This window comes from Microchirus variegatus (assembly GCF_963457635.1).
Source record: "Microchirus variegatus genome assembly, chromosome: 18".
Taxonomy (NCBI): domain Eukaryota; kingdom Metazoa; phylum Chordata; class Actinopteri; order Pleuronectiformes; family Soleidae; genus Microchirus; species Microchirus variegatus.
The window spans coordinates 19072892-19217070 of record NC_139819.1 but is presented as its reverse complement, the minus strand read 5'-3'; the positions used below and the strand labels follow the sequence as shown (position 1 = coordinate 19217070).

The 144179-nt window shown below is 42.2% G+C and overlaps 3 protein-coding genes across 3 annotated transcripts; all 3 read right to left on the bottom strand.

Moving 5' to 3' along the window:
• Positions 1-25657: 25657 nt before the first annotated feature.
• On the bottom strand, positions 25658-49073 carry ckap2l (cytoskeleton associated protein 2-like; the record flags this gene model as incomplete). The annotated part of the gene is made up of 10 exons (XM_083904652.1): positions 25658-25943; positions 34604-34745; positions 35826-35886; positions 38065-38223; positions 44407-44602; positions 45039-45190; positions 45749-46228; positions 47388-47469; positions 47514-47580; positions 49034-49073. 10 exons carry the CDS (start codon positions 49071-49073, stop codon positions 25658-25660), a joined length of 1665 nt encoding a protein of 554 aa, XP_083760778.1.
• An 8960-nt stretch (positions 49074-58033) lies between these two features.
• Positions 58034-59331, bottom strand: LOC310939706 (interleukin-1 beta-like; the record flags this gene model as incomplete). The annotated part of the gene is made up of 4 exons (XM_083904521.1): positions 58034-58255; positions 58409-58542; positions 58660-58824; positions 59178-59331. The coding sequence occupies 4 exons, from the start codon at positions 59329-59331 to the stop codon at positions 58034-58036; spliced, it is 675 nt and encodes a 224-aa protein (XP_083760647.1).
• A 16190-nt stretch (positions 59332-75521) lies between these two features.
• On the bottom strand, positions 75522-140384 carry LOC310939708 (metal transporter CNNM4; the record flags this gene model as incomplete). Its single annotated transcript, XM_083904523.1, has 9 exons — positions 75522-77141; positions 77290-77468; positions 79135-79191; positions 84567-84629; positions 87067-87163; positions 109897-110066; positions 110813-110947; positions 111363-111506; positions 138971-140384. 9 exons carry the CDS (start codon positions 140382-140384, stop codon positions 76881-76883), a joined length of 2520 nt encoding a protein of 839 aa, XP_083760649.1. The 3' UTR covers positions 75522-76880.
• Between the last annotated feature and the right edge of the window lie 3795 nt (positions 140385-144179).

Sequence of the window (144179 nt, the reverse complement as noted above, 5' to 3'; positions counted from 1 at the left end):
CAAAATCTTCTTTTGTAAAAAGTTCAAGAGACTTAAGCTACCTGAAAAGACAGCTGTATTGAGAAAGCTGGGAGCATGCAGAAAATGTCTTGGATGCCATGATGAGGATGGATACTGCAGAGACACTTTCTTATGCAGAAATAAAGACTGTAAAAGGGTAGGTGGTGCCCCAGACCACCATTTTTTCCTCTGCCCAAGAGGAGAAGTCAAAAGAGGGGATGAGAGAAAGAGTGGAAGAGACTGGAAAGGTGAAAGCAAACTAACGGAGGAACAAGAGAAGATCTTATCTGAACTTTCCCCAGAATTGGCAGAAAGGCTTTCACCAACACCAACAGAAACACAGTGACACTCGATGCTTCAGGCCAGTCTGAGCTACTGCAGAGAAATGGGCTCTCTGAACTTCCTGTAATCATGATGTTAATGCAAGTCACTGCGAACACAGAGCAGAAGATTGGGACTTTAATTGATCTTGCTTCAGATACAAACTACATTACCCATAAGGCTGCTGAAAGACAGAGAAATGAGGTTGAGAAATGAGAAGATAACTTTAGTTGTCCATGGAGTTGGTGTAATGACCATGAAGGTGGACACAAGAAGGTATCTCCTCAAAGTCAGAGTCAAGACTCCTAAAGGGACAGAGAGAGCTCATGAAATGGTCTGCTACGGCTTGGATGAAATGGCCAGAGTGCATCAAGTAATTGAACCTGAGAAGTTGAAAGAATTCTTTCCAGAAGTCAAACTTAAAGAATTGGAACTTTTCATAAGCCACCGAGAGGGAAGACTGGCTCCCCAGAGGGTAAAAATCATCGGAGACCTCGTCTTGTGGGAAAGTCCATTAGGGAAGACAGTGGGTGGAGCACATCCCGACTTGTTTGAAGAAGTGGAGGTTGCAGCATATGAGTCCAAAACACACTTTGCTCGCTCCATGAGGACAGCAGCTGTCAGATATCAAGAAATCACAAGTCCAACAACTGCCAAAGCCCAGCATCAGACCAAATTTACAGCTGCCAGCAACTGTGAGTGCCTTGAGTGGTGGCACTGGGACAGCATCGGAGCTGCATGTGAGCCAAGATGTGGAGGATGCCGATGTGGAAACTGTCCACCAGGAGGAAAAGAAATGACCCTGGCGGAGGAGAGGGAGCTTGAGATCATCAAAGGAGGCCACACCTACAAAAAGAGGGATGCTCACGCATCAACTCCACATTGGGATGCAAAGTATCCTTGGACGGTAGATTCTGCCTCTCTCCCAAACAACAAAGGTGCAGTACTGGCTTGTTTCTTAAGAATGGAAAAGCAATTAAGCAGAGAGCCAGACTGGAAAGTCGCATATGCTACCCAGATCCATGAAATGGTTGAACGAGGCGCAGCCATAAAACTCACCAACAAAATCATGGAGGATTGTAATGGACCAGTGTTGTATATAAGCCACCTGGTGGCGCCAAACCCTCATTCAGTGACAACACCAGTTCGTATTGTATGGAATAGTAGCCAGAACTACAAAGGCGTGAGTATGAATGATCTTCTTCTGAAGGGACCAGATGTTCTCAACCCGATCAGAGCTGTCCTGCTGAGGTTCAGAGAAGGGATGCATGCATCTCTAGGAGACATCAACAAGATGTACAACTCTGTATGGCTGGAGGAGTGGGAGATGCATCTTCACAGGTTCCTCTAGAGGGACAGCCCAGATGAAGAGATAAGTGAATATGCAATTACCATAGTCAACATTGGGGATAGACCTGCTGGGTGCATTGCTCAGTGGGCTATGAGGGAAACGGCTCGCCTGCCCAACTTTATTCACTTGGAGGAGGAGCGCAGAGTCATTGAAGAGGACAGTTATGTGGACGATCTCCTAACCTCCCAAAATGACCTAAATAGACTTGACGAAATCACAGCAAATGTTGAAGAGATCTTGAAAGCAGGAGGTTTCTTCCTCAAACCATGGGTACGGTCAGGGCAAAGTGGGAGGAAAGGAATGAAGACAGAAGTTCTAACAGAGCAACAAGGTATAACCTTAATTCTTCCAAATCAAATGAGGGATGAAGAGAACAAAGCCTTGGGCATCGGCTACCAAGTGGATGAAGACAGGCTCTACATGCTAACCTCAGTTAACTTTTCCAAAAGAAAGAAGAAGATGAGAGTTGGGAAAGATCTTCTCAAGAAGAAGGTGAGAACTGAGACACCTAATTCACTGACAAGGAGGAATCTCTTAAGCCAAGTAGCTAGACTGTACGACCCAATTGGCTAAGTTACACCTGCCAAACAGAAGGGGGAATTTCTTGTAAGAAAAGCATTCCAAGAGGGAGAGGGTGGGATACTAACCCAAGACACCTGGGACCAGCCACTCCCAGAAAGCCTCAGAGACCAAGCCATACAGCGTTTTGAAGAATATGTGCAGCTTGGACAAGTAAAATTCCACAGGAGCCTCACACCAGCTGGCAGGGGAGGGAAACCTTGGGGCATTACATTCTCGGATGGAAGTGACAAGACCTATGGAGCTGTGATGTACTCAAGATGGAAAACAAGTCAAGGTATTGAAGTTCGATTCGTTGAAAGCCAAGCTGCCACCTCTGGATCAGAAAGGAGAAGCTGTGAAAGCTGAGCTCCGTGGTGCCGTCTTCGCAGCCAGGATCAGGAGATATGTGGAAAAGCATGCTCGAATGAAGATTGAGAGATGGTTCCATCTACTTGACAGTCAAACGGTCTTGGGAGCCATACAAAGAGTCAGTTATGGGTACAAAACCTTCATTGCAAACATAGTGGGTGAAATCCAGGAGGCTGGACTAGTGCAAGACTGGTGGTGGATCCGTGGAGATCTGAACATAGCTGACATCCTGACAAGAGGGGGTGCTCCCTGAAGATTGTTTATTTAAAAGGATCCCCATTAGCTGTCACCAAAGTTAGACAAGCTAGTCTTCCTGGGGTCCACAAATAAGTTCTTACAAAATCTAAAAGCAGTGAAACATTGCAGACATAATTATAAGCATCATCAGTACATTTTCAGAATAAATTCTTACAAAATCTAATTTAAAAGCAGTGAAACATTGTAGACATCATTATAAACATATCAATAAATGTACAGAATAAGTTCTTAGAGCATTACATTCATTGTTACATTCTGTCTGTCCATCCCCAACTCACAAACTTAAATAGTGTATTCTCAAATGGTACTTGAAAGATACTTTACTATTCAGTTTGCGTATATTCAGTGGACAATTATTCCAATAATTGATGCCACGATAAATAACCATTCTCTTAAAAGCATTTGATTTTGGGCGAGGTAACATCAACTGGTCATTAGCGGCGGCCCTAGTCAAATGTGAATGAACCCGATTAAACCTGCAAATTTGGTTATATAGCAAAACGGGTTGAGAAGAAAAGACTGTGTTTCTGAAAAATGTTGTTGTGTTGAAAACCAATCTGTTATCCACTGTTAACCATGAGAGTCGACGATGCATACCGACAGTGTTTGTTCTTATGGAACAGTGTAATACTAATCTTGCAGCTCTATTCTGGGCAGTTTGTAATTTCTTTAATTGAGCTTTAGATGCAGATGACCATACAGGTGCACAATAATCCAGGTGACATAAAATTAAAGATTTAGCCACCTGTCCCACAATGTGTGCAGGGACATAAGAAAGACATTTCCTCACCATGGAGATACCACAACCCATTTTCTTCACTATGGCATCAATATGTTCTGCCCATGAGAGCTGATTGTCTATTATTGTGCCCAGCAATTTTACTTTATCTACCTGTTCTATAGGTTCCCCAACCAAGTTCAAACTCATTCTTGGTGTAGATGACAGTTTATGACTCGATCCGAAGATAATTGATTTGGTTTTCGAGATGTTCAATACTAACTTATTTTGTTTTATCCAATCATAGACCCTATTCAACTCAGCTGATAAAACATTTTCCAGTTCACTAACAGTCTCTGCAGCATAATACAATGTGGAATCGTCGGCATACATTTGTACAGTTGCTTTACACAAAGCTGATGGTAAATCGTTTGTGAAGATGGCGTATAAGAGTGGTCCCAGACAGCTCCCTTGTGGAACCCCGCAGTTCAAGACCTTAGAGTGAGACCAACTGCCGGTGTAATAAACCCTTTGCGTCCTACATGTGAGATAACTCCTCATAAATTGTATGGCGGTTGGACAAAATCCATAACATTCTAATTTACCAATAAGTAAATTGTGATCAATGACATCAAATGCCGCACTAAAATCAAGTAATACTGCACCAGTCATCTTTGAATTATCCATTCCCTTGAGCCAGTCATCTGTCATTACTGTAAGGGCGGAACAAGTTGAATGGTTATGTCTGTAAGCATGTTGGAAATCAGTGTTCAAACTATTACTGTCAAAGTATTCCTGTATTTGTGAATGAACTATTCTCTCCATCAGTTTACTAAGAACTGGGAGAATAGTGATAGGTCGACTGTTCTTTCCAGTGAGTGCTAGTCTGCCCTTTAGGTAAGGGAATCATTTTACCTTCTTTCCAGATAGTGAGAAAACTACCTTTCTTTAAGCATGCATTTAATATATGACATATTGGACCATAAACATAGTCAGCTGCCAGGCCAAGTACCATCCAGCATGTCAGTACCCACTGAGCTGTGTTCAGGCAAGGACTTCAACAACTTCCTTATTTCCCACTACTCTACACTATTAAACTGGAAAGTGCAACTCTTATCTAACATCACCTTATTTTTTATTGGCTTAAGATAATTTGAATCAGTATTATCCATATTTTGTCTTAATGCATATACCTTATTTATGAAGAAATCATTAAAATAATTTGCGATAGCAGATGGTTTGGTCAGAAACACACTTTCTGATTCCACAAAGGAAGCCCCACCAGTTAGCCGTCTCCCCATTATTTCATCAAGTGTTTTCCATAGCTCTTTACTATCTTGCTTTACAGAATTTATTCTTTTCATATAAAATTCTCTTTTCGTCAATCTATTCAGCTTTGTAACCTGATTTCTCAGTTGGCAATACTGCAATCTGTCCTCCACTAATCCAGACTTTAGTAATGTAGATTTGGCCTCATCTCTTTCCTTCATGAGGCTCTTTAGAGTCTCATTCAGCCATGGAGCTGGTCTCGCTTTTACAATACACTTTCTCATAGGGGCATGCTTATCAACAATCTTCATAAAGCTTTCCATAAAGATATTCAAGGAGGCCTCGGGCTCCTCAGCAGCATACACATCAGTCCAGTCAACATCACCAACATCTGCCAAAAAACTTTCTGGAATAAACTTCTTGAACATCCTTTTATGTACTATAATGACCTTACATTTAGGAATTTTAGTTTTCCTAGTAATTGCTATAATATTATGGTCGCTAAAACCTACAGATTGAGAAACTGGTTTAGTGCAGCATTCAGGAACATTTGTGTAAATATGATCTATGCAAGTGGCAGAAGTATTGCCAGCTCTGTTAGTAAAGACTCTAGTTGGTTGAGAGATCATCTGAGACAGATTACAAGCATTGATTAATGATACTATCTTTTGTTTCATTGGACATTGATTTGCAAACCAGTCTACATTCATATCCCCAAGTACAAATATATCACCATTTACATCTGTAACTCTGTCAATTAACATACATAAATCATTCAGGTATTGCACATCAGTCCCAGGAGGTCTATAGCAACAACCAATCAACACTGGTTTAAGGTGTGAAGATGCACTTTGACCCATAGAGATTCTACACCATCTGAGATAAACTCAGAGCACAGTGTTGCTGGAAAGTTATTTCTGATATATAATGCTATGCCACCTCCATGTTTATTCCTGTCCCTTCTAAAAATATTATAGCCATCAATGGAGATCTCTGTGTCAAGAACAGTAGCATCCAAATGGGTCTCCGATACAGCAAAAACATGAATGGTGTTTTTTGTGATCAGATAGTTAAGTTCATGTATCTTATTTTTGATGCTGCAGACATTCAAATGGGCTATAACAAGACCCTTTGAAGCAGGAAGGAGATGTTCATCACCAATTGGTCTATTATCCATACAAAAATAAATAAAAAAATAAAATAAAACTGTAGTTCAGTTCAGTCTATGTGAGCTCATGTTAAGGAGACCAGAGCACTAGTCCCTAGCTCCAGCTCCTGGCTCCAGCTCCAGCTCCGGCTCTGGTTACAGCACCAGCTCCAACTCCTGCCCCAGCTCCAGCTCCAGCTCCAGCTCCAGCTCCAGCTCCAGCTCCAGCTCCAGCTCCAGCTCCGGCTCTGGTTACAGCACCAGCACCAACTCCTGCCCCAGCTCCAGCTCCAGCCCCTGTCTCCAGCTCCAGCTCCTGGACGTTGGTGCCTTTCTGGTCCTTATGCTTTTGTGTAGGGGGATGGACAATAAGCTTGTCATGTCGGATATAGGCTATGTCGCCTCGTTCTCTGGCAGCTTTCATGGCCGGAATGAGTTCCTTACGCTTTTGCCTGACAGCTTCAGTGTAGTCCATTCACATAGATGTTGGTGCCTTTCAGATTTCTAGCTTTTCCCAGTACAGTCATTTTATCTATGTATCTGAGGAATTTTATTATGATAGGCCTAGGTCTCTTTCCAGAGTATCCAGATGGATTGCCAGTCCTATGCGCACGTTCAATCACCATATTACTACTGTCCAGGTGAAGTTTCTCCTCGATCACACACCTGACTTTATCCTCAGTGTCCCTCCAGCTTTCATTCTGGGCCTCAGGAATTCCATCCAAAAGAAGGTTATTCCTTCTTGTTTGACTCTCTAAGTAGTCTGCTTTCTCAGTCATCTCTGCCAATTTCCCCTGCATTGTTTGGGTTTCAGCACAAACAACTGTTCTCTCAGACTCAAGTTTCTTATATTTATTTATCAGATCATCAATGTCCTTCTGGGAGAATTGCAAGCTGCTTCTCAGCTCCTACGTCTCCCTGGTCAATTTGTCAATCCGAGTGTTCACATTGTTCACAAGTAATTCCACAACAGTCTTAAAGTTGCTTTCTTGCTGCTGCAGTAGCTGTATGAACAGATCTTTTTGTTGACTCATTAGATCTCGTACCTGTGAGAGCGACACCAACTCCTCACCATTACTTTGGTTGCTGCTTTGATCCTTCTTGGATGGCATGGTGTGCTGAGATTCTCTGTCAGGAAATCCTCAGGCTTCAGCAGACAACGCAGGCCAAGAGAGTATCCACAAAAAATCTCAAAGTATGAAGATCATCCTCTACTTTTCACTGGATTTATTGTAAAATATAGAGTCTTAGAATATATATTTTAAGAAATTGAAGTTCTTAAGTTGAGAAAAAACAATTTAAAGCTCTTAAACTCTGTCTCTCCTCTCCCTGCCCAGTAGACAATGGATAGTTCATTTTTCTTCGAGCTTCATGTGTGCAGTTGTTCCTAAATCTGTTTTTTCTATGATGAAAATGAGACTGAAAGATTTGAAGGAGAATTCCACATGGCAAAATGGACCAGACTTCCTGAAGTGGCCAGTGGAGGAGTGGCCTATAAAATCAGCTGGAGAGGTTGCAGCTTATGCCAGGGAGAGTGTAAACAAGCTCCAGAGGAAGACATTCTCAGGTGCATTAACAAGAGCTCAAGCAAGGAGGAGTCAGCAGAAAGGTGACCCACAAACCACCCAGAAAAGTCTAAAGAATGAGACTCGAGAGGAAAAACCTGTGGTGAACCCAACTCTTCTTCTAAGAAGGAAGCCCACTGGCTGGGTTAAAGATCTTGTAGAGGTGAGAAGATTCAGTAGCCTATCCAAACTGGTGAGAGTCATTGCCTGGGTTTGTCTAGCTGCCAAGCAGTGGCTGAAGAGAAAGTGCCGGGCCCCTAAACAGTCCCCTAAAAGTGGGAGGTAACATCACCCAAGCAAGCTGTGCTGACTGTCAAAGAACATGAAGATGCACTTGAAGACCTCTTTCTTGCAGCTCAAGCAGATGCATCTTTTTCAGACACAACTCTAAGCAGACTGGCAGTATACAAAGATGTGAACTAGTTTGTGGAGCAAACCAAGAGGGAGTGGCAGGAACCCTTCTCCGGATGAGGAAGAAAGCCTGGATAATAAAAGGCCGTAGACAAGAAAAATGGTTGACAGCTGTGTGGTCTGCAGAAAAAAACAAGGCAAAACAGTGTCAACAAATCATGGCTGACCTGCCTTTAGAGTGAACAGGCCCAGCTGCACCTTTTGAATTCACGGTAGAGATGAAGTCAAGAAGAGAGCTAGACTCAGAGTATGGGGGACAGTCTTCTGCTGCATGGCTTCTCGAGCCATACACACTGAAGTGGTGAGTGACATGTCATCTAAAGGATTCCTGCTAGCCTATTAAAGATTCACTTCACTTAGAGGACACCCCAGGAAACTCTGCTCAGACCCTGACCCCTTGTGGGAGCCAGACCTGCTCAAGAGAAGCTTCACAAATTCCTTGACCGACTAAACAAGTCTGAACTTGAAGACACAGCTGCCAAGCAGTGGCTGAAGAGAAAGTGCCAGGCCCCTAAACAGTCAAAGTGGGTACACAATGGTCGTGGAAGATCCATCCTGCAGACTCGCCCCATAGGAATGATGCAGCAGAGGCAGCTGTCAAAATAGTGAAGCGGGCGTTGAGCAACCTTGGTGGAGATGGTGTTTTCACAGGGGGAGAATTCCAAACTTTTCTCTTCATGGCAGCCAACCTTGCAAATGAGAGACCTATCGATGCAAGAACTCAAAGCAGAAAAGACTGTAGAGTATATTACCCCGAATTCTCTCATTTTAGGACGTGCAAATCCAAAGGGAGACCCTAGAGATTTTCAGTTTGACAGCTACCCTTACAAAATACTTAAACATATTCAAGCAGAGGTAAACAATTTCTGGCAGAAGTGGAGCCAATTGGCTGGACCAAATCTGTTCATAAGAAGCAAATGGCACACCAAAAAGAGAAATGTTGCTGTGGGAGATGTGGTCTGGTTGGCTGACCAAAACGCCCTGAGAGGACAGTACAAGCTGGCTAGAGTGGTCCATGTTAATGCTGACAGCAAGGGCATTGTAAGAGATGTGCTTGTGAAGACTTTTCCCAGCTATCCTGTTCACATCAAAGAGGCAAAAGGCAAAGAAGGGCCCACAAGAGGAAATGGTGAAAAAACCAAGAGACTTCAAATCAAAATCCCAGCCACAATTCTTCACAGAGATGTCAGACGCCTTGTCATAATACTTCCCACTGAAGAACAACGCTAAACAAGTAAAGGTGCTTGTGTGACCTCTCTGGGTTTGAAAAAACCAGGAGCTCAAGTGGGAGGTGTTGAGCTGAATCAGAATGGTCTGTAAGAACTACAGTTCCCAGAGTTCACCAGCAGCAGCAAAATGGCACACATGGCGACGCTCCTCCCACTTCCGGTTTACTAAAGGTGGCTGCTACGTCACGTAAAATGGCGTCACTCGATGTTACCCCGAGGCAACGCGAGATGACGCTCGTGCAGATTTCGTCACTCAACTCTTTCGTCTTTCACCAGCGGGGGCGCTGAGTAAAAGAGGAGAGTTGAAGGAGGAAATGGAGTCGGCAGTGACACGGAGAATTTAAGGGAAGTGAAGTAGAAAGTGTCTGATCAGAAAACTCCTGTAAATCACTCCTGTTTGTTGCACAGAGAACAGTAAACAATTAAACAGCTGTGGAGACGGCGCCGCGGTTTAACATCAGTGATTCAGCTATACAGTACGCTAGTTTTAGCTCACAAATACTATTCTAAGCAAGTTACAGCCGTGTGTGAGAAAGAAAGAAAAGCACATAAACAATAAAAACACAATAAAACTACCAAGCGTGTCGCTTACTGTGAGTCGTCTTCTGGCGAGTAAGGAGGGGGGGCTGCCGCTTCAGGCGGTTCGATCCGTCCTTCGGTCAATGCCGGTATCGGAAAAGAGAGTGGGCACCTCGTTGCGCGGCTCTGAAGCTGTTTAATACGTAGTCCAACGACTCACGACAGGGACAGCTGGTCGACAGTGGTTTAAGAGCGTGTGTAAATCACGGTCTCCTCTTCTGCAGGAATAACGAGGAATAACTCGCAGGGAGTTATTCACAGGGTCTCTGATGGGCAAAAATGGGGTAAGAGCAGACAGAGGAAGAATCTTCAAAACTCGGGCAGCAAGGTTGCAGTTCTTCAGGGTGTTGATTCTCTCCTAAAAACACAGACGTCTGCTCATGCTGACAGTAAGGTCGAAGAGAATGGGGAGGAGTCTGTTTGTGCTTTTAAAGGCTTTTCCTGGGGGGTATGACCCCCAAGAATTTCCACCAATGGGTGAACGGTTGTCTGTCGTTGGCATCATATGCAGCAATGGCTTGTGGGGAATGAGTCCATCACAAACTGGACCCCTGGTGGGATGGATTCTTCTTTTGTTCTTCACCATGTGGTCTCTGAGGCCTTTTATGACCCCAAACTTTTCACCAGGCTTTATGACTTCCCAATAGGCCTCAACAGATTACAATGGCTAGGCCCAGCAATGGTTACTGTTGACTTCAGTGCTTCTGTTTCCAGTAGAAATGAATGGCGCTGCTTTTTTTTTAATGACAGATATCCATTTTGAACACACAGCTAACTATGTGCTAACAGCGTATCATCTCATCGGTAACCCACCCCCACCACCTGTAATTGGCCAGCATGTTGTCTTTCATTGTTTGGATTGGTTGAATTGTATGATCGACAAACCAAGATAGAAAAAATAGAGAACTGGCCACTCCGATGTAAAAAACAAAACCCAAATAAAATAAACTGCTTTGCCTGGGCGAAGAAATAAAGTCAATGAATCAGTTGAACTCTGTTGATTTCTTTCCATGGAGCGGACATTAAAACTACTCTCGTTTAGTAAATGTCTGTCAGTCTGCTGGTGAAGGCAGGTTATCCAGCTGCTGTCTTGACAAGATCGCCTCTCCCCCAGCACAGCGAGGCAGACGGGAGCAGGCGACACACACAGACTGAACTGATATAGATACGGTTCATATGTATAAAGCACATAAACAGTGGGAGAAATCGTGGGTGTGAGTCTATATATTTAATAAACATTAAACACAATTCAATGTCCATTTCAGCTCATTATTTTGGAAATGGAGAGATTGGAGAGAACAGCTGTGGCAATAAGCACAGACCATGAAGGCGTGTAAGCAGTTGTTCATATGATTTTTTATTATTTGGAACAGCACCACCCCCCCCCCCCCCCCCCAACACTGTGGACAGCAATTGTTGTAAAGAGTGTGGGACCTGCTGACACCAGGCACAGTGGAGGACAATGGTGTCTTGGGAAGACAAGCTAAGGCACAAATATATATGGAGACACTTCATTAGTTTATACTGAGATTTGCTGACACATAAGAGTGCTGATGTGCCTGCTTACCTGATAAGAGGAGCTCAACATAGACCTGAAGTGATGAAGCCTCATGGAGGATACATGGACCCGGATGACTGGAAACCTTCACAGACATCAACAGTCAAATCTTTTTCTCCTAAGCTTACCCACTGCAGCTTAAAAGGCTCTATGTGAATAACCTGTGACATTCAACAGTGAGCTTCCCTTTCCTAAGCTCATCTGGAAACTATAGTGGTCTTGGCATACAGGGGAAGGATGTCATTCTACTGTTCTGTGTCTTGAGTTTTCACATCAAAACACTGAAAATAAACACTCTGTGTGTGTTCAGGCTGCTCAAGAACGGGTGAGTGGAGCAAGATGACATCCTCCATAACAGCACATACAAATGTTTATTGTATTGACTTACCTTGATGCAAAAACACAAAAACTCATCTTCAAATGAAAATGAAGGAGAGCAGACTCCTGCTGATGTAGAGAGAGAAGATTCTGCCACATTTATGTTTATGTCTGTGTATGTCAGTATATATATATATATATATATATATATATATATATATATATATACAGCACATAAAGGGATATGGAGAAAAAAAAAGAACTTCCGGTTTTCAAAATAAAACGTGGGTATTGAATGTATGAAAAGAAAAAAAGTGTTTTGGTTTTTTTCAAATAAAAAGGTTACATATTTACATAAAAAACATGAGTAGAACTAAAATGGATTAAAAAGAGGTGTGTCTTGACTAGGCAGTCTCGTACTATGTTTCTGCACTGATTGGGAGTATTCAGGTCACATAACCTGGAAGGTATTGCGCTTTAATGCTCATGTTTACTGTATTTTGTGTAATAAAAATTCCTAAAAAAAAAAGAAAAGTGTTAAAATGTGATGTAAGTATTAGCATTTTAGCTCAATAGCTTCATCTGCTGGTCCAACATCAGTGCATGATCACACTTGCTTAATGAGACACCTCTTTATTTCTTTCTTTGCTATATGTATATATATATATATACATATATATATATGTATATATATCCAGAAGTTTCTACATGCTGCAGTAAGCAATCCAACGCGCTGACTTTCCCAGTTGTCTCAAAGTAATTCCCATAGTGTTGGCAGAAAAGGTGCACTCGAAATGTTGGAGCGGCTGGCGTTTGTAACTGTTCATGAATGAAATTAACAACACGATCCAAAGTGATGTATCCCTTGCGCCAAAACAGACTCCAAAGACTTCAAAATACGTTTTGAATGTATTTCAGACACAACCTGACTGTGACGTAGAATGCAAGTAGAGTCCCAGGCTAAAATAGAGCCAAACTAACTCCTGTAGCTACTGTCATTTTCACACAGAAACACAAACTGAAATGACTGCAGTGGATGATCTCACGGACATCATGCCCGCATGCAGTTAATTCCTGATGAGCACGAGAAAGTATTGTTAACAACGCCAATCCGGCAGTTCCCTGAACCGTAGTAAAGGGACCACTAACTCCTTAGCTCGGGTTAGCTCGTTCGGCAACATATGATTGGTTGTTTGAAAGAAATGTCAGTTAAATATATCATACAGGAGTCAAACACAGTGATACTTGAGAAGTGAAATGAAGAAGAAAAATTTTGTGCATCCTCCTTTTGCGGAAATAACAGTCTCTAAACGCTTCCTATAGCTCCTAATTAGAGTCTGGATTCTGGCCGAAGGTATTTTGGACCATTCTTCTTTACAAAACATCTCCCGTTCAGTCAGGTTTGATGGTTTCCCGAGCATGGACAGTCCGATTTAAATCACACCACAAATTTTCAATAATATTCAGGTCTGGGGACTGAGATGGCCATTCCAGAACGTTGTATTTGTTCCTCTGCATGAATGCCCTAGTAGATTTTGAGCAGTGTTTAGGGTCGTTGTCTTGTTGAAAGATCCAGCCCCCACACAACCTCAACTTTGTCACTGATTCCTGGACATTGTTCTCCAGAATCGGCTGATATTGAGTGGAATCCATACGAGTCCCTGTGCAGTCCCTGCACTGGCCACACAGCCCCACAGCATGATGGAACCACCATCAAAGTGTTTTTCTTCGCCATGCATTACGCCCCTTGTTTGGCCCAAATACCAAAATTTTAGTCTAGTCTACTTCAGTCCACAGCACCTTATTCCAAAATAAAGATGGCTTGTCCAAATGTGCTTTAGCATACCTCAAGTGACTTTGTTTGTGACGGGTGCAGAGAAAAGGCTTTTTCTGAATTACTCTTCCATACAGCATCTCCTTGTGTAAAGTGCGCTGAATAGTTGAACGATGCACAGTGACACCATCTGCAGCAAGATGATGTTGTTGGTCTTAAGAGCTGGTCTGTGGGTTGACTGTGACTGTTCTCACCATCCTTTGCCTCAGCTTATTCTTATCGGAAAGGCCTCCGATACTGATACTTAAAGTGCTTACCAGCCCATCACTCTGAGGATGCAGTGGTGTGGTCCGGGTTTTCCGAATACCCAGTCGTTGACCGACCTCACGGAACACCTGCGCCTCAAAGTTGCGCCCTTGGTCACTGTGCAGCTCCTCGGGGGCACAAAAACGGCAGAACATCTGGTTCACCAGGCACTCAGCAGTGGTGGCCGCACTCTGATCAGGAACCGCATAAGCTTCAGGCCACTTGGTAAAATAGTCCATGGCAACCACAATGTAACGGTTACCTTGCTCAGTGACAGGGAATGGACCAAGGACTTCGACAGCCACCCGCTCCATGGGAGCCCCCACCTGGTATTGCTGTCGGCAGTGCCGAAGACTGTCGGCACTGCCGACAGTCTTCTTGTGCATGCGTGCACTGGGTTGGTAGAGAGTAGGGTCTTGGCTCTGGTCATGCTGGCTTGGTCAGGGTCCAGGTCCATGGGGCCTGATGCAGTGGGAACACTTCCAGTGCGACAAGCTGCCGAGGGACTTCACAGAGCGGCCACCCGAGGAGTAACTGCACCCCGCTCCTCTGCCCGCTGGCACTGCCGACAGTCTTCTTCCACACATGGGCGTTGAGATAATGCATCAGCATTCGTGTGCATTTGCCCGGCCCGATGGTGGATCTGAAAGTCATCTTGCAAGTTGTCATTAAGGCTCTTTGAAATTGAGGAGCCAGGTGAGTGATGCATGATCGGTGCGCAAGAGAAACTTTTGCCCATAGAGATATGGTCGGAAGTGGCGGAGGCCCAGGACCAGAGCCAGCAGCTCTCGACGGGTGACACAGTAATTCCTCTCTGGTCAGCTGAGAGAGCGACTGAAGTAAGCGACCACCTGCTCACCATGTTCCCCTTCCAGAGATAACACGGCACCAACTCCCACATTACTGGCATCCGTGTCCACTATAAAAGGTCTTTGGAGAACCGGATAGGCCAACACAGGTGCCTTGGTGAGTGCTAACCGGAGTTGTGCAAAAGCATGGGCACAATCCTCCTTCCAGCAAAACACTTGTCCTTTCTGTTTCAACCGGTGCAAGGGGCTGGTAATAGTGGCAAAGTCCTTCACAAAACGTCGGTAATATGAAGCAAGACCCAGGAAACTCCGTAGCTCCCCTGTATAGAGGCCAATTGCGCACTGCTGCAACCTTGGCCGGATCAGTGGACACTCCTGCAGCACTGACCACATGTCCCAGGAAGAATGTCTCCCGCTGGAACAGGTGACACTTCTTGGGATGAAGGCGTAATCGGGCTTGACGGATGGCGCCAAAAACTGCCTCCAGGTTAGCAAGCTCAGCCTCAAAGTTGGTTGCATGGATGAGGAGTTCATTCAGGTAAACCACACATTGCTGCCGGGGAATGTCTGCCAAGACCCTCTCCATAAGGTGCTCAAAGGTCGCCGGAGCATTGCAAAGGCCAAAGGGCATCACCTTGAACTGCCATAGCCATTGGCCAATAGAGAAGGTGGTCTTAGGGCGTGCATCTGGCACCAACTGCACTTGCCAATAGCCACTCCGAAGGTCAAGGGTGCTGAACCAACTCGACCCTGAAAACCAGTCAAGGGCATCATCCACCCGGGGAAGTGGGTAGGAGTTTACAAGTGACTTCGTTGAGGCGGCGGTAATCTACGCAGAACCGCCAGGTGCCGTCTTTCTTTTTAACCAAAACCAGCTCTTTCCTTACTGGCTGCATGGAGTGGTACAGCCTTGGGTCCCAGGTGGAGAACCACCACTGATACGTCTACCACTGCTTTCCACCTTCCCAGCAAATCAAGTCCAATAATGCAGGGCTCATACATTTTAGCCAGCCAAAACTTGTGGTCTGTGACGTGGCCAGCAACTGATACTTGGACTGGCTTCATTCCAAGCATTCTTGTCCGCTCACCGGTGACTGTTGTGACGCGAAGCTTGGTGGGCTCCCAACCCTGTAACCCTGGGCCACTGGTTCCAGGCAGGATACCAGGTTTGAATCAAAGAGATGGTGGACCCTGTGTCAATTAGGGCTCTACACCAGGTGCCATCGATGTTACACTTCACAAACAGCCCATGAGCGTGGCCCAGGCGACCAAGTCGTGGTTTTGACATGGTAGGGGGCGAAGGTGCAGTGGTGGCTGACAGTTCCCCAATTGTGCCACCCCACTCTAGTTTAACGGTGGTTGGGGCCCTGAGTCTCTCGGTGACGGTGCGGGGCAGTTTCGTGCTATGTGCCCTGGTTCTCCACACCTGTAACACCCCTCCAAGCTTTGCCGGTTGGTCCTCCTGCCTCTACGTCGTGGCTGTGGTTGAGATACACCAGTGACAGCTTCATTGAAAATTGAACAAGCAAGGCTTATATAACTTTATAGTGACATGCAAAATCGAGTTTCAAATAATAATAATAATAATTAAAAAATATCTGCAATAGCTGCCTGTGGCCTTCATAAGGAATGCAGGGGGCTGGATATTCCTCATTATCAGTGTGTGAGTGTGGAGTACCTTCAACGGCCTGCAGGGGCGAGTTCTACCTCCATCCTTCGCTTCCTTCTCGTAATGAAGCCTTGGGGGTGTAGCACCTTCAACAGCCTGCAGGGAGGGAGCTCTGCCTCTATCCTCCGCTTCCTTCCGGTGTTGAAGCCTCTGTCGCCGCTCCATGAATGCTGGTCTTAGGTCTCTGGCTCCCTCCGGTAATCCCTGCATCCGTCCGCCAGAGGGCACTGCTGTCGCCTTGGGGCGAGCTCCTTCCATGGCTTGCATCCGCTGAATCAGATCATCAATGTCTTCCATCATGTTACTCATATTGCCATCCCACTTCTGACACCAATGTGACATGGATTTCTTTTATGATGGCAAAGATGACACGGACATTGAAACTTGCTGTATTGCACACAGAATGGGGGTCATGAAAACAATGATGAACCTGAGTCATGGTGCCAGATAACTGTCCATGAATAACAACAAAGAACAAGCCACAGAACATGAACATGCACATGTAAAAATGCACTCACTATACACACAAATTTTACGATGATGGGACGCGGGCGCTGGCCATCCTGCCGCCTCCCTCCTATGCGGTGTGCCCGGTGGAAGGTGATGTTTCTGACGGTGTCGGCCGGGACCTTGAGTTGTTTTTGTAAAAAGTCTCTCACCGTCACTTCTGGGTCCTCTTCTGTTTTTTCCGGAATCCCAGAGAAAACCAGGTTGTCTCTCATACTCCTCGCCTGGAGATCAATGATTGTTTCTTCTATGTTTTTATTTTAATTTGAGAGATGACTGGTTCGTGAGTGACGCCACTGAGCTTTTTAAATTAACATTCTCCGCCGCAAGTTCGGCCACCTGTTGCTGGCTGAACTCCAGTGACTCCCGTAGCGCCTGGAACTCCTTGTGGAGTAACTCCATCAGTGAGAGTCGAGCATCAAAACTCGACAGCTTCCCATTATTGGAGTTAAGGATCTCCAAAAAGTCATAGTCCGACGCAGGAGTTGTTCCGGGAGAAGAAGCTGCTTCGGGTGAGTCCTTCTGGTGGCTTCTTTTATGGCGCTTTTCCACTAGCTCTAGGCTACACGGCACTGAGCGACAGGGCACTAAACGGCACGGTTTAGTTGTGTTTCCACTACAGAGAACGTACCTTCTCAACGTGGGCGTGGTTATCGCAACACGGCTACAACGCGGCTGCGCGAAACTGCTATGACGTCTTATACGCGAGACACACACGCACATAAACGATGGAGGACGTGGAGTTCTGTTGCATTTGTTCACACACAGTAGAGAAGATCGCCAGAAAAAGCTACAGGCGGCAAGAAGAAATACTGTGGAGGAGTACAGAAACGTTTGGGAAGTCATACAACATGAAACTGAAGAGGAGATGTTACGAGACGACGAGTGAGGGTAAGCTAAATATAGTTGCTATCGCTAACTAGCTCATATACAGTACTGTGCAGAAATGCTGTTGTTTTTTTTGAGTATGTAATACTCACGCATGTCTTGAATAAACCTGGCGATTTACCAGTAACATTAATTAAGGTTCCACTCCAGTATTAACAGAGCTGTGTTATTGTTCAAGTGTAAGGGTAGATCACACTAAATGCTTGACACCTGTAGAGGATGTTTTTTTTAAACAACAAAAAACTGCATACACATATTCTGAATGTGTTCCAGTAAAGTGAAATAGAAATAATGATCCTCTATTTTCATTATAGCATTGCTCAAGCAACAAATCTAATGGTGGCCTAAGACTTCTACATAGTACTGTACAAGTGTACAGTGTAGTAATGACCGAAAGCTACCTCTATTTTTGGTATTCTGGTATTAACGTAAGCATGCTGCCTGTGTGTTTCAGATGGTTCTGTCACTCCTGAAAAGGAATGACTGCGATGTCCAGCTGGTGAAATCCATGGTGGTGACCTGCTGTGCTCTGCATAACCTGTGTGAAAATCATGGTGAGCCTTATGACACTGAATGAGATGCACACACAGCAGCTACAGTGGTTGAACCTGTGGTGGCAGTGGCACAGGGTGTAGAGGAGGGCAGAGATGCATGCGAGGGCCTGATGTGTCACTTGTGAATTTGTAAAATGCTTTATTATTGTACTGTTTTTCACTGAATTATGAATAAAAGTTTGTACTTTCTGCAGAGATGTCTCCTTTTGTCTGTGTACGTTTGGTGTGTAAAGGCTGCCACAATTAAAAGAAAAAGAAAAGAAATACGCATGACGTAATAACATAAGTCACATTGTTGTTTATTCAAACAAAAAAACACAGCAAACCAAAGTTAAAGTGCAACACAGCAAATCAAATAAACTGTACATAGGTGGTGGAGTCCTAGGACAGGAGGGAGGAAATAGGTCACATGCTCCTGCCACCTATTGCCTGGACAAGCTGCCCAATCACACAAAGGAATGCGTTGTTGAACGCAGCACTCTTGTGGTGTGGCGGTCACGTTGTGTCCGGTTCCACTCCTGCTACTGAACATCATACACCTGAAGCTCTGCTAGGACAGCTGTGTGCTTCTTTTTCTCTTCCCTACATAACACTATAGAGAAGAAGAAAGGGGTTATTAATCAAACCATTAAGGAAATACACAAATGCTGTAAATCATGTTTATTATTTCTTACCAGTTGCACAGAGCTGTGGTCTGTGGATGAAGTTGGTGGCACCGACGACGAAGCAGCTGATGGCTCTGCTGGGGTGGATGAACACTCCTCACATATGGAATGGGATTCTTGAACAAAAGAAGTGTACACATACGCTGTAATTACACACATAACAATATATATATTCAGCCACAGACTGAAACACCCTAAATGAAGGAGCTTTATCCTTATTATTATCCTTTATTCCTCCCTGCAGCTGTTAGCTCTCATTAGACAACATATAACCAGGCTCCTCATCCCATGTGCAATATACTGTCTTTTTACAAAAGTGCAATATAGACATATAATATCCGATGCTCATTCTCTGTCTATAATGTAAATATCGAACCCATACTGTATATTCTGGTCTAGTCTGTTTTAACATGTAAAAACAGCACGTTACACGGTAGTAAGTCTAATTCATGACTTGTACAAATCTGGTTTCTTTTACAGGTTTACATAAAGTTTTGTTGTAGGTTGAGCACCTAATAGCGACATTGCTAACTAGCTAGCCAACTACGTTGTCTCGTGTAAACAGACGGACAGAGATTACCGACACACATGATGTTACTTTTATAATGTCTTGTTTAAAGGTGAAGTAAGTAGTTTATAGTGCCATCTAGAGGAGAGGCTGAAATTTACAAAATCTGCCCACCCCCTCCCTTCCCAGAGCGATACGGTATCCGCAGCTGGTCAAATGTCGTCCTCGTCGTCTTTCTCCGTGTCAGCAGATGAGGTTCGTGAGGCGAGGGAGAGGGCGAGCTACCGCGGCAGTAGCAGACGAAGCGGAGAGAGTGGAGGCGGGACTTCCGCTACAAGTAAAGAGACGCTTGATTTGTTCTCTCGCGTTTGTCCTTATAGGCTCCGGTAGAAACATGGCGTCTCGCTGCTAACAGTGACAATGCAACCGCGGCCCGCGACCATGTTACTTTACATGACTTTTTGAAACACTACGAAAATAAAAAAAAATGTTCTTATGCAGAGTCGCCATGTCGAAGTATTTGCACGCTACTATTTTTTGAAAAATTGTGGATTTGATTCCTGCATCCTGTGTCGCGCTCATGATGCACCCAGTGGCGACACTTCTGGCCAATCAGTGGCCGGCAGTTTTGACTAATCAGCGCATAATACTGCATAGTACCTGCGCCACTGACTTGAAACCACAACAGGGCAGGTACTAAAAATAGTACCTGGTTCCACGTTCTACGCTAGTGGAAACACTCGCTAAACCGTGTAGTGTAGCGCAGTGCCGTTGACAGTCGGGCCGGTGGAAAAGCGCCATTAGACGAGGGTGTTTTTGGTGTTTTATCCATTACCAGTCGGTGAAAACACTCGTCGATGTATTCCTCTAGGTCATGGGTGTCAAACTCTGGCCCGCGGGCCAAATTTGGCCCGTCGTGTAATTTCATTTGGCCCTTGAGGCAATATCAAATTAACATTAGAGCTGGCCCACCGGTATTATACAGGGGCACCGCCGCTGCCTCAGCTCCGCACCCAAGCTGCTCAATTGCTCTCCATGTTCGGCAGCACTTATCTATGTGAGCAACTTTTCTCCTCAATGAAGATGACGAAAACATCTCACAGGATACGTCTGACTGATGAACACCTTCGTTCGATAATGAAGGTTGCCTCAGCTCAAAGCCTGAACCCCAACATTAATGAACTAGCATCCAAGAAAAGATGCCAGGTATCTGTCTTGGGCACATCAGATTAGATCAGTGTGTCGCAAACTGAGCAGTAAAAAGGCCCGAATGGTTGATTTATTCATTGTTATTTTATTTTCAAATTTATTAGCTTGTGGAAAAAGTTAATGTTGATATTTACCTCAGAAGGCTGCAAATAGAAAAGAGGCATTCAATTTTTTATTTAATATCCCATTGATGTTTTTTGAAAGTTGATTTTGCACTATTAAGTTATATAAGCGTTGCTTGTTCCATATTCAGTGTTAAAGCAAATCAGTGTAGCAAACTGAGCAATAATTAACGTTTTATTCATGCACTTTCTCTTGCTACTTCAAGGCTTGAATGTTTGATTCATTCATTATTGTTATTTTATTTTCCAATTTATTATTAGCCTGTGGAAAAAGTTTATCTTGATATTTGCCTCAGAAGGCTGCAAATAGAAAAGAGGCATTCAATTTTTATCCATCCATTATCTACCGCTTATCCTGTATTTAGGGTGCATTCAATTTTTATTTAAATTTTATTTGATATGCCATTGATATTTTTTAATTATTATTATTATTATTTGAAACTCGATTTTGCAAGTCACTATAAAGTTATATAAGCCTTGCTTGTTCAATTTTCAATGCAAAACTTGTTTGGGTCCCTATTAAAAGGTTAATTTGTTCAACCTTGGCCCGCGGCTTTGTTCAGTTTTAAATTTTGGCCCACTCTGTATTTGAGTTTGACACCCCTGCTCTAGGTTATCCAGTCTTCTGTTTTGTCTCACTGTTTTTTATTACGACTGTTATTGCTATTTGGCCTCAGATTAGTTGGAGATGTGCAGAGGAAATGTTTGTATTAGCTGCGCGCCGCCATGTTGGAATTTTCGCACTGATCTCACGGAATCTCGCGATACTACAGCATTACCTCTCCCTTAATTGATTCTTGTTATTTGGTTTAATAAATTGTTACTATTGTTCACTTAAAGGAACGGACTGTGTCTTTTGTACATAAATGTTGTGACAAACGGTGGTTGTGAGGGTCAGTGCTCGGATTCATACCTTCATTACTGTTCAATTGGGATATCTTTGATATAGTCAATTACAGTGATTATTTAGACTGATTTTGAAAGGCATAGATTGATTGTCTTTTCCCTGATTTCAGGGTGGTGCCCGATCTAAAGTTAATTAGTTATTAAATGAATTAATTAATGTTTATTACTTTTATTTTTATCAATCAAATTATTGCCACTAAGGTTAAAACCACAACATAATGGTGCCCCATGCAACGGTTTTAAAGAAAATTAATAACTTAATTAATTATTTAAAAAATAATTAATCAATAATAATTAGTGAAATGATGTCCACCTGTGTGCAATCTAAGTGTCACATGATCTGTCAGCACATATAAACACCTTTTTTGAAAGGCCCCAGAGGCTGCAACACCTAAGCAAGAGGCATCACTAACTGAACACTGCCATGAAGATCAAGGAACTCTCCAAGCAAGTGAGGGACAATGTAGTTGAGAAGTATAACCCCTGGCAAAAATGGTGGAATTGCCTGTCTTGGAGGATGTTCATTCAGTTGTTTAATTTCCTAAAGAAAAAGCAGATTACAGACACAAAACTAAATTCATTTCAAATGGCAACTTTCTGGCTTTAAGAAACTCTAAAAGAAATCAAGAAAAGGAAAAAATATGCAATCACTCAATTCCGAGGAAAAAATTATGGAATCACCCTGTAAATTTTCTTTCCCAAAATGAACACCTGCATCAGATTAGGTCTGCAGTTAAAAATGGAGTGATGACACCTCAGTTGTTGCACCAAGTGGATTGACATGAATCATGGCTCCAACACAAGATATGTCAATTGAAAAAAGGAGAGGATATCATCACGCAATGTTGCAAAAGATGCTGGTTGTTCACAGTTAGCTGTGTCTAAAATCTGGACCAAGTACAAACAGTAGTACATGGGAAGGCAATGTTGTTTGTACTTAAGTTAAAGGCAATAAGGAAACTGTCCAAATGTGTAAACTTGTGCATTTATTGAAGATGTAATGACATCCATCTCCCCAGTGCCTTCACCTGACATGAAGGCCCATATCATCAATGACTGTTGAAATGTGCATGTTTTCTTCAGGCAGCCGTCATCATAAATCTCATTCAAATGGAACCAAACAAAAGTTCCAGCATCATCACCTTGCCCAATGCAGATTTGCGATTCATCACTGAATATGACTTTCATCCAGTCATCCACAGTCCATGATTGCTTTTCTTTAGCCCATTGTAACCTTGTTTTTTTCTGTTGAGGTGTTAATGATGGCTTTAATTTAGCTTTTCTGTATGCAAATCCCATTTCCTTTAGGCGATTTCTTCCAGTTCGGTGACAGAAGTTTTCTGTCTTGACGCATTGATGTCCTCCTTGGTCTACCAGTATGCTTGCCTTTAACAATCTTCCCATGTTGTTTGTACTTGGTCCAGATTTTAGACACAGCTAACTGTGAACAACCAACATCTTTTGCAACATTGTGTGATGATTTACCCTCTTTAAAGCCTCTGTAAACCTGGCTTGTCATATTAAAAATGCTTATATTATATCAAAGTTGAGTGTCTCATTAAGCATCCACAAAAGTCTGAGTGAAACTATTCATAACTAACTAACTATTTATAACTATTAAAAAAAAAAAACTGGTTTGAAAACAGCTCATTTTGATGTTTGGACTGGTTTAGACCACTGCTCAGGACAGTGTGGGCATGGCAGTTAACGCTCTGATTGACAGCTCCTCCTTGCTTGTGTAGCCGCTCCCCGGCTCATCTCGAGCGGTGACCTCTCTCACGCGAGCCCGAGGCTTCGACAGGATTATTTTTCTCCACTCCCAGAGAAACGAAGGCGATTCGGAATTATTTTTCTTTCCACTAACTTATCTTCACCTTCTTATATACCTGTCCACACTGACAGACCGGTGAGGACGTGTCATTTTTTTTATTTTACAACGGAGGAGGTGTGCAGCCCCGGCAGCCTCGTCACACCGCTCTGTTATTGCTCATGGCGGCTAGAAGAAAAAACAGGCCCCAGTGGCACAAAAAAGCCTCCGCGCTGGCAGTAGTGGAAAGAAAAATTATTCCAAAGCGCTGACGTTTCTGTGGGAATAGAGAAAATTAATACTGTGTAACATAGAGCAGTAGTTATCTGACGGAGGCAGAATATTGAAAAAATTACACGTCCTCACCGGAGGACATGCATCGAGGGAAAACTGACAAACTGACATAATGATGAATGAGTAGACATAGATTGAAATCGCAAAAGGCTATAGGGGGGAGTTGGCTTGGACTTAAAGAGGCAGATAGAGCAGGAGCAGAACCGTTTTGTTAACCGTCACTGAAGTGGATGATTTATGATTGGATGATTTCCCACGTCATAACCCGGAGAGATAACTCCGCCCAATTGAAACATTTCAACAGTTAAAAAGACAAATATTTCGATATTTGGATTTCTAATATTTGTACATGTTAAAAATGATGTACATAAGACCCTAAATTACATAGAAGACTTTTGTGGACTTTTGTGGGTTTACAGAGGCTTTAAGGAGTTTGATACTCTTTTCATTTGATCCAATTAACATTATCTCATGGTGGAGCCATGACTCATGTCAATCCACTTGGTGGCAGACTAACGTGCAGATTTAATCCGATGCAGGTGCTCGTTTTGGGAAAGAAAATTTACAGGGTGATTCCATATTTTTTTCCTCAGAATGAGCGATTCCACAATTTTTGATGAAATTAAATGAAACAAACCCCTTAAACATCCCCACTCCCCACACCATCATGTAACACACACAGACATACACATGCTACACCGACACATTTATTTTAGGTTTTGAGTTTGTACAGGAATATGTCGAAATTAACTGTTCATTTTGTCTGCCTCCATTTTCTCTCTGCGCTCCTGCAATTTATTTTCAGTTGTTTTATTTCAGTGTTTATCCAAGGTGGTGTAGGTTTGACTGACATTGTTTTTGTGGAAAGTGGAGCCACTGAGTCTAGGGCTGACTCCAGGAGTCTTTCCTCATCCCGTATCCAGTAAAGGTCGGAGATACGGCGTTCCAGTTCAGCAATGGACTGAGTCTTTTGGAGACAACCATTGCACCCGTGTGAAGGGGTAAGTAGAATTGCAGCTCTTAGCTTAGCTTACACGCTAAGCTGTTAAGCAAAAGTTTGGCTATCAAACCAAACCGTGCACTTTGCTGTCTTTAAATAACCCTTCACTTCACTGTTACCCAGAAAGTATAATAAGAAAACTGACACAGAAAGACAGTCAGCACCATTCACGTACTCCGTACTGTCAGTGTCAAGCTGGAGTGCAGAGATAGAGAACCAGGGATTGTCCAGGGAGAAGTCAGGGTTAGGTTATAAAAAAATATCCAAATCTTTGATGATCCCCAGGAGCACAATCAAATCTATCATAGACAAATGGAAAGAACATGGCACAACAACAAACCTGCCAAGAGACAGCCGCCCACCAAAACAACGACCTGTAAAGGAGGGCATTTATCAGAGAGGCAGCACAGAGACCTGATGTAACACTGGAGGAGCTACAGAGTTCCACAGCAGGGACTGGAGTATCTGTACATAGGACGACAATAAGCCGTACGCTCCATAGAGTTGGCAGAGTGGCAAGATGACACGTTTTGAGTTTGCTAAAAGGAATGTGGGAGACTCACAAAATGCATGGATTTTTTTTACATTTTCTGATATATTATGGACCAAACGATTAATCAAGGACATAATTGACAGATTTATCAATTAGGAAATCATTGTTAGTGCAGCTCTAGAAATCAGCTCTTACAAATGATTTAATTGGCAGATGGTCCTACCACTGGTAATGCTCATAAAGCTATTAAGAAGTTAGTATCACAGGTAAAATATTATTGCCCAATGTTGCTGATAATTAATGTGACAGTTCAGGAATATGGGTTGTAAAAACAAATGTTTATTTTTACATGAATATGTGCACAATAGTTGGAAGTATTAAAATATGACACCTAAAGATTTAAACAAATACATTTTAAAAATAACCACTTAATAAAACTTCTTTTGAGGAGTTGAATACCTCAAAACATTGACAGATCATCAGAATTTTGACTTAGTCATAGACAAGTTTGAGCAGCACCTTGTCTTTCAGTGCTTCGTTCTGCCTGTAGATATACATTTGTGTGTCATGAACAGATGGGCTTGTTTCACTTTCCTTCACATTCTCTTCCTCAAAGATCAGGTCACTGTAGGAGGCTACGCAAACATCATGGTCCTGGAGGGACACAGGATATTGCAGCAAGGCTCTCTCAATTCTCAGCGAGCGCCTAACCGGAGTGAAAAATCGAATCTCCTGGCCATTGACCAGCGCTGACTCTCTCTTTTGGCTGGGAGGGCCACTGAAAGAAAAGAAAGATAAGAATGAATTCTAAGTTCCAACCTGTGATAAATAGTTTGTATTTGGTATTCACCCAGCCTTGTCAAATGCAAAAAAAAAAAAGCTTTCGAAGTAGAACGTCAATGAAAAGAAATGTGTTAATGATCCAAACATCAAAATGAATGTATGAATGTATTGTGACAGGAACAACTCATTTGTATCAATTGAATTCCAATATGGCCGCCAGTTTACAAGTGGTCCCCCTTAGTGTAAGTACAGTAAATGCAGCTTAATTTTTTGACTCATAAATAAAATTAATAATCAATATTCGAAACTGCATATTCTGTGCCTTAATTAAAAAGAAAATGCAAACAGAGAAATGATTTTTCGTTGTCATCTTAGCCCACAAAAAGTGTCTCATAATTCAAAATGAGTTCGCAATACGGAGGGACGCAGGAAAGTGAGGTCACTGGCCACTCCCCTTGTTCTGGCTCTTCTGCACATCCACACAAACAAGTGGTGGACAATCGCGGACCAGACTTCTCTGTTAAATATTGAGATGTCGGACATTTCCCTGGTAATTGTTGGATATTAACCCACGTTTTTAGGAGTGTCAAATTAGTTTTAACTAGGGCTGTGACGATACACTCAGCTCACGAGATGAGACGAGACACGATATTGGGTTCACGAGAACGAGACGAGATTTTGAGAAAATTACAATGACAATATATATGACTGGACCAACAGATTTATTTAAAGGTCCCATATTATACCCTATTAACCCAAGTTAAACTAGGTCCTGGTGCCCTAATGAACATGTCTGTGTCATGCTTTAGTCAAAATATCATAAGGATGAAGCACAATAGCAGTTCAATAACCCTGCCAAAACAGCCTTTTTCAGAACGCTCGGTTTTGTGCCTGGTCATTTACATGTGAATGGGACCCAGGTAAACACACATCCACTGCTCCCAGGGGAGTGTCGATCTAACTTACTATCCACAGCCATACTGTCACCAGTTATCACCTATTGTCATGCACCGTCGTCACAACCCCCACTCCATGTACTCCGTAGTAATGTCCTTTGTTACTGAAAAGAAAAACGATTAATGCGCCGTGCGGCGTGTATGTAAATTCCCATGCTAGAAAAAGACCCTGAACGCACCAGTGTTACTGCGGCTCCAACTGACGTGTGTGGATCAACAACACAAGGCGAGAACGTGGAAACACGACAGAAAGGCAGCCTTTGGTTGAGAAGAAATGTAGGACAACATTTACATCTTTCTGCAGTGCTTTCAAACGCGTGCTCCTCATATCACCGATCCACACACGCCACTCGCTAACCGCAGGCACGTACCTGGTGCGTTCAAGGTGTCCCTCCAGCATAGGAATTTACACACACGATCAACAACAAAGGGCTTGTGAAGCTTGTGGGGAGCTACGGTGGAGCTGTGTAGTACTCTGCCTGGCAGGGTGCCAACATTCACGGTGAAATGTGTTGCTGTCGTCATTGCGAGAGAGGTTAAAACATTGCGTGTTTTATCGCCTATACTTACACAAAGTGGAACCACTAAAACATGACTGAGTCTTGTTTTTTCACATTTTGGGGACTGGTATGGCCCACTGAGTCCCAAATATAAGTACTAAAAGATTAAAAAGTTGATTTTGCACAATAGGGGACCTTTAAACAAGTTGCACATGCATTTTGAAATGTATAACTCTTTACATGCATGATGTAAGCAGGGTTTCCCCCAGAAAACCGGCTAAGCCCGGTGGTCTCTCTCGGGCCCACTGGCGGCAGACGGCGTTTTTTTGTAAAAAAAAAAAAAAAAAAATTAATTAAAAGTTCACTGGAAATGTTTAATTATGTGTACTATTATGTGTTATTGTAAGACATTTATTAACAACACTTTAACACCAACTATAGAGTCTTGCAAAAAGACACTCTTGAAATTAAATAAATAATATAAAAATTTTTTCACTTAGGTTAAATATTAATTAAGTAATCGGCCAGTGAATCTTAAAACAAGCCATGCAATGGTTACATTTAAAAGTAAAATAAAGCAACATAAACATAACAGTGGTAGTGCCCCCTCATCTGGTGCAGACCAACGGCCCTTTTATTTCTGCGCACCGCCCCTGCGCTGTTCCCTTCTCCCTCTCCTGCGCTGTTCCTCGCTCTGCGCTCCTGCATCTCCAAGCAGTCTCTTCCAAAGCAGCCTGGATAATTAATCTACGTGTTTTATCCCCACATAAGAATAATGATCTTTATGACGATGATGGCATACAGTCACGATGAAGTGCAGGTGATCCGTGTAGATCTGAGCAAAACGCCGGTGACAGACTCTGAAGAGCAGAGCGCACTTTTCATCGTTTTCACTCCGTGGTCTTAATCTTTGTGAAAGAAGACGCTTTAACGCTGCAATTAAGGGAATAACAGATGCATCATAACAGATGAGCTGATGTCTTTAGTTAACTGCTCAAAGAGAGAGAATGTTCTCTGCTGTGAAGTGAATGTTGCGGGGAGTTCATAATCTGTGCCGCACGCAGGCAAGTTTTGCTTTTGCGCAGAGACTTTCCAGCGTTTAACAAGTGCCATTCCACAGTGTTGTAGCTGTGTTTCAACCGCCGAATTATCGGTGCATACCTAAATATAACATCTTTATTGACGAGAATGATGTAACCGTAATAATGACGGACTTGATAGTGTGACTTGGGTTTCGATAGGCACCTGGACAAGCGTTCGCCAGGCTTATAATACACTGGGGAAAACCCTGCAATGTAAGGATGAGCTTTTAATAAACTTCTTCTTCCAGAAATTGAAACAAAAAATTATTCTTTTCCTTCTCCTTCTTTAGGTCACAAATCTCACGGGACAGTTTTTTACCGCGCCGAGAAATCTTGTCAAGTTTAATCTCACTTTGTTACCTTTTTGCTGGAGGATGTTTTGAAAATTACATCTTAAATGTCATTATCTTTATCATTTTAATTAAGTCACAGAATGAGCAGTCTTGCAGCTGAAAATTAAAATGCATTTTGAAATATTGATTATTAATTTTATTTATGAGTCTCAAAATGCAGCTACATTTTGAAAATGAACAAACATTTCAGTTAATGCATTTTATAGGTCCCCGATTGTGCAAAATCAACTTTTTAATCTTTTAGTACTTATATTTGGGACTCAGTCATGTTTTAGTGGTTCCACTTTGTGTAAGTATAGGCGATAAAACATGCAATGTTTTAACCTCTCTCGCAATGACGACATAGCAACACATTTCACTGTGAATGTTGGCACCCCGCCAGGCAGAGTACTACACAGCTCCACCGTAGCTCCCCACAAGCTTCACAAGCCCTTTGTTGTTGATTGTGTGTGTAAATTCCTATGCTGGAGGGACACCTTGAACGCACCAGTTACGTGCCTGCGGTTAGCGAGTGGCGTGTGTGGATCGGTAATATGAGGAGCACGCGTTTGAAAGCTTTGCAGAAAGATGTGGATGTTGTCCTACATTTCTTCTCAACCAAAGGCTGCCTTTCTGTCGTGTTTCCACGTTCTCGCCTCGTGTTGTTGATCCACACGTCAGTCGGAGCCGCAGTAACACTGGTGCGTTCAGGGTCTTTTTCTAGCATGAGAATTTACATACATGTCGCGCCGCGCGGTACATTAATCGTTTTTCTTCGATTTTAATGTTTTTATGATCGCAAAAAGCCAAAATCGTGGTCACTCTATGCATTACGGTGAAACTCAGTAACAACGGGTAAACGGACATTACTATGGGGTATATGGAGCGGGGGTTGTGAGGACGGTGCATGACAATAGGTGATAAGTGGCAACAGTATGGCTGTGGATAGTAATGGCGCTTTTCCACTAGCTCTACGCTACACGGCACTGAGCGACACGGCACGAAACGGCACGGTTTAGTTGTGTTTCCACTACAGAGAATGTACCTTCTCAACGTGGGCGTGGTTATCACAACACGGCTCCAACGCGGCTGCGCGAAACTACTGTGACGACTTATACGCGAGACACACACTCACATAAACAATGGAGGGCGTGGAGTCGTGCTGTTGCTCGGTCTGTGGCATTTGTTTACACAGAACAGAAGATCGCCAGAAAAAGCTATAGGCGGCAACAAGAAATACTGTGGAGGAGTACAGAAAAGTTTGGGAAGTCATACAACATAAAACTGAAGAGATGTTACGAGACGACAAGTGAGGGTAAGCTAAATATAGTTGCTATCGCTAACTAGCTCATATACAGTACTGTGCAGAAACGCTGTTGTTTTTTGAGTATGTAATACTCACGCATGTCTTGAATAAACCTGGCGATTACCAGAAATAGATGTAGTTTATTTAACTGATCAAAAGTTTTGTGCAAGTGATTTAAGATCCTGACTCTTGTCCCAAATATGACAGGCTTCGTTCAGTGATTGAAAAAAATATTAGTTTACATGCAGAGCGCGCTCACTCGCAAACAGATGTTGTGTAATCAAATATACCGGTATGGCGGTATATTAAAAATTCATATCGTGATGGGAAAAAAAAACGGTATTCGGTATGAACCGGTATACCGCCCAGCCCTAATGTCGGAGTCATCCGTGACAAGGAAGGGAGTAAGGAAGTAAGGACATGTAGCATTAGTCTCTCCTGTTTCTCGTTTAGTGGGTTAATTTATTAATTATTCAGCTTTACAAACATGAACAGTTTATTAAACTAACGAAAGCATTAGCTGGTTAATGTGTTTGTCTTTTTTTTCTTCTATTTTCAAAGCACTTACAGCTTAGACTGTAAGTACAGCTTCGGCTGTAAGTTATTAAAAACGAGTTTACATACTACTATGATGTAATAATGTAATGAGTAAGTTTCAAGTGTACATTTTCTGTAGTAAGCAGGTGAGATTCAAGTGAAGTAGAACATTATGTCGCCAGACAGGGTCAAAATCAACATATTAAATATACTTAAATTAGTGTTAAAAAATGCATGCTTACTTTAACATGTGTGAGTATAAATTAATTAATTCATATTATAAAAAATGTCTTCCGGTTTCCGGTATGCCCCAAGCAGACGTTTGATTTCCGGTACTCCGTCCGACCCAAGAAGAAAAGTGCCCTTAACAAAACTAAACTTCACAGAAGAACTCACGACAGATAGTCAAACAAAATGCCAGAATGAGCGCCAGCCAGACACAAAAGAAAAAGGACACAAGGGGTGGAAAACAGGAGGAAACCAAGGCTAACCAGAAACAGCTAACGCTAGAAACTAGGTTGGCTAGCAGAGATAACAATGGAGAATCGGAACTGCTTGCGGAGCTAAAGACGTTAAGACGTGAGAATGGTGACGCCTTCCGAGAAACCAAACAGTCCTTAAACAGACTCGAAGCATCCGTGGGAGAAATATAACAGCAATGGACATGTGGATGACGCAGGACAACAAGAGGAGAAGGAGACAGCTGCTGTCTCCCACAAAAATCAGGGGCCGTATTTATCAAGCATCTTAGAGTGCCATTTTACACTTAAGTCCTGAGAATTTGTGAAATTTAGTCCTACTCTCAAACTTAAGAATAAAAGCTATTTATCAACTTTCTTCAGTCTAAAGCCCAATTTATACTTCTGCGTAAAGTGCTCTGCGTAGGCTACGTAGAGACTCTGCGTCGACGCAGAGACTGTCGAAGAGCTTCTGCGTCGTCTCCGTCTGCACGAAATATTTTTTAAGTGTCCGTCACTCCGTCAAGGAACAACGGAGACGGCAAGAGCTGCGATTGGTCCTCAGGACAGGCTGAGCGAAGCTGCTCTGTGCCGCTCTCAGTGCGCTCCGGGCGTCCTGACAGAGGCGGAGCTGATCCCCGCCGATAACGCCGCTGCCGAACTATAAATACGTCATATCTATACACACACAGCACATGTTTAGACCCTAAATGGCCAATTTCTCGCCTCAAATTATCTCAAATTAACTGCGTTCCGTCACACAGAAAAGTGAGAAACGGCCACTGTTTCAACAACAACAGTCTTTCTCTCTCTTTCTTTCTCGGACGCCATTGCTCACTGTAGCCAGAAGCACAACAACCTTGCGCAGCGACCCCTACTGATCGGGCGGGAAATTGCAGCGAGTGTCCGATGCTCGAGGCGTCTCCGTGGTGACACAGACGGATAACGCATACGCAGTCGGAGAAGTATAATGTGGCCTTAAGAATCCCTCCTACTCTCCCAGATATTTAAGAGACCTCCAGAGGTGTCTTAAGTGGTTAGGAGTTGCCAGCAGGGGTTGGAACTGAGGTGAGAAGGATGTCCTGGCTTTGTTAGATGACGAGCAGCTGATCAAACGGCAGGGGCGCCGATTTATGTTTTTGCTGGTGGGTGCTCATCATCGTGCTTGCATGATTGTTGCTATTTTGACACGCACACATTCGTCTCATAGTAAAAGACATTAGATCAATTAACAGCAGCGGCCGCAATGAACGCACGCACGCACACAGACACGATCTCTTTCACAAACACGCACAAGGATTTTAATGTCAATTATGCAACCCTAACACAAAAGACTGAAGAAGAAAAAAGAAAAATCTACAACCCAGCACCACAGCCTGGATTGAACAGCATAGCTACCGTAACCGCCTATAAGTTTTTAGGTAATAACAGCCTACCAACTCAACAGCAACTTCACTCATTAATTAATCAAAACCTGATATTAATTATACTGTCAATGATCATAACTGTCTTTAATGAGACAAATGTAGGTTAAATCAAAAGTGTTACTAACTACACACACGGAAATAAATCATCATAACCACCAAAACTACAGCAAAAAGGCTCAAATAAAAGCAAATCGTGGACCAAATCCACACTTCAAAACCATTCCGACACACCCTATAACAAATATTTAATTTGTCGTTTTGTCACTCACCATTCTTTTTAATTCTTGGTGAGGAATGTGTTTCCTCTGGTAGTGGTGCGTCTTATAAACTGGTGCACTATTAGTTCCAGGTTGTTATTCTTTTACAATGTCTTGTGGTGGTTCAGCCTTGGTCCATTGTGGACCGCAGATAGGTTTTCATTACAATATAACCCGCTGATAGTTAGTGGTCATTAATAAATCAATGACAAGCGTAGGCTGACACATGTGAGTGTTCGACAATCTCCGTGGGTGCTCGGCAATATCCGGGAGCACCCACCGAATCGGCGATATTTCTTTATTCCCTTCCGTGATTGGTCATTTCTATGGACACGGAAGTGACATCACCTAAAATTCCGTTTACGGCACATAGTACTGTCGTAATTCAGCTCTGAGAGTGACACTTAAACGACTTAAAAGACGTTTTTTAAAATATGGTGACTGTTGGAAGACAAACTAGCACAGAGAAAATCAAGGACAGATTTAGATGAATATATTAAACATAATCACATATAATGTAAATGGAGTTAATCATCCGATAAAGAAAAAAAAACAATTCTCCCAATTAAAAAGATTGAATTGCTCCATAGCGCTGCTCCAAGAGACCCATTTGGATGATAGGGAGCACCAAAAGTTAAAGAGAGAATGGGTCGGCCAGGTTTTTAGTGCATCATATGAAAACAAAAAGAAAAGAGGAGTGGCCATCTTGTGCCACAGATCGATAGGCCTTAAACCAGATAAAGTGCTTGTAGATAAAGAGGGACACCCCATAATGGTTGTGGGTACAGTTGGTGGTGTTAATATAACTATTATGAATCTCTATGCACCAAATGAAGACAATTCAATATTTTTCAGAAAAATTGCTTCACTCTTGGCTTAACATTCTAAAGGATTATAGTGGGAGGAGATTTCAACTGCATAATAAATCAGAAGATAGACAAATACTCCTCTGAATTAAGAACTCAATCATTAAAAACCAAATCACTATGTAATATGATGGTAGAATTGGTGTTGGTCGATATATGGCGCCTGAATGGACATGATGGCGGCGCGTGAGGTCGCAGCGGCCCCTTCAGGGATCAGCGAGTATGAAAGTTTTGGAAGTTTTGTCGAGCCCAGACGTTCAGCTGGCAAAAGTTACAACCGAGAGACTTTACTAAACATCAAGGTAAAGAATGCTGCAAGAATCGAGGCGCTTGGTTGCGATTTTGACACATTACGCCCCAATATGTATGTGAAGTAAAACATAACACTCGTAAAGCCATGAAAAACATACAAATACAAGACTAGAAAAATGAGGAAGGGATGTGAGTTTCAGCTTTAGCAAAGATAACACTGCTGTTGTTGGCTGTGCAGCAACCCAGTTCAAGCAGCAGCCAAACAGTCTGTCTAAACGAGGAGAGGTGACTGGCACATAACAGCTGAAGTCACAGAGTTGTATAGAAAATATCAATAATAGTATGGATTAGCAGTATCGACCCAAGGCAAGTCAACCACTGTTCTTTTCCTGTAGCAGTACCGTTTGTCTTCTCTAATGTTGGACCAGTGACCTGCTGCCTTCAGCTCACTCTGAAGGCAGCAGGTCTTGAACCTTTGAGTGTTACAGGCTCCACTCAAAGGTTCAGCATGCTAGAGCACTGAACACCTGGAGGCCTTTGGCAGCTGTATCGTTAAATGCCTCCGATGTAGCAACAGACAACTGAAAACTGCCATAGGCGACCTTTGCTTGTTCCTTTCATTGCAGAAATATTATTGTAGATGACAGTTGTAACAATAATGGAAACAATTAGTGAAACCTACCCAGGAGTTGCTGTGATCTTATACTTGATGACAGACGAGTCTCCTTTTTCCCCAGAGATGAAGACTTTGACAGGTTTAGGGGTCGTCACGGGGTTGTTGCTAAACTCAAGAGCGCTCTCAGCTGTTGGGATTTGGTTCCCCTCTGTCTCATCTGATTCAGATGCTAAAAACATGAACATTTTTCATTTAAATAAAAAAAGTTTAAACACACAAAGCAATAATTTGTTAAAACAGTCACCTATTTACACAATCTCACACATTTTTTTTAACCATTTATTTGGACCACTGTACTAAAGATGGACAAATCACAGATCATGATTGTCTGCAGCCCATGGACAAGAGGAAAGGAGTTGGAGCTTGTAACCAGAGAGTTGCCAGTTCAACTCTGAGGATGGGTCAAGAGCTGGGGTAACTGTGAGCAGAGCACCCAATCCCTCAGTGGGTGCAGATAAATGAGCCTGCTGTGTAATAATGATGGGTTAAATGTAGTGAGGTCAAATTCTCTATCACTTATCGGTGTGTGTAATCATTGACCCATGTTGGCTGGCAGTAGTATGGTTCACTGTCCCAGCTTCCTTCATGTTAGCAGATGAGATGAGATAAAATATAAACATATATGACAAATACATTTTCTGTCATGTTCTCATCACACAGATGTACAGTCAGGTACATATACACTATCTATCTATCTATATATTTTTTTTTAACATATATTATGTAAAAAAAATCATCAAAGAAACCAGAGGTGACTCAGAGGGTCCTGTTCCAAGTGCATCCACCATTACTAAGTAACTGAAACCTGACAGCTGCAGAGATGACCGAGTTAATGTACATGTTAAAGTAAATTAATAGAGACAGTGGATTAATAGAATATTTTGTGTGAAGAGAATGTGGAAAAATACTATCCATCAACTGACTCTGGAGTCTTCCGGACAATTGAGGCTCAAAACTTATTTCACAGTCGACAAAGACCAGTTTAACCCACTTTTCTGGCCCAATAATGAAAATATAACATTTCATTCTGCAAAAAGGTGATATTTTCATCTTGATGTGCCACAGAAACACCCAGAAAAGCAAGCGCAGACACTCGTTGCGACTTGTAACTGACGCTCAATACATTTTACATTCGACTTTCAATAAACTAAGTGATATGTATGAGGTAAGTGCACACATTACACAACATATGTTCTTTGTATTATGACGATCTCAGTGTATAAATTACCTTGCATCATGTCTTTTTTCTTCAGGATCTCAAACACCACAGTCCGCAGCTCATCTATAGGCTAAAAGGAGCAAAGACATTTTCATTAAAAACAGCAGAAACAATGAAGTGGTTAGAACGTTTGCAGCACTATTACCTCTACCTCTTGTTAGAAACAACAGTAAAGATAAGTTTAGTTAACCTATAATATGCTCTGGCTTTTAAAATCTACTTGGTACTTGTCACTTCAGGACTTCATGTTATTGATTCTTGCTTCCTGACCAGGGGCCGTATTTATCAAGTGTCTTAGAGTGCCATTTTACACTGAAGTCCTGAGAATTTGTGAAATTTAGTCCTACTCTCAAACTTAAGAACAAAAGCTATTCATCAACTTTCCACTCTAAGAATCACTCCTACTCTCCCAGATATTTAAGAGACCTCCAGAGGTGTCTTAAGTGGTTAGGAGTTGCCAGCAGGGGATGGCACTGAGGTGAGAAGGATGTCCTGGCTTTGTAAGATGACGGGAAGCTGATCAAACGTCAGGGGCGCCGATTTATGTTTTTGCTGATGACACGCGCACATTCGTCTCATAGTAAAACACATTAGATCAATTAACAGCAGCGGCCACAATGAACGCACGCACGCACACGGACACGATCTCTTTCAAAAAAACAGTCTACGTGATGCATACGAGGATTGTAATGTCAATTATGCAACCCTAACGCAAAAGACTCAGATGAAGAAAAAAGAAAGAGGAAAAACAAAATCTACAACCCAACACTACAGCCTGGATTGAACAGCGTAGCTACCGTAACCGCCTATAAGTTTAAGATAATAACAGCCTACCGACTCAACAGCAACTTCACTCATTAATTAATTAATCAAAAGCTGATATTAATTATACTGTCAATGATCACAACTGGCTTTAATGACACAAATGCTGTTGAGTTGGTAGGCTGTTATTACCTAAAAACTTATAGGCGTTACGGTAGCTATGCTGTTCAATCCAGGCTGTGGTGCTGGGTTGTAGATTTTTCTTTTTTCTTCTTCAGTCTTTTGCGTTAGGGTTGCATAATTGACATTACAATCCTCGTGTGTGTTTGTGAAAGAGATCGTGTCCGTGTGTGCGTTCATTGCGGCCGCTGCCGTTAATTGATCTAATGTCTTTTACTATGAGACGAATGTGTGCGTGTCAAAATAGCAACAATCATGCAAGCACGATGATGAGCACCCACCAGCAAAAACATAAATCGGCGCCCCTGCCGTTTGATCAGCTGCTCGTCATCTAACAAAGCCGGGACATCCTTCTCACCTCAGTTCCATCCCCTACTGGCAACACCTAACCACTTAAGACACCTCTGGAGGTCTCTTAAATATCTGGGAGAGTAGGAGTGATTCTTAGACTGAAGAAAGTTGATAAATAGCTTTTATTCTTAAGTTTGAGAGTAGGACTAAATTTCACAAATTCTCAGGACTTAAGTGTAAAATGGCACTCTAAGACGCTTGATAAATACGGCCCCAGATGTCCAACTCTCTGTTAAGCCATCAGCAGAATAGACCCTGAAACCCTAAAGATACAATAAAAACTTCACCAGCACACGCTGTAAAATGCCTGTAATGTTAGTGATTAGTGTTAGTGTCAGTTGTGTGGACTTATTTTTTTTTTTACTAAAACAACAAAAACATACACATTTTGCAACACATGGTAATGTATACCTGACTACTGTTTGAATGTTGGTTCCCAGTTAATTAATCTTGTGAACACACACAGACACACATGGATGTAATTGCATTGGACAGTCCAGCATAAGAATACTGTTAAATAACCATGGACAATATTTAACTGGATTAAAAGATCATAAATGCCTTTGCAAATGTTTTATGCATCAGTGGGACCTCACGGATTGTGTGTACACTTTTGGTGTGGAGCTGAAACAATTACTCGTTTATTAATCGATGACTGAATTAATCTTCAACAATTTTGATAATCTATTAATCAGTGTGAAGATTTCTGATTGTTCCAGCTTCTTAAATGTGAATATTTTCTTTGTTTCTCTGCTCCAGATAACAAAGAAATCATTAACATTTTATGGACCAAGCGATTACTTAGTTAATGGTGAAAATAATCGATAGTTGCAGGCAGCTCTATATTGGAGCTTTTCCACTATAGAGTAAAAGCCCATAAAGTAACTAAAAATAAAACTACAACTACAAGCACCTTTTATGATTGTAGAAAACTCTTATTTAATGGATGATTTACCTCCAACACAACACGAACAGCTTCTTCAAAAATGGGCAGAACATCTAGTTTGCCCTCTCGCTCCATTAGGCGGACCAGACAGATCCAGTATTTAGCAAACTTCTGGGACATAGTCGGCAGCCGCGAAAGAACCTCCTTTACCTGGTCTGGAGAGCAACCCTGTAAATACACGGAAGGCTCACATTAATTTCAGGATTAGATTAAATTAGTATAAGTAGTATAAATTTAATAAGTTAGTCTTTATCGTCCACAAGAAAATGTGTTTTGCAAGGGTGAGCAGCATCCAACAAACAAGACAGTATTAAGAGCTAAGAATTTTAAAAAGGACAATCTTTTCTGCTATATTTCTGAATATGTGCGTGTATGTTTGTGCATGGGCCACACAGTTAATGTAGTGGTTAGCACTCTCGCCTTTGCAGCAAGAAGACCCAGTTTCAGGCCCTTGTTGGAACAAGGGTCTTTCTGTATGGAGTTTGCATGTTCTCCCTGTGTGTGCATGGGTTTACTCCAGGTTCTCCAGCATCCTCCCACAGTCCAAAAACATGCAAATTTGGGGATTAGGTGAATTGGTCACTCAAAATTGACCATAAGTGTGAGAGTGAGACTGTGTGGCCCTGTGATGGTCTGGTGAACTGTCCAGGGTGTGACTCTGCCTATTGCCCTATGTCAGCTGAGGCACAGCACCCCCCGCGACCCTACACAGGAGGATAAAGCGGGAGATAACGGATGGATATTTGTGCATGTGCATGTGCATACATGTGTGCAGAATAGGGATGCAACGGTATTCTGTATTTTACTGAACCGTTCGGTACACCCTGTTCGGTTCAATACGCAACGGCAAACAAATGTTTCAGTCCGTCAAAATGTATTCAAAAACACAATACTGCGTGATTAGATCCACTCAGAAGCAGAGACATGAGTGCAGCGCTGCTCTGCTCATGCCGCCTTCAGTGCCAATCAGCGCGAGTGAACGAGACTCTGTAAAAAGGAAGGAAGTTTGAAGTGGCACTGTCTTCGTATAAGTCATGTGTGAGAAATAATTAAGGATTCAGCGTAGACTACGATGAGAATGAGAAAATGAATGTCAACAAACAAACCATCGTGTGCTGTTATGCAGGGCAGTGAAGTTGAATATTCTACAGACACTCGCTCGACATCGCCACCCAGAGCAAGCGTCATCACCCTTGGAGCAGCATGGTGTATTTGTAGTTTCTGTGATTAGGTTAAAATGTTGTTTATTTTATTTGGATAGCACTAAACTTCATTTATTTTTAATTTGTGTGGTTTTATGTTTGCTGTCATTTGATCTGATAGTGCACTATTGTTAAAATAATGTTTGTGGTTTATATCTGTGCTTTTAATTATTTTTGCAGTTTTGCCTTTGCTAGTCTGAGCAGTTTTAAATTAAGATATCGAAACCGTACCGATACTGTGGCCCAAAAAAGCGATGCATACCGAACCGTGGGAAAACTGTTCCCTAATGCAGAATGAGGAAGGTACACCAGGAGTCTTTTTTAAGTGCATGTGCAGTAAATGAAGAGATTCTCCTGTCACACTCGTCAGAAAATAGTAGGGATGCAACGGTATTCGGAATTTAACCGAACCGTTTGGTACGCCCTGTTCGGCAACAGCATACAACGCTATTTTGGTACGTTTCGTCCCATCACAAAACGTTATCAAAACTTTGTATAGCCGTGCGATTAGATGCACTCGAGCAGAGACATGGGAGTAGGGCTGCAACGATTAGTAATCGATGACGGCGACTACAAAAATTTGTCACCGTTAAAATTTAAGCGTCGACACGTTGTGTTATTGTTATTGTAAATCACACACCGGCCGCTTCAAGCTCAACTGTAACTGCAGTGTAAACAAACACGAGCAAACACACACTCGTGCAAACACACACTCGTGCTATCCAGAACTAGCTTCAGGAAGTGCTGGGGGCAGTGTTGCTCGCTGTTTACATCCCGCAAGGAAGCAGAGAAGAAGAACGTACGAATTATGGGGGAAACAGAAGAAGAGTCTCGTAAACTCCGACCCAAAGTTTGGGAACATTTCACTGAAAATAAACCAGCGAAACACGTTAAATGCTCATTCCATGGTAGCACTACCGCGATTCACAAACACGATAAACGGCGACACCCCTGAGCCACTGTATCATCACGTACTGCAGAAAAGTGAGTTCACAAAAGTTGATATTTTTAAATCACATGCTCATTTATTAATTAACCTTTAGACTATAATGCAAGTACATAATACGTTTGTCGTATGTCTATCAGTTGGAAAATCATGGAAGAAGCTAGCTTAGCAAATGGTAAATTAATTGAATCGAATTTAATTGCAGGCAAAGCTGCTTTGACATACTTTTACAACCGCGGGGATCACCGGTGACACCGTGGCACATGTGCATTTTAAATTACTGTAACTCCTCGCTACTTCGTGCAATTTTAATCATTCGATCTGCCCCTGATTATTATGGTGCTAAAAGTGTTCATTTCAACCCCTGTCAATACTAGCATTTATAATGAATTGTAAACCTCTTTCTCTTATCAGCTGTGTGGTTTGGAGTATATTTATTTGATATTTAAGCTGTGATCATTTGTTTCAAGTATTGAACTGTGATAAATGTTGTGTTATTAAAGCACACACGTGAGTCCACTCTATGTAGGTTAAACAGAAGTCCCAAATTGATTCTAACGAAGATAGTCGTGATTAGTCCACTAATCGAAAAAATAATCGATAGATTAGTCGACATGAGAGCAGCGCTGCACTCAGTGCCATGGTCTGCTCATGTCACTTTCAGAGCCAATCAGAACGTCCCTGAGTTTCCCAGGACCCAATCAGCGATCCGCATGCAAATGTTGAGAGCTGTCTGAACAATGCAGAAACAATGGCGAGTGAACGAGACTGCCTGAAAAAAGAAGTTTGAAGAGGCACCATTTTCATTTAAGGGCGTTTAAGTGTGAGATTATTTTGGGACTGTCAAGTGAAGTTAGTTTTAAGTTGGATATTCGACAGACATTGTTTCCAGGGAAGCGTTCTCCTCGTATCACGACGCTGAAGTTGGCTCCACATTCACCTACAGCGCGACTCCATGGTGTATTTGTAGTTGTAGTTTCTGTGAGTGGGTTAAAATTTAATTTTTATTGGATAGCACTCAACTTAATTTATTTTTAATTCATGTGGTTTTATGTTTGCTGTTTAATTTGACCTGCTAGTGCACTATTGTTTAAATAAAGTGTGTGGTTTGATTACATCTGTGGCTTTAATTATGTTCACAATGCAATATTGCCTTTGCTATTCTGAGCAGTTTTATATTAAAGGTCCCCTATTGTGCAAAATCAACTTTTTAATCTTTTAGTACTTATATTTGGGACTAAGTGGGCCATACCAGTCCCCAAAATGTGAAAAAACAAGACTCAGTCATGTTTTAGTGGTTCCACTTTGTGTAATTATAGGCGATAAAACATGCGATGTTTACACGTCCCGACCAAGTGACGACAGTGCGGACATTTCACCGTGAATGTTGGCACCCAGCCAGGCAGAGTACTTCACAGAGTACTTCACAGCTCCACCGTAGCTCCCCCTTGTCCCTGTGAAATATGAGACTAGGTGAGGTAGAAAGAGCGGAGTACAGCGGAGCAAAGTGTTTTACAAAAACTTCCAGCCTCAGAAGATTTTTGTGTCCAGTGGATATATTTATGTAAAAATGTTCACAAGCTTCACAAGCCCTTTGTTGTTGATCGTGTATGTAAATTCCTATGCTGGAGGGACACCTTGAACGCACCAGTTACATGCCTGCAGTTACCGAGTGACATGTGTGGATCGGTGATATGAGGAGCACGCGTTTGAAAGCACTGCAGAAAGATGTAGATGTTGTCCTACATTTCTTCTCAACCAAAGGCTGCCTTTCTGTCGTGTTTCCACGTTCTCTCCTCGTGTTGTTGATCCACACACCAGTTGGAGCCGCAGTTACACTCCTACGGTGCGTTCAGGGTCTTTTTCTAGAATGGGAATTTACATAAACGCCGCGCGGCGCATTAATCGTTTTTCTTTGATTTCTTTATGATCGCGAGAAGCCAAAATTGTGGTCACTCTATGCATTACGGTGAAACTCAAGCCCAATTTATACTCCTGCATAAAGTGCTCTGCGTAGGCTATGCAGAGTCGAAGAGCCTCTGCGTCGTCTCCGGGTGCACAAAATATTTTTTAAGTGTCCGTCACTCCGTCAAGGGACAACGGAGAGCACAAGAGCTGCGATTGGTCCTCAGGACAGGCCGAGCGAAGCTGCTCTGTGCCGGCTCACAGTGAGCAGCGAGCGTCCACATAGGGCGGAGCTGAACACCGCCGACTTCGTCGCTGCCGAACTATAAATACGTCATATCTTAACACACACAGCACATGTTTAGACTCTAAATGGTCAAATTATCTTAAAACTGCGTTCCGGGACACAGAAAAGTGACAAACGGCCGCTGTTTCAACAACAACAGTCTTTCTCCCTCGGACGCCATTGCTCACTGTAGCCAAAAGCACAACAACCTTGCGCAGCGACCCCTACTGATCGGGCGGGAAATTTCAGCGCCTATCCGTCACCACGACGCAGAAGGCTCGAGTGGTCTACGTGGTGACGCAGACGGATAACGCATTACGCAGTCGGAGAAGTATAATGTGGCCTTCAGTAACAACAGGTAAACGGACATTACTATGAGTATATGGAGCGGGGGTTGTGACGACGCTGCATGACAATAGGTGATAAGTGGCAACACTCTCCTGGAAGCAGTGGATTTACCTGGGTCTCATTCACATGTAAATGATCAGGCACAAAACCGAGCGTTCTGAAAAAGGCAGAGTTATTGAACTGCTATTGTGCTTCATCCTTATGATATTTTGACTAAAGCATGACACAGACATGTTCATTAGGGCCTAGTTTAACTTGGGTTAATAGGGTATAATATGGGACCCTTAAGATATCGAAACCGTACCGATACCGTGGCCCAAAAACCGCAATGCATTCTGAACCGTAGGAAAAATGTACCGTTGCATCCCCCAAAATAGAAAAGAATATATAAAAACTGTATCTCTCCAGTCTTCGGTTTGAGATTTTTAAGTCCTAGATGCAAAAAATGCACAAAAGCTCTGCCATACAAAAATCCTAAAGGTGTACCATTGTCATAGTTCAGACTGTCAGGTGGACATTTAAATGACACTTCAGTGGACACCTCTGTTCACTCCATGCAGTGCCAGTCACTTCACCAACGGAAATAACCAGTTTACATTAGAGCTGAAACAATTAATCGATGAATCGGTTTGAAGCTTTTTTCATCAGTAAAACAAGATTTCTGATTGTTTCAGCTTCTTAAATGTGAATATTTTCTTGGTTTCTTTGCTCCTCATAACAAAGAAATCATTAAAACTGAATCATTTTGGTTTCTGGACAAAACAAGACTTCAGAGAACATCAGAATTTCAGCTTTGACAAACACTGATCAACGTTTTTTAACATTTTCTGACATTTTATGGACCAAACGATCAATCGATTAATCGAGAAAATAATCGACAGATTAATCGATTACGAAAATAATCGTTAGTTGCAGCTCTAGTTTACATCATACTGTACACACAGCTGTACATATAGATACTCTTGTGAAATGACACAGTTACATGTGGGCAGATAACAAATGAAAAGTTAATGAGACAAATTGTTGGTGTATTTGAGAATGCATTATTCTGTTTTGACAGCATTCAAATTTTAATTCAATAGTGTGCGAGATATACTATAAATAACTAAATACAGAAATACAAATGCACATGGAGCTGAATTAGATACTATTGTTGTTGTACTTATTGTAAAATGTCAGTTGTGGACATCAACACTTTATTAAAAAAAATCAGGCAAAACAAGCCTTTTCGTTTTCTGGGTTGGAATAAGCAATGAGGATAAACAAATATATATATATATATATGTATATATATATATATACATATATATATATAAAAATGAATAGCTCTCTGTCATTTTCATTCTGTCAGATTAATGCTCGGTGGAAAGAGTCTTTGGACACTGCAATGAATGCTGATATTATCTATTCCTATTTTATGACATAAGTCAATTTAGAATACATTTTAAATGTCACCAACCAAACAGGTCGTTGTAGATCAGTGATAGCAGTCAGATTACAGATGCATTTAACATCAATTTTAAGTAAATATTTAGTTATTAAGAGAGCAGATTTACCTCATTCTCTCTCCAAGACAATGTCTAAGCATATTCCCAACAGAAAATTGCAATGAGATTTAATGGAGATGAAAATAATAAGACCAGAAAAACATTACCATTACATACCTCTCTGAGCAATTTGATACAGTCGACCAGTGACCGGTCTACAGCACAGATCAGGGACTGGGCATCATCTTCCTCCTTCATGGCAGTCCAGAAAGGATGGGGCACAGCAACAGTGTGCCTCACTGGAGGTTTCACTGGCATTGGAGGGCGTTTGTAGGTTATCCCCTTGGCTTCCCGCCACTCTGTCAGTTTTCGCCTACGGAACAAAAAAAAATCATGTTATCTGATTGATGTAATAACATGAGATAAAATTACACAGGCACACTGAAATGAAAGGAATTATAAATTCAATGATCTTTAGTGTCATTATGCGACCTAAATTGCAAAGCAAAATTTCAAGGTCAGATGGAGGGTGGTCTTTGCGAGTGAGCGCCTCAAGGGACCAACCTGACCAAATGTGTCGAACATATTTTGAATAAGACTGTTATTAAAATTGTATTCTCAATAAACAAATTGATTTCTAGTGGAAAATATTTAAAATGATAGACCAACCAGCCACACTGTTGCAACTGGCAGTTCAGAAAGATCGGCATTATTGCCTTCTGCAGCAGGGAGATTGAAGTCTTTAAGTCAAAATGTATTGATTCAGTCGTTATACATCAGTGGTTTAACAATTGCACTGCTGTACTTACATTCTTTCCTCTTGGGCAGCAGTCAGTTTCTTGACTTCAGTCTGAGGAATCCGCTTGACTGGGACCTTAGGTATCTTTGTGTTTGTGGCTGTATGACTGATGAACCTGGCAGGCTTGGACATCACAGACGCACCTGTTTTGTTGACATGAGCCTGTGGTGGACGGACATTTGCTGAACCATGTCCCCTTTTGCTTCCAGTATCCTTACTTGTCTTGCTTTTCTCAGTCACAACAGCCTGGGTAACCCTGACTGCTCTCACACTGCACTTTTGGGTGGGAACTTTGTGTGGCTTTACATGTTTTTCCTCTCTAACCTCAAATGTCTGTTTTGCTAACCTGTCTGTGGACTTTCCAACTGTTCTGTTAGTAACAGAATTCCCTCCTCGCCTATCTGGCATAATAGGTTCTGCTCTGCACTTGGAGGGTACTGATTTGAGTACACTTGATAACTGACCCTTACAAGTAAGCTGAGGTTTACCCAGGAGCAGTTTTGAGTTCACCTTGCTTTGATCTTGAATTTTTTTCTCTTGTATTTTAGTTGAAGAAACTGTTATTCTTTTGTTGACAGGGATGTTCAGAGTAGTGGCATAAAGTGTTTTCTTCTCAGCCCCGGTGGGCCTCTGGGAAAAAGTCTCTTTATTTGATGATGAGCTGCTGGATTGCGTCTTGTTTGCAGACATATTGGTTGCTGTAGAAAAGGCATGCGTTACAGATGTTTTCACATTTCTTGGCTGAGTCACTGCAGGGATGAGTCCTGTTTTTGTTTTGACAAATGGGCCAAGACTTATCCTAACACTGCCTGTTCTCTCTGGAACTGACCAAAGAGCATGTGAACAGCTCGACAACCTGCCATTAGAACCTGCTTTTGAAGAAGTTCTGCAAGAAGACTGCATCTCTCTGTTTGATTGCTTTTTAAGGTGGCTGGTTGTATTACGGTTAGATTTGGGGGGCACAGTCATGTTCATCGCAGTGAGCACCGACTTCTGATTAAATTGTGGTTGTGTGGAACCACTGATTGCAGATGGACATTTGCCATATTGCAGTCCAGGCACAATGCTGCCTTTGACATCGACTTTGTTAGCGATAACAAATGCTTTCCTGGCAGGGTGCTTTGTGGCTTGAGTTGGAATTGTTGTGGTCTCATGCTTGAACATGTTGGACGGACCTTTGTTCTCTTTCCCCTTGAAATTCTGTTAAGAAAAGAAAAAAAAAAAAAAAAGATTATATAACAATAGTTTGTTTAGTTTTTTAAAAAGCCAATAGTTTAGAGCTATACAAATACATGATTAGTTGTATGACACATTCAATCTATTGTCAAGAGTTTACACAATGCTGATTAAGCTCATCAGCTCCAAATGACTGCCTCCATTTCTCAGTACATCTGTGCATCACACAGTATCTGTGTGATACTGCTGCAAACAGGTACTAATAGGACTGAAAACACAGAGAAAAATCAGGTTGTTCAGCAGATTGACATGATAAATGCTTCTGCCCCCACCCCTTTTGAATGGTTTGTGGAAAGTCCAATTTTTTTTTACATTATTAGAAACGATTAACATCTAATCGTTGCATAATAGTAGGTAATAATCTGATGGTGTCATGTGGTAATGTGGCTCCATCAGGTTTTAAATGAAGCATGGCTCATATCTGTGTCGCAAATTCTGGGATTGTAGTGGGATTATATATGATGGAGCATTGTGCCACACGAGATCATTCTCAATCTTCAATTGTCATTTAAAAACTAATGATTGTTGATCATTATCATTGTACACTAGGGTTGGGCGATGTCCCCTAAATTGGCAGTGGATGATGTTTACAGTAAAACATGGTGATCGATGATATCCTCGCTTATTGTTATGGACTATAACAATAAGCTTGTGAATGGAATGTTAGACAAACTGCGGGGAAAATTAATTGTAGTGTGGTACAACATTTCCTGTGGTCAGTGTGACCGTGCATGGCTAAAATAGGTAAGATTAAGAATCAGGTGAGATTCAAACAGGGCACACTTCTGTGGGTGGATTATGAATTTAAAAAGGGTGGAGAGCCCATGAAACAGGAATTTGGATGTGAAAGTGCTACAAATCAATGCGTTCAATCAATTTTTAGTAAACATCGGGTACATTGTTTAGCATTAAAGTAACATGAGAAGTTGTTAAAATAGCATGCATATATTTGTTATATTCTCAATTTAATTCACAGAGCAATCCCTTCAGGTCAACTAGAAGAGACAAGGATTAGTTTGATAGACGGGGTGATGATGACATCATCCATCAGCACAACCCTATTGCACACTTGACTGATTTCAAGGTATTACATGACTTCACATACAGGCATGTACACCCTTACCTTTTGTGAAGATGTCCCAGGCTTCGTGGTGTGTTTAACATCACAGAGGTAAGGTCTGGGGAGTGAAACTGGTTTAGTCAGTCTACACCAGATAAGAAAAAACATGAGAAAAGGTTTTTGTCTTACTTAGGGTTGGGCAGTTTCAGTCGTTTTTTTTCTGCCATATATTCCATTAACTTCTGTTTACGCAGCTCTGAGACAGAAAAAGCACATTGTGAAATCAGCACGTGACACAAATTGATCACCATTTTATTATGCTGTAAATCCATGCCTCAGCGATTGCACTGAAAAAAAAAAAACGTACTGCTACTCAAACAACTACCTGTTGCCTGATGTGTGGTGCATCTATTGCTATATAAGGTGGCAGAAGCAGCAAGCATTGCATCACCAGCAATGAATCTTCAAGCTGCTCCTCTACCTTCAACACAATAGACATGCGTATAAGTGCACGAGTGAACAATAAGTGCTTTAAAATACATTTAAAAAAAGAATAAATCAAATCTAATGAGATTGTCCTTTTTACAAACATGTACTGGCAGTATCTGAATCACCTGAAATGACACTTTACTTTAAAACAACTGACCAAGTCTGGTCTCTGGACATTACAAGACATTTTAGGGAGTCATGATTGTAAGGTCTGAGGAAAAACAATTTTCACAATTTTCTTACGTTTTTGGGACTGAATAATTCTATTCAGTGAACCGAGAAAAAAACAATTGTTAGTTACAGAAAATAAAATGATTCAGAGAGTTTAAATTTTTTTTTACTCTGGTAATAGAGATGAACTGCAGTGAATGCAGTGTATCGAATATTAAATATTGTCCTGACCAATACATATAAGCAATCAAATTCTACAGACCTAAGAAAACATCTTTGTTTCTCACAGATCTGCACAAATATTACATAGTTATTCAAATGAAACTGAGAATAATTATAGAACAAATTACCATTCCCTATGATAACGCAATTATAATAAAAAAATAGATATCAATGAGACATTTATTAGATATTGGCCTATCAGGCCTACTTGATAGTCACATTCCAGTCATGTTTGTACTTGACAAGCAAACATGAACTTAGCTATGCTACAATGAGTCACTGTAACTGGAAGTAACTGTGAATAACGACGTGTACACAAACACACGCACTTTCTCTCTCTACACTGACCACATAATCAAGCAGTTTTAACACCGAGTAACTAATCGTTATAACTCCATTATTATGTGTGATTTTATTCTGTTTTACATGTAATACGTGTTTATATGTAAATGTTGCAGAAACAACTTTAAGAGTATTGTGTGTATTTAATGTGATATTTACATAACATGTGCGTATGTACTAATATCTTATTTGTCTTTATATTTTGTTCTTGTCGATCGATATCAATGCAGCCTAAACAAACAAATTGTCAGACATGAGTGAGCTTGTGCAAATAAAAATAATTACTTTTAATATCTACCTAAACCTTTTCCGATGATACTATATAGAATACAAAACAGCTCCTAACATATTCAGTATATGAATTACGGTTTCGAAATTAAACTTTAAATGAGTGTGAAAAGCGCGCTACCTAGCGTTAGCGATAACATGCTAATCAGTGCTAAATATCTGAGCTAGCATTTGGGCTACATAACACGCTGACTAACCCTTTCGGGACAGAAGTGACGCGGTCTCTCCCTCTTCCATTGCTGCAGCACTTCACTTTCTTCGTCAGACGTTGACAAAATAACTTATTTATATATACATATATATATGGTTTTTTTATGTTAACAGCTGGCGGTACGTTTAACTGCTCACTCCAAAACAACACATCGACTCGCGTATCCTGTTTTGAAATTGCCGGGTGAACGCCTTCTCTTCACTGATTGGACGATTTGAATTTCATTTACAGTGCGCGTGTGCGAAACTACACACCGGAAGTTGTGGGCGTACACATAACCACGTCGACGCGTCATGATCAGCAGCGTCGTACGTCGACATCGCCGCCATATTGGAATTGGCATTACCTATAGACCATGGATGTATAATATGAACTGGATATAGAGCTCCGCCCCCTCTGCCTTGAAGACAATTTTTGCATGGTGGCCACTGTGGGTACTGCAACAAAAAATCCCATGGATCCCAAAAAGCAATTTTCCCATTGACCGCAATAGTAAAAGAGACGCGTGTAAAAGTGTCCACAGGACACCCCGAGACATGGACACGGGCTTTTATAAATCTTTATATTATGTATTTTTAGTTCATGGAGTTTCATGTTTGAAAAACATTCATAAAGGCCATAAAAAGCCCAGACAAATCTTATTTCTCAGAGTGACGTCACAGCTGTGTACGAGCACAGCCAAGCGCGGTCATGTGGCGTCTCGGGAACGGCGCTGCTGTCAGTGAAACGTACGATATGAAAACTTCATTAGAAATGTGAATAAATGAAGACAATGAGGGGGTTTCATTTACATTTTTTAATATTATGACAAAGCAGGTTTTAGTTGTTTATTCGGCGCTCATTAACATTTATTTTAAAACGTATTATCGATGTATTAACGAGCTGCTTTGTGGGTTCATTGAGGAGAGGTGACCGACATGCTGCACTTTATCACTGTGTTCAGTCCCGGACATCGTGACACTGATGACGGTGTGGACTGTGGAGCTGTGACCGTGTGATGCACTGAGATCTGCGGTCACTTCACCACTGATTCCCGGGGAGGATGTTTGTCTTATCGTCACTATCGGTTCATAAAGTTACTGTTTAATGCAAACGTGTTGAGTGAAATAATCGGGAGTTATAATACTACTTTAACACGTTGTTATTGTTCGTAATAATAATTATACAATTATATAAGGGAAATCAGACAAAAACAACATGATTCCTGTAACACATATAAAGTAGTCACGGTCCTAACCCAAATAAACCATTTTTATTGATCGTTTTAATCTTTAACTACGTCATTGTACTCAGCTTACTATATTCACTTCGATGTCGTTGGTTTTGCATTTATTTATAAATCCATGGTTTAAAAACAAAGTTAACGTGACGGTGGTATTCATGAAAACCACTAGCTCACGTCATTAGCATACTCCCATCATGCCTTTCGCTGTTCATGTACGCGCCGAGCAACTCGATAACGCGGACACCTCGTTCACATAGCCGAGAGGAATTATGGTAGGGACACTACTGCGCATGCTCTATGGGCCCCATAACCCGGAAATAAACACGGAAGTCAAAAACTTTTTTGGCATATGCGCTGGGTGAGCAGCTTCATAGGAATGAACGGAAGCGAAGGGGCGGTGCTTATCCAGTTCATATTATACATCCATGCCATAGACATATAACAGTAGACGCCGCATTGACCGCTACTGCCTATTGGCGCTGACGAGCCATGGGGCCGCCATTTTGGACCGGTCGCCCGCTCCACTCTGTCTATCTGTTTGACAGCTCAATGCGCACTTTATCAATCGTAACTCTGAATTCAAAACTTATTTTCACAGGGTTTTTTTTTTTGCTGCAAACGTCATACATGTAGCTATGATACAGAACACATGGTTCGGCGTATTTTAATAGTCATAGTGGGATTAACAGTAATAGAATATTCAGATATAGGATATATGTGATATGTAGGTATTTTGCAAACACTATATACACTATAAATATAAACACAGCAATAGAAATCATAGAGTAATCATATATAAATGTGTATATATATATGTGTGTGTATGTTTATATATACACACACACACATACACATATATATATATACATACATATATATATACACATACACACACGGTATATATCAGAGAAAATGTAAATATATATAATTCATATACAGAGAGAGATACCAAATACCAGGCTCTGAGAAATGAACACTTTCCCAAAATAATACAAATACACCCTGAATTTGAACACACTACAGACACAAAGAAACTCTCATATTTACTTGGGGAGATCACAACACAGTGTTTATTGTTTTTCCACTATTATCTTGATTTTACAAATGATATCTTTCCCTTTTCCTTTTAAATTTTATGGAATCTCAATATTACTTAACAGAACAGATGCCTCTGGAGGCTGAATCGTTAACTGCAGCCCACACCAGAGACACTGGATGGAACAGTAATAAACAACTGACAAAATCGGTTTTAGGTTCAATTAATCACCTGTTCTGGGCAATGTTCAATCCTACTGGTGAAAAGTAATCCCTCGAGCCCTGTTTTCAAACGTCCGTCTATTAACGCAGGAATATGCTGCACAATGTTCTAGCAACGTATTGCTTCTGCTGCCCAACTAACAGTAGAACGACCGGTCCAAGATGGCGGCCGCATTTCTCGCGCCCCAGCAGCCAATGCGGCATCTACTGTTATACGTCTATGCTGGAGACGCCCACACATCACACATGGATGTATAATATGAACTGGATAGAGCACCGCCATGGATGTATAATATGAACTGGATAGAGCTCCGCCCCCTCTGCCTTGAAGACAATTTTTGCATGGTGGCCACTGTGGGTACTGCAACAAAAAATCCCATGGAGCACAAAAAGCAATTTTCCCATCGACCACAATAGTAAAAGAGACGCGTGTAAAAGTGTCCACAGGACACCTCGAGACATGGACACAGGCTTTTATAAATCTTTATATTATAATTTTTTAATTCATGGAGTTTCATGTTTGAAAAACATTCAAGACAAATCTTCTTTCTCAAAGTGACGTCACAGCTGTGTACGAGCACAGCCAAGCGCGGTCATGTGGCGTCTCGGGAACAGCGCTACTGTCAGTGAACCGTACGATATGAAAACTTCATGAGAAATGTGAATAAATGAAGACAATGAGGGGGTTTCGTTTACATTTTAAAAATATTATGACAAAGCAGGTTTTAGTTGTTTATTCGGCGCTCATTAACATTTATTTTCAAACGTATTGTAACAATCCTGAAGGGGATTGGTTAGTGTGGTTGGGACTGTTCAACTGTTCCAAGTGTGTGTTTCTGTTACTGTCCCTTTAAGAGGTTTTGAGAGTGTGCCTGACGGAAGACGCCGCTTCATGTTTGCTGCTGCTGAGTCGGGAGGAGAGAGGCGACTACGGTGCCCTGGTGGGGGCACTTCAGAGGCGTTTTGGGAAATATGGACAGCCTGTATTGCTGCGATCTGAGTTCCATAACAGACGCAGACGTCCTGGTGAGCCCCTCCGCATCCTCGCAAGCGATATTGAGTACATGTGCAAGCGTGCTAATGAGACAATGCCACCAGTGGTGCAACAAGAGCTCGCCAGAGACCAGTTCCTGCAGGCACTCAGCCCCAAAGAGCTCCGGGTCCACACGCTGCTCGCTCGTCCTACCACTCTGAATGAAGCACTGGAGCTGGCTGTAGAGCGGGAGATGCTGAACAGAGACTTTGGTGAGGCTGAGGGGTCTGCCGTCGTGAGGGCTCTGACAGTACCCGGCGGAGCCCCGTAGGAGCAGCAGGAGGCGATCCAAGCTGCTGCCCTGCAGGCGAGAGCTCCACAGGCACGTTCAAGATGCCGAACGCAGAACTGTTGGGGGTGTGGACAGACCGGACATCTGCTCAGAGACTGCCCCAGGTTTGCCGCAGCGCAGGGAAACGGCAGGGGGCCCGTGTAAGTGGGGACGCACAGGCCTGTTCTACCCATGCTCTGTCGCCACCTCCACCAAGTCAAGTCATCGCTGTGGGTTGGACTCAAGTAGGGAACTTTTTCCATGTTCCGGTGACTGTGGGAGAAATATCGTGCACAGCCTTGGTGGACACTGGGTCTAATGCTACGCTTGTGCGACCAGATATTGTTCCTGTGGGGGTTTCTGAGGAGACTACAACCGTGCGCTTGAGGACAGTGACCGGTGATCTGGCCCCAATTAAAGGGAGGTGTGTGTTCCAGTTTACGGTGGGGGACCTGTCTATTCCTTTTGCCGCATGGGTTGCTGATGTACAGGACGCCTGTATCCTCGGCCTGGACTTCCTCCGTGCTGTGGGCGGCATCCTGGACTTGGGGACGGGCTCGTCGACTTTTCCAGGGGGGCAGTGCGTTCAGTTAACCCCCCTCCCGGTGCACTCGAGAACGGCTGCACCCACAGCCAGCACCGCAGATACCACCATGCAGCTGCCAGCTGAGTGTCCGGTTGTGGGGGAAGAAGAGGAGCAGGGCGCTGCTGTGAGGAGTATCTGGGCCAAGAACTGTGAGGGGCTGAATCAGCAACAACAGGATAAACTGTGGCAGGTGCTGCTGGAATTTAAAGACATTTTCGCCCTCAATGAAGGGGAGGTGGGGCTGACGCACATGGTGGAACACTTTATTGACACCGGGGATGCTCGACCCATTAAGGTACGCCCCAGGCGCCTCCCCATGGCCCATCAGGAAGCTGCTGACAGAGAACTGGAAGAGATGCTGCAGGCAGGGATTATTGAGCCTTCTGACAGTCCGTGGGCCTCCGCGGTGGTGATGGTCCCCAAAAAAAACAGTACGCGGATGCGGTTTTGTGTGGACTACAGACCCGTTAACAAGGTCACCAGAAAGGACTCTTACCCCCTCCCCAGAATTGATGAGTCCCTGGACTTGGTGGCGGGCTCCTCCTGGTTCTCCACTTTAGACCTCCGGAGTGGTTACTGGCAGGTACCGCTGTCCCCAGAGTCTAAGCCAAAAACAGCTTTCTGCACCAACAGGGGGTTGTGGCAATTCAGGGTCCTGAGCTTTGGTCTCTGTAATGCTCCAGCCACCTTTGTGAGACTGATGGACAGAGTGCTGGCCCACGGAAACAGTGCCTTGTCTACCTGGACGACCTCCTTGTTCATGGGAGGTCGTGTGAAGAGGCCCTGGACTCGCTACGGCAGGTGCTGGGGAGGGTGGCAGCTGCCGGCTTGAAGCTGCACCCCGACAAGTGTCATTTCCTGCAGAGAGAGGTTGAGTTCCTGGGTCATAAACTGGGCCAGGAGGGCATCAGCACACTGGAGGAGAAGATCGGTGCCATCAAAGACTGGCCCACCCCCGCAGACCAGACCCAACTGAAGAGCTTCCTGGGTCTGGCCTCTTATTATAGGAGGTTTGTGCGGGGGTTTTCGTCAATCGCAGCACCACTCTTTCGCCTGCTGCAGAAGGACTGTGTGTTCAGTTGGGGCCCATAGTGTCAGCAGGCATTTGATACCCTCCGGAGAGCCCTGACTGAGTCCCCTGTTCTTGTGCCACCTGACCCCGCCCTGCCTTTCGTCTTGGACACTGACGCCAGCAATGTTGGATTGGGGGCTGTGCTGTCGCAGGTGGGGCCAGACGGAGAGAAGGTGGTGGCGTACTTTAGCCGGATTCTCAAACGTTTCTGCGTCACACGGCGGGAGCTCCTAGCTGTTGTGACGGCTGTGAGACACTTCATGCTGCCCTGCAGTGGCTTATGTCTTTCAGGGAGCCAGAGGGGCAGGTGGCCCGTTTGCTGGAAGAACTGCAGACATTTGACTTCACCGTTGCTCATAGGGCAGGCGCTACTGCGAGAAGCGAGAGGAGAGGGAAAATGAGCTCACACAGCCCGATAACCCAGCCCAGCTCTCTTGTAGAATTCTGCACGTGGTGGAGACGCCGGAATGGAGGTCACAGCAGGAGAACGACCCCGATCTACAGCTGGTGCTACAGTGGCTCGAGGACGGGCAGAGGCCACCGTGGAGTGACATTACGGGGCTCTCCATCGCAACTAAGAGTCTGTGGGCTAAGTCGAGACACTTCGGCTGAAAGAAGGCGTGCTGCAACGGGCATGGCGGGACCCTTCCATGGGGGAGGAGAGGTGGCAAGTTGTGGTTCCAAGAGCACTGAGGTCAGCTGTGCTTGAGGCTTGCCATGGGGGCTCAGGGGCAGGACACTTCGGCGTTACTAAGACCCTCCGCCGCCTGCGCCAGAGTTACTACTGGGGCCTGCAGCGAAGAGATGTCGAGGACTTCTGCCACAGCTGCGATGCCTCTTCCTCTCACAAAGGGCCTCAGGACCAATCACGTGCCCTACTGCAGCAACAACCAGCAGGCGCACCAATGGAAAGGGTCACTGTGGACATCATGGGCCCCTTTCCGCGCTCGGATCGGGGGTAACTGCTATGTCCTAGCAGCAATGGACTACTCCACAAAGTGGCCAGAGGCGTACGCCATCCCAGACCAGGAAGCAGAGACGGTGGCGGATGCATTGGTGGAGGGGATGTTCAGCCGGTTTGGCACTGTGGGGACTATACACAGCAACCAGCGCAGATATTTCGAGTCTCGGGTGTTTGCTGCCATGTGCGAGCGCTTGGACATGCACATGGACATTTGCCTGATTTCCCTTATATAATTATATAATTATTATCAGGAACAACAACAACGTGTAAAAGTAGTTTTATAACTCCCGATTCTTTCACTCAACACGTTTATATTCAATTCTAATTCGCGTGTTCATCACATTTAACAGTAAAGGCCACATTATACTTCTCCGACTGCTTAATGCGTTATCCGACTGCATCACCACGGAGACCCCTCGAGCCTTCATACTTCTGCGTCGTGGTGACGGATACATGCTGCAATTTCCCGCCCGATCAGTAGGGGTCACTGTGCAAGGTTGTTGTGCTTCAGGCTACAGTGAGCAATGGCGGCCGAGAGAGAAAGACGGAACGCAGTTTTAAGATAATTTGAGGTGAGCAATTGGCCATTTAGAGTCTAAACATGTGCTGTGTGTGTTAAGATATGACGTATTTATAGTTTGGCAGCAACGTTGTTGGTGGTGATCAGCGTCGCCTCTGTGGACGCTCGGTGCGCACTGTGAGCCGGCACAGAGCAGCTTAGCTCGGCCTGTCCTGAGGACCAATCGCAGCTCTTGCCGTCTCCGTTGTCCCTTGACAGAGTGACGGACACTTAAAAAATATTTTGTGCAGTCGGAGACGACGCAGAGGCTCCCCGACAGGCTCTCCATTGATGCAGAGGACTTTACACAGGAGTATAAATTGGGCTTAACTTCTTGAACCGATAGAGGTCTCAGTGCATCACAGCTCCACAGTCCACACCGTCATCAGTGTCACATTGACATCATCACATGGTCACAGCTCCACAGCGCACACCGTCATCAGTGTCACGATGTCCGGGACTGAACACAGTGATAAAGTGCAACATGTCAGTCTCCTCTCCTCAATGAATCCACACAGCAGCTCGTTAATACATCGATAATAGGTTTGAAAATAAATGTTAATGAGCGACGAATAAACAACGAAAACCTGCTTTGTGATAATATTTTAAAAATGTAAATGAAACCCGATCATTGTCTTCATTTATTCACATTTCTCCTACGTACGGTTCACTGACAGTAGCGCCGTTCCCGAGACGCCTCATGACCGCGATTGGCTGTGCTCGTACACAGCTGTGACGTCACTCTGAGAAATAAGATTTGTCTGGGCTTTTTATGGCCTTTAGGAATGTTTTTCAAACATGAAACTCCATGAATTAAAAATATAGAATATAAAGATCTATAAAAGCCTATGTCCATGTCTCAAGGTGTCCTGTGGACACAATGACAATTGTTTTCATGAAGATTAACTTGAAAGTTCTTTTATGTTGAGATCATATGATTGTGATTATTGCAATAAATAATTCATTTAAACATTATTAAAAAGATCAATTGAACCAAAAGCACACTTTTATAACTTGAAATGATATAGCAGTTAACAGCTGAATATAGAGTTGATTTTCTGAATGTTGTTTGCTTTGGTCACAGTCGTATAGGGATTCATGCTATTATAAATAACATGAATTTAATACTCACTTACAACAGCATCTTCAAACACCTTTTATCAACATGGTTTATAATTGGTTTATAATATTATAATTCAATCATAATAACTAGAGTCTACTAATATAATGTCCCTATAGCAGTGTGTGAAGTATAAGTGAGGAAGAGGAGGATGATGAGAAAGCAAATGATCTTATTGGGAATAAATCTGGCTCCTGTGAAAAGTCTGTAGTTGATTTTGCTCGACCTTTGAGAAGCACTGGTCTAGACCAGGTCCCAGGGCTGTGAAGAAAAACATGGACATTAGTAAATAGAAATAGGAATTTGAGCACCTGTGTTTGTTTTTTTAAACTCAGTCTATCAGTTAGTTAGTTGACCTGAAACATATTTTTCTCTGTCAAATACAAAAGTGCACAAACACGACCAGGCCAGGAAGATATCTGTGTTGTGTCAGGTTGTTGTAGGACTTGCTGGATCTATTTAAATGTTTGGATATATATTACTGTATATATTATTACTTTCTTCACAGCGTTATTACTTTAGTTATGTCATATTATAGCAAACACATTCAACACAAATCCAAATACTGTCGGTTATAAAAGCTTTATTTAAATTTTGCATGGCATTATAATACTTTAAATGTTAGTAAGAAGATGTTCAAATACACACAAACAATGTTGAAATGTTGCATAAATAGATGGATAAATAAATAAATAGATAGATAAAAGCAGGTGGTTTTGTAAACCCAAAGGGTGATCACCAGACAGCACAACAACGCCACCTGGTGGTGAAACTTGACTATGTCAATACACAAAGTATTTCACGTTCTGTACTTAGTACATACAGTAAATACTGTTCTCATTTGTTGACTATGTAAATCAAATGAACTGATCCACATTACATAGAGGCAGAGGCAGATTCTAGCTCTGCCTCTGGATGTTGAAGGTTCTGTAGCGTTGAGCCGTCTGTGTGCACATGTCCACAGCCCTGTTGTCCTCGTCTGCTGTGCTGATGAACCAGTTAGGGAATCGAGCAGACATCAGAGTGCTCAGGCTCACACCTGTGTCCTGTTTATAGAACAGAAACCTCAACATGTCACTCTCTGCACTGACTGTCGACAGAGAGCTTTTGTCCTCCACTGCCTGAGGGGTGAAAAGGGACATGTGACATTGTTTAATATACATGATATTATTCATATTATAGTTTCATCTATAAATGTTCACTGAAAACAACACAAACAACTGCTTTGAATAGCAGGAAAAGCTAATAACAGGGAAGATAGTGAGCAGTTTTACCTCCAAATGCAGGGTTGGCTCACCATCTCCCATGTGACATGACAGGTAGAGATTAGTGTCTTTAATGCCCAGAGCTACAGGTCTGGCCTCAGTGCTGGGCGAGGGGTGCACATAGGTTGACATGTTCAGATAAACTGCAGGGGGAAATAAAAACACAGGATATGATTCAATTTTTGAGCATTTTGCTAAAGGGACATGAGGATTTGATCACCTTCATATTCAAATATCAAGTCAAACAATGATGTAACTACCTTTGCGGTTGTCACTGCCTCCCTGCAACATGACAGCGTGCAGCTCCATGCTGTTTTCCACCAAAACAAAGTTCCTCTTCTGCGTGTCCGTGATGCTGCACTGGTACACTCCTGTCCTGCTGAACTCGTCAGGTGGAGTCGCACTGAGTTCAAACACAATATGTTCTGAGGGGAAAGAAAGGGAACATTTGATCAGTTCCCCTTTTGTTATAGCTTCATCTCTCTGAAGGTCAGTCGACCTTAGGACTGACAACAGTAAAAGAGAAACCACTGAAAATTAATGGATGGTTTCAGAAAACACTAAGCATTATATCTGAAAATAGGCTAACAAGAGGACACTCATGGCTCCAGAGCTAAATTCTCATACTACACCAATGACACTTGTAAGACCTGATTGTGAAGGACTTCATGGGCAACATTCTATTCAGTGGCCTTTTGAGACTTTATCCACACTGACATACAGAGGACATTCCTTTGATGCAGCGGTGTTGAGATAACGCTTCATTGGTGGTATTTACCTTCCACGATACTCTCCAGCATGATGTTGAGCAGGTTTTCATCTCTGAAGTCGAACCTGCTGGCCTTCAGCCTCTCCATGGCAATGATGAGGTTCACCACACGCCTCATCTTCAGAGGATGCTGGGAGATCTCCAGACCCAGTCCTTCAGGCATCACAGGGCTCAACATTGCACATTCCATCCTTTTCTTAAATGGATAAAGATCTACAGGGGGACAGGAAAAGATTTCTGTGTTTACCTTTTACCTAAACACATGTGCATACAGATGTATGCAGCAGTTTATAATTGTCCCTTAGTTGAAATTGATCCTTTCTATCAGTATAAAATAGATTCAGAAGGAAAAAGAAAAGTCCATTTACCTGTTGAAGTCAGCGAAGGAGTTGTATTAGTGTGCTCTGTGAAGCTGTGTGAAGCTCTGTTTGTCAGTGTTGTTCTGTCTGCCTGTACTAACCTGCTGCTGCCTTTATATACCCATTCACTACAATCACTACGGGAATTTTCCTCCACAGACAGGAAGTGGGAAGGTCTTTTGTGTTGCGCTCACTGTGATGATGAAATTCTGGACACACTGCGGTGGTATGATAGGGATTGCAACACAACACAACACAACACAAGCATCTATTCATTGACTTATGTATTTAGCCCTTTATATTTTAATGGTGACATGTACATCAATGAAACAGATAGTCCACCTCCATCTATAGGCTAAAAACTTTTAAAGTAAATATATAACATATTATTATATATAACAAGATATCTGAGAAGGTTCTCAGTCAGACAGGTCACTGTATCAGGCTTTAGTTTTTAACAAGTCATTGAACTAAAACACATCCAGGTGTAAACCTCTAAAAAAATAACATATCCAAGTGTGTGCGTTTAAATAAAGTAGTGGATAAAAGAAACAGCAATAAGTAATGTTCTTTTTTTTGGTCATTTTTTACATGACACATGAGCCGTTAAATGTGTTCTTCTTTATCTTTGTCTGTACAATCATGGCCTTAGAAAGACAAATACAGAACAGAACATGGCATGAAAACATTATATAAAAAGACAGTGAAAAGTGTGACAGCGTCGAGACAAACTGGACAAAAAACATGAAAAATAAATGAAAAAAAACTAAAAAACATGAAAAAATAAATGGAAAAAAAACTTAAAAACATGAAAAAAAAGGAAAAAAACTTAAAAACGTGAAAAAATAAATGAAAAAAAACCTAAAAACTTGAAATATAAATGAAAAAAAACTTAAAAACATGGCACTACGCAAACACATTTAGTGACACTGCACTCAAATGGGAAAGCATTGATTAATAACTGCTGAAAGCTGCTGCATGAGAATGACCAATCTACACATAACACACTCTCTGTGGAGTTTTCTGGTTCTTTTGATGAGAGAGAGAAAAATTCCATTCAGTCAAAGTAGAGTTGATTGCATAATAATGGCTTTATCTGACATTTCTTCACATCCCTGCCGATCTGTGATAGTTAATGATCTGTGTGGTCTTCATGTTCTAGAGCAGGTGTGATTTAGGACATAACTGCAACAAAAACAAAAGATAATGCTAAATATAGTATATGTTTTCATCTTGTATAGAGTTATTGTACAAGCTTCAAACATGGTGAAGAGAGATTAGATTCATATTCAGTTTCTTTTTCATATTCACAAACACTGATTCTCAGTAAAGCAGTGTTGCCCGTGACATTCACATTTTGTACTATCTTTGTACTTTATACGGTGACCTTGAGTGTCCTGAACATAAATAAAATGTTTTCCTATTTATTATTATTTTTATTATTATTATTATTATTATTATTATGCAGAGGTGGAGATAGTACTGAAACATTCTACTCAAGTAAAAGAAGTGGTGTAAAAAAAAAGTTACTTCTACATTCTTTATTCACTTTTAATTCACTGACAAAGTTTCCAGTGTGTGGATTTTTTCATTTTAATTTAATTTAAAATTTTAGTTCAATAGAGATGTGTAAAAGTAAAATGACATTAACTAATAGTTCATGACTTTCCACCTCTGCTAATATGTCATTATTGAGGAGAAGGAGACAATAAAAATGTTTTCGTTATCGTAAATTCTCGTAGAAAAGTGTCTTCTCCAAGGACAAGTACAAGTGGGCTACATGTAGACCAATGGAATCAAACCCACAACCTTCCAGTTGAAAGACGACTCCCTCCACCACTGAGCTGGTGGAGACATGAGCACACCTCATTCTAGATTAGATTAGATTAGATCCACTTTGGGGAAATTCAAGAATGACGTAGCTGTCAACGTGTCACTGTTGAGGCTGGCCGATGTTAGTGTTTTGTTTTTCCTCATTTGTTTGGTCCATCCATCTGTTATTAACAGCCACAAAGATCAATAGCTGAAGGTCAAAGGTTAACTTATTTCTTTTCTCTATTTCTGTTTAGTTTTGCAAATTTTCTTCACTGTTGTTCTTGAATTGTTTACAGCTTCTGTTTAAATGTAATGCTTTGTCCTGTTGACCGTCGTCATCATCATATATGAACTATGAAGTTCAAGTCTGTGGAGACAATATTTCATCATGATGATGTTGACAGAATTTCACAGCAAAAGTGTTTGTTCTGATATGCTGCAATACACAGTTCACCAATAAAACAAACAAAGACACATATATTAACATATGGACAAGTGTAATAAAAAGATTAAACATGCTCCTAATCAGTGTTTTATTAGACCAAACACCCACAGACACAGCATCGGTAATTATCAACATCATTATTATGATCTTTTATGCTTAATACACCAGTATGTAGAAGCTCTTTAAATGATATATAATCACAATTATACATATATATATGTTCTTTCATGCTAAAATACAATCATTATTGCTACCCAAGAATTTTCAAATGTACTCTTTGACATTTTGTAAAGCACATTATTATTTCTTGATTATTTCTTGAGTATTTCTTGATGTCAAATGATGGCATTATATTATATGATGATTATTATTATTTATAAGCATTCCTGGACACAAACATTAGTGTTAGTGGTTGAATGTTAAGTTTGATTAATTTCTGACTTCTCACAGAAGTAAGCCAGCTCAAATGTGGCTATAAAAAGGTGAAATATAAAATAATATTGAAGTTTTTATGACAGGTGGTCTAATACATGTTACGTTTTATTTCCCTTAATGGGAAATACCAATGACTACATACGGAGGACTCGGATGCAGACAAGACCATGAGGAAGATTTAAAGGACTTTATTTCTACGTCAAGTCTTTACTGCATGCAAGGAGAGACTCTGTCACCAAGATGGTCTAAATGTTCTCTGACTTTGCTTCAGAGATCTCAAACATATATACAGTCACATCAAAGCAAGTTACAACAAGACAACACACTTTGTTTATGACCCACAAATGTCATCCTGTGCACCTCATGCCGACCCCTGCTTTACAATCCCATAATTTGTTCACAGCTTGACTGTTGGTTAATTGTTATCTTTGAACATACAGAAAACCTTACACTAAAAACTCCCTAATGGGAACAGGAAAACAATTTATTTCCCACATTCCTCTCTTTTGACACAAAGTGTCAACATAATTTATTTGGGAAATCACATGGTTTTATCAACTAACTCTTTACTGCAAACATATTGGTATAGGTTAATGTTTTTCCAAGTCTCAGAATACAGAATACAACAAAAGACAAGTTTCTCTGTGGTTGTGAATGTTTTATCCATGCCTTCTGGGATCTCCTGATCCTGCATGAGTGACAAACCCATACCACTTCTGTATCTTTGTGCTCCCTTAATGTTAACAGTCTTTCTTCATTCCTCGGTGGAGGAATAGATGTCAAAGTATCAGTTGAGCAGTCTGAAGTTTTTGTGTTTGGATAGAGTCCAAATCTATCTTATTTCGTTCAGTGTGCAGAACGTGTGTCCAGACATTCGCTATGGTCCCAGTTTCCCATCTGACACATGTAGCCATGACACGAACGAGCAGGTCATCGTATGCCTCATTGTCTGCGTCGATGCCAGAGTGAGCTGCGAAAACAGAGTCCATATGTGTACGGTAGTCAGCTGCTAACTCACCCTCCTTTTGTATTGTGTTGTGGATCTCAGTCCAACACACTCTTAAAGGGATAACAGCAAGCACAGCTTCAGCCAGGCTGGCCATCATGTTGTTGAACCGCACTGATCCAACAGCTGAGGATATCGACCAGTTGGCCGGTCAGATGTTGGGCCATCTGAGTTTAAAACATCTACAACACACAGCTTCTACCTCCTGTAGAGTTGGATTGTCATTTAGCTGTAGGTGATTGTCCTGCTGTGTGTCTCTGAGGGAGGAGGGGTGCAGACACGGAGTCTGAACAGCACATGGAGGAGGCAGATTCAATCCTAAACACACTTTGGACAACTTTCAGCACAAACACATAGTCTTCAAGACACTCTTCAAATTACTCAGAGAGACATTCTCACACAGACACTCAAAGTTATTTTTGCAGAGTTTTTTTTTCCTTATTCGTCAGTCAGGTCTGTTAGTGGAGTCAGTGATTGGATCAGGGTCGCCAGTCGCCTAGATTATGTGTTCAGATGTTTCTTCACACAGTAAACTTCACTTATTCTAGATTACCTTAATTATTATTCATTTTTATTTTGAATTAATTATTTCAACCCTATAGTGACTGGAATATATTTCAGATGTATATGTTAGTTTATAACCACTTCAGTCATTTTCACATCCATCAACAACATCCTTTAGCACACTTCTTTTCTTATAATGAGACAAAACCATTTGTTTTTACACAAAATCATGTCACACATTCATCTTAAAAATTAATATTATTATTTATCAACTGGGCCTCTCAAAGCACTCTTGAACAGCTTCAATTCTCCCATTCACCCATTCACATTCATGCTCTACATATCACACACTTATCAGGAGCTGTTAAGGACTTAGTGTCTTGATCAGGGACACTTCGTCATAAACAATCATCCTTTCATTAACCATCTCATGCATCATATAAAACACAGGAACAAATTAAGCTGAGTTAACTCAGCCCCAGCCACACATCATCATCTCCATGGTGACAAGAAATATATAGTTCTTATAACAAAATACACAGTTCCTATCATTTATTTATTTAATTAATTAATGTGTTAATTTATTGTTACTGTTGTTTTTATTTTTTAAATATATATGTATATATATTTCAAACATTTTAAACAAACCTCAATTTCAAAATCTTTCCCTTTTTACTACTTTCCTCAATCTTTCATGACCTTACTTTTCTTATTCTGAAACCCCCCTTCTTTCTGTCTCTCTGTCACTGTGTGAGTTCAGCCTGTTCAACTCTCCCCACAGAAGCAGCTCTTCTTGTTCAGCACAAGAAATCAGCTCTTAGAAACAGTTCATTCACCATTTACTCCAACACCATCAACTTCTATCATTTTATACCAGTCTCTTCAACATCCAAAAACCCCCAAAGCACTTGATTACCATCCACAATCCAACACAAAGTACCACCCCATTTTCTCATGCCATTTCATACTAACACACTCTTCTTTTCTTCTCCTTCTTATTTTTAAGACACATTCTGTTTAGCAATGCATCCACTATAACAATCAACATTTCCTCTTCACACAAGCTCTGCATACTGAGCTCAGGACAGCTCAGGTCAACACAAAACAACACAAAACAACACAAGACAACACTTAGGCCGAATTTTAAATTTTACCCAATCTCAATTTTAATTTTGTAAGTCGACTTTAATCAAAAATTTCAATTTAATATTTTTTTTAGAATATCTTGACAGCAACCACACAGGAATTACAACTGTCTACCTAGGTTTCACTCATGTGCACTAGTCTCCAAAACCACACAGGAATTACATGAGACGGTCCCGATTACCACACAGGAATTACACCGGATCTAAATATTCAAACCACAAAGGAATTATAGAATATATCGACATTCAAACCACAAAGGAATTAAAGAATATCTGGACAGCAACCACAAAGGAATTACAACCGTCTACCTATAGGTTTCACCCAATTACACAAGATTTAAAAAACACTGTACTCACTTTTAAATAGATGGAGCGTCCACTGGTCAGTACCTGTTCCTGACGTCAGGCGGAATTCCTGTCCTCCTTGGTGGAGCGGAAATTTTCCTTACCGGTTATAACCTTTAGTCAGAACTCAGAACCTGAGCAGTGGAACGTCCATCCCATCCTTGTCGCCAAAATGTGAAAGAAATTTCTCTGGAGTCATCGGTGTTGAATAAATCAAGTCTTTACTGCATGCATGAAGGAGAGACTCTGTCACCAAGATGGTCTAAATGTTCTCTGACTTTGCTTCAGAGAGCTCAAACATATATACAGTAACATCAAAGCATCTTACAAACACCATAAATCATCCAAGTTACAACAAGACAACACACTTTGTTTATGACCCACAGATATCCTGTGAACCTCATGCTGACCCCTGCTTTTACAATCCCATCATTTGTTCACAGCTTGACTGTTGGTTAATTGTTATCTTTGAACATACAGAAAACCTTACACTAAAAACTCCCTCACGGGAACAGGAAAACAATTTATTTCCCACATAAGTGAACAGCTAACAAGGTAAATATGTGTATGTGTATGTGAATGTGAGTCAGTCTGCAGCTGGAAGGCGAAGGAACAGCCGTTCCTCTGTGGCAGGTTTAAAGTTTGTAGTTGTGTTCCCAAAGGAACGGACTCACTCGCGTTGCTGTTAAGAGTCAAGAGACGAGGAGGGTAGACGAAGGACGCTTCCACAGGAAGGGACGAGGAAGCGGCCGCGCCTTGGCTGAGGCGAAGGTGAGCAGAGGAGAATCACTGAAGACAGGAAGGTCCGTGAAGAAACAGCGGTTGCTGTACGGCGAGGAGGGGACGAGGAGGAAGCAGGCGGAAGACGGAGGCGATCCCAGGAGAATAGCGATCTGCGGAACTTCCGTGCCTTTGCCGTCAGCAGGAGACGTGGTGACCTGGAGAGGAGACGAGGTGAGTACCGTACAGGAGTCAATAGTTTCTAGTAGCAAGTAGAGCGGTCCTTTACCGGCGGTAGCGAAACTACTATCTGACGCTGGTGTCACGACTGGTATCTGGGAGCCAGCTTCTTAGATTCCACCTGGAGAGGGAGGTCCTTAGTGGAGAGCCACATCTTCTGGCCCGGTTGGTAGTCGGGGGCCGGTCTCCGATGCCGGTTAGCCTGTTTCTGGGTCTGTTGGGAGGCTCTGAGGAGGGCGGCTCATACCTCCTGCCACACCGTCTGGCAGCATTGAACGTTGGATTGGACAGAAGGGACGGCCAGTTCCCTCTCTTGGCAGTTGAAAAGGGGTGGCTGGTAACCCAGGGAGGCCATGAAGGGAGAGACACCGGTAGATGCTGATGTGAGTGAATTGTGGGCGTACTCAATCCATGGCAGGAAGGAGCTCCAGGCGGAGGGATGACGTGCGGAGACACAGCGTAGGGCGACCTCCAGGCTCTGGTTCGAACGCTCAGCTTGGCCGTTAGACTGAGGGTGGTAACCTGATGACAAGCTGGCAGAAGCCCCCAGGGCAGAGCAAAACGCCTTCCATAGCAAAACGACGAGAATTGTGGACCTCTGTCGGAGACATTGTCTGCGGGGATCCCGTGGAGGCGGAAGACATGTTGCACCAGCAGGTCACCGGTCTCAGTGGCGGAGGGTAGTTTGGGGAGGGGGATGTAGTGCACTGACTTGGAGAATCGATCGACGACGGTCAGAACCGTGGTGTTATTGTCAGAGGGAGGGAGGCCTGTGACAAAGTCGACAGCGATGTGGGACCACGGGCGATGAGGGATGGAGAGAGAGTTGAGGAGTCCTGCAGGCGGGCGATTCGAAGTCTTACCACGGGCACAGGTGGGACAAGCAGAGACGAAGGCAGCCGTGTCTTGGAGTAGAGCCACAACCACACACGGACGGCCTCCAGCGGGGCAACTCGGCCCCATGGCAACAGCAACCTGCTGCGCTGTTGATTTTACAATAGGAAACGTGTGCCAAGATGATCCACCATGCCAAACAGGGCTTCACCACACTCCAGACACACCACAAACGGATGGCTTCCAGCGGGACAACGCTGCCCCACGGCAACAGCAACCTGCTGCGCTGTTTTACAAGAGGAAACATGCTCCAAGATGATCCACCACGCCAAACAGGACTTCACCACACTCGAGACACACCACAGAGGCTCCAGCGCCTGCACCGGCTCTGCCACACCAGGCCACAGCCACCACGGGGGACGAGCAGAACCGGAAAGAAAGGGCGGCCACAGGTGTGACCAGACCAGTATAAGAAAAGTATGCAGCGCCGCCCATCAATCAGCGCGCAAATCCACACCTGATGTGGATGGAGCAAGGAGGAGGGGGGAAAGGATGGGAAGGAAAAGACCATCCTGCCACATATGCCATGGGCTGCTAACGCTCGTCCTACTGCCTCGATGTCTGCCGAATCCATTCTTGGTCAGATAGTAATGTTACGGTTTTCCCTTAATGGGAAATACTGATGACTAAATACGGAGGACTCGGATGCAGACAAGACCACGAGGAAGATTTAAAGGACTTTATTTATACGTCAGGTAAGTGAAAAGCTAACAACAAGGTAAATATGTGTATGTGAATGTGAGTCAGTCTGCAGCTGGAAGGCGAAGGAACAGCCGTTCCTCTGTGGCAGGTTTAAAGTTCGTAGTTATGTTCCCCACGGAACGGACTCACTCGCGTTGCTGTTAGCTGCTCAAGAGACGAGGAGGGTAGACGAAGGACGCTTCCACAGGAAGGGACGAGGAAACGGCCGCGCCTCGGCTGAGGCGAAGGTGAGCGGAGGAGAATCACTGAAGACAGGAAGGTCCGTGAAGAAACAGCGGTTGCTGTACGGCGAGGAGGGGACGAGGAGGAAGCAGGCGGAAGACTGAGGCGATCCCAGGAGAATATCGATCGGCGGAACTTCCGTGCCTTTGCCGTCAGCAGGAGACGTGGTGACCTGGAGAGGAGACGAGGTGAGTACCGTACAGGAGTCAATAGTTTCTAGTAGCAAGTAGAGTGGTCCTTTACCGGCGGTAGCGAAACTACTATCTGACGCTGGTGTCACGACTGGTCCTCGCTTATGAGCGCTCCTGATTGGTGATCAGGAGCAGCTGGGTGGAATCGCACAGGTGCTGTGATCACCAGCGTCATCCGGAAAGTGGGTCAACCACGCCTCCTGCAGAGAGAGAGCAAAGACACGGAGCAGCAGGGAAAACACAGGAACTTGAAAGAGTGTGAATGGATGGGAGAGAGTCCCATCCATTCACACACACTCTCTCCACACACTCCACACACTCTCTCCCATCCACAGAGTATTCTGGGTGTTATTCAGTGCTTAACAAATTTGTTAAGCACTGAATAACACCCACAATACTCTGAATAACACCCACAATACTCTGAATAACACCCACAATACCGAACTCTGCACTAAATCACTTTCGGTGATACATGATATGTTTATTGCTGCTGCATTAACACCAATGTATCATTGTATTCTACCTCATTTACCTGTGCAATATTTACTGTGTGTAATAAGAAAATACATTTATCATACTGCTGCTCACTTTATTATTATACTGCTGTTCACATCTCATTAGACTTTTTTTTTTATTCACTTCACTTTCTTTATTGCCACTTATGTTTCTTCTTGTATTTTGCACTTTTTCATGTAGTAGCATTGCATGTTACTAGTACTTAGGTTTACGTCAGCGAGTCAACGGTTCTCTACATCCCAAGCATTTCATTGCATTGTTGACCTTGTGTTGAAAGTGCATATGACAAATAAACTCATCTTGAATATTGAATCTTGTGTGTGTGTGTGCGTGTTCGTGTATCTCTCTGTGTGTGTGAATGTGCACGCGAGCGTGTCTCTTTGTGTGTGTGTGTGTGTGTGTGTACATAATAATATAGTGTTGAAAGGTGTGTGTGTGTGATTCACTCTCCTTTTATTGTTGGTGACTCATGTTTTTTTCACTGCTCTGTTTCACATCCACTCTGTTGTTTTTCAGAAAAATGAGGAAGTGAAGAAAAGTTGAAACGACACAATGGAATGACTGACTTTTAAAAATACTTGATGTTATTTTTGCAAACGTGAAAATTCTCCTGAGCCGTTATTTGTGCTGATGAAATGTCAGAATGCTTTTTTATTAGACGTGATTATTTGTCAAAGCTTCACTGAGGTCAGATATAGAAAGGAAACACATTTATCTCTCAGTGTCATGTTTGCTGACAAAGCACCAGTCACGCTGTCATGTCATTAAAAATTATATAGAGCAGGGGGGAAAGGGAACTGGCCTTGTAATTAGAGGGTTGCCGGTTCTAGTCCCCACCCTGTAACTCTAAGCAAGGCACACAAACCTTATTGCTCCAACTGCCTAATAACCACCTGGAAAACACTGAATATCAGTCATTAATCAGTTATCATTAAGCACCTTGTTCTACAGAACCTTATTCTACAGAACCTTATTCTAAAGAACCATATTCTACAGAACCTTATTCTAAAGAACCTTATTCTAAAGAACCTTATTCTACAGAACCTTATTCTAAAGAACCTTATTCTACAGAATCTTATTCTAAAGAACCTTATTCTACAGAACCATATTTTAAAAAGCTTATTCTAAAGAACCGTATTCTACAGAACCTTATTCTACAGAACCGTATTCTAAAGAACCGTATTCTACAGAACCTTATTCTAAAGAACCTTATTCTACAGAACCGTATTCTGAAGAACCTTATTCTAAAGAACCATATTCTAAAGAACCTTATTCCAAAAAGCTTATTCTAAAGAACCTTATTCTACAGAACCGTATTCTAAATAACCTTATTCTAAAGAACCTTATTCTACAGAACCATATTCTAAAGAACCTTATTCTGAAAAGCTTATTCTAAAGAACCGTATTCTAAAGACCCTTATTCTACAGAAACCTTGTTCTAAAAACCTTATTCTAAATAACCTTATTCTAAAGAACCTTGTTCTGCAGAACCTTATTCTACAGAACCGTATTCTAAAGAACCATATTCTAAAGAACCTTATTCTACAGAACCTTATTCTACAGAACCTTATTCTAAAGAACCTTATTCTACAGAACCTTATTTTACAGAACCTTATTTTACAGAACCTTGTTCTAAAGAACCATATTCTACAGAACCTTATTTTACAGAACCTTGTTCTAAAGGACCATATTCTAAAGAACCTTATTCTAAAAAGCTTATTCTAAAGAATCTTATTCTACAGAACCTTATTCTAAAGAACCTTATTCTGAAAAGCTTATTCTACAGAACCTTGTTCTAAAGAACCTTATTCTACAGAACCGTATTCTAAAGAACCTTGTTCTACAGAACCTTATTCTAAAGAACTTTATTCTACAGAACCTTATTCTACAGATCCTTATTCTACAGAACCATATTCTACAGAACCATATTCTACAGAACCTTATTCTACAGAACCTTGTTCTAAAGGACCTTATTCTACAGAACCATATTTTAAAAAGCTTATTCTAAAGAACCTTATTCTACAGAACCTTGTTCTAAATGACCTTATTCTACAGAACCTTATTCTAAATAACCTTATTCTACAGAACCTTATTCTAAAAAGCTTATTCTAAAGAACTTTATTCTACAGAACCTTATTCTAAAGAACCGTATTCTACAGAACCTTATTCTACAGAACCGTATTCTCCCCCTGTTACGACATGAATGAAGACTTTTCTTAAGGTGTTAATGTTAATGTGTTTCATATTTACTAATAAAGGGCTAGTATGAGACTTATATGCACTTTAGTAAACTAATCTAAATTAATTTGAAAGTAGGGCCTTTAAGCATCATGACGTTAATTTTTTTTACCCCGTGTGCTCACACGGCACGGATCTGTGCCGCAGGTGAACCCATTATAAATGATAAACTCCTTATATGGACATCTGGTGTGTGTTTATAGGTGTCACATTGAGTCAAAGTTAGGATTCATTTAAATCACATATTTAGCAGTGATATAAAGGAGCAATGATTGAGCATAAGTCACAAAATAGACTGTTTTTAATTTTCTTTTTGTTGATAAAAAGGAGTCAAGTGAACTTTGAACTGTGACCAATTTACAAATGTCAAGTAGAGTAGTTTTTGCTCAGGTGTGTTTATACAGTTGGTGAAAATGTCGTTGGTTGTGCTGAAAAAATAAAAGGATATAAGAAAGTCTGTATTGTACATTCTCATAACCTCTGTATATGAACATCGTGAAATTCAGGAAATTCACAATAACAATAATGATGACGTTGGTTCTTCGTTGCCCTGAATTTCCTGCTAAGTCCTCATGAAGGATTTGAGGTGGATTTCATCAATGTGACGAAAGACATTCTAAATAATAGGTAAAGCTGATAATAACACCTGTACTCGCCCTCAAGGTGCTTTCATCACATCCTGTGTAATGATCAGAGGCGGACAGAGTACACAGCTTTATTACTTGAGTAAAAGTACAGATAACCCTTGCTAAATTTTACTCAAGTACAAGTAAAAGTACTAGTCAGATGTCTACTTAAGTAAAAGTACTGAAGTACTTGTTTTTAAAAGTACTTGAGTATCAAGAGTACATTTTCTAAATATTGCATTACTACTGCAACAGTGCTTACATTTACGTATAGAAACGTCTTGAAGAATGTAAAAGTAATTGAAAGTAAAATCAAGTCACTTTCATGGGTCACGCCTATGGATAGAAATGTAGTGGAGTAAAGAGTACAATAGTTGCCTCTCAAATGTACTTACGTAAAGTCATGAGTACTCCCCAAAAATTATACTCGAGTAAATTACAGATCCCTTAAAATTATACTACTGTACTGTACTCAAGTAAATATTACTGTCCGGCTCTGATAATGATTGTGTTCTAGTAAACAGCTTCTCTCAGCAGACATGTTGAAGACATTGTAAACAATAGGTAAAGCTGATAATCATAAGATCTCCTGAAGGCAGGTTTGTACACATCCTGTGTAATGATGGTGTTCTCGTAAACAGCTCCTCTCTGCAGACATGTTGGCCTTGTATAGTGGACTGTGATGACTCATGTCATCACTCATGCTCAACCTGTTTCACACACATAGAATTCCCAGTGATGTAAAAGCAACAGGAGCAACAGTCTGGAGATTTCTCAATGACAGAACTCAGACCACTTCCCAAAACTGCTCGATTTCACTTCCTGGTGTCTCCTGAGTCCACATGAGTGAATCAATACAACAGGTCGGGAGAAACAAGAAAGTCAAAGGAAAATGAGTCTTGTTTGCAGTAAAAGCGACTTCAGTATATGTGGTTCATGCTCCTGTTGCTTTGTTTTTCTTCATTATGAGACCTTGTTGTCCATTTCAGCTGCTTTTGTCCATCACTATGTTCAAACGTACAGTTTATACAGAGGTTATAAGAATGTGCAATATAGACTTAAATCCTTTTTTCAGCACAACCAACGTCATTTTCACTAACTGTATAAACAAACAAAAACTACTCTAAATGTTTAAAACAGGACTGAATTAGTGAAATGTGTAAATCTGTCACAGTTCAAAGTTCACTTGACTCGTTTTTATCAACAAAAAGAAAATTAAAAAACAGTCTACTGTCTGACTTCCGCACAATTACTGCTCCTTTTATCACTGCTAAAAATGCGATACAAATTAATCCTAACTTTGACTTAACATCACATGAGAAGACAGAAAAGGAGAAGGAAGTCCATATAAGGAGATGTGTGTTATTACCCTGGGTGCACCTGCATCTGCACCACAGATCTTCTATGATGCTGACACTAGGTCACTTCTACCTCCTTTATCATTCAATCAAGGTTAGAATAGTTTGGGATTTTTCATTAGTTTTAGTTTTGACTTTTTGTTTTTAAAATTAGTTACTATTACATTAATTGGTATTCAATTAGAAGTTTTGCTAGTTTTTCTTAGTTGTTATCTTTTTGTAAATGGAGTATTTGCCAGGTGCAAAATTCAAAAAGGTCATCATAAGTATTGTGTATTACATGTGCAAAATGTGCTTTATTGTGCTGAGGTTAGTGTGAAAGGTCAACATCTAATTTAGAACAGACTAAAGACATAAATAATCATAAATAACCCTGAGGAGACGCATCACATTGTCTCAGGAGCTCAATCTCAACAATAAACACAGTAAAAGTCACTGAGATGAAAATGAGATGAACCAACTCAAGCAAATGTTATGTCTCACCTGCACAGCCTTGTGTCCCACACTCAACTAAACTAAAACTAAATCAAACATGTGATTATGAAGGAATGAAGAATTGCTGACAGAGAAAAAAAAATAATAATAAAAAAACACACTTCATATGAACCCAAAAGGATTATGTATGTAACTCATTTACAAAGGTGTTTTTTTAGTTTGAAAATGTTTTTTCAATTTAAGTGTGTGTGTTAGTTTTCGTTAACTATAATAACACACACACGCACACCTATCTTTAACCAAAATATTATTATTATTATTGAGAAGGATATTCTCCATCATTCCAACAGATTTAAACGTGCCGAGACAAAAAAGTTGCTATAAGAGGTGAACATGACAGAGGTCGATAGAGAAACACATGATCTCATGTTTATTAATAACTTTCAATTATTATAAAACAGTATTTACACAGTTGTTTTTAAAAGTTAATGAGGGACAAATGACAGTCTGTCACTTCACTCACTCTGCTCTCAAATTAAATTTATTACCACTAATAATGATGATGATAAAAAAAACCAAGTTGTTTAGCACAATGACTGAAAGTGTTTCAGAGGTACAAAGTTCTCTTTCACACATAAACCGAACCTAAAACCATGGAGGAGCTGGAGCTCCCATACATTAACATGCGTGTGTGTGTTTAAACGGAGACAAACATTTAAAGAACGAATAGACAGTATCTGTGTCTCTATGTGACGGTGTCATGGTGATGAAACGGTGATGAAAGCCTGGTCAGTCACATTGTTGTGACACAGACTCTTATCTGAAAACTTTGGGAAAATCACGGCTGTGAAAATCACTTCTGTGTGCTTCTGTTCATCACTGAATATCACAGTGTTTCTGAAGTTTCCCACAGGGAACACACATGTGTTTGTGTAAAGTTTTACGCAAGTTTTACTTTAATTAGAAAATAAAACTCAAAATAGCTGATTATTCATGAAATAGTCAATTCATTGTGGTTTCCAGTGATTTTCTCTTAACTATGACGTTCCTCTGGTTGTTTAAATGTTTAAATGTCAGGTTTGTTCCAGGTAAATGCAGGAGACCTCTGCTGTTTCACACCAGGGGCCAGTCAAGGATTGACTTGTTGTATAATGATGGATTAATGGGAGTGTTAAGCTCATGAATGTAAATATAAAAAGCATTTTTCACTCACCCAGACATTCTCCACCGAAACAAAAATTTTCAGGACGATAAATCTCAAACTTAAAAGCACAAAACCATCAAAAGGAGGCAGATTTTTGTCTTCTTGTGTTCACCCACTGAGACATTTTCTGTCTTTTTTAAATCGTCTAAGATGCAGTTTTAATGTCATCAAACTCCACAGTGGCAGAGCATTTGTGTTTTTCCATGTGGGAAAAAGTAGAAAACAAGTGAACCGTGACACTGTGCAATAAAGCTTTTTAAAGTGGAGTGTGTTTAAGGCAAAGTGAGGCACAGCTGTGTATGAAACAGAGCATCATAATCATCACCAGAGCATCATGGCAACATTTGCATCTCACAGACACAATATTGGCAAAGAAAAGATCACAGCTCAGATTTATGATCCGCATCAAACCATAACACAAAGTCAGAGAAATGTCTCAACTGTTCTTCAGTTATCCGCACTGTGAGTGTGTGTGTGTGTTTACCAGGGTCAAATAAAGATGCGTCTTCTCTCCTCTGACTGCTTCAGGAAGGATTTGAAAAGAAAAATCAGCTTCAACTAAAAAAGGCCTTTGAACATTTTACACTTTGATCAAAATACAGTGGAGTTTTTCTTGTCTTTGACAAAACACTTGTGGCATTTAAGCTTTCCTGAGAATGAAAGCCACAATAGGCAATAATGATTTAAATGTCAGACATAATCATTGGCATTAAACTCTGGTGTCATTGATGGTGAAAAGCTCCTGTGTGAGGACAGGAGGAGGAGGATGAGGAGGAGAGTGCTGCTTTGGTTCAAGGACAGATAAACATGTTGGAGACGATAAGAATACAGAAGTGGAACAAACGGACACTTTCTGAGGTCGTTACATGTTCACAGAACTTCAGCTTTTCCTTCAACGATGGAAGAAAGATCAACTTCCAACAATCTCATCCTTTTTAAAGCTGTGTTGATTTGTCCAACATATCCCACAATCCCACTTCAAACACATTTATAAAGCAGGTTAGAGGGAAAGGTGAGGAAAAAGTGCAAATCAGCAAATCTGAGAGAGAAATGGATGTAAAACAAGACAAGAAAGCAGCGGTTTTTCTTTGAGAAGAAAACATGTTTTTATGTAGTAAATCACTACAAATATCCAAATAAAAACCTGCTGTGAGGAGAAATGAAATGAGATTAGAGGCAGATAAAATAAAAGTGGAGTGTGTGATAACTGTAAAACATACATGAACATTATTCCCCAGTCAATGAATGGACTTTGCTTGATGCCAGGACTGAGTGATGGGTACCAGATCAGGGTAACCCTAACCCTGATCTGATCAAAGCCCAAACAAAACAAACACGAGGCACAATAAAAACTACTTCCTTTCTCACTCATTGACATATGTACACACCTTTACGTCAATAAATACAAATCTGATAGTATTTTACAGTCCAGATTCTCTCATCTGGTTTCTGTTAACACCAAGTGTCTGCTGATCTGGCCTTTAATTTGTTCACATACAAGCACGCACGCACGCACGCACACACTCTTCACAATATTACTGATCGTCTAAATCACTGGGAATCGTCTCTGTGAACAACTCTGGCAACAACAGCTTCTGTCCATGGAAAAAAGGAGGAATATATATATATATATATGTATATGTGTACACATACATGTATATATATACACATATACATACAGGATAACAGGTTTACGTGTAAAAATATGTCTATATAAATCTAGCCAAACTCTCCTGCTGCTGAGCAAACCAAAAAAACAATAGAGGAGTCTCAAACATGTTTTAACAATAAATATATATGACTATACGTTTCTCTGGAACATATATGACTTTGTTTGAAGTCCACTGACGTGCTGGACTCATCTTTGTCTTCTAGCTGTAAGGGATGGAGGTGATGAGGTGACAGAGGAGGTGATGGAGGTGATGGAGGTCGCTACAGTGTGTTGGTTGGTTTGTGGATTTGTCTGTTCTGTTCTCACCAGCACACACAGACACACACCCACACACAGAGAGAGAGAGACACACACACACACACACACACACACACACACACACACACACACACACACACACACACACACACACACACACACACACACACACACACACACACACACACACACACACACACACACACACACACACACTCACTCACTCACTCACTCACTCACTCACTCACTCACTCACTCACTCACTCACTCACTCACATACTCACTCACTCACTCACTCCAAACTCCTCCCCTCCCCAGCATACATGTGAGCGCAGTAGTGCATGTGTGCAAAGGCAGCAGTAAGGTAAGGACGCAGTAAGCGTCAGACGCTGTTTTCCAGCTGACTGCTGCTGTGGTGATTGGCTGTGTGAGGTGAGTTCTGCTCGTTGAGAAGAAGAAGCGTGGTCTCATCAGGACCGTTCTCCATGGCACTGGAATCCACCCCGAGCTCTGTGATGGAGTTGTTGGTGAGTGGAACAGTGGGATCCTGACGAGATGATGTGTTGAAGCCGCTCTCTGGAGACTGAGGAGAACTGTCCAGACGAGACGTCATCAGACCGTTCTGGTACTGAGTCCTGGTGATCTGAAGGAGAGACAAGGATCACAACACATGACTGATTCTCTTCTTCTGGTTCTGTAGAGACATGGAGTCATGACCATGGTGAGGGTGTAGACATGGCTGACCCTGGCTTACAACATCTACACATCTAAAGACAAACATGAAGACCAACCTTGACAAACTGCAGGTCAGTGAGAGCTCGGACGTAGAAGTCAGGCGTGTACTGCTGTGAGGAAAAGCTGTTGTTGAGCTGTGTGTTGCTGCCACCGATGGCCAGAGACTCTGTCCGGTCAGCTCCGCTCAGAGAAGCCGTTCTGTTCAGTCCGCTGAGGTGTGACGGTGAACGGAACTCTGCTAACATTCACGCACACATAGACATAGACGTTAACGCTTCATTGTAAGCTCCTCTTTGTGACGTCGATCAAACAGGTCGTCGTACATCTCTAAGTATGAAAACATGGCTCTAAAAACTACTGCGATTGATTATTGTGATTGATGATGATGCAACCACAGATCAACAGAAGCACGCACCAGATGCAGTGAAGGTTAATAAGGAGCTTCTTAATAATAACAATGGATGGAAGTGAGTCATTAGTTACAAACCACAGATATAATTATAACAGCAACACTGAAAGGAAAACTGTGAGAGGGACACTGAGGTTTTCAGGGGGTCACTATATAATTTCGTATAATATCATCTTCTCATCACACACACACATGCGTACACATACCCTTTCTCCTCACATCTGTTGTTCTCTCTCTCTTTCAAACCAAAGAAACAGTGACTCAGTGAAATTTTCCAAATAATCAGTGAATCAGTGTTTTTGAGGACGGAGTTAACACACAAAGCAAGTGTGACATTAATAATTGAACACTAACCTCATTTTGGTTTATTTACTTTCATGAGCCTGAATTACAAGCACATTATGATGCAGGATCCTAATCTTTGTCTCTACTGAGCTTGGTTTGATGATTACATTAATAGTATAATAGTAGTGCAATATCACGACTGAGGCATTATTCTTTATTTCCAAAAACAATGGACATTGATATATAATACTTTACTTTAACCTTTTAAATATCAACGGCGTCTCACTAACCGTCAAAAAGCCAAAGAGATTGAACTGACAATAATCTAAGACCAAAAAACAGTGCTGGTCATGTTTTTATCTCCATTTGTCTTAATAATCTAAGGAGTCAGCTCTAGAGGACATACATTATATATACATGTACTTAAAGGTGCATTATGTGATAAGTCTAAAGCAACTGGCCATAAAATCCTCCTAATATGTCACAGACTCAGGAATAATGTTCATATAACAAACTGAACTCACAACAGTACAGCCAAAATATTTGCATTAAAAAAAATATTTTGCAGACTGCAAATCATGTTTATGTTTTGGCATGTGGCGCCACCTACCGCCATCTACCAATCATTGCAGTCAGTAGAGTCTCAGCTGCCGAGCAACCAAGGGTTGCCAGTTACGTCAGAAAAAGAAACCTAAAAGACCTCGGTATTTTGAATTTGAATGTAGTAACCGTTTTTGACCACATTCTTACATATGGCACCTTTAATGATCAATATTTTGTCTATAAAGGATTGCAGGAAGTGCATCATGGCAGAGAACACTGGACAGTGAAGCGAACAACTGCTGGCACCAACGCATGCGGGTTAGGTCACTGACTGTCTTACTTAAACCAGTTCCTATTCATTTAACATCTACTAACTTAATAATTTAATTTAATTTAACATCTGATCATTACATGAAAGCCGTTGCAGCTTCCTTCAGCCGGTGATTTTCCACCTCTGCTCCATCATCATGAAACATGATGACTAACTTCCATGTGCTTCATTCAGACCATGGATCATGCTGATTTAATCCGGACTCATTAATGTGGCTCTACCGCACACGCACACGCTCACGAACGCACGCACGCACACACACACACACGCGTGCACACACACGTGCACACACACACTGCACGCATGGACATGTTACCAGCTGTGTGTTATTACCAGTAGGTGTGAGTCTTCCAGCAGGGGGCCTCAGTGAGTCATAGGAAACTGTTTTACCTGGACATGTCAATGGCATTAGCTTCCAGTGAATGAGGCACACTAGTTAATCCTGGATTATCTACAGTTTAATTTCTAGTTAGTGGTTAGAGATGCCTTAGTTAGATCCAGTAGGAACCATTTCTTAGTAAAATGCCTGTCGTTGTGTCTTTGTGTGTGGTGTTTATTCAGAGTCTTGTCTCATGTTGTGTAAAATTAAATCAGATAAATGAGTCAGTGTGCGTTTGCTGTTCTTTCACACTGTTGTTGTGTGTTGTTGTGCGATGCAGTTTGTCAACATGAACCAAATTACATAACCAACATTTAAATATTCTAATAATAATATAACATATAATATATTATAATAATATACAGTGGTGTGCAAAAGTTTGGGCACTCCTGTAATTTTCCTTTATAAATCATTGGTTGTTTGGATAATACATTTCAGTTAAATATATCATATAGGAGACAAACACAGTGATATTTGAGAAGTGAAATAAAGTTTATATGATTTACAGAAAGTGTGCAATAATTATTTAAACAAAATTAGGCATGTGCATAAGTTTAGACACCACAAAAGAAAACTTTTTGCATCCTCCTTTTGCAGAAATAACAGCCTCCAAACGCTTCCTATAGCTTCCAATTAGAGTCTTAATTCTGGCTGAATGTATTTTGGATCATTCTTCTTTACAAAACATCTCCACTTCATGTGCATAAGTTTAGGCACCCTTGTCATTTTATTGATTTCAATACCTTTAACACTAATTATTGGAACTCAAAATTGGTTTGGTAACCTCAGTGACCCTCAGTGACCAGTATTTAAGGAGGCCAATTGTAAGTGTTTCTCCTCTTTGCATCTGAAGAGTGGCAACATGGGAGCCTCAAAACAACTCTCAAATGACCTGAAAACAATGATTGTTCAACATCATGGTTTAGGGGAAGGATACAGAAAGCTATCTCAGAGAGTTAAGTTCTCAGTTTCAACTGTGAGGAACATTGTGAGGAATTGGAAGGCCACAGGCACAGTTCTAGTTAAGGCCTGAATTGGAAGACCAAGAGAAATCTCAGATAAGCAGAGGGTAAGGATGGCGAGAACAGTCACAGTCAACCCACAGACCAGCTCCAAAGACCTACAACATCATCTTGCTGCTGATGGTGTCACTGTGCACTTTACACAAGGAGATGGTGTATGGAAGTAATGCAGAAAAAGCCTTTTCTCTGCACTTGCCACAAACAAAGTCGTTTGAGGTATGCTAAAGCACATTTGGAATAAGGTGCTGTGGACTGATGTAACTAAAATAAAGTTATTTGGGCAAAACAATGGGCGTTATGAATGGCTGAAACAAGAACACAGCATTCCAAGAAAAACACTCGCTACCTAAAGTAAAATTTGGAGGCTGTTCCATCATGCTGTGGGGCTGTGTGGCCAGTGCAGGGACTGGGAATCTTGTTAAAGATGAGGGTCGCATGGATTCCACTCAATATCAGCAGATTCTTGAGAACAATGTCCAGTAATCAGTGACAAAGTTGAGATTGTGTCGGGGCTGGATCTTTCAACAAGATAACGACCCTAAACACTGCTCAAAATCTACTAAGGCATTCATGCAGAGGAACAAATACAACGTTCTGGAATGGCCATCTCAGTCCTCAGACCTGAATATTATTGAACATTTGTGGTGTGATTTAAAGCGGACTGTCCATGCTCGGAAACCATCAAACCTGACTGGACTGGAGATGTTTTGTAAAGAAGAATGGTCCAAAATACCTTCAGCCAGAATCCAGACTCTAATTGGAAGCTATAGGAAGTGTTTAGAGGCTGTTATTTCTGCAAAAGGAGGAAGCACAAAATATTTATTTTGTGGTGCCTAAACTTATGCATATGCCTAATTTTGTTTAAGTAATTCTTGCACACTTTGTGTAAATCATATAAACTTTATTTCACTTCTCAAATATCACTGTGTTTGTCTCCTATATCAGGGGTGTCAAACTCAAATACAGAGTGGGCCAAAATTTTAAACTGAACAAAGCCGCGGGCCAAGGTTGAACAAATTAACCTTTTAATAGGGACCCAAACAAGTTTTGCATTGAATATTGAACAAGCAAGGCTTATATAACTTTATAGTGACTTGCAAAATCGAGTTTCAAATAATAATAATAATAATTAAAAAATATCAATGGCATATCAAATAAAATTTAAATAAAAATTGAATGCACCCTAAATACAGGATAAGCGGTAGATAATGGATGGATAAAAATGTAATGCCTCTTTTCTATCTGCAGCCTTCTGAGGTAAATATCAAGATAAACTTTTTCCACAGGCTAATAATAAATTTGAAAATAACAATAATGAATGAATCAAACATTCAAGCCTTGAAGTAGCAAGAGAAAGTGCATGAATAAAATGTTAATTATTGCTCAGTTTGCTACACTGATTTGCTTTAACACTGAATATGGAACAAGCAACGCTTATATAACTTAATAGTGCAAAATCAACTTTCAAAAAACAAACGAAAAAACATCAATGGCATATTAATTAAATTTAAATAAAAAGTGTAATGCCTCTTTTCTATTTGCAGCCTTCTGAGGTAAATATCAACATTAACTTTTTCCACAAGCTAATAAATTTGAAAATAAAATAACAATGAATAAATCAACCATTCAGGCCTTTTTACTGCTCAGTTTGCGACACACTGATCTAATCTGATGTGCCCAAGCCAGATACCTGGCATCTTTTCTTGGATGCTAGTTCATTAATGTCGGGGTTCAGGCTTTGAGCTGAGGCAACCTTCATTATCGAACGAAGGTGTTCATCAGTCAGACGTATCCTGTGAGACGTTTTCGTCATCTTCATTGAGGAGAAAAGATGCTCACATAGATAAGTGCTGCGGAACATGGAGAGCAATTGAGCAGCTTGGGTGCGCAGCTGAGGCAGCGGCGGTGCCGCTGTATAATACCGGCGGGCCAGCTCTAATGTTAATTTGATATTGCCTCAAGGGCCAAATGAAATTACACGGCCAAATTTGGCCCGCGGGCCAGAGTTTGACACCCATGTCCTATATGATACATTTAACTAAAATTTATTATTCAAACAACCAATGATTTATAAAGGAAAATCATGAAAATTTACAGGGGTGTCTAAACTTTTGCATACCACATAGTGGTTGTTCCTTAGAGTTGACTTTCTCACAACTCTTCTCGCTCTGTTTATTTTAAAGATAATTAACTTAAAATTCATGATTTATTTTAGCACAGTTGTGACCTCAACGTGAAAAAAATGTTTCAACATTTTAACTCCCAAGGAACTGTATATATGACATATATAATTATTATTATTCATGACTATTCACTTGTTTATCCATCAACCTCTCTCCACAGGAGGAGTTACACTTGTTTCATCGTATATTTACATTAATACACATTTATCATTGATCAAAAAGCACACTCACATCATGTTCATCAGAAGCTTACAAATGCTAAACTGGCACATTTGCAGTCAAATGTGACCAAATTAATATTTTCTTTATTTTCAGTAGTTCTTTTTCTGGTCTTGTCTCTATCAGCAAACTAGTAAAACTTATAGAAACGTTAACTACTGGATCTTCAGGACGGAACAATGGTCTTTGATTCATTTAAACCTAAAACTACACAGAAAGAGAAAGAGTTAGTGTTTCTTAGGTCACTAAGGTGAATGATGGAACTCTATTCCATTTCTAACTATGTCATTTTCTTCTAACCCTTTAAACACGACGTTCACATTTGGAACTACACTAGCTACAGGTAACGCGTTTACTACGAGTTAAGATCATGAGGTGATTTAAAAGTCTACTGATTAGAATATGTTATAACAGTGAGGGACAGGACAACAGTAACTAAATGTTATCATGGCCAATATCTACTCATACTAAAGCATCTACTATGTAAGAGATTGTAATATGTAGGTTATTCCCTCGAGTGTCTCATCATGACGTTGTCCCATCCCTCTCCATCAAATCTCACTGTCATATCATCACTATTTGTCCCCATGTGTCCTGTCAGATGAACTGTTGGCAGATAAGGTCTTTGATCAACTCTTACTTTGTTTTATTCAGCTCATGTTTTAAGTTTAGTGTTGGCATCTATCAGCTCTTCTTTCCCCCTATACTCCAAAATGTGCTGCTTTCTTTCCTCATACCTCACTGCAAACTCCCTTCACTTTTAGGCTTTCATAAAGTCACTCCAGTATCATTTGGGTTAAGGACATTGAATTTCTATAGTTGTAAACTGTTCAGTACAAAAAATGGAAAAACTGATTTAGAAAGCACTGTGTGTGTTTATCATGAAATGTAATGAAGGACCTTAATCCGTTCCTATTGAATAAATATATATATAAAAAAAAAAATAATCCATGTTGAAACCCAGGGTGATCAATGTGACAGGATATACCTGATAGACTATACAAGGTAAACATACAGTATTTCTACACAGAAGTATATTTATATTATATAGTCATGCTGACAATAACACCTATCCACTTTTGGATTACTTTTAAATGTCAAAAATAATTTTCCTTCAATGAATCAATTGGCTTATAAATTGTGAGGTGGCTTTAACACGATCATGCACTTGCATGTTTCTTTATTTCCTGGCTCCCACCTCCTCTGTGAAGCACCTTGTTTGTATTTAGCTTGGATGTGCTGGTCTATATGGAGGATAAACTGTACATATTCATATGTTCTGTATTCTGTAAGTAGACTCATGTAACATGTTTGTGTTTTAAATCCTTCGTTCAGAAGTGTAACTTCTATCAATTCACTGATAAATCAATGAATCAACTCTTCACAGCTGGAACATGTACTTGAGTGCTCCCTAGTGGACAAACTCTGACAAACAATTCAATAGCAATTCAATGTTATTGTTATTGAACAGTGAGATGAATTCTGAACTACCTGATACTGACCTGTTATGTGATAAATGCTGAGTAAAAGTGTTTGTGGATGAGGTCGTCTCTGTTGAACTAAGAGCTTATCTGCCAAAATAGTCGCTGTCATCTTTTGACTCTTGTGTTCTAAAAGGGTAAATCTACATTGAAATAAGTGGAGAGGAAAACTGCTGCTGCTGCTCTTGCTGCACCTTAGGTGGACAACACTAAGTGATGGTGGTGCATAAAGCTGCATCCCTTAACAATTCTATAGACAGTACTGTCCTTTGATTATGCATTAATTTACCCTTTGACAGATTATTATTAGGACAAGATGGACACATTTCACTGTCACATCTGGCCAATCAAAAGCCAGATCCCACCCACCCAAACCAACCCAGGCCTGCCCATCAAGTCATGCCCTTTAAGCCTCCTGGCATGTAGGGCAGCGAGGCCTGCCCATGGTTGGTGTTAAAGGCCCAGACATGCCGGAGTTTACCTGGCAACCGAGAGAACAGAGAAAACCTCTTAAAGGAGAGGTGGCGAGGACGAGACGCAGCCACTGAGATGAGAGAAGGAAGGAGGAGGAGGTGGACAGAGGGAGGAGGTGGACAGAGTCAGTGAGACAGAGATACAGACTGCCTAAGGACATGCAAACACATGCCAAGACTGTCAGGTCAGACTACACTGTTTGAATGTTCAAGGTGTTTCATTTTCATATTGATCAGTCATTCATTTGGATTTATCATCGCCATCATTTCAAACATTTCTGGATTTGATTTCTCTGTGTGCATGTTGTGCTAAGTCAAACAGCGAAAGAGATGCATTCAACGACCCTGGTAAATTGACTTCACAGCTCTGCATGACTTTTATGAACTGAATGCTTGGTGCGGCTGCCAGCTTGTATGCTTGTGTGTATGTAACATGACCATTACGTACACTTTTACTTTATCGTTTCCCCATATGGGGTAAACGTAACAATCCAGCTGCAGCCCCGGAGACCAACACCCTGGTGTGACAGATTTACATTTTTTATAAAGTCACATTTGTGACTTTAGTGTGCGCATGCGAAATCTGCAGTTAAATGTGCTTGTGACTTTTCACCAAATATACCTTCATACAAACGTAGCCTGACTGCACATGTGGACATCATTTCACTAATTATGTGACATCTGAAGGTAATTGGTTGCAACAGAGCTTTTTATGGGTTTCATAACAAAGGGGGTGAATAAATAGTTTTATGTTATCATTATATGTAGGGATGGGAATTTCACACATTTTTAGAGTCGATTGTCGAGGTCCACGTGTCAAATTTTTTGTCGACTTTTTTTTTTTTTTACAGCAGCAACTGCAGCAGTGCGTGGGTGTAAACTATTCTACAGTGTACTACTTCATTTTTGGCTCAAAAACATGGCTGTAATGTCCATTATTGACCATCAGAACAGCGAAAAAAATGAGGGGCAAAAAAAAAGGGAAAAAAGCAGACTCTCCGCTGGAAAGCGTATGTCGTCAGACGGCTCAGGTTTTTGAACCTGCGCTCGTTAAGTGTCCACCAGAGTGAAGTACAGTGATCCTGACTGGGTGAGATGACGTCTTCATTTGTGTAGCGCTTGTGTTATGTCCCCACTCCCGTCCTAAACTTAAGCGCAACCTCGTTCGCACTGCACGCACACACACACGCTTGGACGCGCACAGCCACTCGAGAGAACGAGCCGGTGACGCGCGCATCATGAGAGCACAGGGAGCCTGAACAGCAGGATCATCTTCTCGTGCACAGCTTCCTCAACCTCCGTGGTCGTGAACTTTACGTGTTTGTGACACTTCGACTTTTTTGTCGAGGTGCGCACGTGTCGATTGTCGATCGATTTGTCGACAAAAAAGTCCCATCCCTAGTTATATGTTTTTCTAATTTCACGTCACCGGATTAGACTACTGTGTTCTGATTCATCAAATACAATTCAGGTTAAAAAAACATTGAACTAAATGCTGTAATATAACAAAATAGGTAAAAATCCAATGGGGTGAATACTTTTGCAAGGCACTGTACTCTGACATTTCTTCAGCCTATGAAGCATATCACTAAATTATTATTACAAGTCAATTTGCTGTTGAGCCTGTTTGGACTGGGATTTTGGATCCATACATCCTTGGTGTTACAGAGGCAAAATGGAATATTCAAGGCTTTCAATCCCAAAAGGCCACATCTGTAAAACGTGGAGCAATAATTTATGATCTAGTCCCAGCATGAGAGGGGAAAACAGAGTTTTGAGAAACCTGGACAGAGACATGAATGACAAAACACAAGTGGGTGCCAAAGATACGTTGTGCTTACACATGATTGTCAACAACCAAAAAAAGTGCTAAGTTCAACAGCAAAAGAGTTTGCTTTTCTTTCACATCGTCACTTATTCCAAAGCTTTTACGATTCTGAAGGAGAGAATATTCCCAAATCATGTAAAAAAAAACACAGATCAGCATGTTTTCTCCAACTCTAAATAAGTTCCTAATAAAGACAAAAAGAGTTGTGTTATAATCACTGCAGTCAGATGATAGAAAATCACTGCAGTCCAAACACAAGAAGGGAGAAAACTGATGTTAGAACAGTGTGTGTGTGTGTGTGTGTGTGTGTGTGTGTGTGTGTGTGTGTGTGTGTGTGTGTGTGTGTGTGTGAGGTCAACTGTGTGTTTGTAACATGACCTTTACGTACACTTTTACTTTATGGTACGCTGCTAAAACTTCATTTTTCCATCATCGATTATTATTGATTCATTAGATCATGTACCGAAATAACTTATATGTGAAATGAATGAATGAAAGAAACTAGAAACATGACTGAAATAAATATTCTACCATCTGTCATTTATGGCAGCATAGAAAGATGTTTAGCCACTAGGTGAAAGCATTAGCATTTATTTATCAAAGGGCCCTTTTACTCCAAGTAAATACATACTTATATACTATATACTTTAATATATAATATATAATAAAGAGAGACTCACCCAGTGTGGGAGCGCTGAGTGCCATGACACCGTAGAAAGAAAAAGGTCCCGTCTCAAACTTCATGCTCTCATTACCGGCCTCCACTTCTACTCGTCCCTGAAGAAAACAACAGAAACAAACAAAGAAAACATCATCATCACACGTTTATTGCCTGTCAATTCACACATTTAGTCGAGGCTGCAGTTAAATCACTGTGACATTATTTTACTGATGGTTTATTCAGTGAAGATATTGACATGATTCACTCATTGGTAATTTCATAGGAACACTGATCCTGCCTTTTTTTTGTTTTTAAAAATGCAATGACACAACTTGACCACTAAAGGGCAGTATACTCTCAGCTGAAAACAACACAACAGGGAAATGATTGGTGATTGTCTGCTTCGGCAGACAAAATGTTTGAGTTGGCCTTGATGACAAGCTAACTAAGGCTAGCTTTACATGACACCAATCTGAACACAAACCGTAAAAGTGGCGTTGCATTCCCACTTTTTACTTCCCGTTTAGACGAGCGTCTTTGGGTGGAAATCTGCATGCACACGGTGACGCAAAAGTGTGTGAAATTTGATGTAGTATGCATGCCAGTTGGCTAGGTGGCGCTGTGGAGCACTGCAATACAACAACACCAGGAGCGCGCGTTTGTGTTGAAACATCCTTCTACTTCTCTCTAGTAGCGCTGAGTAGCCCACAGTCAAAAACCAAAACATTAACTCGGCTTAATTGCTGAAATGACTCCTGGATAGGTATCAGAACAGTTAAGGCAACTTGAATGTCTGACTGATGGATAAAATCCGACATGTTTGTTGTTGTTTGTCTGTACTGCACATGGATCTGACGTCAACGCGTACAGGAGGATAGCCAGTGTGAGCAGCTCAGAGCACACTTTTGCGTTTTCAACCCTTTAGACAGGAACACGGTGGTGGAGCGTTTTTAAGATTTCCACTATGGAGGGTGGATTAATTTTTTTTGCATTTTCAAGCCGCCGTCTAAACGAAAGGCACATCTGATAAAATATGTTGTCAGTTTCACCCGGGAGCATTGTCCTGTAAAGCCAGCCTAAAAGCTAACTAACAGACACTCGTTGAGTTTCAAAGTAGTGATGAGACAGTAAAAAGGAGGAGGTGAGGGAGGTTGAGGTCAAAACCACGGTTACAAGGAGAGAGAGGACAGGAGGACACAGGGGTTAAAGGAGGCCTCTGTGTTGGTTCAGACAGTTGGCTCAAAGCTGTGCACTGGAATGTGTGAACTGCAGCAACAACACAGCACATTTAATCCACACTGTCATCCCTCCATCCCCTCAGACTGATCAAACCACAACAAGTTGCAAAATAGAAGACAGAGGAAATAAGAGGAGTGAAGAAGAGAGGAGCGAACCACTAAGGAAGGACAGTCACAATTAAATTCTCTTCCACAGGGTCATGGTCTTATGATGAAATAAAAAAACCTTCTCAGTTTAAGCTTCATATGTCAGAGCCTGTAATCTGGAAGAGGAGGGAGTAGGGCTGGGCGATATGGCGATTGTTTTTGTTAACTACTAAAGACAAAATAATTATTCATATGATGTACTATGTGTAAATGCATGACGTTTTACACACATACACAGTGTTTCATTGTCAGTTAATTAAAGCGGACCTAGACCGGAAGTTCCAATTAATGCTGTTATTTTAGTGTGTATCTGCGTCATTACCTTGTTTACGAAACCCTGAAGTTTCGAAAACAGTTCAGCCACTGCTGAGAACGCTGTGTTTTATTGTAATCTCGGGCTCAGCGAGATCTCTGAAAAAACCCGGTCCAGTTACGTAAACAGCAGTTCTCCTGAACAGCAGATCCTCCTGCTCTGGGCACTAGTCCAGGCACCTCCAGTCGCGTACATTAAAACGCAGAAGAAGAATAATGTCCGTTGTGGAGGTGTTTCACGAGCGACAGTGTCTTCTGACTCTGGGTCTGACTCCGGGTCAAAGTCATAAAAGGGACTGCGGCGGGGAGTCGTTAAGAAGCTATTTTTAAACATTGTTAAAACAATGTTTTGATAATGAGTAGCACAGCATCCACCGTTCCAGAGGGGGGAGCTGCACTTCTGAGAGCGGGTGTGCTGATTATGTCACTTCCGCGTATTGGCCAATCACAAGACAGTTGGGAAGGCTCTACGCTGGCTGGCCAATCACAACACACTCTGTCTTCTGGGTGTGAGAGTTCAGTCTGAAATATCCCGGCTAAGGACAGCATCAGAAAAGAGGGATTTCTATCAGCTCGTTTACAGCAACGAGGAGGTTTTTGACCATAAAAACAAGTTAATGTATGTAAGTAGACCTCCATATAGGCATAGGCATGCTGCAGGCACCTCCAGAATGGCCCAGTGACCCAGTCGATGTGAGGGTTGTGAAGACAGAGCCATGGATACCCCAGGATGAGAGGCAGGCAGGAAGAGCTTAGGATGTCGAACTGGACTGTTTCGTGATGATTACCAGAAGCAGCAGGTGAACAGGAGAGGTCTGATGCATGACAGTGCTCAAGATGTGTCCATCTAAGACTCTATCAGGAACCGGATGAGGCAAAGGAACCCACTTGAGCCCCAGCTGAAGGACCAACTCCTCATCAATGGCCCCAAAGTCAATGAAGAAAGCCAAGGTGTGGGGGCCATCTGTAAGGAGAAGACAGCCTTGGAACAGAGGTCTCTGGCTTTGGGGAGTTGACAGGGAAGTTGAGCTCACCAGGGTCACCCACTTGATGCTTCTCACGTCGACGGGCCTGTATACGTAGGTCAATGCGGTTGGCCAAATCAATCACCCTGTCCAAACTGATGGGGGTGTCATGTGAGACCAGTTCATCTTCAATATAGTCAGCCAAACCGTGGAGGAAGGCCTCACAGAGGGCTGAACTGTTCCAACTGCTTTGGCTGGCTCTGGTACGGAAATCAATTGAATAATCTGCCACCGTTCGTTCGCCTTGCTTCAATTCCATCAGTCCCATTGTTGACTCAAACAGGTCAAAGGAAGCACAGGCTGTACACTGTCTCTCCCACTCAGCTGTTCCCCACAGTCGAGCTCTGCCTGTCAGGTGGTTGATGACAAATGCTACCTTTGCCGTTTCTGTGGCAAAGGTGTGGGGCTGCAGGGCGAACAGAAGAGAGCAGTTGGTGAGGAAGGGGCCACAAGTCTCTCGAACACCATCGTAATGCTCCGGGGTTCCCACCCGGGGCTCAGGAGCTGGGAGAAGCGGGCTGCTAGCTGTTGCATCTGTCCAGCTAATGCTGCTAGTGCTCCTCCATGAGTGTCAGCAGCTTGTCTGGCTTCAGCTGCAGACGCAGTCATCATGGCCTCATGCTGCTGCAGGACACCCTCAATCCTCATCTCGAGGCGACTAAGTGGTGTGGTATTGTGTGCTGGGTCCATAGCTGGCCAGATTGTACTTTACCAGGTATGGGATGAAACCAATTGCAGCACAAATGAACCAGGTATTTGTATTTTAACAGTCTTTATTCAGCAGGTGAAAGCAGGTACACAGCAGACCAGAGGATGTGAACTGGAGAGGTGAAGCTGATCATGTGGGTCTTTCGGTGAAGCACGAACAGGCCAAGTGCCAACCAGCCACAGGCAGACGAGGAACAGAAAACTGGCAGGCAATACTCGTGGTTGGGGACAGAAGGCTGGTGGATTTACCGGGGCTGAGATGAGAGGCGATGGTCGAAGGCAAGTCCGGTCGATACCAGGTAAGCAATCCGGGAACAAGTGCTGGAGAGTCAGGCATGGGAGCGAAGACAATCTGGCAAAGAGTGAGTGGAGTGAGGCTGCATATATACTGGCCTGTCGTTCTACCCAAAGCTTCATCACATACGTTTTAGATGTTTGAGATTCTTCAAATGTATGCTGTAAATGAACCCACTCACTGTAAAGGTCGTACACTAGACTTGGTTTTATTCGGTGGTCTCAGCCAAGAACTTAAAGAGATATTTCACCGCTGGGAAGTTGAATGTCTATTAAAAATGGGTAATCTATGGAGTAGAAATGTGAAATAATATTTGAAGAAAGTGCCTTCTTGGCCGAGAAAGGCAGAAAAATGTATTTATCGCTCATGTACACAAACGACAACAACTCCCAGAATGCTCTGCGCACCACGCTCACTTCCGGCTAGAACTCTTGCTTCACTTTTTTTCTATGTTGCTAAATTGTACCGGGACGTGCAGAAAAAACAACGAAAGGACAAGCAGTAAGTTCCTATTATTTGCCGGTCAGAGATTCAGAGCAGTGAAAGCTTCAAGTCAGCTGTAACGCGTCCAGTGGAAATCCAGGGTTAGACTCAGAGTTTGTTGAACCTGCTTTGTGAAACGGACCCCTGGACAATAGATTGTGCCGACCTAATCTCCGCATTGTCAATATACCGAGGGCAGCAAGTGGTTCACTTTCTGATGGAGGCTCTCTGGCAGATATTCACGTCGCCCCTGCCCATCAACCGTGCACACCACACCGTCCCACTACCGGAACGTGGTTCCCAGAAGTTGAGACCTTTTGTTGTGTGCTTCCACAACTTCTCTCACAAGGAAAATACATTAAGGTGGGCAATGAAACATGAACTGAAACACGGCAGTGTGAGTTTGAGATATACCAAGACAGGACTGCTAACCTGACCAGAAAAGGAGCTACTTTTAATGGCATCAAGCAGGAGCAAGGGGCTGAATAGCCCTGTTAAAAGAGCTTGTATTTTCACCCACCTAAAAAAAACTATAATTTTTTTACAGGAGACACATTTAACAATAGCAAGTCAGCGAAGATTACGAAGGCCATGGGTCGCTCAAATATTCCACTCCAATTTCAATAGTAAATCAAGGGGAGTGGCGATTCTATTTCTTAAAAAAGTTCAGTTTACGGCAGCAGATGTTATCTCTGATCCGAATGGCCGGTACATTATAGTCTCCGGATCGCTTTTATATACCCAGCTATACCAAGGTCTTTCTCTCCCCAATCTACCCAAATGTACAAGATAGCTGCAATCGACATTATTCACCTGCAGATCTTACACACGTTTTGGTCCTGCGCAATACTAGTAGATTACTGGAATGCCATTTTTAAATTCCTGTCCGAATCCCTCAATTTAAACCTTCAACCCAATGCCTTTATGTGTATATTTGGTACCAATTCTGATAAAGATCCAGACTTAAACAGTACACATAGAAATGTCATTGCTTTCTCAACCCTTCTGGCACATAGGAGAATCCTGATGGACTGGAAATCACCCCGATCCGCCAGTTTCTACTGTGTGGGTGAAGGATCTAATGTTCTTCTTAAACTTGGAGAAAATTACGTTTTTGCTTCGGAGTCAACCTGACAAATATAGTTCTATTTTGGGCCCAGTTACACAACACTTAGACAAATTTAAGAATCTCTCAGCAGACTTGTACTTTAGGACCGTTCTCAACCAACCTTCCCCCCTTCTATTGTTTTTCATTTATTATAATAATAAGCATTGTCATTATTATTACTATTTTATTTGGACTTTACTTTAAGTTTTTATTTACTAACTGTCATGTCCTCCTGCACTCTATTTCTTTGTTTGTGCTCTGTACTTGGATCTTTGTCGTTCGAGGTAGTGTGTCTGTTTATCGTTTAGGGGAATGTTTCTGGGGTATAAAATGCAAACGTATCATTTATATTCTGCACGTATTACATGTACATTGTATTATTTACATTGTATTGTTGTACTTTCTCTTTCAATCTCAGAATAAAAACATTATGCTAAAAAAGAAACCTCGTTATAATTTTCCTCCTGTCCTGTTGCACATATATGTTAGTTATGGAGGTCTACTTACATACTCGGCGCTACTAGAGAGAAGTAGAAGGAAGTTTGAGCGCATGCTCGTGCTCCTGTTGTTGTTGTATGGCAGTGCTTCACAGAGCCACCTAGCCACCTGGCATGCATACTACATCAAATTTCACACACTTTAGGACCCGAGAGAGAGAGAGACGGGGAAAACAAAAAAGAATGCAAATGGCATTTATCGCGGCCAGAAAAATGATCGAGCTAATTTTAATTATCGTGCGATTAATTGATGTATTGAATATCGCGACAGGCCTATTTGAGACTCAACTCTCTCACCCAGAAGACAGAGTCTTGTGATTGGCCAGTAGATTCAGCACACCCGCTCTCAGAAGCGCAGCTCCCCCCTCTGGAACGATGGATGCACTGCTAGTCATTATCAAAACATTGTTTTAACAGTATTTAAAAATAGCTTCTTCACGACTCCCCGCCGCAGTCCCTTTTATGACTTTGACCCGGAGTCAGAAGACACTGTCGCTCGTGAAACACCTCCACAACGGACGTTATTCTTCTTCTGCAGTTCAATATATGCAACTGGATGTGCCCGGACTAGTGCCCGGACCAGGACGATCTGCTGTTCCGGAGAACCGGTGTTTACGTAACCGGACCAGGTTTTTTCAGAGATCTCGCTGAACCCGAGATTACAATAAACAGCTACAGCTGAGAACGCTGTGTTGTTTGTTTGTTTAGAACCTTCAGGGCTTCTTAAACAAGGTAATGACGCAGATACACACTAAAAACAGCGTTAATTGGAACTTCCAGTCTAGGTCCGCTTTAAGGGCTGTATCGCCCTCAATATTGCGATTTTCCGAGACCACCCTTGGGAGCAAGGGCTACCCAGAATGCATTGCATGTTTTCACATAACAAAGATGGCGCCGCAAAAATCAAAAATATCCTATCACAGCCTGACCTAGAACAAGTAGTCCATGCTCTCATATTCTTCCTTTTATGTTATTGCAACTCCCTTCTAACCGGCATCAACCACAAATCCCTCTCCCGCCTCCAGTTGGTTCAAAACTCAGCAGCCAGGCTTCTCACCAGTTTTAACAGACAGCATCAGATTACTCCAATCTTGGCTCTACTCCACTGGCTCCCTGTACATTTTAGAATTGATTTTGAGATTTTACTGATTACTTTTAAGGCTCGTCAAGGTCTGGCCCCTTAATACATCTCAGACATGCTGACCCCATACGAGCCTGTTCGCAGCCTTAGATCCGCAGGCAGGATCTCTTGAAGCCTTGATTATACTCGCCGTAGTGTGGGTTATACCTGCCGTAGCGTCCCGGGCGCGCAGCCAAAATGACGTCATATCCTGCTCCAAAAGGTGTCGCGGCACTAGGGCGCACACCTCTGAATTTTTCTAACTTTCTTGGCTGTGGCGCACGCCAACTCTTCATTTTTAATGGAAGGCTGGCCGAGCAGGTCCGCTTGTACACGCATTTCTACGACTCTTCTGTCCGAGAGCACCGAGACAGTCACATGACCTTATATTCATGGAAGGAGATTGTTACAATGTTACAAAAGGACGATTGGTTATTGCCATAGGACGTGAAAAAAAAGAGGGGGATCGCTTTGTAAAGGGCAAAAGACGAGCCCATATAAAGAGTGGTGACCCAGGGGGAAAAGCCCTCCCTGTGATTTTGGTGGATTATGGGATGTTTGTCCAAATACGTGAACGACCAAGAGAGGGACAGTCAATTTGAACCAATGTAAGCGATATGCGGAAAGTTTTGTTTACTACTGTTGCTAGGCAGTGGACGTTTACCGGCAGTACCAGTTGAATATTTTGCTTGTACGCCCTCTGCCGTTGCAGCGAATACTGCAATGAACAACACACTGAGCATAAACGCCTCCGTACATACTTGTATGGTCGCACACCGTCTGCGGAGCCCCGTGCCATGGCGAGTATAAAGAAGGCTCAACTGTTTCGAGGCCAAAACCGTGGAGATAAGGCTTGCTGAATCTGTGTCTTCTTTTAAATCACTTCGTAAAACTTATTTTTATAGACTGGCCTTTATGTGATGTCGTCTTTTTTTAATCTTTTATTTTTATCTTTTCATCTCTTTTTATCTTAATTTTTATTTAAAATGTTTATCCTTTTATCTAATTTCTCTTTCTTTGTATGCACCATTAATCAGTTTAATATTTATTTTAATTATAGATTATGTGTACAGATTACGTTTATATGTGTGTATGAATTTTTATGTAATGTAAAAGCACTTTGTAAACTGTTGTTTTTAAAGGTGCTATAAAAAAAGGTGGCTTTTCAGAGTCAGAGTGTCCTAAAAAAAGGATTTTGCAGAAATGTTCACAATTAAATTATGAATCCTTTGTGTAAAACCAACAGAGAGATGTATAGGTCATGAACAAACAAAGAAGCAAAACTAAACAAGAAATGCAATCAATCAAAGTAGACTTTCATTGTATTTCTTCTGTGTACATTTCTCTGTCCTCTCCACCTCTCCACCTCTCGGGGTGAGTGAACAAAAGTCACCACGTGAGCCACTCCCATGATCACAAACGTGGGCCACTCCCATGATCACAAACGTGGGCCACTCCCATGATCACAAACGTGGGCCACTCCCATCACAAACGTGGGGCACTCCCATCAGTAAAGTGGGCCACTCCCATCAGTAACGTGGGCTACTCCCATCACAAACATGGGCCATCCCCTACACAAATGTGGGCCATTCCCATCACTAACGTGGGCCACTCCCATCACAAACATGGGCCACTCCCATCACAAATGTGAGCCACTCCCATCACAAACGTGAGCCACTCCCATCACTAATGTGGGCCACTCCCATTACTAATGTGAGCCACTCCCATCACAAACGCTGTAGCTCAGCAGCAAATCCTGCATGACCAATGACAACAATAATGATAAACTCTTTTTTTTTTTTTTTTAGAAAGCACAGAATTAGGTCTTCCATTTCTCAGAACTTCTCTTTACTTAACAACACCATGAAGTTAGAAAGAACTAAAGGTTGGTCATCATTGTAAACCCTGAATCACGGTGTGTGTTTTTAAATAGAGCAACTGTAACTGATACATGTTACACTTACATGTATTCATCTCTGGAAGTTGTAAAAATTACCCAAAACAATGTAAGAATTATTATAATTTCATAGTACTAATTATACTATTATAGCACTTCAGCATTCAGTGTTTAATACAATCACTGCACAAGTTTAAAAAACACATGCATCAAAGCAGCATGTGGACAAAACACCAGGCAGAATGACCACCTGTCCATCAACACCATCATTATCATTCAACACCAAAAGGCACACATCAACACGCTGGTGTCAGGTCACTGTTACACTGTACAATAATTGAAGTACCAGGTATATATATTGTTATATTACTGATGTTGAGTTATCTATTGTCTATTAACTGATCAATTGACTCATCATGTAGCATCACCATCTATAGTGCTAACACATCAAGAGTGGAGGATGAACTTGACATTGATTAAGGTGTGAAATTTAACAGTCCAAATGAGATTTCTTTGGATGTTTACAGAGTATATGTGCTCAATGTGTCCACTCAGGTCCACTTTCTCTTCTCTGCCTATTCACTGCACCGACTTCCTCTTTTAGCTTTGATCCTTTTGTGCACCGAGTGAAAGGCGACTCCCACAGTGAGGACATTTATTTCATTCTTCATCTCCCTGCCTTTCATTTAAAAAAAGATGAATTCACTGGCGTGTGTGCCTTTGTCGCAATGTGCTAATCCAAATCCATTCACACCTGCTCAGTACAACCGCAGGCTTCTAGTTTCCTTGGTCAAGGACAACAAGGACACTGCTAAAAGAAGAATATATATATATATACACAGTGCCTTTAGCCTTTTTTGAAAGGTTGAAAAACAAATAGTCTAAATGTTCATGTTTCATACACCTGTATGAGAGGTTTATATGAGCATGACTTTGACCTTTAATGCAAACATGGTTCAAATACTTAGGCAACAGCATGTGCACAGAAAAAAAAAAACATTCATTAGAGGGTGAGTGTGACTGTGTTTAGTTTACAGGGAGGAGCCAAAGAACAGAAAGAGGTGTAAAGCCTGTCTGTGCTCCAGTCAAACTTGTTCTTCTACATCTGTGTGTGTGTGTGTGTGTGTGTGTGTGTGTGTGTGTGTGTGTGTGTGTGTGTGTGCTCGAGCCTGCCAACACAACTCAGTGGACATATACACACCGCACCAACAAAATGAATTCATTTCATTAAAATGGTCAACTTATCCGATCAATGTTGACTTTATCTTTATTTACATTTCACTGATATCTCACTTTGCTGCAATGTCATGAACATATAAAGAACAACAACTACCAGTGCTGTTACAACACATTTATAATCACCTGAACACGTCTATACTAGCAGGTTAGAAAGTAAATTGCTTCACCACAGTCTGGTTATAGGATTTCACAAATCATTTCAATGACATCACATCGAAAATAACAATTTCATTTGTCTGGGTTTAATTGATCTTTTTGTTATCTGTGGTTATTACTTAGAACAAACACAAGAATCTGTCAGCTTAAATTTTTTGGCATGACATGGAGCTGTTGACATACTTTTTCACAAACGTGTGGTGATATGTTTTTCCAAGTCTTACACTTTTAATGAATGATACCAAAGTAGAATTTCCCTGCTGGAAATCAACATAGAGAGGCCGTTTAAGAAGTAATTCAGTCTTGCACTCACATGTTACATCATACTCTCTCACAAACATTATCATACTTTCTTACAGACACTATCATACTCTCTCACAAACACTATCATACTCTCTTACAGACACTATCATAGTTTCTCACAAACACTATCATACTCTCTCACAAACACTATCATAGTCACATACACGTATTATCATACTCTCTCACAAACACTATCATACTCTCTTGCAAACACTATCATACTCTCCCACAAACACTATCATAGTCACATACATTTATTATCATATTCTCTCACAAACACTATCATATTGCACATACATTTATTATCATACTCTCTCACAAACACTATCATAGTCACATACATTTATTATCATACTCTCTTGCAAACACTATCATACTCTCTCACAAACACTATCATATTCACATACATTTATTATCATACTCTCTCACAAACATTATCATAGTCACATACATTTATTATCATACTCTCTTGCAAAGACTATCATACTCTCTCACAAACACTATCATAGTCACATACATTTATTATCATACTCTCTCACAAACACTATTGTGGCAGTGGGGCTTGGTTAGAGACGGCTGCTGGAGAGAAGGGAGGAGTGGCTCAGTCGGTGATCAGACAGCTGGACAGAATCAGGTAATCAGTCAGCCATATAAGCACGTTTGTAACCTGGTTCTGGTCTTCTTGCAGTAGGCTGGGTCCGCACATACAGTTAGAGAGAGAGAGAGACGGAGAGAGACTGAAAGAGTCACGGCAGCACAGCGCAACGCAACGCAGCGCAGCGCAGCAGAGCGCTGACATAGCAGCAACAGCGGTCTTCTTTTGTTAGTTTGATTGTTTTTGTTTTGCAATAAACCGGACTGTTCACTCCCTCAACGCCGCCTCCTCGTCCTTCCCGAACCCCAGTGAGTGGGAAATAGCTCAAATTGGCACCTGAACAGGGACTATGGAAGGACAATCTCCGCTGTCTCTGGCCCTTCAGCACCTCGCTGCGATGCAGGAGGGCACCACAACGCTGCAGCAGCAGTCCCAGCTCCTCGCGGACATTGTGGTGTCGCAGCGGGACGATCGTGCTCTCCTGCAGGAGCTGCTTCAACGCCCGGCTGCCCATGTCGCCGACCCGGAGCCCGGTCGGGGCCGGTCTCCGCCCGTCGCCCTACATCGGATGACCGCGGAAGATGACCCGGAGGCATATTTGGACATCTTCGAGGGCACGGCGGAGGCGTGTGGGTAGCCGAAGGAGGAGAGAGCGCTTTGGCTTCTTCCCCTGTTCACTTGCGTGGCGCACAGCCTGCCGGCGGCCGCGCCACGACTACACACAGCTGAGGAGAGTCATCCTGGACCAGCTGGGGAGTACGTCAGAGGGACACCGGCGGCTTTTCAGGGGGCTCTCCTTTGAAGAAGCCGGGCACCCCTTTGCTTACGCGCAGAAGCTCCTGGACGCAGTGAGGCACTGGCTCCAGCCGGGGACCCACTCCGCTGAGGACGTCGTTGGACAGGTGGCGCTGGAGCAGTTCATCGCGGGGTTACCATCAGCGACAGCCAATTGGGTCCAGTGCCACCGCCCTGCCAACATCGAGGCAGCGATCGTCCTCGCGGAGCCCTCTCGTCCCCTCTCTTCCCCAGCGGAGCATGAAGGAGGAGGCCAGGCCAGCGACGATCCCTGCCAGCCGTCATACCCAAGCCCCTAGGAGGAGGTTCCCAGCGGCATCGGCTCCTGCACCACACCCACACCCGCACACACACAGCATGCATCGCTCCGGTTTTCTAATTACCCTCTGCCGTCTTTCCCACAGGGCCCAGCCTACGTGTCTGATCACCTGGCACCCCGGGGGGCTCCTCCGACGCCAGGGCAGGTGTGCTGGCGGTGTGGGCAGCCCGGCCACATCATGGCGGACTGCCCTCTCATGGAAGTGGGGCAAGTGGTTCGGGTTGCCAGTTCAGAAGGGACGTACCGTATACCGGTATGTATACAAGGGGGTACACACCAAGCTCTGCTGGATGAACAGACCATGATCCATCAGCGCTTGGTTCGACCTGGGGCATTGTTAGAGGCATCGTGGGTGAGGGTGAGGTGTGTGCATGGGGATATTCATGATTTTCCGGTGGTGGCTCTGGAAATTTATTTTAAAGGGAAAAAACATAAGTAGTAAAGGCTGGAGTTAGTACTCGCCTCACGCACCCTCTAATTTTGGGAACTAATTGGCCGGGGTTTACGAGCTTAGTGGGGGAAACCATGAGGGTGCGGTCACGTAAGTCAGGGAAATGTGATTTATGTGCTGTCCTTAGTGGTGAGGCGGAGGTGCCGCATCCCGACGCTGCTGGGGGGGGGGCACAGATGGCTCCACTCGCACAGTCTCGGGATGAGACACTCCGCCACGCCTTTGACCAAGTGATGGAAATTGATGGTTGTCCGGTTCACCCTAACGCAGCACTCACTCACCCCTACTTTGTTGTCGTTAAAGACCGATTATACAGAGTGAGTCGTGACGCTCAAACAGGGGAAGAGCTCTCCCAGTTGTTAGTCCCAAAAAGCCGCCGGGAAATGATTTTCCAGGGGGCTCACCACAACCCCATGGCGGGTCACCTCGGATATGATAAGACACTGAACCGGATCATGGCCCGATTTTACTGGCCGGGCATTCGGGCGGATGTAAGTCGGTGGTGTGCATCCTGCCGCTAATGTCAATTAGTCAACCCTCAGGCCACCCCAAAAGCGCCCTTGCGCCCATTACCATTAAAGGAGGTCCCTTTTGATAGACTTGCCATGGACCTCATCGGGCCATTAGACCGGAGCGCACGGGGATATCGATTTGTATTAGTTCTAGTGGACTATGCAACGCGCTATCCCGAGGCAGTGCCCCTGCGCAGCATCTCGGCGAAGAGTGTTGCACAGGCACTGTTTCAGGTCATCTCCCGAGTTGGGATCCCAACTCGGACTAGTGTGTACCATCCCCAGACTGACGGCCTGGTGGAGCGGTTTAACAAAACACTAAAGAACATGATTCGTTAGGATAGTCGTAATTGGGATAAATGGTTAGACCCTCTGTTGTTTGCAGTGAGGGAGGTGCCCCAGGCCTCCACGGGTTTTTTGCCCTTTGAACTTCTGTTCGGCAGAAAACCTCAGGGTGTCTTGGACCTGGTTAAGGAAAACTGGGAGGCGGGTCCAAGCACCAGTAAAAACGAGGTACAGCACGTCCTGGACCTGCGAGCAAAGCTCCATTCACTGGGTAATCACGGGAGAATTTGCTCCAGGCCCAGGAACGTCAACAGCGGCTGTACAACAGAGGGGCTAAACTTAGACAGTTTTCACCGGGAGATAAAGTGCTTCTTTTGCTACCATCGTCTAGCTCCAAATTACTCGCCAAGTGGCAAGGGCCCTTTGTGGTCACACGGCGAGTGGGGGATGTTGACTATGAGGTTGTGCGTTCTGACAGGGGTGGAGCAACACAGATTTACCACCTCAACCTCCTCAAAGCCCGGAGGGAGGTGGTGTCTGTTTCTCTGGCCACCACGGTGATTGAGAGAGATGAGCTGGGACCGGAGGTGACTAGATCCAACAGGTCGGCGCCGGTCCCCGTTGACGACCATCTCTTGCCGGGCCAGAGAGCAGACGTGGCCTTGTTGCAGCGGCAGTTTGCTGACGTGTTCTCTCCCCTGCCAGGGCGCACAAACCTCATACACCACCACATAGAAACTTCCCCGGGTGTGACAGTGCGTTCACAACCCTATCGGCTGCCAGAACACAAGAGGAAAACTGTTCAGGCAGAACTTCAGGCCATGTTAGAGATGGGGGTAATAGAAGAGTCCAACAGTGACTGGTGTTGCCCCATTGTACTGGTTCGCAAGTCCGATGGGTCAATACGGTTCTGTGCGGACTACCGTAGAGTCAACGAGGTGTCCAAATTTGATGCCTATCCAATGCCCCGGGTCGACGAACTCCTGGATCGGCTGGGCACGGCTCGCTTTTTTACCACACTGGATTTGACCAAGGGCTACTGGCAGATTCCCTTGTCGCCAGAGTCCAGGGAGAAAACGGCCTTCTCCACTCCTTATGGTTTGTACCAATTTGTCACGCTTGTATGAGAGAATGATATGCAGTGTGAGCGAGTATAGTAGTATGTGTAAGAGAGTTTGATTGAAACGGAAGTCAACTTGAATTTCAAGTTTCTAATTAACTTATCGGGATGTCTCTCCAGCCGAATCTCAAGGACAATGTCCCGCCTCCACTGGATGCAGTATTGTGAAAATGGTCAACCGGGTCCATGTCAATGAGGCAACTGGACTTTTAATAACATTTTAACCTCTTCTGATGTGATAACAACGATGTCGGAAATTTCAATCCGTAATCAACAGCCCTCACGTAGCGTCGACGATGAGGAAATGCGGCGGATCTTCAGATCTGAAGCAACAGGTGTATCAGGGCGGAGCGGATCTTCTCTTGTGGCTGCTGTAGATCTGACAGTTGTCAGCCACATATAACACACCAGCAATTTTATCCGATCACGGGCAGAGTGCAGCAGCTCTTCACGGAATGCGAGTGGGATGACGTTGCATTCAATACAACTCGGAAACACGGGTCAACCCGTCCTGATTTTTTCCTCTGAGGCTCTTGAGGCTGTGATTGAAGTGATAGCACATTGATCTCCCTACTGGTAGTTCTAGACTGCCATGATAGTGTCCTGTGGCAAGTTGCCACCTGTCACATCAGAATTGCCCCGTAGCATATCTGGGGATTAAAAAGCGATTCCCGTTTTAGATAAAATCGCTGGAGTTTGTTGTAAACTGTGTCCGCGACCGCGAGTGTTTCATGTGGCTGACGGCTGCCAAATGTACAGCAGCCTCAGGAGAGTATCCACTCCGCCCTGATACACCTGTTGGTCAAGGTCTGTATTCATAACAGCGTGAAAGAGAGTATGATAGTAAATGTACATGACTATAGCAGACTGAATTATTTTTCAAACGGCCTCTCATAATCAAGTGTTATGTGTACATAATCCATAATAATGATATAGCAACTAGCTTTACTAAAAACAGGAAGATATTGTAGTATTCTATCACAAATTTCAAGTGACAGTTAAACATCCACCAATCAGCAGCCAAACTAGCACTATGAAAAGCTCAGTGATGAACACTAACCCTAAGACCATGACGAGGCAGTCGTTCTAACACTAACACAGCAGCTTTATGAAAGCTGATCATGAGGATAGTCATAAACCTCTAAAAACACTGCATTTCATTACTCTAGAACAGCGTTTAAATCATGTCAAACTCAGGGCTGTGTTTCAGATTAATGTCCTGCAGACTGTGTGTGTGTGTGTGTGTGTGTGTGTGTGTGTGTATGTGTGTGTGTGTGTGTGTGTGTGTGTGTGTGTGTGTGTGTGTGTGTGTACTTTAGCTGAGACATTATGGGATGTGAACTATAGCCTATAGATTCCAGTGTAGGAGGGTCTTAGATAAAGTGTTTTATGACTCATGAGTAAGCTGAGGTGCAGATACACACAGGTCCTGACAGCTCTGGAAACTAAAGACAGAGCTCTTTGTGACCTTTACTGGTCCATTATATTCAACAGTAACAGAAAGGGCAGAAAGGTGAAGTCAAGGTGGAGTCAATGAAAGTGCTGTAGAAAAGCCGTTGAGCTTGTAGAGCATGTTGTGTCTTAGAGGACGGACAAAAAAAATATAGCACGGTTTAATGAAGATTGCAGGATGACTAACAGTTCTGATCAAAGTATATTATACTCACTTAACAACTGCAGAAATATGAAGTTAGACAGTATTTAAACAAGCAGATATTTAAGGCAAGGTAGGTACAACTTAAAGTGGACTCACCTGAATGGTATGTGAACAACAAGTGTGTTTGCTTTGGTTTTATCTTTCAATTCATCTTTCAAGTTGAAAGGTTTTTCTGACTGAGTGTGGACAATGTTATTATCTAATTATCTAATACAAACAGCAGACAATAGGAAGCTGCATCAGTTTTTCATATAATACTTTGGAGGTATTCACTACATTTTACAGACGTTCAACAAGCAAGAAACTACATCATATACTTTATAGAGACAAAGAGCCGGAGTAAGAAGACAGTGAGGTCAGCACTGTAGACATTAAAAAAGAGGATTAATGTGATGGGATGAAGCCAATCATACTGTGTGTGTGTGTGTGTGTGTGTGTGTGTGTGTGTGTGTGTGTGTGTGTGTGTGTGTGTGCGTGTGCGTGTGCATGTGTGTGTGTTACTGGTTTGTGATCATGTATTTGTATTTTAAATGTTCCACAGACAGTTAACGGTTGACTCAGCTATTCTTCTGAGGACACTGCACTGACTTCTGTTCATTTGGACACAAAGTGTCGTCCCTAATCTCTAATCCATAACCACTTAACCACGGCCTTACCATAACCTTAACATCAACACAATTCAACTCTCAGTCCTAAACTTATGCAGTTCCTCCATGACACTCTGGCTCATTAGGACCACGTTTTGGTTTCCATGAGGACTACAGGTCCTGACAAGGTCAGTGTTTATGCCAGATAAGGTCCTAAAGAGGTAACAACAACACAAGGACACACACAAAGAGTGTTTCCACAGTCCTCCATCAGATAAAGCTGATTAAAAAAGCCAGCTCTGTCCTTGGATGTCCCCTGGAACCAGTGGAGGTGGTGGGAGAGAGGAGAATGGCTACCAAGCTATCATCTCTGATGGACAATCTCTCACACCCCCTGCAGAACACCATCGCAGCACTGGGCAGCTCCTTCAGTCACAGACTCAAACATCCAAAATGTCTGAAGGAGCGTTATCGCAGGTCGTTCCTCCCTGCAGCGGTTAGACTGTACAACAAGTACTGCTCTAAGTAGAACACAAACACACACACCAACACACACACACACACACACACACACCCACACACCCCCCCCCCCCCCCCCCCCACACACACACACGGTAATTTTTTTAAGTGCAATATATTGTCATTTTTCATACTGTCAATTTTTTTATACTGTAGTTTTCTCATCAGTGCAATATCCATATCCTTATTTAATATCCTTATTTAATAGCTCAGCCTTGTTTCCTTACACTGTAAATACCATGTGCATACTGTGTATATTCTGCAGACCGGTTGTAATGTACATTCTACATTCTATTTTTAAACCTATTTTTATAGTCAGTGTTAATATCTTTATATATTTTACTTTATATATTCTATTTCTTTTTGGTAATGCATTTTTATTATTTATTATCCTTATCTTTATTGTCTTGCTGCTGTAACACTGGACATTTCCCTCACTGCGGGACACAGTCCACACTGTCATCAGTGTCATTAATACATCGATAATACGTTTGAAAATAAATGTTAATGAGCGACGAATAAACAACTAAAACCTGCTTTGTCATAAAATTTAAAAATGTAAATGAAACCCCCTCATTATCTTAATTTATTCACATTTCTCATAAAGTTTTCATGTCTTACAGTTCACTGACAGTAGCGAAAAATATCATTGATATATTTATTCATTAGTTGATTCATTGATTTGTTGTTTGTCCATAAAAAGTCAGAAAATGGAGATAAATGTAATTGGTGAACATCCTCAGAAGTCTCTCTCTGTCAACAAACAAAAATAAACCAGTTTACAGTCATTAAGGGTCAAATAAAAGTAAATTGAATAATTAATCAACTATCATAGTCGTTTATCAATGAACTGATGTAGATGCAGCTCTGAACATTAAAGTTAATGCCTTTTTTCCCCACACACACACACACACAAACACAGTGACACCAGTGCTCCCGCCACATTTTTTGGACCAATAAGCAATTGTTGCACGTCAAAGCTAAAACTACCATCAAAGCAAAACAACTTCTCTGCATCTTTCTCTGCCTTCTCTCTCCTCAGCTACACTTGTGGAATGTGAGTTGTGTTTCCAGGACCAGCACACACACACTCACACACTTTCCACAAGTTGTCTTTACACGTGGGCTAGTCCAAAACTGAAAGAGGGGTTTTTATCACGGAAATGTGTGTCAAGTGATTTGAATGAATGAATGAATGAATGGTTTTTATTTCGGACAAATATACATTGAGTCATTTACATGTTCATTTCACAAATAATGGTAAATAAAAATGTCAGAAAAAGGAGTTAAGTTAGGCTTAATCTGAACGGATTTGATCTGTAACCGCCTACAATCTTGTGTCATCAAAAACTATAGTTTTGTATCAAGTCAGATCACATCAGAAGACACATCAGAAAACACTGCTTTGATTATCCACACAGTCACACTCTAAAGCAGTGGTGAACAGCAGATTATTCCACATGTGGGGTCTCCACTCCAGGAAAAGCCTGAGCCTCTGACCTCCCACCAGGAGAAATCTCACTGAATTCTAAAGCAGATTCCCAGACTATCCCAGACTAAGCCAGACTGTTGGATGCTGCTAATGACTGTTTGGGCACAATGACATCAGTAGTGTGTGGGAAATGAATGTGTGTGATTAGGACAATGAAGTGTAATTTTCCCAGCCCGTGGGATTAGAGCACACGTGTACATGTACACAGAGGATACAGCGGATGTGTTAAAGTCAAGTCAATGATTTGTACGTGTGTGTGTGTATAGTGAGTGAACATACAGAGAGGGAAGCAGGGACTCTCAGGATTATATGTGTGTCTTTACGGCTGAGTGACAGCAGACACCCTACGTCTACTAATAATTTATATCACAGGGATCAATAAGAAGAGAATGAGACCAGCAGAAGAGTCATGGGCTCGTACAGTAGCCAGGATATTCACTATTCACTAGGGATGCAACGGTGCAGTTTTCGATATCTTATAAGGCAATATTGCATTGTAAAAATAATTGAAAGCACAGATATAATCAAACCACAAACTTTATTTAAAGCTCACATAGAGTGGTCCTGTTGCACATATATTATGTTAGTTATGGAGGTCTACTTACATACATTAACTTGTTTTTATGCTCAAAAACCTCCTAGTTGCTGTAAACGAGCCGATAGGAATCTCTGTTTTCTAATGCTTTTCCTCAGCCGCGATATTTCAGACTGAACTCTCACACCCAGAAGACAGAGGGCCTGATTTACTAAAGCTTTGCGCGTGCAAAAACGTGTGCAATCCAGTTTGCACACGCAGATTTGCGTTAATGCTGATCTACTAACAGGGCGCAACGAGGAGTGCGTCACTCAGACCGGCAAAATAGCACTCTCAACCCATTTAGCGTTCTTGCCTTGATACATATGCAATATGGGGCGTGTGATGGGAGGAGAAAATGTAAATATGTTATTTTAGCACGCGCAAAGTGATTTATCAAACCTGAATCTGATTGCGGTGGTTATTTTTGCGTCTATATTTAGCACGTTTGAAAGGCAGGTCTTAACTGGCACAGCGGTGCGCACACATGGCTGCGGTTATTTATAATTATATTATATCTGTAAATCAGGAAATTACACTTTTCCAGAGCATGTTCAACTACGCGTTCACAGATGACGCACATTAATTTCTTATTTGGTATATCTGAATAAATTAAATATAGATATCCATAGGAGAAATGCGTGTTTGTACTGGTATTGGCTTATCTTGGTCTGCAGTTTGTGATTCAAGGAGGGGTCGTACCTATGTTCCCTGGTTAAGACCGAGGAATGGGGAACCCCGCGTGACCTTAACGGGTCCAGCTCTAACCTGGTCTACTCTCGGTGCACGGCGGTGGTGGCACAGTGCGCAAACATCACCAAAACCTCACAGGCAGGTTACCCTAACCCTAACCCTTCCAGTTCCACGCACATTTAAATGCAATAAATAATCACAACAATCACTATTTAATGTAACTATCTGAATCACCTATAGATATATCATCTATATCGATTGTCCCGTCGCTTCTGACGTCAGATCAAAGGCTGTTGGCATGTGTAATGGAAACTCACCCCGACTGAATTAACACAGATGAAACCCGGGGGAAAACCATTTCTGTTAATGCATTTTTATTTGGATAATGGCACAAATTTGCTACCATAAACTGTGAGAGTGTGAAGCGTGTGTAAACTAGGGAAGGGAAAAAAAAGGGCAAAAAACACCAGCTGAGGCAATTACTCCAGTGAGGAAGTGTTTTAATCATAACAAAGATAAGGGTGACTTGTTGTGAGCTGTGCCAGAAGAGCCCCCGTATAAACAACATGTACCTTTAATATTCAGAAAGTATCATCTAGTGTGAAAATGAACTGGGCCATAAGATGCTGCCTGTGTTTTGTTTTTTTGGTGATCCTGCAGCTCAGCCAGTGAGTCCGAGCTGGGAATATGTGGTAACTCTTGGCTGACCTGTTGCTGGAAGTGAGCCTATAGTGCCGGCTGACAGTACAGAAAACTGAGCGAAAATCACCTGGCTCTTGGAAAGCACTAAAACATTTCAAAATGTATGGATCATTGACAACTTGAAGTGGCAACAAATGTCGCACGCCTACCCCTCCCTATCAGGGGGGTATTAATCACACCGTAACACTAAAAAAATAAAAGAAATAAATGGCCAATCCGACATGATTAAAACTTCTGATTTGATTCTAATAGGTGGAAAGGTTATGGGGATGGACACAGGAAAAAGGGGGGTTCACCCCCCATTACAGTGATAAAAAGGGATGCACACTGTATGCAATCTCAGTTTGTACGTGCACAGCTCATTTTTTCCTGAAGGCGATTTGAGAAAAAGGCCGTTCCACGACAAGTCCGAAATGTACCGAAATACTATGAAGGTATATTTGGTGCAAAAGTCACGAGCACATTTAACTGCAGATTGCACACTAAAATCACAAATGTGGGGGCAGTGTTTAGCTCAGATGGTAGAGCACCTGACCTGCCCCATATGCTGAGGCTATAGTCCTCGCTACAGGCAACCCTGACCCTTTTGCTCCAATCGTTGCGGTGCAGTTGGTGCAAAACACATTCACACACCTGTGTTTCATAATCTGAGAACTTGCACAACATGTGTGCATTTGTAAACAAATGTGAACTAATGCATCAGAAGTTGTGCATCTGTGAAATACTTACTCATTAATAAAACTACAAGTCAATTGAAACAAGTGCTCGAATCTGCTTCTACGAGTTTCAGCTGTTGTTTTCCGGACAGATACTTTTTCACCTCGCTAGGTGGTATAAGTGAATGAATCAGTTGAGAATAAAACTCGTAGAAACAGATTTGAGCACTAATCCACAGTAGTACTGTTGTGTAGGAACCGTGACGTTTTGGCACCGAGAGTACCAGGCAACAATAAATGTTTTAATCAAAGCCCTACGTTGTAGCAGCACAGCATAAGGGAGAAGTGGGTGTGATGCAGAAAACATAGCTGGTGCTGGAACTAGGTCAAACCAACCAATAGAAACTCTTCTCCCATTCACCAGCGTAGGCCCCACCCATCAAGTGCAGTTGAATTCGCAACCAAAACTTAAGAAGTTGCAAACAAAGAGGACCGATTTGCAAACAAAACTTTGTAACTCGCAAGCAAAGAAGACTGATTTGCAAGCAAAGTTTTTTAACTGGAAAGCAAAGAGGACTGATTTATAAGCAAAATGGTTGTATGTTTTTACTTACAAACATTAATTTTGATTGAATTTGAAGAAATATATTTCTCTCATATTTTATTTTTTTTCAATTGCAACTTTTTTTTGGGGGGAATTGCAACTTACTGTTAGTGTTTTGCTTTCAAATCTCTTTTTTGGTTTCAAATCTATTCTATTTGATTGAATAATAAAGGAACACAATTCTCTCCATAGTCGGCAGGAGGGAATTATAAATGCCTGTAACACATCTTTTTGGACAAACAGTGCTGGATCCATGACTCCACCTCATATCCATGCAGGATATAATCCAGCAGGGGCCTGTGATGTCACTTAACATTTTCCTGAGGAATTAATGGTTTTCTTTAACAGTATAATCATCCGATAGTTAGCTGGTTGTAGGTGATGTCTGTGAACTTCCTGGTTCAAAAACTATCATGGTCTAAATAATCTGTATTACAGATGCTGTCTGTGTTTAGGGAAGCATTCAGACCTTTCAGATTGTGCTCAGGTCTGGTGAGGTTTTTCAGGGTCTTTGTCATGTATGAACAAGTTAATGAGGCCCAAGCTGCACTCTGGACTCATGTAGATTCTGGTTGTATAAACAGAGACTATAAGAGCATTATGAGCTGGATATTTTCCTTCTGGGCACACATGTTGGTGCACATGTGTGTGTAGGTGGAAGAGAATAAAGAGACATTTTCTATTTGAACTCGACTTTCACCCTCCAAGAACAGCCTGTATCATGATAAAACCAAATGAACCATTATAAGTCATGACATACCTGCAGGATGAGAACAAAGTAGTCGACAGGTTTTCCCTTCTGGTAGACGTAGTGATGGGGTGAGCGCTTGTCACAATCGTTGAACTTGATCTCCTGGATGACGTCAGGATGTCGCAGTATTCGCAGCAGCACCTTCTCTGAGATCTGAGACGTACTGAACAGGCTCACCTCTGCAGTAAACAACAGACAAAAGACAGACATTTAAACATACAACATCATTTCAACAGGTGAACAGATATAGATAAAGACAAGCCTTGGTCAACAACACAAGATAACATTTAAAGTGATTATTGTGCATGTTTATTTTTCCATGCATTTCTCAGCTGTAATAAGTTCTCAGTGATAAAGTAAGTGTCGTGGTCTCCACCCTGACTGAGAACAAAGAAACACTCAGGTCTACAAACAAAAGTGAGGGGTGAGGCTTATATCACCAACCTTGGAATACATTAGAGGTGAACTAATTACAGCTATTGAGTCCAGATACTGGTCCTGATACACAGGCTTTGAGTATGGCTGGATAACATCTCAGCTGGACCTCAAATACAATATCTAAACTATTATGTTACTTGTGTTTTCACTGTTCTTTGTTCATCGTCCTTGCCTCCTCTGCTTGAGATATTCCATGAAAAGTGTCCAAACTAAAAATTAGAGCAAAACTTCCTGGAGAAAGAATAAAAGTATGCAGACACTAATGACGTCATGCATGCTACAACACAGCTATGTCTATGTTAGCAGCGGCTGCTGCTAACTGCTGCTGGTACATGGGATCAGCTAACTTTCATTGGACTTCAACATGTTCTTGTTCTCAGGTTACTGTACGTGTAGTTGTGAGGGTGTGTGTGTGTGTGTGTGTGTGTGTGTGTGTGTGTGTGTGTGTGTGTGTGTGTGTGTGTGTTTTCGTTAGTTTCCTCCTCACCTGTAGCGAGGAAGCGATGAGCAGCTAGCATCAGCTGAGGAGAGACCTTGACTTTTGAGTCACTCTCATTCTTGAAGGCTGAGAAGTCTCGCTTATTTTTATTTGGCGCCACCTTTTTCCTTGTGCGGTTATCAGCTGAGAGAATAAACACACAAACAAACACAAACACGCACGCACACATACCCACACAGACAATTTATTAATTATTATTATAGTTATTATAGTTATTAATTCAAAAATCTCAACTACAGGCTCATTTTTATTTAGTCTGACGTCATTATTTCCTCTAATGTCAGACACCTGTGTCGCATACGTCATCATATTTTCTCCCTCTATCTCTTTCTATATTTCAGTAAGTTTAAAATATGTTCCTTCTCAAGTAACTCCATTTACTGAAAGATCAAGAGATTAATGAGTAGATAGAGAAAATACTTTAACTGTACCAATACAAATACAGGAAACAGTCTGGCTCTCAAAAATAAATAAAATTACTGAAGTAATGGAGTCACTATGTAACTGTAACAAGAGAGAAAAGCAAAATAAAACTCACTGTAGAGGTCCGATTCATCCAGAATCTCTGATTTAATGATCTCCTCAATCACATCTTCCAGGGTGACCAAGCCCAACACTTCGTAGAAAGGATCTCCTTCTCCCTCGTTGTTCACCTTCTGCACAATGGCCAGGTGGGATTTTCCTGTGGAAGACAAATGTTCAGCTTATTCCATGAATTACTTAATTGAAATGACATTTTAACATGATGATACAAGTAAAGGCAGAACTCTCTGGAGGCTTTTAGCCAGCAGGGCGTCCGGGCGTCCTGGGTAAAATAATAAGAAATTAGATGCCCTACTTTTAGGCAGGACGCCCTAAAGACGCCCTATTTTTCCCTCGGTAACCACCGAAACGATGTTGTGAGGACGCGCGGGTATAGGCAGGCGCGTGCTGGCCGTAGTTTTTGCTAGCACGCGCCTGTCTAACACCACAAGATTCCAACAAGATGTGAGGACACGGTGGAACAGCACCTATTAAATGCTGGAAAGTATATTTGCGCTTAAGCCAAACTTGGCTACGAACTCCCCGCGACATTCTCTTCTCTCTCTCTCTCTCTCTCTCTTTGAGCAGTTAACCAAAGAGATCAGCTCATCAGATGCATCTGTTATTCCCTTAATTACAGCGCTAAAGCGTCTTCTAAAGAAAGATTGAGACCACGGAGTAAAAACAACGTAAAACGCGCTATTGAGAATCCGTCAACACGCTTTACTGTACTCGGACCCCCTGTATTTCATCGCGACTGCACTCGATCCTCTTGATCACAAAGATCATTATGCATGTGTCATATATGGATGTGGGGATAAAACTGCGCATAGAGAAATTATCCATTCTATCTGTTGGATAGGAAGGGTCTGCTTACAGCGGTGCACATTGCAGGAGAGACCCCGAGGGGGTTCCGGAGGGCAAGGGGGGAACACCCTCTAAAAAAATCCTAGCTAAAAGCCTGACTCTCTGTGTACCAGTGTATTTCTGAACATACAAACAAAGCTCAGTCTCAAGTTTCTTGGCTCTCAAAAAAAATGTCACAAATTACTTATCAACATATCACCTAATAACAAGAAGATGTAAAGAGTTTAATGATTTTATTGCACTTTTCCAGGGCTGGTCAGTTGCAATACTATACTGCTCCACAGACAAGACGACAGCTGATGAAAAATAACAGAGTAAAGACAGTTTACAGCACATTATGTGCCAGGGTTTTAAACAACGTGGAACTCAACTGCATGCTATCAAAATGATGTTGTGCTTGGATATTTCAACCCATCATCATTTAGAGTATATTTATTGTTATAGCACATGGATCTGAGAGCACAGGTCCAGGAATCTGACAGTGTGACTTATAAACGCTGTACAAACACCTACATTTTAAAACATTTAAATGAAATAATTATTTTAATTGTTATTTAATAACTTAATTATAACTCTCTTCTGGTGGCCCCAGGTGTTTCTTCATACCACCATGTACTTCTGTACCAACTACTACTAAGTTGTACATAAGACTGCCAAACGATTGATACCAGCCAATGGGTCAACTCTCAGGAAGCTTTCATGCTCATTTTGAATTTTGGGTACTACGTAAATGCAAAGACTCAGTAAAATAACAGGATTACAACATTAACCACTAGGGGTGTGACGATACACTTAGCTCACGAGACGAGACGAGACACGATATTGGGTTCACGAGAACGAGACGAGACGAGATTTTGAGAAAATTACAATGACAATATATATATGACTGGACCAACAGATTTATTTAAACAAGTTGCACATGCATTTTGAAATGTATAACTCTTTACATGCATGATGCAAGCAGGGTTTCCCCCCAGAAAACCGGCTAAGCCCGGTGGTATCTCTCGGGGCCCACTGACGGCCGACTGCGTTTTTTTGTAAAAAAAAAAAAAAAATTATTAAAAGTTCACTCGAAATGTTTAATTATGACTATTATGTGTTATTGTAAGACATTTATTAACAATACTTAAACACCAACTATAGAGTCTTGCAAAAAGACACTCTTGAAATTAAATAAATAATTTTTTTTAAACATTTTTTTCACTTAAGTTAAATATTAATTAAGTAATCGGCCAGTGAATCTTAAAACAAGCCATGCAATGGTTACATTTAAAAGTAAAATAAAGCAACATAAACATAAAAGTGGTAGTGCCCCCTCATCTGCCTCATCTGGTGCAGACAAACGGCCCTTTTATTTCTGCGCACCGCCCTTGCGCTGTTCTCTTCTCCCTCTCCTGCGCCGTTCCTCGCTCTGCGCTCCTTCGTCTCCAAGCGGTCTGTTCCAAAGCAGACTGGATAATTTCTCTACGTGTTTTATCCCCACATAAGAAAAATGATCTTTATGACGAGGATGGAGTACAGTCACGATAAAGTGCAGGTGATCTGAGTGAAACGTGACAGACTCTGAAGAGCAGAGCGCCCTTTTCATCGTTTTCACTCCGTGGTCTTTGTGAAAGAAGACGCTTTCAAGCTGTAATTAAGGGAATAACATATGCATCAGATGAGCTGATGTCTTAAGTTAACTGCTCAAAGAGAGAGAATGTTCTCTGCTGTGAAATGAATGTCGCGGGGAGTTCATAATCTGTGCCGCACGCAGCCAAGTTTCACTTTTGCGCAGAGACTTTCCAGCGTTTAACAGGTGCGTGTTTCGACCGCCGAATTATCGCTGCATCCCTAAATATAACATCTTTATTGACAAGAATGATGTAACTGTAATAATGACGGACTTGATAGTGTGACTTGGGTTTCAATCGGCACATGGACAAGCGTGCGCTGCGCTGATTACATGCGCTCTTGTTCCCCGAGGTGTATAAAAAAATCTATTTTAAATAAATAAACAAGCAATGCTGGCGACCCGCCAGACTTATAATACACTGGGGGAAACCCTGATGTAAGGATGAGCTTTTAATAAACGTCTTCTTCCACAAATTGAAACAAAAATTCTTCTTTTCCTTCTCCTTCTTTAGGTCACAAATCTCGCGGGACAGTTTTTTACCGCGACGAGAAATATCGTCAAGTTTAATCTCGTCACACCCCTATTAACCACTTTAAAAATATATGGTAAAAGTATCCAGTAGACATCACCTTAGTATATTAGAAAAAAGTCTGATGGCTTTCAGTATTGGATATGATAGAATTTTAGAACTTTACTAACTGGTTTACCAAATTTAATTTGTGTAGAAGTGTCACCGAGTATCACACATATATCTCAACCACTTCCAACATCCACAGCACAAAGATTCACTTCCCCACGTTGACAATAAGAGTTATTTATATGATGATCCACTGATCCCAGCAGGACAAACAGAAAAAGAAAATACTTTGTTCACACATAACTCCGATGTAAAACATCAGGCAAGATGTTTGGTGGCCATTACAGTGTCACCAAAAACCAACCACAAAGACATTTTCAACTGATTTTCCCTGACCATAAACACTTTGACAAAGAGGTTTCACTAACATTTTATGACTAAAATACATTCAGCTGTATTTGTGAGGACCTCAGAGGACAGAGACAGTCACCGTCACCAGAACAAACAAACCTTGTGGTTGTGCATGTGTGTTAAAGCGTCGTCTTAAAGCGGACCTAGACCGGAAGTTCCAATTAACACTGTTTTTTAGTGTGTATCTTCATCATTACCTTGTTTAAGAAGCACTGAAGGTTCAAACAAACAGTTCAGCCACTGCTGAGAACGCTGTGTTTTATTCTAATCTCAGGCGCAGCGAGATCTCTGCAAAAAGACCCGGTCCGGTTGCGTAAACAGCGGTTCTCCGGAACAGCAGATTGTCCTGCTCCGGGCACTAGTCCGGGCACATCCGGTTGCATACATTAAAAATAGCTTCTTCACGACTCCTAGCCACAGTCCCTTTTATGACTTTGACCCGGAGTCAGACCCAAAGTCAGAAGACACTGTCGCTCGTGAAACACCTCCACAACGGACGTTATTCCTCTTCTGCGGTTCAATGTCAAAGCCATCAAAGCTTTGTTTACCAAAGGATGGCAAAGAAAAACGGACAATAAGTATGAATAAGTATAAATAATAACTGTGGCTGAACTTCTTAACAAAGACAGAGACAGTACTTCTGCTATATGTGAGTGGACTGTTAGCAGTTTAAGCTAGCAATCTTTATGCTAACGTGTTAGCAGACTTCATCGTCACAATAACAACAAACAGATGATTATTCAGTGGCTGAAAGAGAGCAGGACAGACACAGTAGTTGTCTGAGATGATGACGTGATGCCAGCACCGCTCTATATTCTTATGGGTGAGTTTTCATATACGTAACGTTAGTGTTCAGTCACATACAGGGACGTTTTTTCTTGTTATGTTTCACTTGCTCCAGCACAAAAATGTTCTGATGTGCTTGAGTCATGTGTGAATGACACAGCTTTGTGTATGAAGTATTGACTGTGATGCTAATGATTTAGCAACGAATTGTGAGTTAGGACATTATCAGCTCATTCAGTAACAGACTGATCCATCACAAACACAGTGATATTTGAGAAGTGAAAGAAAGTTTATATGATGTACAGAAAGTCGGCAATATCAGCAGATTCTGGAGAACAATGTCCAGGAATCAGTGACAAAGTTGAAGTTGTGCTGGGGCAAACCATCAAACTGAACTGGAGATGTTTTGTAAAGAAGAATGGTCCAAAATACCTTTCTCTAGAATCCAGTCTCTAATTGGAAGCTATAGGAAGTGTTTAGAGCAGTCGTCTCAGACACGCGGACAATATTTTGTGGCCCCCACTTGATATCAAAGTTTAATGTAAGTGCGGCCCGCAGTAATGATGAGGAAGAACGGTGCAAGAGGAAGAGAAAAAAAACTGTAGCAGCTGCTGCAAAACAGCGGTTACACACCTCCACCTCCTGTGAAATATGTTTAAACTTAAATAAACTACATGTAGTTATGACTCGTTGTATTAGTTTGTCCTGTAATTGACGTAATGCTGTCATCGCCTGACAGTCTGGCTGATTGAAAGCCCCCAGATGCAGCGGATGCAACGCACCCCAGATGCGCGATCTACTGGGATCTCCTGTATGTCATCGTGACTGTACTCGATCCTCATCATGAAGATCATTATGTGTCATATATGGATCTGTGGATAAAACTGCGCATAGAGAAAAACAAATGTTTTCTTTTGTGGTGCCTAAACTTATGCACATGCCTAATTTTGTTTAAATAATTCTTGCACACTTTCTGTAAATCATATAAACAATATTTCACTTCTCAAATATCACTGTGTTTGTCTCCTATATGATATATTTAACTGAAATGTCTTTTTCAAAAAACAAATGATATATAAAGGAAAATCATGAAGATTTACAGGGGAGCCAGAATAAGATAAAACTGCGCATAGAGAAATGATCCGTTCAGCGCTGGACACGAGAGCGCGTTTGGAGCTGCGCACAATGCAGGAGAGAGAGGAGCAGAGTCAGCAGAGTCAGCAGAGTCAGCAGGGGCGGTGCAGAGAAAAAAAAGGCCCGCACCAGATGAGGGGCACCCTCTAGAATTGCAATGCCTTGACTTTCGTTTTGTAAGTATTAGGGCTGGGCGATATATCGATATTTAAGATATATCGATATATTTTTTAAATGCGATATGGAATTAGACCATATCGCGTATATCGATATAGTTCAAATTAGCGCTGTGATCCTTGCTCCAGACAAGCCGCTGACCGGAGCTCTCTGCTCTCTGCACTTCTCCTCGCGCCCCGCCCCTCTTTCATGCACAGAGAGGGGAGGGGCAGACACTCCGCTTCACATGGAGAAAGCAGCAACGTCTGTGGAGCGTGCGGATAGCGTCTGGGTTAGTAAAAGAAAAAGCAGTGGCTCAATCATTTCTAGATGGTTTGGAAACAAATCATCGGATGAGCAACAAAACCACGCTATATGTAGGGAGTGCCATAAGCATGTTGCAGCCAGTGATGGAAGCAATATGAATCTTTTTCACCACTTAAAAACGTGGCACAAAGTGCAATATGCAGTGTGTGTGTGAAACTGCGCGCTGCAGAAGCCACAGACGCAAGCCGTCCACAACCCGACAAAACTCCAGACAAGTGGTGTGCAATAACAAAAGCGGTGTCCTTTCACATTGCCAAAGACACGTTAATGAAAAGCTAATGAAAACGATGGACCCGAGATATGAGCTTCCCAGTCGCAACTATAGTGCACGAGAAGCATGAGAAGCACTGCTGCAAATGTGACGTCAGACAGTCTTGCAAACCGGCTCGCTAACGTCACCCATTTAGCGTCGACCAGCGATATGTGGTCAAGCAGCACATGTGAAAGCACTACTGTTTATCAAAGTAAAACAAAAGAGGGGGAAATGTTTATTGAGTTGCTGCTCTGTTTCTTGTGCAACTGGTTGAGACTGTACAGATAAATTAACAAAAACGAAAAGGTAATCTGAAGCTGATGTTTAAAAATGTTTTTCTTAAAATAAGCACTTTATTTTGTTGTCTCTTTATATATAAATGCTGCCCTTACTAGGGTTTGTCATCCATCCATCCATTATCTACCGCTTTTTCCTCCACCAGAGGGTCACGGGGGGTGCTGTGCCTATCTCAGCAGACATTGGGCGATAGGCGGGGTACACCCTGGACAGTTCGCCAGTCCATCGCAGGGCCACATACAGAGACAAACAACCATTCACTCACACACTCACACCTACGGTCAATTTAGAGTGACCAATTCACCTAATCCCCATATCGCATGTTTTTGGACTGTGTGAGGAAGCCGGAGAACCCGGAGAAAACCCACGCACACACGGGGAGAACATGCAAACTCCTTGCAGAAAGGCCATCACATCACTAGGCCTGTCATATTTTGTTCTTTTATAAGAGAAGAAAATCTGTAATTTGATTTTCAAAAGCCATTTATAGTTGTCAAACTATTTACAACATATTTATTTCAGAAAAAGATTGGCCTATTTTATAGGCTATTTTTATTTAAGATATTTTTTTATATTTAAATGTGCACCTTATGGAGCTTTGATTTTATAAAAGGCACTCCTGTTGTTATACAGTGTTTATGTTTTCATTTTATTATTATATGAGTAGTTTTCAATAAAACTACTCATATTTGGCTTTGACTTTGACTGAACATTTCATTTCACAGCTCTCACTTTGCGGAAAAAATATCGAGATATATATCGTATATCGTTATTCAACCAAAATATATCGAGATATGACTTTTGGTCCATATCGCCCAGCCCTAGTAAGTATACACAGTCCCAGCCATAACAACAAAATTAGATTAAAATACAATGTTACAGAATTGGCTTAATAATTAATTTTGTATTTTCATATTTTTCTCCACTTACTTCATGAGTCACCATAATGGTCTTTCAAAAAGCCTCAGAATGTCCCATTTTAACTTTAAATTTTCAAAAGCTCCGCATGCCCTGCATTTTTAAAAAATATTTCTTGCGGCCCAGCCTCACCCAGACTCTAACTCTTGCGGCCCCCAGGCAAATTGAGTTTGAGACCCCTGATCTATATTCTATATGCACTGCTCTGTCAAATCCAAACCAAGTCCCGTCATCAACACACACAATGGTATGGTGATGGATAAAACTTGTGTTCTAACATGAACCCATCTGCACCACAAACAGTCTGTTAATGTATACAGGTCATAAAGGCTAGAGTTGGCTCTGGACTTTGGTCAAACAGGAGTGTTACACACTGGTGGATTGTTCAACAGGGCACTGACTGACTGAGTCCAAACCTGTGCTGATGTCCTTAATGATTCATGAGAGAGGGAAGCACTCAGAAAATATCAGCACAACCATTTCTCTTACTTTAGACGAGACAAACACACAGCGCACACACACACAGCAACTGGTTGAAATGACCTTGTGTTTCTTTCTTTCTTGCTTTCTCTAGTAAGTAGTAAGTAATGGTCAGGGAGACAATTTGCTTCCGAATATAGGAGAGTCATCGGTCATTTGTCAATTAACTTAATAACAGCATGTGAAAAAGTGTCCATTATACAACACAGACACACTCTACTCTCTAAAAGCACATGCTTACATATTGCAGTGAAGAATAAAACAAAAGAGAAGTTTCTGAGAGGAGGAAGATATGGGCTGAAATATGTGCCACCAGAAACTGAATTTGAATCATTTATATTTTAATTTGAATTGCTTAACTCAAATAATTGCATTAAAAAACTGAATTTGAATCACATACTGTAAATTCCGGACGACAGAGCGCACCTGATTAAAAGCCGCATGCGCTAATTTTAGAAAGAAAATCAATTTTGTACTTGCACAAGCCGCACTTGATTTTAAGCCGCAGTTATCCCACATTGTAATAGGAAAAATTAGCTCAAAAACATTCATCATATCTTCTTATTACTGTAAGAAGTGAGTCACTGACAGCGGGTGACAAGACGACAGGTGTCGTGCCAATGTAGGTATCCCCGACAGAAAGTGTTACTCCTGGCCGCGGCTGCGGAGGCGGAGAAACAGTTGTGCGCTTGCTTTCACCCAAGTAAATTAAAACTAACAACAACTGCATTGTTTTTTATTCTAAATTTAAATTAAAACCATTGTTTCTCTGCCTCCGCGGCCGCGGCCAGGAATAACACTTTCTGTCGGGGATACCTACAATGGCACACCTGCACCTGGGCGTGTCGCAGGTGTCGGCTGTTCTTTATCTGCCAGTGTCAAGCAGAAAGGCAAGGAGCAACATCCACTCTTTTCACTTTTATGTCTATACAGAGAAACAAAAAACAATTTATCATATGAGATATTTACACAGAAAGATATGACACGTGAGGATTTTTTTTTTTTTACTTTTTTTTATTTAATCCGCTTGGTTACATAAAACAAATACATATTACAAATGCTTTTTTTTAACGGTGCCTATAACGCGGCTACCTTGAAATATACGTTTGTATCGGTAACACACAAATTACGTTGCTTATGCTTTTTCGCTTAACAGTGCATGAACAGCACTCCAGTATATCCTAATAACTGGTAAAAACATGTACCATATACTGCATCCTACCAGAAAAAGTCACTGATCGCCTTCTCCATCTTCCTCCTGCGCACTAAAACCATCAAAGTCCTCTAATTCAGTGTCCGAATTAAACAGCCTCAGGATCTCATCACTCACTTCAGTCTCCTCGTTTTCGCTGTCACTTGAGCACGCGCCGTCTTCTTTTTCACGCAGCAGTCCAGCCTTTCGAACCCGTTGGTGATGGTTGATGTTTTGACACGGCTCCACGCATTTAGGATCCACTGGCAGACTTGAGTTAAAGATGCTCTTCGCATGCGGCCTGTTTTGGTAAAGGATTTCTCGGCGCTCGTCATCCAAGCCTCCCACTCTTCGCGCAGTGCCACTTTAAATGCCCGGTTCACGCTGATGTCCAGTGGTTGCAGATACTTCGTGGTGCCCCCAGGAATCACAGCTGGAATTGAGTTTGTGCTCTTGATGGCGGCTTTCACTGAATCCGTTATATGGGCCCTCATGCTGTCCATAACGAGCAATGCTTTTTTTCGGCGAAAAAAGCCCCCTGGTCGCTTTGAGTAGCACTCTCTGAGCCAATCCTTCATTAGGCTCTCCATCATCCAACCTCTCTTATTGACTTTCACCACAATTTCTTTTGGGAATTTTTCCTTTGGCATTGTCAGCCGCTTAAAAATCACCATCGGTGGAAGCTTTAGTCCAGATGCTGTGCAGCTCAGAACACACGTAAAATGCGTTCTCTCGTGTCCGCTCGTTTTCAGTGTGATGGATGATTCACCTTTTTTATTTACAGTCCGAGTGAGAGGCAGGTCAAACGTCAGAGGTACTTCATCCATATTTATGATATCATCTGGCCCGATGGAATTCTCCGCTATCTTCGTTTGAGTGAATGTGTGGAAGTTAGCAAGTTTCTCCTCGTAGTCTGGAGGGAGCTGCTGACACAAAGTTGTGCGTGCCCTAACGGACAGGGATTTCCGTTTCATAAATCTAAAACACAATGATGGCCCACCTCTAAAATCTTCTATTTTCATCTCGGTGGCGATTGCTTTAGCCTTCAGTCTTATCTGCACAGTGGAAACACCGCGGCCGCCTGCTCTCTGTGTGTTAACCCAGTCTTCCAGAAAGTTTTCAAGCTCGGGCCATCTGCTATGATTACCTCTGAAAGCTTTCATCGTTTTTTTGCATTGGCTCAGTTCTTCAAGCTGGCGTCTCCACCTTCTTATCATCGATTCATTTATGCCAAGGTTACGTGCGGCAGCTCGATTTCCTTCTCCATCCGCCAGAGTGATCGCCTTTAACTTAAAAGCTGCATCATATGCTTTCCTTCTCGTATTTTCCATGTTGATGAGTGAGTACAAATGACTGATTTACAATAGTTGTGAAAGTGCGCTTTATTTATCATGCAATTTAATTGGACCTCTGTGAACTACTCATCAATTTGTATTGGTCTACTGTTAATTGGCAAAATGTTTTTGGTGCCACGAAAAAAAAAAAAAATTACCGTAATAAGCCGCACTGTATCATAAGCTGCAGTGTTCAAATTGTGGAAAAAAAGTAGCGGCTTATAGTCCGGAATTTACGGTAATTTGAATTTGTATTGTTTAATTTGAATTATTGCATTGAAAACCTGAATCTGAATAGTATAATTTGAAATTGTATTGTTTAATTTGAATTATTGCATTGAAAAACTGAATCTCAGTAGTATTATTTGAAAGTCAAATTCAACACTCCATATATCTTCGTATTCAGTACTCACAATTCAAATTCAGTTCTCAAAATTCAGATTAAAGTTACTGTGACAGACATCCAGTAGTAAAGGTAGTAAAAGGATGAAGGAAGAACAATCGAGCACAGATACAGGATCTGCCGGCTTGGCGTTGATAACAGCTGCCAAGAACAGGCCTAGTGATGGGATGGGCAGCTCATTTGAGTGTACTGAATCCCTAGAATCCGTTCATTAAAATGATTCGTTCAAAAGATTTGTTCCCCGAATCGTTCAGTGCTTAGAAGCCCAGTGCCCTGCTACGTGACTCACGTCCTTCCTGAGTGCAGTACGTTCGCGGGTCAGTGAGTGAGTGACAGTGCGTACAAGATTCACATCCCCAGTCACAGTTCTCTGTGTGTGTCTGTCAGTACGTGCGCGGGTCAGTGAGTGACACTGTGAACGGGATTCACGTCCTCAGCCACAGTTCTCCTGTGTCAGTACGTTCGGGATATGAACAAGATTCACGTCCTCAGCCACAGTTCTCCAGTTCTCTGTGTGTCAGTACATTCGTTAGTGAGTGAGTGAGTGACGACACTCGCCTGCCCTGACAGACTCCTCCTCTCTCCCAAGTTATGATATACAGTTTAATTGCAAAACAGCATTATAATAATGATGATGATAATACAAAATAATAATACTTAAAGGGACACTGTGTAGTATTTATGGGTTTATATGACCCAAAATCCACTTTTGTGGAGACAATGTGCTCCTGCATTGTCTAGTCGCTGTATAATATTCTTTGTTTAATTTTCGTAGTGTTTCAAAAAGTCATGTAAAATAACATGGTCGCGGGCCGCTACTCATTGCCACGACGCCATGTTTCTATGTGAGCCTATAGACACATGCGAGAGAACAAATCAAGCGTCGCTTTACTTGTAGCGGAAGTCCCGCCTCCACTCTCTCCGCTTCGTCTGCTACGGCTGTGGTAGCTCGCCCTCTCTCTCGCCTCACGAACCTCATCTCCTGACACGGAGAAAGATGCCGAGGACTGACTGAGGATACCGTAGCGCTCAGGGAAGGGAGGGGGTGAGCACAGGAGCAGTTCTTTGTTGTAAATTTCAGCCTCTCCTCTAGATGGCACTATAAACTACTTACTTCACCTTTAAATAAAAAGAAAAAGTATAGAAGTATTATTATTATGTTTAGTATTCATATTATTATAGAGGCACATAGAGGATAATACTAATATGCACATATACATTTGTTATAATTATTTTTAAAGAGGACCTAGACCAGAAGTTCCAATTAATGCTGTTTTTTGGTGTGTATCTGCAACATTTTATGTCGTTTATGAAGCCCTGAAGATTCGAAACAGACAGTTCAGCCACTGCTGAGAACGCTTTGATGTATTGTAATCTCGGGCTCAGCGAGATCTCTGAAAAAAACCCTTCTAGTTACATAACCAGCATTTCTCCTGAACAGCGGATCCTCCTGGTCCGGGCACTAGTCCGGGCAAATCCGGTTGCGTACATTGTACCGCATAAGAAGAATAATGTCCGTTGTGGAGGTGTTTGCGACAGCGTCTTCCGACTCTGGGTCAGACTCCGGGTCAAAGTCATAAAAGGGACTGCGGCGGGTAGTCGTGACGAAGCTATGTTTAAACATTGTTAAAACAATGTTTTGAAAATGAGTAGCAGTGCATCCACCGTTCCAGAGGGGGGAGCTGCGCTTCTGAGAGCTGGTGTGCTAATTATGTCACTTCTGGGTATTGGCCAATCACAAGACAGTTGAGAAAGCTCTGGTTGGCTGGCCAATCACAGCACAGTTCTGTCTTCTGGAGGTGACATCAAATGGAAGAAGAAAGACTGAAATTTTCAGTCTGAAAGAGCTTCAGTGAGGAGAGATTTCTATCGGCTCGTTTACAGCAACTAGGAGGTTTTTGACCATAAAAACAAGTTAATGTATGTAAGTAGACCTCCATAACTCACATATATGTGCAATAGGACCACTCTATGGGAGCTTTAATGTATGTAAGTAGACCTCCTTAACTCACATACTGTATATGCGCCATAGAGCTTGATGATGAGCAGGATGGAGATTCTGGTAAGAAATCATCTGGGTCCACTTATGAACCGCTTGTTCTTCATTACACATGAGATCACTATAGCGACAACATACATAGACATCATGTCATGGAAATGGATTTGTGTGTGTGTGTGTGTGTGTGTGTGTGTGTGTGTGTGTGTGTGTGTGTGTGTGTGTGTGTGTGTGTGTGTGTGTGTGTGTGTGTGTGTGTGTGTGTGTGTGTGTGTGTGTGTGTGTGACCTCTCCCTGTGGTACTGAGTACATATTTCAGAGGAAGTCAAACCTCAGGAGACACAATAACCCCTTGTTACTGGAGAGTCACTTGAGCATCTATCGACTTCTTCTGCATTCATACACAATGACACCAATACACACGCACACACACGCAGGATTGCATGGCTATTCTTTAAAAGTCACTACACTGAATACCTTTCATTTGTAAAACAACCAATTCCTTAGAAATTAGGTTCTGCCTCATTGGGACAAGGTTTTGGTTTCCATAAAGACTACTGGTCATGATATGGTTAGTTTTTATGCCAAACTATATTCTAAATTGGTAACACAGTAAACACACACACAGCACATTGAGCTGCTGACCTTTGACAGCTGAATGAAAATGAAAAAGAAAAAGGTCACTAAAGTCACTCTATGGCTGTCCATGTTCAGATGGTATGGGTTCATCACCTCAGGTTCACACAGCTATCGCTCATCACACTAAGAACAACATGACAGGAAATCCCATTAATGGTGACGGTGAATGCTGTTGGTGCTCATCACCCACTCACTGCTTATGCCTGATATCATTAACTGCTCTTCACTTTGCTATATATGTCTATTTACAAGAGTGATTTTAATTCAGACATTAAGACACTCATAGTTAGAGCTGTTGTAAGTGATACTCTTTTGGCTCTGACCTGGTTCAAATCTGGTTCAACATCTGTCCTCGGTGTTCACAGGCAAAATACATGTGTGAATGGCCTCAATACTCGTACTCTACTGCTCTATTGCACCACTGTACCACTGTCCCATTCAGTTCAATGTCACACTAATAATACACTGATAATTCACTTTTGGTTTCAAGAGGAAACACTACCACAATTATTGATACTCTTGAATTGTAATACTACAAATCATCATCTAAGTATTGTGACATACTGTCCCAGCCCAAATGACCAATGTCACTGACCCTGACAGCAACTTACACATATTTTAACTGAGAGCCACTTTAACATGTGTCACGTACAGAATTGAAGCAAGTTTCCTTAACAATCATCAGTAACTCATTGTTAGTCTTACTGAACTGAGATGAGACGAGGGCTGAAGCAGTTACTCAGTTAATCGATTACTAAATGAATCGTCAACTATTTTGATCATGGACGCATCACTTTGAGTGTTGTGTTTTCAGCTTGGGCATATTTGACTGATTTCTTTGCTCCATATAATATATATAATAACAAGGAAAACACTCAAACGGAACCAGTTTGTTCAGTTTGTAGACAAAACATGATCATTTCCAGGTTTGAGAAACACTGATCAACATTTTCTGACATTTTATGGACCAAATCACTCATCAAGAGAATCAATTATAAAAAAATACAGCTCAGACAACACAGACACCAGAAGTTCAGGTAATGTCAGCCTGAATATAGCAGCACTAAACTACCATGACACTTGAAACATGATATAATTTTAGGATTATTAAGCAAGCTTCCTCATTTGACAAAAGATCCACCCCTCAGTCAGTCAGCATACAAAGAAGTGGTCATTGTGTAGGGGGTGAAAACCATGACACTGCAAACAAAGAGCCAATAAGAGCAATTTGCCAAAACAGGAACGGAGAAACACGGAAGCCCGATGAGCTGCAGACTGTAAGATTGATTTCTTTGACTGAATTTAATACTGTTTATGTAATGTTATTTTGCTGGACTGACTGTATCAATGGCAGATTTGTGCACATTAGGTTGTGTGACCTTGCCAGCTGCTTCTCTGGCCTCCAGCTCTTCTGTCAGCAGCCTGTGATCCAGCCCGTTTGTTGACATGAAATATCAACAACAAAAAAGACAAGAGGGAGAGTGATGAGTGTGTAAGGGAAAGGAATGCCTCACACAATCCTCCCACGCACAAAACACAATCCTCTAGGTCAAACTTTAGCGGCAGGGACCAAACAACCAACGGCCAAACCTGTATGCTATGACGGGATGACACAAAGAAGCACACACACACACACACACACACACACACACACACACACACACACACACACACACACACACTGAACACACACATTAGGACACGCACAGTCACACAAAGGCTTGTTATGCAGGGCTGGTCAAGCTCTTCGAACCTGTTTTTCAGGCTAAAAGTGAAGCCCCATGCAGACTGGCACACTTGGCTCATAAAGAACCAAAGGGCAAAGGTAATGTCATATGGTTGTATTGTTGTAGATAGTTTGACATGCAGCATGTTGTAAACATCATCACTATGTTTTTGGTGCAGAAAGGCAATGAAATGTCAAAGTGTGGGATTAACAATAGCCAGGCCGTTTGTTGGTTTGAATGTGGAGCCAAAGCCACTCAAAAAGACTGAACTGTAAACCACAGAGACAATGCACAGCAGTGTCCATTAAAACTATATATGTGTGTCCATGTGCATGTCATTGACGTAAGGACAAAGTATACTTCTCCGACTACGTAATGCGTTATCCAACTGCGTAACCACAGAGACCCCTCGAGCCTTAGTTCTCTGTCGTCATGCCGGATACGCCCTGCAATTTCCCGCCCGATCTGTAGGGGTCGCTACGCAAGGTTGTTGTGCTTTTAGCTACAGTGAGCAATGGCGTCCGAGAGAGAAAGACTGTTGTTGTTGTTGCAGCTGAATAACATTGAAACAGTGGCCGTTTCTCACCTGAAATAAAATATTTTTCTGTCAGGGAACGCAGTTTTAAGATCATTTGAGGCGAGAAATTCGCCATTTAGAGTCTAAACATGTGGTTTGTGTATTAAGATATGATGTATTTATAGTTTGGCAGTGACATTGTCGGCGGTGATCAGCTCCGCCTCAGTGGACGATCGGTGTGCACGGTGCCCGGCACAGAGCAGCGTTATTTTAGCCTGTCCTGAGGACCAATCGCAGCCCTTGCCATCTCCGTTGTCCCTTGATGGAGTGACGGACACTTAAAAAATATATAGTGCAGCTGGAGACAATGGAGAGGCTCTCTGACAGGCTCTCCGGCAACATAGAGGCACTTTACGCAGGAGTATAAATTGGGCTTAAACAAAGCAGATCATGTTGCATTGTATTATATATAAATCTGACGAATGAGAATAAACAATTACTCTTCAGAGTCTTCAGCAGAGTCAACAGTGTGCGCTTTCAATGGTGGATTAAGACTTTTATTCGGATTTATTAGGTTATTATTTTAACAGTTTAGCTGTTCTAACATAAAACGTCTTCAGGTAACTTCTTTTGTCTTATCAACAGTATATATACTATATTCTATTCAAAATCACAGAAAACACAGGAAAGAAACAGGAATGAAGACTTATGTCTTAATGTGACACGCACACACACACAGACAGAGACACAGTGTGTGTCCAAAGTTGAAGCAGTTGCATCATCATCAGCACTTAGAGCTTGAATGACATGAAGAGAAAGAATCAGGCAGCTGATAAGAAAATGAAAAGTAGCTGATTTACAGCTGATTATACGAGTCTCGTTGAGGCACAGTGATTTCCAAGTTGTCCACACTTCTCAATGCAAATCATTGATGTATTGATGTATAGAGGTGAGAATCACAGGCTGCCTACCTCACAATAAGAGACAGACACGTATGATACATGGTCTACAATACCAATAATATCACAATGAAACCATTCTGCGATCATCAATATACTACAAGACAATCATATCGCGATACATCACCATATCTGTCTCACTGAAATCGTCCTGCCATATCTTTACTGAGCTGGCACACGTTGAATAAACTTGTAAAAGCTTGCCAAATATGAACAAGGTTAGTGTTCGTATTCCAGCTCTTTACTCGCTGTCAGGAGGGACATGGTCAAAGCAAACAACAAAACAAAAAGGGGTGACACACACACACACACACACACACACACACACACACACACACACACACACACACACACACACACACACACACACACACACACACACAGTGGTAACAACATTATCAGGTAGAGATTAGTTAATATTTGATTGTTGTTAAATTTGACATTGAGGCCACACCTTCTTTAAGAGTCTGCCTCACAGTTAGGATTGTTGTTAGACGTTGGGATTATGTCCATCTTAGATTATTAGGGAGGCACGCTGTGTGAATGTATGTATATGAGCATGTTAATGCACAGGGAGTGTCAGCAGAAGCATGTTAAAGAGTGTGTGTGTGTGTGCGTGTGTGTGTGTGTGTGTGTGTGTGTGTGTGTGTGTGTGTGTGTGTGTGTGTGTGTGTGTGTGTGTGTGTGTGTGTGTGTGTGTGTGTGTGTATTGAAATATGGGGTAAGCAGATAAAACACTGATAAAGAGCAGACAATGTGGACACAAAAAAGACACAAGCTGCAGGTTCAATTCCTCACAGACTCAATGTGTTGAAGGTTCAGCTCTATTGTTGTGTTTAGTCTTCAAGTCCTGAGACCACGTCCCATGAAATGTGGCTTCAGTGCAATCGTTCTGTGACTAAAAAAAATAAAACTTATCATTATATTGACTAAAATTTGTGACGCTGTGGTTTACACCTAACTAGTTTTGGGTTACATGATCGACAAAGCTCCACTAAGTCGTGATTACAATGTTGACTCAGGTGAAAATTATGAAAATTATGTTGATTATGAATAAGAAAGAGAACAGGTAATACTGGTACAAAGAGACACAAAGGATATCAAAGTCAGTGACTCACTGACCCTCAGGACTCTGTGTAGACCACTATCTGTCACACAGCAGCACCAAGGGTTAGCACGTGACCTGTGTGTGTGTGTGTGTGTGTGTTGACAGTGTAACGTCGTCTTTCCCATGACTTCACGCTTCACTTGTATTTGTGTGTTTTCTAAATGATACCTGATGTTCAGTGGGCATGACTTTAAACCTCCTACATCTAACGAGTCTCATACCAACAGTTATAACACAAGTTATTCTCTTAGTTAAGTATTTACTACAACTTATATTTCACCATAGTCCATAACAAAAATGTACGCATTGCATTAAACCAAAAAAAATAAAAAATTTGTTGCTGATGTTATAATTATCGCTCGGTTTAGTCTTCAACAACAGAAACAATGTCAGATTATTTATATGCTGAAAATGACCATGTTTTTGAGCAGTAGTTTCACCTCTTTGTGTTTTCACTCTATTCAACATGAAACAAATCACTTCCTGTGTGCAATGCAGGAATGTCACCAGGTGACCCGCGCTCTAAACACCACTATACTGAGAAAATAGAGACCCGTAGAGCTGATCGGCTCAATCTGCATTGTGTGAATCATTGATAAATGTATTAATGGTTTGACTGGAATAGACATTTGTTTCAAAAGTTAAAAGTTATGCACTATGTTTATACACGCACTTGACTTACCAGCCCACTGACAAAGAAGACAACCACAGATAAAAGCATCAGTGTACACCAAAAGCTAAAGCTGTTATTTTATGTGATGACATCATATTAAAGGCTATTTCCCTTTTTTCTTGTGGTCATTCAAAGTTAGTGTGATAGTATAAGGGCTTAAATAGTTTGAATGCATTTAAATAAAGGAAAATCTTTATAGAATCAGTATTTGTCAGTGTGTCACTAAAAATAAAGTTGAATAGATTTCATCCATCCATCTTCTATGACTTTATCCTCCACATGAGAGTCGCTGTGCCAGTCTCAGCGAGCAACATTTCTATTTTATTTCTATTTCTCTGATGCAGGTTTCCAGCAATTACAGTCACGGTCATTAAAGTTTCATCTTATCTGATAAGGTCACTTTATAGTCCATCTAAAAGGTCATACAATGTTGACTGAAAAGTCCAAACACACACAAACGCACACACTTACAGTGAAGCAGACATGTCAGACAGTAGCACACAGTATTGATGGCTCTCATCATTACACATCACTTCTCTCCCTTCCATCACCATGGGGAACGTGAGGTCGCTGGCTAATAAGATGGACGAGCTGGCGGGCCTGATGAGGACTCAGCGGGTGTATCGTGAGAGCAGTGTGCTGTGTTTCACGGAGACGTGGCTCCACGAGGACATCCCGGACTCGAATGCAACTGTGGACGGCTTTCAGACTGTTCGGGCGGACAGGAGTCACCGGGAGAGTGGCAAGAGTAAAGGTGGAGGACTTGCTATTCTTATTAACAACAAGTGGTGTCATCCTGGTCACGTTACTGTGAAGGAGCGTGTGTGCAGCCCGGACATTGAACTGCTTGCCGTGAGTCTGCGGCCATACTATCTGCCGAGGGAGTTCTCACACGTTATCGTCCTCGTTGTTTACATTCCTCCGACCGCAAACGCGGCGCGCGCGAGTGACGTCATACACACCGTCGTCGCGGATCTTCAGACACGGCACCCAGACGCATTCATTGCAATATCTGGGGACTTTAACCACATCACTCTGGCTGCCACACTGCCCACTTTCAAGCAGTTTGTGGACTGTCCCACCAGGGAAAACAAGACACTGGACCTGCTGTATGCCAATGTTAAGGAGGCTTACAGCTCCACTGCCCTTCCTCCTCTTGGAAGATCGGACCACAACCTCATCCACCTGCAGCCCCTGTATAAGCCCCAAGTCCAGCGGCTTCCTGTGACCACCAGGACTGTGAGGAGATGGTCACAGGAGACTGATGAAGCTTTACAGGGCTGCTTTGAACTAACAGACTGGGAGCTGCTCTGTGATTCACATGGAGAGGACCTTGATGATCTCACGGACTGCATAACGGGGTACATCAATTTCTGTGTGGACAGCGTTGTTCCTAAAGTGACTGTACGCTGTTTCCCCAACAACAAGCCGTGGGTCACCAGAGACATCAAGGTCCTGCTGAATGAGAAGAAGAGGGCCTTCAGAGATGGGGACAGAGAGCAGATGAGGCAGGTCCAGAGGGAGCTTAAGGAGAGGATTAAACAGGGCAAAGACAACTACAGGAGGAAGCTGGAGCACAAACTCCAGCAGAACAATGTTAAGGACGTGTGGAGTGGTATGAGGAGCATCACTGGCTACAAACCATCTGGTAGCCAGACAATAGGAGGTGGTACTGAACGAGCCAACGAGCTGAATTTGTTCTTCAACAGATTTGATGAAAGGGCTCCGGACTACCCCTCCCCCAGCTACTCTACAACCATTCACCTCCAAACCTCCAGCCCTGCTGACACCCCTCCCCCTCAACTCCTTCCTGACTTTACCCAACCTGTCCCACCAACCCCCACCCCCCCGCCATCACCTTCCCCCCCCCCCATCAACACACACAGCAGACAGACCTTCACTGCAGAGCAGGTGAGGAAGGAGCTCTGCAGACTCCGCCCGGGCAAGGCAGCTGGTCCCGACGGTGTCAGCCCGAGGGTCCTCAAAACATGTGCGACCCAGCTGAGCGGAGTCCTGCAGTACATCTTCAACCTCAGCATGAGTCTGGAGAGGGTCCCGGTGCTGTGGAAGACATCCTGCCTGGTACCAGTACCGAAGAAGGTGCGTCCCAGCACCTCCGAAGACTACAGACCGGTGGCGCTGACGTCACACTTGATGAAGTCCCTGGAGAGGCTGGTCCTGTCACTTCTTCGGCCCCTGGTCAGCTCATCACTGGACCCTCTACAGTTTGCCTACCAGCCGAGACTGGGTGTGGAGGACGCCATCATCTTCCTGCTCCACCGTGCCTGCGCCCACCTGGACAGACCGGGATGCACTGTGAGAATCATGTTCATGGACTTCTCCAGTGCGTTCAATACCATCCGGCCTGCTCTGCTGGGGAGTAAGCTGACGGCGATGCAGGTGGAACCTCCCCTGGTTTCCTGGATTACGGACTACTTGACGGGTCGACCACAGTATGTCAGACTGCAGGATGGTGTGTCTGATACTGTGGTCAGCAGCACTGGGGCTCCACAGGGAACTGTTCTTTCCCCCTTTCTGTTCACCCTGTACACCTCAGACTTTCAGTTCCTCTCTGAGTCCTGCCACCTGCAGAAGTTTGCTGACGACTCTGCAATCGTTGGCTGTGTCAGTGAGGGGAAGGAGGAGGAGTACAGGGGCGTTGTGGACTCCTTCGTCGAGTGGTGTGGAGCTAATCATCTGATTCTCAACTCCACCAAGACTAAGGAGCTAGTGGTAGATTTCCGCAGGAGGAAATCTACCCCCACACCCATCTCCATCAACGGTGTGACTGTAGATGTTGTCCAGGATTACAAGTACCTTGGAGTATACCTGGACAATAAACTGGACTGGGCCAAGAACACTGAGGCTGTGTACAAGAAGGGCCAGAGTCGTCTCTATTTCCTGAGGAGGCTCCGGTCATTCAACGTATGTAACACCATGCTGAGGATGTTCTACCAGTCGGTGGTAGCCAGTGCCATCTTCTTTGCTGTTGTGTGCTGGGGCAGCAGGCTGAGGGCAGCAGACGCCAAGAAGATCAGCAGGATCATCAGGAAGGCTGGCTCCGTCCTGGGGGTCCAGCTGGACTCTTTGGTGGTGGTGTCTGAGAGGAGGATGCTGTGTAAACTGCACAGTATCCTGGACAACATCTCTCACCCTCTCCACCAGCTGCTGACTTCGAGCAGAAGCACCTTCAGCAACAGACTCATTCTCCCCCGGTGTAACACAGAACGCCAGAGGAAGTCTTTTCTTCCTGTGGCCATCAGGCTGTTTAATTTAGCTACTTCTGGCCGCATTAGGAACAGTGGAGACACTGTGTCCTGATCCAAATGTCACTTTACCCATATCACTTCATCACTTTACTTTGTTTGCACTATGCTGATAACATTAGTCACCTTATCACTGTTTATCACTTTCAACATTTGCTCACCATATTTTAGTTGTACTTATTTTATTTCCGTGCGTACTGCTGTATATTATATATACCTACGTTGACTGTGATTCTTTTTTGATTCTTTTTGTGGCATTGTTGCATTTAAGTTACTGTTGTAAGTTACTGTTTTTCCTTCTGTTTGGCACTTTGTTGCATTTGTCTTACTTGTTTTTATTTTTATTTTTATTTTTATTTTTATTTTATTTTATTTTATTTTATTTTATTTTATTTTATTTTATTTTATTTTATGTATCTTTTAACTCTTGTACATCTACACTTTTACCTCCCAATTGTTGCACAATAATTTCCCTCGGGATAAATAAAGCATCTTGAATCTTGAATCTTGAATCTTGAATCTTCTTCACATGTGAACTTATCAAGACCTAGACCTACGGTGGCCCAGAGGTGTCAGGCCAAATACAAACGCCACAACACAAACACAAAAGCCACAACACAAATACAAACGCCACAACACAAAAGCCACAACACAAATACAAACGCCAGAACACAAACACAAAAGCCACAACACAAATACAAACGCCACAACACAAACACAAAAGCCACAACACAAATACAAACGCCACAACACAAACACAAAAGCCACAACACAAATACAAAAGCCACAACACAAACACAAAAACCACAACACAAACACAAACGCCACAACGGAAGTGACCTACAACGGAAATGACCCACAATGGAAGTGAACGGTCGGATGTTGACAATACAGCGGATTGTTGCCATGGATGTATAATATGAACTGGGTAGAGCATTGCCCCCTCTGCCTTGAAGACAATTTTACATGGTGGCCACTGTGGGTACTGCAACAAAAAAATCCCATGGTGCCCCAAAAGCAATTTTCCCATTGACCGGAAGAGTAAAAGAGACGCCTGTAAAAGTGTCCACAGGACACCTCGAGACATGGGCACGGGCTTTTATAGATCTTTATATTCTATATTTTTAATTCATGGAGTTTCATGTTCACCTAACCCTTACCCGTGTACGTCGCCCGGATTGGAGTTACCGGGGCCCCACCCTGGAGCCAGGCCCGAGAGTGGGGCTCGCAGGCGAGCGCCTGGTGGCCGGGTCTTTGCTCACGGGACCCAGCCGGGTCAGCCCGAAGGAGCAATGTGGGGGGACCCTTCAAGTTGGCCCACCACCCACATGAAGGGCCATAAGGGGCCAGTGCGATGTGATTTGGGTGGCAGTCGTGGGCGGGGGCCCCGACGGTCCGATCGTGGGACAACAACCCTAGCTATGGGGACATGGAATGTCACCTCGCTGGGGTGGAAAGAGCCTGAGCTGCACCAGGTAGAGCGGTACCAACTAGAAATAGTCGGGCTCACCTCCACGCACAGTCTGGGCTCTGGAACCCAACTCCTTGAGGTAGGCTGGACTCTCTACTAATCTAATCCAATCCAATCCAATCCAATCCAATCCACTTTATTTATAAAGCACGAGTTTAAACAACAAACCAAATAGAGTCACATAAAAACACATAAAAACATATAAAAACACATAAAATCAACGCTCTACGTGGTGTTAAAAGCCACTCTGGAGTTGCCCAAGGTGAGAGGCGGCAAGCTGGTGTGGGCCTGCTTATAGCTCCCCGGCTCAGCCGCCATGTGTTGGAGTTCTCCCCGCAGAACGAAAGAGTCGCGTCCCTCCGCCTTTGGGTGGGAGGTAGGTCTATGTTCGAGCATAAGGGTGTCCATCAGTGCATGTGGCACCAGGACACCCTAGGCCGGAGGTCAATGATCGACTTTGTAGTCGTGTCATCTCGTCTCCGACCACATGTCTTGGACACTCGGGTAAAGAGAGGGGCTGAGCTGTCAACCGATCACCACCTGGTGGTGAGTTGGATCCGCTGGCAGGGGAGGAAGCTGGACAGACTCGGCAGACCCAAGCGCGTTGTGAGGGTCTGCTGTTCCTAATAATAATTTAATAATTATATAAGGGAAATCAGTCAAAAACAACACAATTCCTGTAACACATATAAACTAATAGTCACGGCCCTAACCACCGCATTGTCAACATCTGTTACCGTTCACTTCCGTTGTGGGTCACTTCCGTTGTAGGTCACTTCCGTTGTGGCTTTTGTATTTGTGTTGTGGCGTTTGTATTTGTGTTGTGGCGTTTGTATTTGTGTTGTGGCTTTTGTGTTGTGGCTTTTGTGTTTGTGTTGTGGCTTTTGCATTTGTGTTGTGGCGTTTGTATTTGTGTTGTGCCGTTTGTATTTGTGTTGTGGCTTTTGTATTTGTGTTGTGGCGTTTGTATTTGTGTTGTGGCGTTTGCATTTGTGTTGTGGCGTTTGTATTTGTGTTGTGGCGTTTGTGTTTGTGTTGTGGCTTTTGTGTTTGTATTGTGGCTTTTGTATTTGTGTTGTGGCGTTTGTATTTGACACCTCTGGGCCACCGTATAGACCCAGTGAGTAGATGAGGTATTTTATCATGCCCAGTCCAAAGGAATCTGTGTGTACTCATACTGACGCTGTTGGAGGCCATCGCCATGGTAACTGATGCCAAGTGGCAACCGAGAGGAACTTGAGAAGTAAGCGGGAAGTCAGGTCAGAGGAGAGGTGGGGGGCAGTACGCAATCAAGTCTGTACTTTAGAACGTCGTCAACATAGTCGGTCAGTGCAGGACCAGAGGCTACAGACACAGCAGGGTCTGCAGTCAAAAAACAATATTATGCAACTTCTCTGAGGGACTTCTCTGCAATTCTGCAAATGTTTTCCCGCAAAGATGGAGTGTATAAGTGGGGGGGGGGGCTTATTGGCAGAAATAGAATATACTATCCTTAAGTACGTTTAAGTTGGTTTTTTGTAGGGTTAGACGGTGCTTCTTGCTGTAACTATAGGTCTGCCACCTTGTGCAGACATCCTTCTACAGTAGCCTGAAGCATGAAGAAGAAATTAGAACTTTCATAGATTTCTACTGTATATCTGTAGCGTTTCTCACACTGATGCCACTGAGAAAGTCACATGCCACGTTTGAATAAGAATATGAAGAGGAACATTATGATGAGTATAGAATACATCAGGGATCAGGCTCCTTGTGGCATTATTTGTTGAGCTACAAGATGATCTGTATACATTTTTGTTCAGAAGCAGCTGCAAAAAACTGTTCAGTCTTATTTTCACATCTCTAGGGCTGGGTCAAAATATCCATTTGGTGATATGACGTCAGCCTTCTTCGTGCAATACGAACATCCATACACCAGGGCAAATATCAATATTCTAACAAATTAAGGTGATCTAATGTAAACAGTGCTGCTCAAATAAATGAGAGAAACGGGCAGAAGAAGAGAGCGTTTACAGCAGGATAAAGCTCCAGCCATGTTCAATACAGAGAGTTTATGCACTTCGTTCTATGTTCTATGTTATGAATAAAGAAATCCCACACTTTTCACAGCTTTGTCTTCTTCAGTTAGACAGATATTGTTATGGATCGGTACATTGTCTTGCAATGTATTGATCGTATCACGTATCGTGCACCATGTATCATGTATCAAATCATATCATGAGGTACCCTGTGATTCCCATGCTTAGTAATCACATGATGTTGCTGAAAGGCTTTATCTTGTAAATTCAGGATGACTAAGTGGTTTCAAAACTAGGACCTCCTCGGATCACAAGACACAGGGGGTGAGGTCCACAGGAGATACACCTTTTACATTAAAATATAACTATTCAATCAAAACATTGTCTTCAGCCCTCAGAACTTCTAAAGGCTTACAGGTAGAGCTGAAACGATTAATTGATACATCGATTATTAAATTCATCGGCAATCTTGATAATCGATAATCAGTTTGAAGCTTTTTTTCATGATTAAAACAAGATTTCTGATTGTTTTAGCTTCTTAAATGTGAATATTTTCTTCGTTTCTTTGCTCCACATAACAAAGAATTCATTAAAACTGAATAATTTTGGTTTGTGGACAAAACAAGACATTCAAGAACATCGTCATTTCCAGGTTTGACGAACACTGATCAACGGTTTTTAACATTTTCTGACATTTTATGGACCAACTGATTCATCGATTCATCGAGAAAATAATCGACAGATTAATCGATTACGAAAATAATCGTTAGTTGCAGCTCTAGTTACAGGTTTATTTAATATACATGATGTAGAGTATCTGTAACTAAGCTTTCTCTGGTGTGACCACAAAGTGTATTCTCATTCAAAATACATCTCTACGCTGCCAATCTTACAGCCAATCGGGATTGTTTCCAACTCGGTGAATAGATTTGTGGTGTGCGTGTGTTCAGCTTTTGCCAAATCTTCCCACCTTGCTACTAGCCACACCTACTTAGCTGAGCCACAGAGCTATTTCATGGCCAAATGTCACTTTGTGACACGCACCACCACAATAGCAACTCAAACGGTGGTTAACAGTAGCTGCTGAGAGAAAGTCTACATTTAGAGTTAGTTATTATGAGTTCAGTGAGAGGGAAAAGGCTAAAAGTGGAGCTGTGAGTACCAGCATGTTTTCTGCATGTTTTGTCAGAACATCTTCCAGCTGAACACTGATGCAACTATTCCAGTAATCACAATCACTCCCTGCTCATGGTGCTGAGCTACAGACACAGCAAGTGTGTATCTACTGTCTGTGACCTTGAGACAAGACGCCTGAGAGAGGAAAAACATATCCCTGCGGGAGATGGCGTCAGAGTGTATGTGTCTAAAAGAAAGAGGAAAAGCAGCAGGAAACAGAGAGAAGTGAAATGGGGAAATGTTTCTATCAAACCTGACTGTGTTGACACAGATTTTGTGTTTTCTCTGACTCATGTTTATATTTTGGGCTGTAAGAAGTAAAACCTATTTTGTAATCAGGAATCTTATCATGAATTTCAACAGACTGACTCAAGAACAAGATAATGATGTGACCACCATGTCATTTAAAAGTCACATATTTATAACATCAAACACATGTGGGGCTGTTGCAGACAGACAGTCTGAATAAAATGCCCAGTGAACATATTAGCCACAGCTATATATCATGTCAACGTCATTACAGGACAACAAACTTTGACTTGACAGAGTGAACACAAGCACATCAAAGACAAAAGGAAACATCCCATAATTACAGGGTGTATATGCTGAATTCAACCACTTATGTGCTACCAAAAACACTACATGTTTCCATATGTTGCAGACTGGTTAAATTCTTATATTACTGATACAAAAATGTGCTTCTTCTTTTAGTCTCTTACTTCACAAAGAGGTCTAAGTCTAAGGTGAAAAAAAAAATGCTCACTAAACCAAACTGAATTTACAACAATTTAGCTTTTTCCAATCTATCACTTCTTCACAGGGGAAAATGTCCAATTAAGAAGTAGAACCATCCACAGCCATGATGGCTTTGACCAAACAACATCCCTTAACTGAAACTGAGTACAAACCCCTACCAAGGGTTCTCTCTTTAAAGGGTTCAGATCTGACTAGCCACCAAAATCCATCCATTTTCCCCAAAGCCCAAAACATTTCACCACGATCTGCATTGTGTGTCTGTTAGCCACAAACAAACACAGCCTGAAGGTGGCAGAGTGGCATTTATGCAGAATCATGACCATGATGATTATTTCAACCTGGAAAGTAGCAGAATCATTTGTGTTCATCACAATCAGAGAAATGATAGGAATAAGCTTGGCAAGCAAGGTCATAAGATCTCAGGTTCTGTCAATATACACTACTACTACTACTACTACTACTACTACTACTAATACTACTACTACTGCACAGCTCCTTCATGGCGCTTTCATGCTTTTTCATATATCTCTTCTACCTCTAAATGTCATAAGGATGTGTGATTTCCACAAACCTTTCTTGAACTCCTCCAACATGGAGTCCAGTTTGGTGTCGTGGAAGACAAAGTGCACCGGATGATTGTAGAACTTGGTGATGGTCTTCAGGGTGGTGCAGTCGTCCGGGTCCACGAAAGCCAGGTCCTTGACATAGAGGATGTCAACGATGTTGGAGCGCTCATCATCGTACACAGGAATCCTGGTGTAGCCGCTCTCCATGATCTCAGACATGGTGTTAAAGTCCAACACGGCGTCGCTGTGGATCATGAAGCAGTCGTTGATCGGCGTCATCACATCCTCCACAGTTTTGGTCCTGAGCTCCAGCGCCCCTTGGATCATGTTGAGCTCCTCTTTTACCAGGTCATTGTAAGGCTCGGTGACTTTCAGCATCTCCACCAACTTCTCCCGGTTATACACGGTGCCGATCTCCTGCCCAAGGACACAGTCAAGGATCTTACTGATGGGCCATGACAGAGGGAATGTTAGCAGCATGAAGAGCTTGGTGACCATGATGGTGTTTGCCCCTACGGCCAAGCCGTGTCGAGAGCATAGTGCCTGAGGGACGATCTCACCAAAAATAACGATGCCGATGGTGGAAGCAACCACAGCACCAATACCAGAGTTAGTGAGGTCGTCCAGGAGGATGGTGAGGGTGGTGTTGACCAGGACGTTACCGAGCAGCAGTGAACACAGCAGGTAGTTACCTTTTCTGCGGATGGGCTCGATCTTCCGGGCGTACTTCTTCTCCTTCTCGGTGCCACAGCTTTGAACGATGCGTAGCTCCATTGGGTCCAGGGCCATCAACCCCAGGTTGAGACCGCTAAACATACCGGACAGCACCAACAGGAAGGAGATGAGGATCACCTGCAGCCAGATGGGCAGCAAGGACTTCTTCACTTCCACCACCCGCAGTCTGCCGTCCTTCTCGTCCAGGAGGTGCCACGTTTCCTCCAGCTCCTGAGTGTCGCGGACGCACAAGCCGAACACCTTCACCACCTCGCTCTTACGGAGCTCCTTGATTCGGAGGCTGATAATCCCGGCGGTGTTTTTGTTGCTGACCTCCATGCCCCCCCTGACTACTATATCCTTGGTGTGTTCGGGACAAGTCCTGTTGAAGGGGACCATTATGGAGCCCAAATAATCGTCCTCTTTGTCACTAGAGTACAGTTCCGCGAAGCTGACGAGCGCCGAGCTGTTCGGAAACAAGTGGAGCCCGTAGAACCTGAAAAGGATGTCACTGCCCTCGGTCACCTGAATAACCCCCTTCTCCGTGGTCCCGGCCGGCGTGTCGCTCTTCTCCAACCTCATGCCGAGTATCCGAGTGACTCCTCTCGACTCGAGAGCCGCCGTCTGGGCATGAGTGTCCGCAAAAAGACAACAAAACACGAATAAAGTGATTGCAAAGCTCCAACCACTGGAATCTATCGCCATGTTTGTTTCGCTCTGTGCGAACGGAGGAACTGACGTCACCTACTCATCTCAACCAGCCCACCCCCAACGTCATTTGCATACCCCGAGAATACAGCCAGTCACTGACGTCAACGTCACTCACAAACTTTAACCGAGCCCCCTTAGTCTTAATTTTTAAGGTAGACTGGCGTTGTTTGATTTTTAAGGAGGACCACATGGATTCTTTTCTTAAATGCAATATTTCATTAGCTTGTTTTTAAATTCAGTTAATTTTCCTGATCGGATTAGTTGAGACAAACATGTGGACATGATATAATCTTCATTTCCCCAGTCACTCATTAACAACAAGCTTTACACTGATAATTAGTTGATAATTCTAAGCTTTGTTTGTTTGTTGTTAGGATGTCATTATTATCCAGAAATAAGAGAATTAGAATTAGAAATAATTAAACTTTTCTCCAATAGGAAATGAATTGAATGGTCAGATCAAAGACAGGCAAAGTAGATCAGGCACAGATGAAAGGAAACAGCAGGAGGTGTTACTGAAAGTAAAATCATAGTAAACCGAACACATTTCCATGTTTCACTGTTGTTTGGAAAACAAGCTTGGAGGAAAATAATGGCATGTTTCTATATTGTATGTATTCAGTAACAATCAATAATTCAACAAGTAACTGTATGGATAATGTATGGTAATAATGATAATTATGATAATGATGATAATAATATGGATAATGAACCTCAGGCTTGTTTGCAGCCTCACAGTTTCCTGTTTTCTGTAAAATGACTTAAAATTAAGGAACAATTTGATAAAACATATCAGCAAAAATATGATCACCTTTAGTAATATTATAAATCAATACACTAATTATAACACTGAATACTACTATACTGTACTTTGCAAAAGTCTTAAGTGACCATTGGATTTGTTTTGTTGCACTAGTGACCATACAGTATAATTATTTGTCAAACACAATATAATTTAATTATTTGTTAAGCACTTTCTCTTAAAACTGGAGTGTTTCATGGTCTGAAAAAGGTCTGTTAACACCAGGTTTATTCAAGACATGCTCGATGATTACATACACATGTTGACTTAAAACTCATTGACAGATTGTTAATATATAAGGCCAAATTTCAGTCAAATATTTCCATTCAAAAAGCCAATGATCACATACTGTAAAAACGAAGTCGCTGCTGCCCTGACACTTTAGATCAGGGGTGTCAAACTCAAATACAGAGTGGGCCAAAATTTTAAACTGAACAAAGCCGCGGGCCAAGGTTGAACAAATTAACCTTTTAATAGGGACCCAAACACGTTTTGCATTGAATATTGAACAAGCAAGGCTTATATAACTTTATAGTGACTTGCAAAATCGAGTTTCAAATAATAATAATAATAATTAAAAAATATCAATGGCATATCAAATAAAATTTAAATAAAAATTGAATGCACCCTAAATACAGGATAAGCGGTAGAAATGTAATGAATAATAATAATAATAATAATAATGGATGGATAAAAATTTAATGCCTCTTTTCTATCTGCAGCCTTCTGAGGTAAATTTTTTTACCTTTTTCCACAGGCTAATAATAAATTTGAAAATAACAATAATGAATGAATCAAACATTCAAGCCTTGAAGTAGCAAGAGAAAGTGCATGAATAAAATGTTAATTATTGCTCAGTTTGCTACACTGATTTGCTTTAACACTGAATATGGAACAAGCAACGCTTATATAACTTAATAGTGCAAAATCAACTTTCAAAAAACAAACGAAAAAACATCAATGGCATATTGATTAAATTTAAATAAAAAATTTAATGCCTCTTTTCTATTTGCAGCCTTCTGAGGTAAATATCAACATTAAGTTTTTCCACAAGCTAATAAATTTGAAAATAAAATAACAATGTGCAGTAACGACACCTACTTTGTCCTGTCACACTTGTCTTTACTGAAGTTAGAGCTCCCTCTTGTGTTCAAAGTAGACTGATGCACCATATCAACATTGTGAAACACTTTTGCACCGAGGTGAGGTCACCTGGGGTCGTTTCATAAAGCAGGAGTCCGTTTCACAAAGCAGGTTCAACAAACTCTGAGTCTAACCCTGAACGCTGAGTTTGTTCAACTCGGAGTAGTTTCACCTCGAGTTAAGCGCGTGCACCACAAGTCTAAAAAGACAGCATCAATGGAGCCCCCTTTCGACGAGTCACCATGGTAACGGGGGAAGCGGAGGGTGACGTTCTTCATCCCCACCGGAATTGAAAATATTAATGCGCTCATACAATGAGCTTGAGAATGTTTTTAGAAAGGAAGTGTAACACCGCTGCAGCCGCAAAAGAGAGGGAGACGGCGTCGGAGAACACTGCTGCTGATGCGGAAGTTTAAATGTCGTCCTTTGCACAATCACAATAATATTACAGGGGGAAACTGCTTGAGTGGTAGACTTTTCATTTATTTCATTTATTTCATTTAGGTGTAATATAACTTCTAATGTAGACGCAGAACAGACTTCAAAACTCGCCTGCTGACTGAATGAATGAGGAAATCAAATACCGTGTGTGTCTGAAAGAGGGCGGAGACAGAGAGAAACTCAGGGTTTGTTGAGAAAAACCCTCCCGACCAGGTTGGGTTCATAGAGCATGTTTCCATGGTAACTGACCGAGAGCTTAAGTTACTTCTCTCTGTGAAACAGGCTAGAGTTACTCCTCTTTCTCTGGTTTGACTTACCTCCCTTTGTGAAACGGAAAAACTCAGAGTTTCCCTCATTTCAGGGTTAACAGACTCAGAGTTTTCACTAAACCTGCTTTGTGAAACGGAGGTTTAGTGAAAACTCTGAGTTAGTTAACCCTGAGATAAGGGAAACTCTGGTTTTTCGGTTTCACAAAGCCAACTCAGCAGGCATGGACTGGCTATCGACGCATGTTTTTGGGCCGGTCCGGGGCTGTCATAATTTAAAGTGCTGGGCACGTTAACGGCGTTATAACGCATGACGAGTTTCCATGACGACTGACTGGGAAAAGACGCGCGTAATGTCATGTTTACGTGCCTCCCGATTGTTAAAATTAGTTTTTTGTGCCGCGGAGTCCATGCGCTGTTTACCAGTTAGCTCCGCTGCGTTAGCTCCTTTAGTGCCGTTTAGCGTTAGCCTACAGTGGAACTGGAGCGGTCTGTTTATTAAAGGAAAAGAGCAGCGCTACAAATAACCAGCGTACCTGTGTACTGCGTATGTGTGTCTCTGTTTTCAAAGTGTAGCGTTACTTTAGAGACTAATTTTAACAATTGGGAGTCACATGATGTCACGTACGTCCTTTTCTGGTCAGTTGCCATGGAAACGTGTCATGCGTTAACGTTAACGCCCAGCACTATATATTATAAATAATTTTTTATGATTTATTTGTAATCATTTAATATTCGTGAAACATTTAGGTAACCAGTAGGGCTGCAACGATGAATTAATTGATTTTAGAGAGGTTTTATTCATTTTATTTTTTTAACAATTAATACAAGCTTTGTGGTTTTTAGCTTCTTAAAGGTAAGTAGTTTATAGTGCCATCTAGAGGAGAGGCTGAAATTTACAACAAAGAACTGCTCCTCTGCTCACCCCCTCCCTTCCCTGAGCGCTACGGTATCCTCAGCCAGTCAAATGTCGTCCTCGTCGTCTTTCTCAGTGTCAGCAGATGAGGTTTGTGAGGCGAGGGAGAGGGCGAGCTACCACGGCCGTAGCAGATGAAGCGGAGAGATTGGAGGCGGGACTTCTGCTACAAGCTTGTTCTCTCGCGTTTGTCTGTACAGGCTCCGGTAGAAACATGGCGT